The sequence below is a fragment of the Lepus europaeus genome, chromosome 18, assembly GCF_033115175.1.
Source record: "Lepus europaeus isolate LE1 chromosome 18, mLepTim1.pri, whole genome shotgun sequence".
Lineage (NCBI taxonomy): Eukaryota > Metazoa > Chordata > Mammalia > Lagomorpha > Leporidae > Lepus > Lepus europaeus.
In genome coordinates this window covers 25420740-25525531 of record NC_084844.1, presented here as the reverse complement: position 1 = coordinate 25525531, position 104792 = coordinate 25420740, and the positions used below count along the sequence as shown (strand labels likewise).

The window sequence follows — 104792 nt, the reverse complement described above, 5'->3', positions numbered from 1 at the left end:
TAGAGAGAGGGGGAGAGAGAGAAAGAGAGATCTTCCATATGGCTACAATGACCAAGACTAGGCCAGGCTGAAGCCAGGAGCTTGGAATTCCATCTGGGTCTCCCACATGGGTCTAAGCACTTGGGCCACCCTCTGCTGGCTTCCCAGGCACACTAGCAGGGAGCTAGATTGGAACTGGAGCAACCAGGACTCAAACTGGTGCCCGTATGGGATGCCAGAGTCAAAGATAGTGGTCTAACCCACTGTGCCACAATGCTGGCCCCAAATTCTTGGCCATTTTAACTCAAATGTGCCTGCAGGTCAGATTCGGCCTGTGGCCACCAGCTCATCACTATTGAAGAACTTGATCATTGCTTGAAGGCATCTGATGAGTGTTTAGATGTCTTATTAACCCCAAGACTATCCCTGTGTCTTTCACCCCTGACACCGTGCCTGGCACATGGTAGGTATTCAACAAATGTTTGCAGAAGGGAGGGAAGGAGAGAGGAGGCAGACACACTGGCAACAACAGTTTGCTGATGGGAATTCTTGCTCCTGCTCTGGGCATGGGACAGATGGAACACGAACGCCTGAGACCGAATTTATTGCTGAGTGTATGTGTGTGTGTGTGTGCACCCGAGTGTGGGTTCCTGTGCTAGCAGGTGTGACAGCTGGAAAATGTGTCTGAGAACCTTCAGCTCCTTTCTGCGTGGCCTCCCAACCTATCTGTCCCCATTCATGGAGGACGAGGGGGCGGAGAAGAATTCAGGGCTCAGGGTGGACTTCCTGGCTTCCTGCCAGGACCCGTAGCTGCTGGCATGGAGACCAGAAAGAGCTCAGAAAGGCTGCTGGCACCGACGGGTGCACCCTTGGGGAGAGGGGTCTGACAGCTGCTGCCACCCACTGCCTGCTCATCAGAGTGCCCACTGCAGAGCAAGCAGCGGCATGCAGCAGTGAGAGGCTTTCTCGTCTTGCTTGTCCAACTGGAGACCATCAGAACGACCCTGCACCCGGGGCGGCCGAGGGGAGACTTACAAGAGCTCAAAACTGCCACGCTCAAGAGAAGCATGGGGGCGACTCACACTCCCACCGCAGCCCCCTGGACACTAGGCAGGTGCTCTGCTCCTGCTAATTGTGTGCCGTTGGCCTTTTATCTGGAGCCACCGCTGCCTCCCGCCCACGTGGCCGCCCAGCGAATAGGGACCTATCTTTAGAAAATGGACTTCTGAGGCCAAGAAAATGGATTTTAGCTGGGAAGCAGCTAGATCCTTCAGGAGTCAGAGCTGCCATGTTGGTCCCCAGATGTCTTGTGAGCCTTTGGGAGTGCGATTTTCTTTCTTTGTTATAGACAGATAACATTTGTGCGTGTTTGTGGACTTCAGTGTGATAACTCAATGGGTGAACATAATTGTGAGGATCAAATCGGGGTAATTAGCACCTCTACCTCCTCAGACACAAATCACACCTATGCTGGGACCCTCCCGACTCTTACTGGTTCTTTTGAGATGTCTGGTAGATTGCTGCTGACTGCCGTTACTCCAGAAAATGCGATTTTCTCACTGGGCAGCCCAAGTAGCTTGGAGCCACTCTTCAGGCTGGGTTATGGCAATGTCTCTCCCACGATTCTCCCTCATGAGAGGTACCTTGAGGGGCCGGCGCTGTGGTGCAGCCGGTTAAAGCCTCGGCCTGCAACACCAGCATCCCATATGGGCCCAGTGGAGTCCTAGCTGCTCCACTTCTGATCCAGCTCCCTGCTGGTGCACCTGGGAAAGTAGTGGAGGATAGCCCAAGTCCTTGGGACCCTGCACGCATGTGGGAGACCCAAAGGAAGCTCCTGGCTCCTGGCTCCTGGCTTTGGCCTGGCCCAGCCCCAGTCATTGCAGCCATTTGGAGAGTGAACCAGAGGATGGAATATCCCTCTCCCTCTCTCTCTGTCTCTCTTTCCTCTAACTCTGCCTCTCAAATAAATAAGTTCATCTTACAAAAAATAAAGAAAGAAAAAAGAGGTCCCCTGAGAGCCCAACCACCCCAGCCTGGGGGTGCCTCGCACTCCCCCAGCAGAGCACGGCCAGCCGGAAGCCTTGAAGCCAGGCCTTCCAGGAAGCTACCTCCCCCAGAGGCAGTGCTGACTCAGCCCACACTCAGCTTCTAGGTCCACTCCCTGCCCGGGAGCATGCCACCCAGGCAGAGGGGCACGCGGGCTGGGCCCCTGGGCTCTGTGTGTGCGTGCCCAGGGAGGAGGGAGGGCCGGGATGTTTAGGACTTTGCTAAAGGGGAAAGGAGGGAGGAGCCACAGTGGCCTGAGCACCCTCTGACAGCGCTGCCGGTGGGCGTCTTGAATCAGGAGCAAGATCAGCTCAGATCTCTTTCCCAGCTCTCCTTTCTGGACTGCACGGCTCAGGTGCGCCAGATGCTCTCTGGGGCCACTGGCCGGCTCTGAAGCCCCTCTCTCCCCAGCAGACGGCAGTGGGCACACGTCCCTCTCCCTCCTTCCCCGTCTCCACCAACTGTCTCTGATCCTTCCATCCCTACGGCTTCCTGTTTCCCTGGCTTTACCTTCCCTTCCTCTGGTCTTCTCTCCACACTCCTCCCTTCTCTCTCTCTCTCTCGTTCGCTTGCTTGCTGTCGCTCTCAGTCACACTCTCGCCCTCTCCCTCTTCTGCAGTTCTGACAGTGAGCGAATCCTTTGCCTGGCACAGGCGTCCAACGTGCTCGCCAGCCCTGCTGGGTGTCTCTCCTCGTTCCTGCCGCTTCCGTCCAATTACTTCTGGCCAGGCGCGCTGGGAGCCCCCGCCCTCCCCTGGCCATGATGTGTCTCCATTCTGGGGCTGGGAGCGGGAGCCCAGTTTGAATAACCTGGGAGCTGCTTGGCAATGGTTCTGTGTTCTCCTCCGAGGGCCCCAGCTGAGTTAAGAGAGTCTCGGGGACGCTGATACCACTGCGGAGGCCATTAAGACAGGCAGGATCTGGCTTTAACAAGGTGGGATCAAAGGCTTTGTAGAGTCAGCCAGGCGAGGGGAGGAACCCTGGCCCTGGCCACGGAAAACAAAACTGTGACTCAAAGGTCTCACGAGATGTTTCCTTGCTCATCCACGTTCCTGAGTTTAATGTCTTTGGCTTGGAAATTAACTTTGAAGCTTTCTAACACAGATAAAAATAGGGCTCCTAAAAGCCTATCCCAGGCACTTTCTGATAAGGTGGCCTTTTAAGGGAAGATTGGGCTCCCGGCAAAGGGTTGGCTCAAGGAACCTCTTGGGTGAGTGTTTCGGGATCTCATGGCTGCTGCCAGCCCACGACCTAATGATGGGTGCAGGAAGAGGAAGTGGCCGGAAGCTTCTGTGCCTGAACCCTCAGGAGCCAATTTCTTGCAAGGAATGTTTATTTCACTTTTTCAGTGCTGTGTGGTACTGGGAATACCACTGAGAAAAAGGGAGAGACACCCCCCCACCCACCTACCCGGGGTAGTGATTAAGACGTGGCTTGGATGCTGGCATCCTGTTGGAGTGCCTAGGTTCAAGTCCTGGCTTGGCTTCTGATCTGGCTCCCTGCTACTACTGCCCACCCTGGGAGGCAGCAGGTGATGGCGCCAGTGCTTGAGTGCCTGCTACACATGGAGACCTGGATTGAATTCTGGGCTCCTGGCTTCAGCTTTGGCCCAGTGTCAGCTGTTGTGTATATCTGGGAAGTGAACCAGTGGATGGAAGATATCTGAGTGTGTGTGCATGTGTGTATGTGTTTCTCTCTGTGTGTCCCTCTGCCTTTCAAATACACAGAAAATAAATGATGAATTAATTTTTGAGCTGGCACCGTGGCGTAGCTGGTAAAGCCTCCGCCTTCAGTGCTAGCATCCCATATGGGTGCCGGTTCGAGTCCTGGCTGCTCCACTTCTGATCCAGCTCTCTGCTATGGCCTGGGAAAGCAGTGGAAGAGGCCCAAGTCTTTGGGTCCCTGTACCCGCATGGGCGACCTAGAAGAAGCTCCTGGCTCCTGGCTTCAGACAGGCTCAGCTCCAGCCATTGCGGCCATTTGGGGAGTGAACCAGCAGATGGAAGACCTCTCTTTCTCTCCATCTGCCTCTGCCTCTGTAACTCTGCCTTTCAAATAAATAAATAAATATTTTTAAAAATGATGAATTAATTTGAAGAATCCCTGTCTCCAAGGAGGAAGAGTTTAGTGAGGACATGGAGGAAGGGTGACAAAGGAGCAGGGGAAGGAGAATGGGGGAGGCCTAGCTCAGGGCCAGGGGACATTTGTATGGCTTCCTGAAGGGCCAGATAGATAAACAGGAGCCTGGAGATTCCACAGGGAGTTGGCAAGCAGCAGGTTGGGGTTTGGGCCAGAGAAGGCGGAAAGAAGATGGTTCTGGGAAGAGGGACCAGTAGGTGCAAAAGACAGGCCTTGGAGTTGTGTGTGTGGCTTGAAACCCTGTGGCTCAGTTGGCCAGAAGGTGTGTTAGGCGGGGCTCTCCACACAGACAGAGCCAGGAGATATAAATGGGAGGAGACTTGCTAGGGGAAATGTCTCGTGCCATCCCGGAGGCTGGGAAGTCCCATGAAGAGTCAGCAGTGAGCTGGAGGCCCTGGAACGCCCGAGGCGGGGCCCAGTCCACGTCTGAGAGCCTCAGAAGCAGGGAAGCCAGGAGTGACACCCTCAATCCCAGCTGCGGGTTGAGAGCTCGGGGCACCCTGGGGTGGCATGGGGCACTTGTCTCCGTGCTGGAGTCCAGAGCCTGTCGAGCCCCAAGGCCTGATACCCAGGCAGGAGAAGACCATCCCAGCCCCAGGGTGGAGGGAGAAGAGGTCACCTTTTCTCTGCGTGTTTTGTGAGGCCTTGGCCTGCGGGTCGTTGGGGGGTGGTTGCCCAAGCTGAGCATGGATCTTCCCCACTCACTCCACCAACTCATAACTCAACGTCCGCTGGAAAGCCCCTCTCAGCCACCCCCAGAGATATTGCTTTCCCGTTCTCTAGGTATTCCTTGCTCCAGCCAAGTCTGCACCTGCAATCAGCCATCACAGAAAGGCGGCAAGGAGCCCAGAGACAAAAGCCCGGAGCCTTTCACCCCAGTGAAGGAATCTAGATTTTATTTTCCTGAGGGCAGTGAGAGCCATCAGAAGGGCTGTGTGCAAAGATGGGACTTAAGCAGAGTTGCATTCTAGAAAGCTCCCTCTGGCTGCAGAGCAGAGAATGGCCTGGGAGGCAGGGAGGTAGGGAGATAGGGAAGAGGGCTCTTGTGATCCAGGAGGACCTGTGGAGACGGGAAGCAGAGCTAGGAGACACCTGCAGTGTGAATTGTCCACGTGGGGATGATGTGGCTGTGGTTTGATGGGGTCAAGGATACTTCGCCCATCCCCCAGGCTGCTGGGTGGGAACAGGATGCAACAGGAGAGCAGGCTTTGGGTCTGCTGACTCTCAGGTGCCAACATGACTTCCGGCTGAAGATACCAGGTTGGTAGTTGGCTATGAAAGCCTTGGGCTCAAGAGGAAGGCCTTGCTCAAAACAGATGGGGACAGTTCTGCAGCCGACAGATGGCCGTGAGGGTCAACGAGAGATCTCAAGGCAAGCAAGGACGGCAAGGTGTGTGTGGGGGGGGAGACCTGAATGGGTGCTCGGAAGGCGACACCTACAGATGGCTAAAAAAGGAAGCCGTGGAGGAGAACCGCGAGTAGTGTCCTCGGCTGTGGGCCCCCAGGATTCACCTCCCCCTTGTCCCGTCAAGAGCACTCTGCACCTGGTCACAGTCGGGTGGGCCGGATCCCCGGGAGAGGTGTTGATCGGCTCTGCCTCCCAGTCCTGACCCAGCCCTGTAGGCTCTGCGCTTGCTCCCTGAGCTCTGGCCACACTAGCTCTGCTGAAGCTTGTTAGAAACGCCACGCCCTTTTGGGCCTTAGGAGCTTGGTCTGGTCTGATTTTCTCCCCACATCTCCCTTCTCCATCCCCTTTGCCTACCAACCTTCCATTCATGCTTCTGACCTTTGCCCAAGTCTTCTATGTCATTCCAGGTGAGGCTGGGGCTTCCTGTTACATCGCCATTCATTCACTCACTCAGTGTGCCCCCGGTGCCTTCCGTCCCGGTGTCAGCACCGTGCTGGCTGCTGGGACACGATGGACAGCAAAGCAGACAGATGTTCTAGTAGAGGAATGTCTAGTAGCAGAGACTCATAGAGAGCGAGGAGATGCAAAAAACACTGTCAAATCTTCGCTGGTGTTGGAAGAAATCAAGACAGGAAATAATAGAAGACCCTCACTTTGGATAGGGTGGGTGGCCAGAGAAGGCTGAAAGGAGAGACAAAACCAGCCAAATGAAGAGCAGAGGGAAAGTGTTCCAGGCAGAGGGAATGGCAAAGGCCTGTGATGGGAAAGAGCTAGGAACTGATGCATGGCTGGGGTGGCCAAAGCTGGCACTGAAGATGAGGCCCTGGCTGCTGGTGACACAAAGTTTGGGTTTTGCTCTAGGTACCATGGGGAGGCTTCCAGACTTTCCAGCAGGCTGCCACGGGATCTGACCTAAGTTTTAATTCTGTCGCCCTCGGTGCTGAGGGAAGAATGGATTCGGGGACAAGCAAAAGATTAGGAAAACTAATTAGGACCCTGTTTCTGTGAGAGAGATGGAAGAGGATGGTGGCTCGGACTTGAAGAAGCAAGAGAGATGGAGGGAAGTGGATGGAGTCACGAGGTACTCAGAACCTAGAACTCAGGTGAATTCCTGCTGGGTTGGACGCGAGCTACCAGGGAGATGGGGGAGTCAGGCCCCCTTTCTGACCTGAATGAACGGGACAAGAACCAGGTTTGCAGGGCATGACCTGCCCTGGCCCCCACCGGCTCCCCCACTTCCCTGCAGCTCCAGGGCAAATCTGCAGACACCCAGAGCTTGAGTGACAAGCAAGCACCCTTTGAACACCTCTGTTGGGAGTCTCTGAGATACCTTCCGGTTGGGAAATTTTTTTATTCTAAACTGAAAAGTCTGTGAATTGTCCAGAAATAGACAACATGTCCATTTGTTTTGAGGCATCCTGTGGAACCCTGGTAGAACCTGCAGCCGGGGAGTACTGAGGAAGTTGACTTTTCACTTTGGTACAGATCTTCTGTAATTGAATTTTAGATTAAATTCCTTTTTTAAAAAATAGGATCTGAACATAGAGTAAACTTTCAGTTGAAGTCAATTCACCTTGATGAAGTAGAGCCATGGCAAGGATAATCTAAAATTGTAAAATCTGAAGTAATTCCTGTTTGAATTGAGTCAGAAAGAAAATTTTTGTTTTTGCTAAAGTAATTATCTACATTTAGGTAAATGTTATTGTCGGGCAAATGCCAGCAGGTGGTGAATCAATCTTATTCAGAAAGGGACCAAAGCCCACCGAAAATATCTCATAACGGCGAACACAATCCACTCCTGGAAATATAATCTTTGTTGAAAGCAAACATTAACCTTCTAAAACTTGTTTTAAAATAATGACTTCAGATCATTTTGAGACTCATTTTAAAGATGAATGAGACAGAGATGGAGTTGTGTTGCCAGTCGAAGACTAAAACCAAAGAAAAATGGGACCCAAATCTGTTATTTCCTCTTCTCTCCTTCCCACTGCCTGTTTTTGACCTTGAACTTCGTCCTTTGGCTATCATCTTTCCCAGCCACTTTCCCAGGTCACAGACTCAGAACCTCCATACCTCGCAGTGTATTGATCAAACCCTCAGATAAGTACACCATCCGCAGCCTTTTGTTTTATTAAAGAGAAGTAAAATGACAGAATGCTGTTTGTGTGCCAAGCACTTTTGAACAAATATGTCATTCAAGGCTGTTTATTACGCCGTGATAAATGCCTCTTTCCACTGATGGGATGGGAGGGTTGGTGGGCCACTGTCTGATCTGCTTCCTGTTTGGGATGGGGCCCTGCGTGGATAGCTTCAGTGAGAAGCAGGGCTATGTATCACACAGTGCACACCGTGGGACCTTTCCTAGCTGCCCCAGTGACAGATGGGGCCCAGGGCGTGGTCTAGGATTGGCCAAGTGGGTGCCGCTGCCTGCGGCACGGGGCACAAAGGCAGAGGGAAGCGCTGGCATCCCTTGCAGCGGCAGCAGTGGTGAGGTGTCTGCTGGCAGCACTTCGTGGCCAGGCCCAGCATCCCCAGACTGTCCTGCTAAAGACTGTTGGTGCTGTTCCTCCGCCAGCCCTTGGCCTCCAGCAGAAGGCTCAAGTCTGGCTCATCTGTGCCTGTCAGAGCTGGGAGGCAGCGATAAAGCGAATCCCTGTCCTAGTGGACAGAACCAGAGCTGGTGCAGTTCTTGCAACCAGGAGCCCTGTGTGTGCGCAGTCAGGCTCTGGGGTCAAAAAGCTTGTCCAGGGGCCACAGGTGGCCAGTGGCGTGTTCTGGCTGAGAAGTCCCACGCTGTTTCCCTGGTTCCATGCTTTCTAAGAACTCTACAGAAAGGTCCAGAGACCAGGAGCAAGCAGGAGCACAGGTGACAGAGCAGGGCTTTAGGACAGCACATACAACAATGCGTTAATACCCTCAGATCCACGTTGGGCAACATATCCATAAGTCAGCAGGGCCCACTTTAAGCCATGTTTTATGTTCAAATGTTATTTCAGTTCATCCTCACAATATGATAGGGTGGGCATTATTTTCTCCATCATTCCAATGGAAAAACCAAGTCTCTGAGAGATTTGTTGTAATTTATGTTGTAGTATGAGAAGCCTGTGTTACTCCCGGGCTTGAAACTGAGTTTCCAGACAAAGAGGCTGCAGTTCATTCATTAAGCCACAGCTTCTGCACTGTGAAACTTAATCAATCAATCAAAATTTCTCCACTGCCGATTTTCTAGTAACCTCACGTGGCCCCAGTGCAAGCTCATAATTGTGTTCTTGTTTCCTCGTACATGCTCTTGTACCTGCCTCTCTGTCTTTTTAAAAGAGATATGTATTTGGTTACTTGAAAGGCAGAGTGACAGAGAGAGAGGGAGAGGGAGAGAGAGAGAGAGAGAGAGAGAGAGAGAGAGAGAGATCAGTCTTCCATCTGCCGGTTCATTGCCCAGATGGCCACAACAGCCAGGTTTGGGCCAGGTCAAAGCCAGGAGCTCCACCTGGGTCTCCCACGTGGGTGACAGAGACCCAAGCACTTGGGCCATCATCTGCTGCTTTCCTAGGCACATTAACGGGGAGCTGGATTGGAAACAAGAGCAGCTAGAACTTGAATCAGTGCTCTAATATGGAATGCCGGTGTTGTAAGTGCTGGCTTAACCTGCTGCGCCATGACACAGGCCCCACTTGTGTGTCTTTTCTTCCATGCTGAGTGCAGGATTACTGGGCTACTAAGGACCTTCCTTCCTGGGTCCTTGAGGGCTCCACTGGCAGCTGCTGAGCCAGGGGGCCAAGTGACCAATGGAGAAGTTAATCAGCGACAGATCAGCTAAAGTGCAGAGAAGTGCAGTGCTTACAGCCAAAGTCCTGCCTGCCTCTACCTCCCCCACAGCTTCCAGGGAAACCTTGCCTTTGCTTACTAGACTGTAAAATGGAGCCAGAGGTCGTTGTTGGCAGAATACATAGCAGATATCTCTGGGTCTTTGGGGACAGATCTCTTGCCCAGACCTGGCTCGTGACAGCCGATGAACACTTTGTCATTTGTGGTTTTGGATTATGAAAATGAATTCTGCTTGTTTCCTCCCATCACAGGGAGCAGTGAATTGAATTGGTGCCATTGTAAGTTTGATTGTTGTTGCATAGATAAAGGCCTCATTAAGTCCCTCATGAGGACAGAAGAATTTTATTTTGAAGAAAGAGGAGCGAGGAGGGGCTCCTTGCTTGTGGTTACAGCAGCAACAACCAAAAAACATTAAATGGAGGCAATAATTAAATAACTGCACTTTTCTTTCTTTCTTTTTTTCTTTTTACCCAAGCCTAGTCAAGAGGCTGCGTGAGTTTTTAATTAGTGCCGTATTTTCAATAAATCCGTATCTGTATGTGGTGCTGATTCTTTCCTGGATAAGGCAAAGATAATAATGAGAATCCTATTTTTCAGTTCCACACTAAAGGGATGCCTGGTATATTTAATCATGCTGTAGAAATCCTGGCAGCTTTCTCTGAGCCCAGTCTCTGCTCTAATTACATTTCTAGATTTTAGTAAATTGAAAGGGAAAATGTAGGAACAAAATAATTAAAACCGAAGAGGAAGTGCATATTAAAAAGGAGAAGCTGTTTAAAATTCTTCTACATAGTGCTTCCAAGGACATCTACAATCGTTTAATCAGCTCCACACCAAATCAAAGTTCTTTATACAGAGGCTGGTGGGGTCATAGCTCAGGTGGGCGGTGTGGTCTCCACAGCAGAATGGGAGCCTTGTCGCACCAGGCTGCAGATGGGGACTCGACCTCTCATATCTTTCCAGATCACTGGGGATTCAGGCCCAGCCAGGACAAGCTGCTGGCACAAACTCACTGGCCCCCGGGGCACCCTCCCAGGTCCTGGGCAGCATCTGGCTAACCATAATGATTAGCTCCCACTGTGGGGCACCTGAGTAGGTTGTCCATGCCCCCACTTCCCTTCCCACCCCCATGCTCCCTCCCCAAGAGCTACTTTATTTTTGTCTTTTCAGCCTTCCTGTGAAATCTGCAGTCCAGAGAACAGGCATCAGAACAGCCTGAGAGAAGACACCAGCAGGAGTTACTGGGTTACCCCTAGGGCATTCTGAATTTTCACAAGGTCCAAAACCCTGTTGGCTGCTGCTGAAGGAATGGCGGCTGTTGATAATGACACGAGTGCAATCTACTTGGAAAGTTTCAAGCATCCACCCAATAGGCAAGAATAGCTCTTTGTCTTAAGTGGGGCAGACATGGTAACCACATCACTGCAAAATTTAAGAGATCTCCATTTTTCTTTTTTTTTTTTCATTATTTTGGATGACATGTGGGTTGTGCCAGCTGTAGGAGTGTTTGGACCATGATTCCTGGGAAATTTTAAGCTGTGGGATTGTAGGGTCTGCTTCTGTGCTTGAGAGTGGAAGACGGCTTTGGCACTGTCAGGGGATTCTTTCCAAAACCCCCTGTGGCTTTGCCCGTGGGCTTCCAGCCTTCCCCACTGAACAGACACCTGGCCCCAGGACACACGTGGCAGGAGGCAGTGGGTACGTCTCCTGGAGATAGTCCCACAGGCCTGGAGGCAGCACGGCTCCCGGAAGCGGTTCCCAAGGCAGGGCCCACACCTTGTCACCTGTGAGTCAGGGTTCAGCAGGTTGCATCCAACGCTGGGTGCGCCTGCATCGTGTATGTGTATGTCTGCAGAATGACCGAGACGGTGCCTGCTCTGCAGTTTCTGGCTTCATTCGGTAAGGCTAACTTTTCAAAGTTTGAACTAAAGGAAAGAATCGTAGCAGTAACAAATATCCCATCACTGTCCCTCTAATAGGAAGGCAACATTTTCCCTCCCAGGGCCATGACCTCTGAGATGTACTTTTTTAAGATTTCATTTATTTGAAAGGGGAGAGCGAGCGAGTGAGCGAGCGAGCCTCCATCCACTGGTTCACTCCCCAAATGGTTGCATCCGCCAGGGCTAGACCAAGCCGAAGCCAGAAGCCTGGAACTCCACCCGGGACTCCCACAAGGGTGCAGGGGCCCAAGTACTCAGGCCGTGTCCTGCTGCTGTCCCGGGTGCCTCAGCCGAGAGCGGATCAGAAGTGGAGCAGCTGGCGCCTGAGCTAGCGCTAATATGGGGCGCACGTGGCCAAGGCTGCGGCTTAACTTGCTGCACCACAACCCTGGCCCCAGGTTTTTCTCTTTCACTCACGTCAGGCATCATTTTATCCCGTCGGGGAGCTAGGATGAGAGACTGGGGCCAAGACAGTGGTCATGGAACCGCTTGCTTCCAGGGAGGCCACCTAAAGATCCCACTGCCTTTCCCAAAGGAGGGGTGCTATTTTTTCTTTTTTAAAATATTTATTTGAAAGGCACAGTTAGAGAGAGAGAGAGACAGAGACAGAGACATCTCCCCATCGGCTGGTTCACCCCCCAAACGGCCTGCACCGCTGGGGCGGAGGCAGCCTTGGCAGAGGCGCCGGGTTTCATCCGGGTCTCCCACGAGGGTGGCAGGAACGCCGGCTCCTGGGCCGCCTTCCGCTGCTTTCCCGGAACGTTAGCAGGAAGGTGGAGCGGCTGGGACTGGAAACGATGCTCGCACGGGATGTTGGCGCTGCTCGCCGCAGCTTTCCCCGTTGTGCCACAACGCCGGCCCCTTCCTCTTGTTTCCAAACGCTAGAGGCTTAAAAGGGCCTCTAGCATCACCCTAAAGTCCCAAACCGATGCTCCTGACAGGGCCGGTTTAAAGAAAATGAGCTCAAGTACTTGGCGAACCATAAACTGCTTGCAAGTGGAAGCTGCTGCTGTGGTGAGCCCTTCTCGTTCCAACGACGCCCCGCCCCTCCACTTGGTTTGTCGCTCTCGGGTCCTCGCGCCTTGCCGCGTCCTAGTGCGCACGGCACGCGACCCCCGCCGAGTTCCCGCCTCTTTCGCCCCAGGCCCCTCCTCCCCGTCAAGTCCCCGGGCCTGGGCGAGGCGGCAGGGACGCATGCGCGTTGGGGGGGAGGAGGCGGAGTCTTGAGGAAGCGGGAGGAGGGGCGGGAGAAGCCAGGGAGGGCAGGGACGCGGAGGGGAGGGGAGGCGGCCGCGCGGGGTGGGGCCCGGCGGGTACGCGTTCGCTGCGTCGACGTGCTGACGCCAGGACGCTCCGGCCGGTGTGTGTCGGGGGGTATGTGTGTGAGTGCGCGTTCCGAGTGTGTTTGTATTTGTGTATCGGCGGTCCCGCAGGTCCCGGATGTTGCGGACAGCATGAGGCGAGCGCAGGGGGACGGAGACCAGCAGCTGTCGCCGCCGCTCTCAGGTGAGTGGGGGGGAGGAGAGTCGAGGGAGGGGGCTGTCGTGTCGGAGTCGGGGGGCGCCTCCCTTAAGAGGTGATTGACCTCCCACTCCCCCCTCCTCCAACACACACATATGCTCCTCTCTGCCCCATTTCCTGCACCGGGTTACTTGGCCCGCGAATGCCAGAGCCTAATCAACCGTCCTTCTCCTTATCCCAAGCATTCAGGAGACACAAACGCGCCCCCTGCCTTCGGCACCCCCCCAATCATTTCCCAGCCCCATCCCCCTTGCCAAATAGTGAGCTGTCGCCTGCGGCGAGATGGGTGACTGCGCATGCGCGAGTGTGAACGAGCTTGGGGTGCCTGCTCGCTGCCCTCGGGGCGCATGCGCATCGCGGTGTTGCAGGGACCTGCGGGATAAAGAGCCCCTTGACCACGCGCCCGCCTTCTCCCTGGGCCGTGCGCGAGACTTGCTGCCCGACTGTGAGCTCGTGCTCCTATCCAAAAGGGAGAATTTAAATTATGCGAGGGACTTGGAGACAAAGCCCTGTTCGCATCTGTGTTTCCCTGGAGACTCCCGGGCTACAGACACCTCCCGGAGCCGGCGTGTCCCACGCTGACCCTGCTTTTGAAACTCAGCTGCGACTTGCAAGATTACTTTTCCTTCCCTCGACTCGTAGGAACTTCCCCTGTGTTGAGGAGTAGACGCCCGACCCATTCAGTTCTTTGCGCAGGGATTTTGGTGGCCTTGCTAAGGAGGCTAAAGGTCATAGGAAAGAAACTTGAGTGTATGTCGGAGGGTTTCTGTTGGTAAAACTCTGGTTATCTTCAGAGAACCAGATAAAGTGGAGATGCAGAGCCTGCAGTTGGAGGCGTTGGGTCAGACCTGAATCCAGACAAGGTTCTCACCTCCCCTACCTGTGTGACCTGTGGCCCCCACCTTTTTTTTTAAATGAAAGATCTCCCTTAGCACTTTGGTTTTAGCTGTACATTATTGAAGTTCTGTGATCATCACATGAAAACAAAGACAATTAGAGACTAATGGTGGGCAGGAACTTGACCAGTGGAAGTTTTAAGTAATAAAAATGACTTTTCTTTCATTTTGGCAAATAAAAGAATTAAAGAAAAAAAAACTTTGGCCGGCGCCGCGGCTCACTAGGCTAATCCTCCGCCTTGAGGCGCCGGCACACAGGGCTCTAGTCCCGGTCGGGGCGCCGGATTCTGTCCCGGTTGCCCCTCTTCCAGGCCAGCTCTCTGCTATGGCCCGGGAGTGCAGTGGAGGATGGCCCAAGTGCTTGGGCCCTGCACCCCATGGGAGACCAGGAGAAGCACCTGGCTCCTGCCTTCGGGTCAGCGCGGTGCGCCGGCCGCAGCGGCCATTGGAGAGTGAACCAACGGCAAAGGAAGACCTTTCTCTCTGTCTCTCTCTCTCACTATCCACTCTGCCTGTCAAAAACAAACAAAAAACAACAACAACAAAACTTTAAAGCACCGTGGGATTTTAGTGAGCTGGGACCTGGGTTTCCAGTTGGCAGTTCAAACGTGGTCCTTAAGTTTGCTCCCGTGTTGCCACTCTTCTGATTACCTTGTAGCTTCTTACTGCTGCCACAAGAACTCTATGAGGAAAAGAGAAACTTACCAGCAAAAGGTTTGCTCTGTAGCTTTGGCAGGAATAGCTCAATTGTTGTAGGAGGCACAAGGGAAGAGGGAGGGGCGTTTCTGTGTTTCACAGTTTGCCTTGCCAACCCTGAGCCCCAGCTGGACCCCTGAGAATGGGACATATTAGTAAGCCTTGTTTCCTGTTCTCTTCCCTTCACATTCTGCTTGCTTCGTCTCGTTCGGTAAAGGCATTTTTGGCTGCCATTCATAACTCCAAGACTTTATGTTCTTGGACCTTAACGTATGTGTGTCTATTTTTTTTTTTTTTTTCACTTCCCCATTTACCCCGGCCTTTACATAGTTCAGCTGTCTTTTGTGGTGTTTCCAGTTGTCATGATTATAGATGGATCCAACAGATGATGTAGGAATTCAGGGTGCATGTATCCTCCTGTGTCCTGGGGAAGAGGTGGAAACGTTTTTCTCCACGTGCATACTAAGGAGTTTAAATTTACTGTGACAGCTCCACACGTAGGATCAGGGCAGTAGGTGTTGGTACTTTGGTAGCTGCTTCTAAAGCTCTTCATAGTAGCTTGTCTGGTACCTGGGAATTTTTGTTTGTTTTTATTTATTTGAGAGACAGAGTGTATGAGCAAGCAAGCTCCTGCTGATTTACTCCCCAGTAAATCCCTTGGGCAGGTCAAGCCTAGAGCTGGAACTCCTTCATGGGGAGCAGAGACCCAACAGCCTGAGCCGTCACCTGCTGCCTCCCAGGGTGCACATTAGCAGGAAGCTGGAATTGGAAGTGCTGTTCCAGTTGGCATAGGGGTATCCTTAGCAGTTTCTTAACCACCAGGCCAAACTCCTGCCCTTTAGAGATTTTAAAAATTTTATCTATTTTCATTTTATTTGAAAGAGAGGAGGAGGAGAGAGAGAGAGAGAAGGACCAATCTTCCATCCACTGGTTCACTACTCAAATGCCTGCACCAGCCAGGGCTGGGCTCCATGGAAGTCAGGAGCCTGGAACTCAGTCTGGTACTCTTACATAGATGGCAGGGACTCAAGTACTTGAGCCATCACCTGCTGCCTCCCAGGGTGTATGCCAGCAGGAAGCTGGATCGGAAGCAGGGCCGGAATAGAGCCAAGCACTCTGATATGGTATACAGATGTCTCAAACAGCATCTTAACTGCTGTGCCAATTATCCCTTGATTTTAAAACATTTTTAAAATGTGTTTTCATTTTGTTTGAAAGGCAGAGAGACAGAGACAGATATGTTGCATCCACTGGTTCACTCCCCAAAAGCCTGCAATGACCTAGGCTGGGCCAGGCTGAAGCCAGGAGCCCAGAACTCTGTCTGAATCTCCCCTATGGGTGGCAGAGATCCCAGTACTTGAGTCATCATCCACTGCTCCCCACGATGTGCAGTATTAGGAAGCTGGATTGGTAGTAGAGCTGGGACTCAATCCAGACATTCTGATGTGGGATACAGGCATCCCACACAACTTAACTGTGGATCCAAACACCTGCCCCCTTGGAGATTTTTAATGTTGCCTATGTCTGGACTTGGATCACTTTCTGGTAAAATCTAGAAGTAAAACTATTGTGGTAATAAATGCCTGTCTTTTCTTCTCCATAGGTGTCTGTCTACCAGGATACCTTGTTCTTTTTTTTTTTTTTTTCTTTCTTTTTAAAGATTTATTTATTTGAAAGAGTTACACAGAGAGAAAAAGAGTGGCAGAGAGAGAGTGAGCAAGCGTGCGTGCTGTCTTCCATCTGCTGGTTCACTCCCCAATTGGCTGCAACAGCTGAAGTTGTGCCAATCTTAAGCCCTGAGCAAGGAGCCTCCTCCAGGTCTCCCACATGGATGCAGGGGCCCAAGGACTTGAACCATCTTCTACCACTTTCCCAGGCCATAGCAGAGAGCTGGATAGGAAGTGGAGCAGCCAGGACTTGAACTGGTGGCCGTATGGGATGCCGGCACTGCAGGCAGCAGCTTTACCCACTATGCCACAGCACCGGCCCCAATACTTTGTTCTTATCTGGAAGCATTTCGCCTAGTTGAATTCACCAAAGCCTCATTTAAAATTTTGACAATACAAAGGCGTGAAATGCTTTTAGGATTAAGATGAATATCATTAAATAATTTGTATTGGTACAGTACAGAGCATTGTTTAAAAAAATCACTCTTTAAAATGGGAAGCACGTGCATATGAGACAACATTCAGAAAGTACAAAGCATGGAGAGTGACAGGTCTTCCTCCTGCCAGCCCTCTTCATCCGCGTAGTTCTCCTGCCCACAGGGAACGCTCTTGTTGGTCCTGCTAGAGGTAGTGTGTTTACGATCACGTACGCCTGTGTGTTCTTTGGTTTTTGTTCTACACGGATGGCAATGTGCTACACCTGGTATTCTGTACTTTTCTTTTTGCACTTATCTTGGTGATCACCCCATGCAGTGTATACAGTACCTCTTCCTTTTTGAAAACTGTTAGCTATTCCACTGTATTGACGGGCCATCATCCATCCAACTCTTATTGGACATTTAGGTTTCCATATAAGTATGGAATTCCATGTGTAAGTGCTGGGCCAATGGCAGTGAACATTTTTAATGTTTTAGATATTGCTAAGTTGCTTCCCACGGAAGCTGTCTCAGTTTATGTGAGTGTTCCTGCCAGCAGTGTGAGTCTGCCTGTTCCTCACCACCAGTGTTGCCACATTTTTTGACCTTTTATACAGTCTTTTTGTCTAAGATTTCAGAGTTCATTATGAGCTTGTTAAGAGGAGCTGTGGGTAAAGGCCACCACTCTTCTGCAGATGAGGGGATGGTGGAGGATACTGTTGAGATGAAGAGTAAAGTCATATGCCTGGAGTGCACAGCAAACCCACGACAATGCTAAGAAGTCATAGAACCTGCATTCCAATAATTGCCTTTAATACTTAGCTGCTAGTTTCTATGTGTGAAATTATCTATGCCCATAAGTGATTTTTTAAAAATTTTTTTTAAGATTTATATATTTATTTGAAAGGCAGAGTCACTGAGAGGCGGAGGTGGGGGGCCACCTTCCATCCATTGATTCACTCCCTAAATGGCTGCAGTGGCTGGAGCTCTACCGATCTGAAGTCAAGAGCTTCTTTTGGGTCTCTCACATGGGTGCAGGAACTGAACTGAAAAGGTAACACAGTTAGTTAAGGTATTTTACTGAGTGCTGTCTCACTACAGAATATTGGTACTGACACTTTAATCTGTTGATGAGGCAGACATGGTGTGGTGGGTTAAGCCACTGCTTGGGAAGTCTGCATACCATATTGGAGTTCCAGCTGTTTCATGTCTATTCCACTTCCTGGTACTGCATCCTAGGATACAGGATGTGATGACTCAAGTGCTTGGGCCCCTGCCCTCCGTGTAGAAGAATCAGATGAAGTTCCAGGCTCCTGGCTTCAGCCTGGTCCAACTTTGGCTATTGTATGCATTTGAAGAGTTAACCAGGGGCCAGCACTGTGGTGCTGTGGCATAGCAGGTAAAACCGCAGCCTGCAGTGCTGGCATCCAATATGGGCACTAGTTCATGTCCCAGCTGCTCTACTTCCAGTCCAGCTCTCTGCTATGGCATGGGAAAGCTGTAGAGGATGGCCCAGGTCCTTGGGCCCCTGCACCCATGCAGGAGACCCAGAGGAAGCTCCTAGCTCCTAGCTTCGTATTGGTGCATCTCTGGCCATTGTGGCCTACTGGGGAGTGAACCAGTGGATGGAAGACCTCTCTTTCTCTCTCTGCCTCTTCTCTGTGTAACTCTGACTTTCAAGTAAAATAAATAAATCTTAAAAAAGTTAACCAGCAGATAGAAGATCTCTGTCTGTGCTTTTCAAGTAGTTGAAAATAAATAAACATTTTAAAAAATTCAACCTAAAAGTTTTTAAAACATCTACTAGGGGCCAGCGCCGCGGCGCCGGCACCTCAGGTTCTAGTCCCAATCGGGGCACCGGATTCTGTCCCGGTTGCTCCTCTTCCAGTCCATCTCTCTGCTGTGGCCTGGGAAGGCAGTGCAGGATGGCCCAGGCCCTTGGGCCCTGCACCCGTATGGGAGACCAGGAGGAAGCACCTGGCTCCTGGCTTTGGATCGGAGCAGTGCACCGGCCATAGTGGCCACTTGGGGGGTGAACCAATGGAAAAAGAAAGACCTTTCTCTCTGTCTCTCTCTCTCTCACTGTCTAACTCTGCTTGTAAAAAAAAAATTTCTGTTAAAAAAACATCTACTGGTTAGGGACAGATGTCTGGCTTAGTGGTGAAGGCACCATGGTCAGGATGCCCATGTCCCATATCAGAGGGCCTGGATTCAATCCCTGGCTCTGGCTCTTTTGTTAGCTTCCAGTTAATGCGGGCCCTGGGAGGCAGCAGTGATGGCTCAAGTCACTGAGTTCCTTCCACCCATGTGGGAGGCCTGGATTGAGTTGCAGGCTCCTAGCTTTGGCTCAGCTCAGCCCAGCCCAAGCTGTTCCAGCATTTGGAGAGTGAACCGCTGGATGGGAACTTGCTGCTCTGTCCTCTGCTTTTTTCTCTCTGTACTTCTGCCTCTAAAATAAATAGTAACTACTTCCAAAAAAAAAAAAAAATTCTGTTGATTGCAGAATACTTCACTATGTGCTGCTAAGAAATAGAAATTAAAAAGATGTCTGTGCCTGAAGGAGTTTACAATCTTGTTGAAATACTAGAGCAGCTGAATATATGAAATGAGAACAGTTAGGAAATAGTACTCAAACAGTAATAATACACTGTGTTCCATGCTAAGAGGATTTTGCAAAGGTGTGATTAAGGGTTAGAAGAGAGTCCATTTGGGAGGCCTTCCTGGAGGAAGTGCATGTTTTTACAAGTGTTTGAAAAATTTTTAAGCCTACAGAAAAACGGAAAGAATAGTATAGTTATCTCCTTTATACTTGTCAGATTCAACAATTGTTCTTATTTTGTTATATTTGCTTTATACATGTTTAGATGTATAGTATGTACATTTTTTTCCTTTTAAGATTTATTTGTTTACTTGAGAGGCAGAGTTACTGGTAGAGGGAGAGACAGAAAGAAAGGTCTTCCATGTGTTGGTTCATTCCCCAAATGGCTGCAATGGCTGGAGCTAGGCCTGTCCAAGGGCTGGAGCCAGGAGCTTCTTCAGTTCTCTCACATGGGTGCAGGGGCCCAAGCACTTGGACCACCTTCTACTGCTTTCCTAGACACAGCAGCAGGGAGCTGAATCAGAAGTAGATCAGCCAGGACTGGAACTGGCACCCATATGAATGCTGGCACCACAGGCAGAAGCTTAACTTACTGTGGCACAGCTTTGGTCCCTAGTATATACATTTTAATATTGAAAACATCATGATGCTTCCTTCTTAAATACTGAGATGCAGCCCTTAAAAATGAAAACATTGTTTTACTTAATTGTTCTTAATAGTACTCAGCACAGTTAAAACGAATCAATGGTAACTCTTTTTTAAAAAAGATTTATTGGCTGGCGCTGTGGCTCAATAGGCTAATCCTCCGCCTGTGGCGCTGGCACACTGGGTTCTAGTCCCGGTTGGGGCGCCAGATTCTGTCCCGGTTGCTCCTCTTCCAGTCCAGCTCTCTGCTGTGGCCTGGGAGTGCAGTGGAGGATGGCCCAAGTGCTTGGGCCCTGCACCCCATGGGAGACCAGGAGAAGCACCTGGCTCCTGGCTTCGGATCAGCGCGGTGCGCTGGCTGTGGCGGCCATTGGAGGGTGAACCAGCGGCAAAAGGAAGACCTTTCTCTCTGTCTCTCTCTCACTGTCCACTCTGCCTGTCAAAAAAATCAATAATAATAAAAAAATTTATTTATTTATTTGAGAAGTAGAATTAGAGAGGGAGGAGGAGAGACAGAGATCTTCTACCCACTGTTTTACTCCCCAGATGGCTGCAGTGGCCAAGGTGTGCCGATCTGGAGCCAGGAGCCAGGAGCTTCTTTCAGCTCTTGGGTGCAGGGATCCAAGCTTGTGGGCCATTCTCTATTGCTTTCACAAGCCATAGCAGAGAGCTAGATCAGAAGAGGAGCAGCTGGGATATGAACCAGTGCTCACATGGGATACCACAGACAGATGCCTAGCCCACTGTGCCACAGTGCTGGCTCCAACAGTATTTCTTTAATATCATCTGATGCCTAATATGTGTTCAAATTTTCCCAGTTGTTTTAAAGGTTTTTTAGTTGTTCGTATTTTTTTCCTCTAGACATATCTCTTTTTAAATCTAGAACAGTTTAGAAGCTGTGTGATACTGGTTTGTTTTTGAGTAGACCAGGCCATTTTCTTATAGCATATGTCACTTCTGGAATTTTCTGGTTGTTTCCTTATGATTTCATTTAAGTTGTCCCCTTATACCTGTTTTTCCCATAAACTGGTATTGAGCTCTAAAGGCTTAGCTGGATTCTAGTGAAATATTTTGGTAATAATAGGTGTTGCTCTACTTCTCATTGCATCGTAATAAGAGAAACAGTGTCATAATGTCCCACTATTAATGGTGCTGAGTTTGATCATTTATTTAAGGCAATAAATTCCAGATCTCGTCATTGTTAGCTCATTTTTTTCCTTTGTTAATTAGCAAATTAACTGTAGATTGGTGTCGCTTTGGCTCCATACTTCTCCAGCTTTATCTGGTGATGGTGAGCCTTGCTTTGTATCAGTTTAATTTATGGGTTGTTGCACAGTGGTGATTTTCTAATTCTAGCATTTCTTTCCATTCCACTAGCTTTCAACCTTCTATAAGGATTTCCCTTATCAGGAATAAATTATAATTTGCACTAAAGAGTTGAGGTAAATTCTGAATTATTTTTCTTAACACTTTTCTGTATAAGGAGATGGTATATGTAATAGTCATCTCTCATGTCAGTGAATGAATTGTTTTCATTTCTGTGTTTTAGTGTCATCATGAACTCAAGGATTTTAGTTTTTCTTCCAACAATTATGGAGATTCTGTTTGGTGCATACTGTGTTTTGGCCTGTGAGAGCCATCTACATTTGGTGTATGAGTGCTTGATTAGTTCCTGGCTCAGAAGTGGAGCCCTCACCTTGTCATCATATATATCACATTGCTTCCCTTTCCATACATTAGGTTGCTCATCTGCCTTATGGAGCTTCTGGAGCCAAATTTTAAACACTAAAGGTGGCTTTATTTTAATCAGTGTATCTTGTGTTTGGATCACTTCTCTGACACTGGCGTTGCTGAATTCTAGATCTTAGAACCACAGCTTCCTTGTCTTAAATGTTCTTCATGAAAAACAGGCAGTATCTCAGAAGAGAGCATTGTGCCAACCCCCCTCCCATCACTCATGCCTTAATGTAAGGTTTGCTGTAGAAGAGATTGGGGAATTTATTCTCTTATGAGCAGGCTAGCTTTTTTCTGAGATGAAAGATAAACAATGCAATTTGGAGACCGAAATTATGTTTAGAGGCTTTGTTGGGAGTGTGGGTTTTTATCATTATATAAAAACATGTTTGTGTGTATATGCGCAAGTATCTGTCTTCCCTTTTCCTCGTTTTACACACATCTCTGCACAGTTGGAGGGTTATGTAAGATTATGCTGTAATAGCATATTTTTTTCATTATCACTAGGTTTTTATCATTTAAAAAAGGCTAAGACAGATTGTTCTTAATTAGGGTAGATTTTCAGCTAGGCCATGAACTGTATGTCTAGCTGTCTTAACTCAGGGTCTGGGACAGTGTTGAATCCTGTGCACTTGAGAAATGTTGGTGTATCCACTGTGTTCTCTGAAAATCCACTCCGCTAATGAAGTCAATGCAAATGGAAGGTACCGTGCAACTGCATTGTAAAGCTGCCTTCAGGGACTGGACTAATTCCTGCCTTGTGAAAAAATATTTTGTTAGACTCCTCTCATGTAATGGTGTTTTGCGTAATCTTACTGACTTCAGGTTACTCAAAGCCAGACAATAACAGTATTCTGACATTTATGTGAGATTCATTTTTCAATTTCTTTCTACCATCTTGTCATATTTACAAGGTTATTCCCATCCTGGTTTCATAACATTACTGGCCCCATATTAAATTCTGATTGTGTATTCAGGGAAGCGCACCTGTTTCTTGTGTTTGTTTTCAGGCGTGGCGAATCACTCTGAAATGAAAGGCTGTGCTGACACATTTGCTAACAAGATCTAGTAGCTTCTTTATATTTTTGTTTTTGAAAAGCTCCTGTTACAGGAAAAAATTCTAAAGTACACACTCTTAGGAAGTGCTTGAGCCGTCATTCTTCCAACCATGGTCATATTTTAATAGAACTGACAAGCAGTTACCCAGGTGCTTTGTGTGGCAGAGATGGTCACGCAGCTTTGAAAGAGCCGGCTGCAGACTCAAAATGAGAATGTAATATTCAGACAGGAATTCTTGCTTGACCATGAAGACCAGTGTTCTTGGCTATTTCTTTCTAGGAAGCTGTTGGCATAATTCTTCCTGCCTCCATCAGTGAAGGCCTTATAGGGATTCTGTGAAAGGCTCTGGTTCCTCCTTTGTATACATCTATTTTGTAAGAGGAAAAATGTGTGTGTAGTCATTTATCTCTTGAAAACTGAGTTTTATATACTTCTTTACTTAATATATTTAGAAACCGGTGGCCATGTAGAAATTTGCTGTAAATAAAAATGAGTTTTTCCGTGTATAACATCATTTATGCTACTTAGGTTTTAATTATTTATTTTTATTTTGTTTGAAGAACATAGAGACACACAGAAACAATGACAGAGATCTTCCATCCACTGGTTCTCTCCCCAAAGACCTGCAACAGCCAGGTTGGGCCAGGTGAAAGCCGGGAGCCTGGAACAAAATGTGGATCTCCCACATGGGTGGCAGGGACCCAAGTACTTGAAGAGCCACCATCTGCTGCCTTCCAGGGTGTGCATTAGCAGGAAGCTGGAATTGGAAGCAGAACCCATCTGGGTCTCATGGACCCAGGAATGGAATATGAGCATCCCAAGCAGCATCTTAACCACTGTACCAAACGCCTGCCCCTGCTTACAATTTTCAATTATGAAACACCTTCAGCATACAGAAGGGATGGGGGTTTGGCCTAGAGGTTAAACTGCTCGTTGGATGCCTACATCCTCTGTTGGAGTGCCTGGGCTTGAGTTCTGGCTCCAGCTCCTAATTCCAGCTTCCTGGTATGCACACCCTGGAAGGCAGCGTGTAATAGCTCAAGGAGTCTGATTTCTGCCACTTGTGTGGGTTTGTCTCAGCTCCTGGCTTTGCCCTGGTTCAACCTTGTCTGTTGTTGGCCATCAGGTAGAAGCCTTCTGTCTATCTATCTGTCTAATATCTCCACATCTCAAAAACAAAATGATATTACTCATATACCCATCTGTATCAAATCTTTTTTTTTTTTTAATTTTATTTATTTGAAAGAGTTACACAGAGAGAGGAGAAGCAGAGAGAGAGTGGTCTTCCATCTGCTGGTTCTCTCCTCAGTTGGCCTCAATAGCTGGAGCTGTGCCTATCTGATGCCAGGAGTCTCCCCTGGGTCTTTCCACGTGGGTGCAGGGGTCATCTTCCACTGCTTTACCTGCTACCCCACAGTGCGGCCCCTATATTGAATGTTAATGTTGTTATGTTTGTTCCCAGGATTTTTCTTTTTTTTTTTTTTAATATTTATTTTTATTTATTTGAAAGAGAGTTACAGAGAGAGGTAAAGACAGAGAGAGAGAGAGAGAGGTCTTCCATCTGCTGGTTCACTCCCCAGAAGGCCGCAATGGCCAGAGCTGCGCCAATCTGAAGCCAGGACAGGAGCTTCCTCTTGGTCCCCCACATGGGCGCAGGGGCCCAAGGACTTGGGCCATCCTCCACTGACCTCTCAGGCCACAGCAGAAAGCTGGATCAGAAAAGGAGCAGCCGAGACTAGAACCGGCACCCGTACACGATGCTGGCACTTCAGGCCAGGGCTTTAACCCGCTGCGCCACAGCGCTGGTCCCTGGATTTTTTTTTTCTAATAAATGAAAATTTTTTCATATTTAGGTCTCTGATCCACCTGGAATTTATTTTGATGTTTGGGGTGAAGTAAGAACAGATTTTTTTTTTTTTATTAACGTAAGGATATCCTGGATTATAGGTCTAATTGTCCTACATAGGAAGAACCCAATGCCTCAGCATCATCTGTTGAATTGTCCTTCTGCTCCCTACTGTGTGATGCATTTACATGTGCCTGTATACCTGTGTGAGGCTGTCTTTGTTCTGTACCTTGGGTCTTGTCCTGGTACTGCACTGCTTTAATTACAGCTTTGTGATAATTGTACATACCTGGTAGGGCAAGTTTCACTACCTTGTTCTGTTCATCAAAATCTCTGAATAGCTGTTAGACTGGTATATTTTAGTGAAGCCACTTATATTAGCTAAAATATATTCATGTGCTATATAGTAAGCTTCTCCAAAAGAAAAAAAAAATAATACTAGGTCTTCCTTATTTGCAAATGAATAGTTGTTCTGAATGGTCCTGTAATTTGTACATAAATTTTAGTTTTGTTGGAGTGATTTTTGATTTTTTATGATCTTCAAATGGAGGAGAACCTTATCATAACTTGGTGTCTTGAGTAAGGACACCTAGTAAGACTGTTTTGGTAAAGCATTGAGGCTGTATGGTGTTAAGGTTTTCTGGAGCATAAGGAAATGAAACCCATTTAAAGTGGCTTATGTAAAAGAAGACTTCTCAAAAGTAGCTGCTCAGAATGGGAGGGGAAGCTGAACCGCCAGGCCTTAAAGGGCTGCAGCCAAAACAGCTCCAGGAACTTCAGCAGACAGAGTTAATGGACTCCACTGTCCCACTATAAATAGACTTCCGTCTCCATGAGGCTCAATTCAGGATCCTTGATGTCCCCAGGCCAGATACCTGCCTTAGGTTCAACTCCACTTGTGGCTGGTGGAGGTTTGGGACAGAGCAATTTTGGGGGTGACTGGAATCAAAAGCAGGTTTTCTTAGAGCAGTGGTATCAAGACTGCTTATACTCTTAAAAGTTATTGGGGACCCTAAAGAACATTTGCTTATGTGGCTTATATCTTGGTAATCATCAGATTAGAAATGAAAATGGAAAACATTAAAAATATTGCTTAAAAATAGTAAACCTATCACCTGTTAACATAAGATTTTATGATTTATATGAAAAATAACTTCAGAGATTAAGAAGTGTGGCATTGTTTACATTTTTGCAAACTTCTTAAATGTCTGCCTTAATGGAAGACAGATTCTATATCTGCTGTGTTCAGTCTGATGGATTGTTTAGATTGAAGTATGTGAAGAAAGTAAGGCTTCAAAAGATATGTTGTTGGAAAAGGGGAAAGTATTTTCTAGCTTTTTTCAGATACTTTTATGTATTCTGATACTACACCAAAACTTGACCAGTGTTAGTTTCTTATAAGCTAAGTTGCTGTGAGGAACCTGAAATCATAGTGATGTTACTGTTATATTAAAATCCATTGGTCTGGAGCCGGCGCTGTGGCTCAGCGGGTTAATGCCCTGGCCTGAAGCGCCGGCATCCCATGTGGGCACCAGTTCTGGTCCCGACTGCGCCTCTTCTGATCCAGCTCTCTGCTATGGCCTGGGAAAGCAGTAGAAGATGGCCCAAGTCCTTGGGCCCCTGCACCCACATGGGAGACCCAGAGGAGGCTCCTGGCTCCTGGCTTTGGATCGGCACAGCTCCGGCTGTTGCAGCCAGTTGGGGAGTGAACCATCAGATGGAAGAGCTCTCTCTCTCTGCCTCTCTTCTCTCTGTGTAGCTTTGACTCTCAAATAAATAAATAAATCTTTTTTTAAAAAAAAAAAATCCATTGGTCTCTTTCACACTTGAAAGGATCTTTACCTATACATGGTTTTATATTATGTATTGTTCATTTGGGAAACATCTCCTCATTGAGTTGATAAGCAGGTCTTCCAAATGTTTGGACAGTTCATAATACAATATTTTTAAAAACCCACATTAATATCACCACCCATTTCATCAGTAAAAGTCTGTCAGTATTGGGAAGCTGACAAGCAACTACAAATTTTCCAAAATTGTGATTTTTTTTTTTCATTCAGAGCTTGGATTTTATCATTGGCAACAAGCGCTGTCAGTTGTTTTCCTCGAAGTGAGAGACTTACTTCATTTTCCGCAAATGTCTGCTGAATATTCATATCTGAATAACCAGTTTGTTCTTTGTTCCAAGTAAGAGTAGTGTTCCGAGAAAAAAGTAGCTAATTCAGCTCACAACTTAAAATCCCAAGTGCTTTCCCTTGAGGCATCCGGTGCTTGACTAATCTGCAGGCGTGCTGTGTGCGTGCTGCCCATTTCCTTACACAGAACATTAAATGACCTACACTTGTGTTCAGTTTTAATAAAATTAATACTTTTTAGTACTTTATCAAGAACATTATTTCTTAGAAAAATATTTTATTTATTTTGAAAGAGAGATAAGGGGAGAGAGAGAAAGAGAAAGAGAGAGACAGAGAGGCATCTTCCATCCTTTGGTTCACTTTCCCTATGGCTGCAATGGCCAGTGCTGGGCCAGGCTGAAGCCAGGAGCTTCAGCTGAGTCTCCCAAGTACCTGAGCCATCCTCTGCTGCTTTCCCAGGCCATTAGCACAGAGCTGGATTGGAAATGGAGCAGCTGGGACACGAACTCATGCCCATGTTGGATGCTGGTGTCGCAGGCTGGGCTTTACCTGCTATGCCACAATACCGGCCCCTATCAAGAACATTCTTAAGTGCAATGGACTTTTTCCCACTGATCACCTATAAATGGTGGTGAAAGACACAGTGACTCTGGTACCATTTGATGTCCTTACCTTGATTTATGCTAAGGCACCAGGAGTTCTACCTGTTACTGCTTTTGTGCCATTAGTTTGAATGTCAACACTGAGAAAAAGACAGTTTCTTAGTATAATTGAGAAGATAGTTCTGACTTCAAGGACCCTTTGAAAGAGACCTCCAAGGAGTTTTAGATCCCCACTTTGAGAACCACAACCTTATGAGAGAGTCCAATCAGCTTGAAGGTCACATAGGCTGTAGCTTTCCTGATGGGCCTGGGCCACACCCAGGAGCAGTTTACCTGATTGTCGGGGTGGGAGGGTGGGGAGAAATGTGCCTGGGGCTCCTGCCACCTATCAGCAGCGAGGCAGCGGGGTCCCTCCTAGGAGGTTTGGCATGCCATGCCCTTTAACCTCCTGCATGGGCAAGGCAGGCAGACCTGCCTGCCTGATAGGGATCAGGTACAGGATCAGCCAAATCCCATGGGATAATTTTACTGCATTACTTATACAGTCACTTGGCACCACATTTAACATGTCCAAATGGAATGGGATAACTTCTAGTTGAACAGAAATGTTTTTCTAGAAATTATTTTCAAACAGCAGAACTTAAGGCATTGAAATGTTTAGCCAGTTATTTGAAATATATGACAGTCTTATGATAAACTATGTCTTTTAATCACATTTTCCATGAACTTTAAAAAATAGTTATTTGAAAGGCAGAGAGAGAGGGAAAGAGAAAGTGCAGGAGCGAGAGCGCAAGCTTCCTTCTGCTGGTTCACTCCCCAAATGTCCACAACAGCCAGGACTGGGTCAGGCTGGAGGCAGGAGCCAGGAACTCCATCCTGGTCTCTCACATGGTAGCAGGGGCCCAAGCACTTGTGCCGTCTTCTGCTGCCTTTCCAGGCTCATTAGCAGGAAGCTGGATCAGAAGCAGAGCAGCTGGGACCCAAGCTGGCACTCTGATGTGGAATGCTGGTGTCACAAATCCCAGCTTAACCCACGGTACTACAGTGCTGTCCCCCCGATGCAGTTCTGAGTGCTGAAAATATAGTTAAGGAACAGAATAGACAAAAATCCTGTTCTCATGGAGCTCATATTCAGGCAGCAAATAAGCTAAATAAAATACATGGTATATTAAAAAAAGTGTTTGGGCCCAAGGCAAAAAGTAAAACCCAGGAAGGGATAGGGAGGGAGCGGGTGTTGCAGTTGTAGGTAGGATGGCCAGGGAAGCCCTCACTAGTATACTGCAAAGGTAATGCTTGAGTAAGTGTCTGAAGATGAAGGAGTGAAATAGTACTCCTGCATAGGGGAAGCAAGGGCAAAAGCTTGGAGGCATGCATAGGCCTGGCATTTCAAGGAACCAGCAAGAGAGCTAGCACGGCTGGAGTTCAGTGAGCAAGGGACGAAGTGGCAGAAGTGAAGTCAGAGAGGTTAGTGAAGTCCACATCCTGTAATGCAATGGTTCTCATCCGTAGCTGTTGGTTAGACTCACCTGGGGAGCTTTGAAAGCTGAAACCGAGGCTACACCTGTGCCACTTAAATAAGAATCTGTTCAGGTGGGATTCAGTGGCAGAGGAGATGGAGAGAAATGGATGTATTTGAGAGTATGCTAAAGAATCCATTTAATTATAGATTGAATGTGGGGGTTGAGGGAGAGGAAAGTGTCAAGAATGACTCGGGTTTCTGGCTCAAGCAACTGGATGGGTAGAGATGTCACTTACTGAAATGGGGGTGGGAGATAAAGAGAAATGGGAGCAGTCAGTGTGGGATTGGAGGAAGGAAAGAAATGAGTTCAATTTTAGACATGTTAAATTTGAGATGCGAATGAGGCTAAGTATAAGTATGTTAGGTAGGCAGATATATGAATGGAGCTTCAAGTGAAGTCAGAGCTTGAGTTAATAACTTTGTTTATTGGTGGTAAAAAAAAAAAAAAAAAAGAAAGAAAGAAAGAAAGAAAAGTTTCCAGCAGCTGGTGGTGTGGTACAGCGCATTAAGCTGATGCCCATGATGCCGGCATGCCTGTGAGTGGCAGTTTGAGTCCTGGCTGTTCCACTTCCAATTCAGCTCCCTGCTAATGCACCTGGGAAAGCAGCACAAGATGGCCCAAATACTTGGACCTCTGCTACCCGTATGGGAGACCCAGATGGAGTTCTCTCTGGCTGCTGGCTTCAGCCTGGCCCAGGCCTAGCCATTATGGCCATTTGTGCAGTGGACCAGCAGAGGGTTGATCTCTTTTAATCTCTCTCCCTCTCTTTTTCCCTCCCTCCTCTTACCCCCCTCCCTCTCTCTTTTTTTCTCTCTCTGTAATTCTGCCTTTCAAATAAATAAACTAAATCTTAAAAAAAAAAATGTATCCTGTGGCATAGCGGGTAAAGCCACTGCCTACAACTCTGGCATTCCATATGGACTGTTTCATGTCCCGGTTGCTCAACTTCCACTCCAGCTCCCTGCTAATGGCCTGGGAGAAGCAGCAGAAGATGGCCCAAGTGTTTGGGCTCTTTCTGCCCATGTGGGAGATCAGGATGATGCTCCTGGCCCCTGGCTTTGGCTTGGCCCATCCCTGGCCACTGTGGCCATCTGGGGGGTAAACCAGCAGATGGAAGATATTCTCTGTCTCTCTCTCCTCCTTACTCCCTCTCTCCCTCTATAACTCTAACTTTCAAATAAAATTTTTTTTTTTTTTTTGACGGGCAGAGTTAGTGAGAGAGAGACAGAGAGAAAGGTCTTCCTTCTGTTGGTTCACCCCCCAAATGGCTGCTACGGCTGGTGTGCTGCACCAATCCGAAGCCAGGAGCCGGGTGCTGGCGCCGCAGGCAGAGGATTAGCCTAGTGAGAGCCGCAGCGCTGGCTTCAAATAAATCTTAAAAAAAATGTAAGTATCCAAATGGCATCACATAGGATAAATTTGGTGGGTAAAGAGCTGAAGGTGTGGAAACTAGGTAGCCTATTTCAGTAATCTGAACAAAAATTGGTGCTAACGTGAACTGAGATAGTGGCAGTGGGACTAGATAAAGACTAGATTGGAGGTTCGAGGATCTGTGGCCCCTGTGTGTAGTGGGAGTGGACGATCAGTGAAGAATTAAAGATAACTTTGAGACATCAAGCTTGGGTGAGTGATCGGTCATTAGCAGATATAAAACAGTCAAGAGGAGCTGGTTTGGGAAAAATGATGGTGTTTGGCTTTGGGTGTGTTGACATTTAGGAGAGGCTGCCTAGCAGGCAGGCTGTTGAGTCTGCTGCACTGAGTTTCGTAAGAGCAGATGAGGTACAAAACACAGATCTAGACACTCATTTCCATACGTTAAAAATGAAACGAACTGATTTCATTTATACAAAACTGATTCAGATGGGAGCAGCAAAATTTATGAAAATAACATCCGTGGTCTTACCTATGACCTGTTAGACCCTCTGTGATTTGAGTCCTTGCCTGTTGACATAGGTCCTGTATGAAATAGGCCCTATATGAAATAAGTCCTTGCCTTTTTTTAGATGGTATATCGTATGTTTCTTTCATCATGTGTTCGAGCTGCACTGCGTCTCTGTCACTCCAGTATACCCACCTGGGTCTGTCTTCAGGGCTTTTGCTTTTCTTGTTTTCTTGTCTTGCCTTTTCCCTTCTTGGTGGAGGGATGAGTTCAGAGAAAAAAAAAATCAAAAGTTGTTATTTGGGAAGTAGATAGAGAGATCCTTACAGGACTGTGGATGAGCATCTGAAATGGAATGGCTTGAAGTTGAAATCCTGTCAGCACAAAGACGCAGAGCGCTCTGTTGGTCTTAGTGTTCCCCAGCACTCAGGTCCACTGACCAGAGCCGCTGACGTGGTGGTGGGTCCCCTCCACCTTGGGGGTCTGACGAGGGAGTGATGGTGTTGGAATATGACTTGACTTGGTCTGGACCTGACTCCTTGCCCTCTGTCCTGCCTCACTTGTGGAAACATCCTCAATGTAAGTGGGACACTTCCTTTGGTGAAAGTTATTGATAAGTTACTACAGAAAGCCCTGGCTTGAAGAAACAACATAGAAACAGAAGGGAATCTAGTTGCGTGTCCACTCTGATGCATTGCTGGGCATGACCACTCTCTAGGAGTGACTGTGTCACTATTTAAGTGATGATGATAGTAAACAGGAGTATTGCAGGATACATGAATCTTTAAACAGAGTTATAATTTAAACACTTTGTTTTCCAGAACAAAAGTATCTTCTTTAAAAAAGAAAAGTATCTCCTTTTTCTGATAATAAAAATAATTCTGGGGGCCAGCACTGTGGCATAATGAGCAGAGCCACCGTCTGCAGCACCAGTGTCCCATATGTGTGCAAGTTCGAGTTCCAGCTGCTCCACTTTTTTTTTTTTTTAATAAAGATTTATTTTTTTATTTGAAAGGCAGAGGCAGAGAGAGCGAGCAAGAGAGGAGAAGTCTTCCATCCACTGGCTCACACCCTAGATGACCACAACGGCTGGAGCTGTGCCGATCTGAAGCCAGGAGCTAGGAACTTCCTCCATGTTTCCCATGTGGGTGCAGGGGCCTAAGCAGTTGGACCATCTACTACTGCTTTCCCAGGCCATAGCACAGAGCTGGATCACAAGTGCTGCATCCAAGACTCAACCACTGCCCATATGGGATGCTGGCACTACAGGCAGGAGCTTTACCTGCTACATCACAGTGCCGGCCCCCTTTGCCACTTCTGATCCAGCTTCCTGCTAATGCACCTGGGAAAGCAGAGGAGGATGGCCTAACTGCTTGGGCTCTTGTACCCATGTGGGAGACCTGGCTTCTGGCTCCTGGCTTTGGCCTGACCCAGTCCTGGCTATTGTTGTCATTTCAGGAGTGAACCAGTAGATGGAAGATCTCTTTCTGTCTCTCCTCACCCCCACCCCCATAACTCTGCCTTTCAAATAAATAAATAAATCTTTAAAAAAAATAATAACTCATGGAAAAACCAGAGAAGTATAAAGGAAAACGTATGTACGCCAGTCCCATCACACAGAGTTAACTACAGTTAATACTTTCTGAATCTTATTGGGCATTTCTCTGAATGTGTATGTGCATGTAGATATTTATGTCTTTTAAAAAGTTGGATTATTTGTGTTGTAAAAATTACTATAAAATTATATATAATTTATATAAAATAAATTTTATAGACCTATTTTCATGCCTGTAAAAAAAGTACATAAAAATCTGTTGTATAGATACATCACATTTGACCTATTTTTCTGTTAATGAGCTTTTTTCTCTAGTTTTTGTTTATAAATTAGGCTATGATGAACATCCTCATGCCTAAATCTTTGTACACTAATGAGATTGATTCATTAGGATTGATTCCTGAAGTGGAATTGCTGTGTTAAAGGATGTGCAATATTACATTTATTCTCATCTGATGTTTTGTTTTTTATTGCTTTGTCTCACTAGACCTACTAAAGGTGGATTTTGTGGCAGGGGAAATACCAAAAAATTACAGTTCTGGGCATCCCATGTTAACTGGCAACAGTGACTTAAAAATAACATTTGTTAACTTCAAAGGAAGGGATAATTTGTGTGATAGGAATTCAGAGTGGACTGGATAGCAGAGTAGAACTTAACCTGGATCTGGAAAGACATGCAGGTAGAAGTAGGAAAACATTGCTGGCCTTCAGAGTGTGGTATGCACACGTGTGAGAAGAACACGCCGTGGAATACACGAGCTGACAAACAGGCTGGCGTCAACTAACTGCAGAGGAACATTTATGTTGTGATGTCGTGGAAAGGCTTATATAGAATTTATGTTACATGGGTCCCAGAGGACTGATTTGTATTTTCAGTACATCTGAAGTTGTGCAGTGTGTAATATAAAACAGATACATAGATATAGCCTAATTTTAGGCAGACTGGATACATTAGATTTTCTCTTCTTACATGAAATATAAGAGGAGGATTACTTATTTAAGTGTTAATTATATAATTAATAAACTTCCCAACATTTAAATATTTATTTTACAATATAATTTGATAGACGTGATTTTTGTGGGATCTCAGTTTCTTCTGTAAAATCACAGGGATTGGGATGGACATTTTGCACAGTGGTTAAGACACTGAGTGGGGCTGGCGCCACAGCTCACTAGGCTAATCCTCCACCTGTGGCGCCGGCACCCCGGGTTCTAGTCCCGGTTGGGGCGCCGGATTCTGTCCCGGTTGCTCCTCTTCCAGTCCAGCTCTCTGCTGTGGCCCGGGAAGGCAGTAGAGGATGGCCCAAGTGCTTGGGCCCTGCACCTGCATGGGAGAGCAGGAGGAAGCTCCTGGCTTCAGATCGGCACAGCACGCCAGCCGTAGCAGCCATTTGGGTGGTGAACCAACGGAAAAGGAAGACCTTTCTGTTTCTCTCTCTCTCTCTCACTGTCTAACTCTGCCTATGGGGGAAAAAAAAAAAAAAAAAAAAAAAACGCACTTTGTGGGACGTTGACAATGGTATCAGAGTCCTGGTTCAAGTCCCACCACCATTTCTAATTCACTTCCTGCTAATGCTCACACTGGAAGGCAGCAGATGATAGCTTAAGCGCTATCATGGGTTCCTGCCACTCACGGAAGACCTGGATTAACATCTGGGCTCCTGACTTGGCCCAGTCCTCACTATCGTGGGCACTTGAAGAGTGAACCAACAGATAGAAGAACTTTCTCTCTTTCTCTGCCTTTCAAAGAAAATGAAAAAAAAAAGAAGAAGAAGAAAGGAGAGAGACATTCAAGGGCCATAGGGGACACTCATTAAATGATAGTTTGAAAAAAAAACCAAGGGGGTTACAAAGGGTGATCTGTAGAGTTCTCTCTGGCACCAAGACTGTTACATAACTTTTAAGAGCACCTCCGCTTTGCATATATGAAGTAAGCTAGCCTGTAGTCAGGCTGGTACCTGCTCTGGCTCCATAGGTGAAATAGCATCTCCCTGTCTGGGAGCAAACTTCTCAACTGAATGATTCTCTAATTGACTCCAGGCCTCGACTAATTCACCTTTGGAATTTGAGTTCTCATCTTTTATTTCTAGGTGACATTTAGAGGTTTTCATTTGGAAGAATTTTATAGCTAAGACTGAGCTGCAAGAGGATGCTGTGAGGTCAAGAGAAATTATTATATAATAGTCAGTTGTGAATTATCCTCATGCATATTGTTAGATCAAGTTTATCTCATGTTGGCTTCCTCATTTATCTTGAATTCAAGCCCATGATATCTTTAATGTATGTCTAGGCTATGTAAATATTATTATTAGTTCAGCCAAGGTAAAATTTTGAATGTAAATCTGTAGGAAAAGTTACATAATACATCCCAGATGTTAAGGATTTATGTTTTGGCCAGTGCCGCGGCTCACTTGGCTAATCCTCCGCCTGCGGCGCCGGCACCCCAGGTTCTAGTCCCAGTTGGGGTGCTGGATTCTGTCCCGGTTGCTCCTCTTCCAGTCCAGCTCTCTGCTGTGGCCTGGGAGTGCAGGGGAGGATGGCCCAAGTGCTTGGGTCCTGCACCTGCATGGGAGACCAGGAGGAAGCACCTGGCTCCTGGCTTTGGATCAGCGCAGCGGCCATTTGGGGGGTGAACCAACGGAAAGGAAGACCTTTTTGTTTCTCTCTCTCACTGTCTAAATCTGCCTGTCAAAAAAAAAAAAAAAAAAAAAGGATTTATGTTTTACCATCTGTTTTGAATTATTACTTTTTACCTCCCTTAGTGTAGATAATTGAGAACTGACTAGTCATTTTCTAAACTCAGGGAATTGAAAGTACATAATCATGTTCAGAGCTAATTAGTGGCATAATTTAAGTTCCTGCCTCCTACCATCACATTCTTTTAACTAAATTATACCACTTTTGACCAAAATCCTGCATTTTAAAGAGAACCAAGTCAAGGTGTCCTAAACTGAGCTACGAACTCTTCAGATGGTTGCCCTCAGGATGCTCTGAGCTTGCTGGGGTCTTCAAGATTGCTCAGTGTTGCACATAAACTCAGTCTCTTTGTCACCGCATTTCATTGGTCTCAGGGAAAGTAGCTAACCTAACACACAAGAGGCCAGCAGATAAACCAGAATTCTATTTTATGAATGTACATTGAGAGGTAGTCTTTCCCATAACCTAGAAAACATGTCTGTTCAACCATTCCCTTCCTACTGTCAGTATTATTTAAGAAGTAATAATAGCTCCTGCTTACTAAGCATATACTATACAGGCATCACTGTAAGCGTTTTATAAGTATTTAACTCATATAATCTTTACAGTGCCCTTCTGAGGGATGTATTTTATTTATTTATTTATTTATTTAAAAGAAGGAGAGAGAGATCTCCCATCTTTCGGCTCACTCTGCAGAAACCACAAGAGCTGTGGCTGGGCCAAGCTGAAACTGAGAGCAGAGTACTCAGTCACCACATGGGTGGCAGGGACCCAACGACTTAAGCTGTCACCTGCTGCCTCCCAGGGTGTGCATTAGCAGGAAGCTGGAATTAGTAGCAGAGCCAGGACATAAGCCCAGGCACTCTGACATGAGATGCAGGCATCCCAAGCAGCATCTTAGCTACTAGGCAAAATGCCCAATGCAGGACAGTGTTCTTATCTGTATTTTACAGATGAGGAGTCGAGGCACAGGGAGGTTTTAAAGTAACTTTTCTGAGATCGTGCAGCTAGCAAGCATACTGTGCTTTTTTTTTTTTTTAAGATTTATTTATTTATTTGAAAGAGTTATACAGAAAGAGAAGGAGAAACACACACACAGAGAGAGAAAGAGAGAGGTCTTTCATCGCTGGTTCACTCCTTAGTTGGCTGCAATGGCCAGAGCTGCACCAATCTGAAGCCAGGAGCCAGGAGCTTCCTCCAGGTCTCCCATGTGGATACAGGGGCCCAAGGACTTGGGCCATCTTTTGCTTTCCCAGGCCATAGAAGAGAGCTGGATTGGAAGTGGAGCAGCCGGGACTCAAACCAGTGTCCATATGGGATACCGGCACTGCAGGTGGCGGCTTTACCTGCTAGGCCACAGTGCTGGCCCAGCATACTATGCTGTACTCATCAAAACATCACTTGGTAAGCATGGAACCTTAGCAAAGGAAGTACAAATCTTTGAGACCATTTTGTGCAGATTCCAATGTAATTACTCATTCCTTTTTCTTTTTTAGAAAATTTTAATTTATTTTCACTTTTACTTGAAAGAGATTTTCTATTCACTGCTTTACTCCCTAAATGTCCATAAGAGCCAGGGCTGGCCCAGGCCAAGGCCTGGCACCCAGAACCCAATCTGTATCTCCCAGGTAGGTAATAGGGACCCAAATACCAGAGTCATCACCAGCTGCCTCCCAGGGTGCCCATTACTAGGAAGCTGGATCAGAAGTGGAGTGAGGATTTGGACAGGTGCTTGGACATGGATGTGGGTGTCTCAGGTGGCATCTTGACTGCTGAGCCAAATGCTCGATTTCACTCATTCCTTTTCCAAACATGTATTATGCACTGACTATTTGCTGTGTACTGCCTAGACACCAGCTAACCACAGTTAATAAAACACAGTAAGTGCCCTCTAGACTCTCAATATCTAGTGAAAAAGAAAAATAATTACAATAGCTAGAGATCTACACATTGAGAGGGAGGAGGAAGCATTTAATTCTATTTGTAGAGATTAGAGTAGACGTTTACAAAGATGGAAGAATGGCATTCTAGGTAGAGGAAACATTATGTTAAAAGATGCCATAGCAGAAAACAGATTTCTCTGTTTTCAAGAATGGAAGCCTTGTGGTTCAAGCAATAATGCAGTGTACTAGTGTGCCATACTAAGCTTGTTGGTGGTTGTGGGTATAAAAGGAAACAGATGAGTTTGGAATGTATTTCTGAGGTTAAATTCACAGGAGGTGGTGATTGGAGTAGAGGTGGGAAGTAGAGGCAGGGGTGGTGAGGGAGAGTTGGGAGTTAAGGTTGACTCCTGGACTTGTAGTTTGAGCACTGAGGTGAATGGGTAGGGTCACTGGAAGAAGTGCTTCCATCTGTGTTTGCGGGATAGCCATATGGACATGTCTTAGAGCAGCAAGTTGGTTTGCAGTATCGAAGAGATAGGTAGCCTGTAAATGTGACTGAAGCCATGGGAATTAGCAAAAATGAGAGAGACCGGAGCTTTGGCTGTTGTGGCCATTTGGGGAGTAAACCCGCAGATTTGGGGAGCAGCCATTTGGGGAGTGAGCCAGCACTCTGACCCCATTAACTCAGCTTTTCAAATAAATAAATAAATAAATTTTTTTAAAGAAAGGGTTTGACGAGGGACAGATAATGTGGGTCAGTGGGTTGGAGCACTGCTTTGGACATCCACATTCCTTGTCAGAGTGTCTGGAATCAAATTCCATCTCTGCCTTCTGACCCAGCTTCTTTTTCCTGCTAGTATGACTGAGAAGGCAGTAAATGATGACCCAGTTACTTGGGTTCCTGCCATGCATATGGGAGGCCCAGGTGGGGTGCCTAGCTCCAGGTTTTTGCCTGGCCAAGCCCTGGCTATTGCAGCCATATGGGGAGTGAACCGGCAGATGGAGGATCTGTCTCACTCTCTCTGCCTTTCGAATGAGTTAATAAATCTTTTTCTTTTAATGAAAGGAACTGATGAGTCTACAAACTGGGTAGGAATCTCTGGACTGACCTCAGTCTTTCTTTTTCACAATAAATCATAAATGATTTCACCATAGATAATCTATAGCTTGTTCTAAAATAAATTTATTGAAGCTATTTTTGAATGTTTTCTATTTCCTTTATGGTAAGAATTAAAATTGTTGTAATACATTCCAGAATAAAGAATGAGGATAACAGTATTATCTTTTTTATACTTTTAAGATTTATTTATTTATTTGAAAGATAGAGATCAAGTTCTTTATCCACTGGAGTCACTCCCTAAATGACTGCAGCAGCTGGGCGGGGCCATTCTGGGACCAGGCTGAAGCCAGGAGGTGGGAACTCTACCTAGTTCTTCCGCTTGAATGGCAGGAACTGTAGAATTTGAACCACTATCCATTGCTCCCCAGGCACACGAGCAGGGAGCTGGATTGGAAGCAGTGTAGCTGGGACTCAGACTGATACTTTTATATGGGATTTGATGGCTTAACCAGCATGCCACAATGCCGGTCCCAACAATATTAATTTTATTGCCAGCTATATTATTTTGAATTAGTTAAATTAACATCAGTTGTGAAAGTCAAAGTTTCTAGACATGGATATCTGTAGAAATGAGTTGGTTAATTATAAATAATAAGAAAGTCTTAAGAACATTGGAAATCAGTTTCAAACTGCTTACTTTTGGAAGTTATTTGTATTGCATGATCTGATTGGATAAACTTTTCTGGCAGCTGTCTGTAACCAATCATGATCTATTACTTTCTTTTATGTCACAGTAATTTGCCTTGTAACATAGCAACTCAACCGATGCTTTAGTTTGTTCTTGACAGTATGAGCAAGTTCAGTGTTACATTGAATGTCTCTGGATTTGATTTTTGGATTAGTTTCAAGTAGTCATTTATTTTTCTCTGCTTGATCTGTTGCCACTCACTACCAATCTTAAGTCCAAGAAACAGATTCTTCTGTTTTGGAAACAGTAGATTATATTGAGAGATGTAATGATTTCATCTCCATTTGAGGCCTGCCTCTTTGTCTGATTGAAATACTTTTCTTTTGCTTAAAGTTTTTATTCAAAACCCTTAACCACAAGTTTTTATCTACTAATCCGTGTGATTCAGTCTGATAAATGGGGTGCTGAATTCTATTATGTAGAATTTCCCAGCACATTAGAGCACTTTTTCTTCTGTTGCAACCAATCAAAGCGCCTGCCCAGATTACATTGCAGCAGGTAAGGGTTTCTTTATTAGTGATAGAATTTCAGGACCTCCTGAAATTTTTGGGCAATCTTCAATGGGACCCTTGCCAGGTAACCCTTATATTTGACTTGCCATCCCATGTAGTTCAACTCTCTATACCTTTTTCATCTGATACCCTGTTGAATGGCTGGAACTATCTGCTCTGAGCCCAGTGTCTACAGTTGGGGGCCCCATCAGTAGATTATATAGTCAAAGCAGGGGCTAGAAGACTGTCTTCATTTTGAAAGAGATTTCTGACCTTTAGCTTCGGACATGTGCTTGGTTAGTTTTATATACATAGAAAGTGTATGTGAGGTCAGATTAGACTTGATACTTAGTGCTTCCCTGAATGCTTAAAATGATAAGGCTTGTGTTTCAGTGATCTCTGATAATAAAGGAGGGGGCAGTTTTCTTAAGAGGTTTAGTGTTATGCTGGTTTAGTGTTATGCTGGCGCCCCAGCTCAATAGGCTAATCCTCTGCCTGCAGTGCCGGCACCCCAGGTTCTAGTCCCGGTTGGGGTGCCAGATTCTGTCCCGGTTGCTCCTCTTCCAGTCCAGCTCTCTGCTGTGGCCCGGGAGTGCAGTGGAGGATGGCCCAAGTGCTTGGGCCCTGCACCCACATGGAGACCAGAAGCACCTGGCTCCTGGCTTCGGATCAGCGTGGTGCGCTGGCTGCAGCGTGCCGGCCGCAGCGGCCATTGGGGGTGAACCAACGGCAAAAGGAAGACCTTTCTCTGTCTTTCTCTCACTGTCTAACTCTGCCTGTCAAAAAAAAAAAAAAAGTTTAGTGTTGGCTATAGTTGGTTTTCTTGGGTGAAGAGAGGAAAGAATGTGTTGGGAATAGTCTCATAATGAATATGCATAAATTGTATTTCCATTTATAAAATTACCGTATTTCTCTGATTCCAAATCAGCATTTTCCCCATATTTCAAGGTTTTACTTTTTGTTTTTCCCTCTAAAACTTGATGGCATGCTGTGGTTGAAGACTTAATAAATATTTACAATAGCAAGTTATAGGAAAGTAAAATCAGAACTTTGTGTCTGTTTACTTTGTTTTTGGAAATTCATGTTCCCTCCTCTGCATACACACACACTCAGACTGCTGGAGTTGTCTGGTGTTTATATGGTTCTTTAAAATAAAAACAATGATAATTTTCAAAGTGATGCCATGAATTAATTTAACAGTTACTTATTGGGTATCTGCTACATGCCAGACACTATATCAGTTTTTTTAAACAAGAATTACTTCCTGTGTGCTTTATTAACACATTTTTTTCTGGAATTATGCACTGTCCCATTTAAACCTGGGAATAAACAGCTGAATTGATAAAGATCCTTTGCTAGTGACTGAAGGAACTAAATTGACTTTCACTGTGTTAAGAACCATTTCTAGGTGAAAGTGGCCTGTGTGTGGAGGAATTTAGCCCTGTATCTTCTTAGATACACATTCTGATCTGAGATAGAACTGGGCCTTCTTGGAAGGCATTGACTTTGCAATGCTGTCATCTGTTTCTTTGAACAGAAACTTACTTGTTGTCAATATCTCCTTTTACAAGCACCAGGGAATCTTGTACACAAACAACAAACAAGCACCACATATTATGTCTGCTGTGTTTTGGGTTGGAGTTTGTATACTGACTGAATTCGCAAAAGACATTCCTGGCCTCATTGTTTTGTTTTTGCCTAAATATCTCTGGCTCTCTTAGTTAAAGGTTTGTATCTTCACATCTGTGACTCTGGTCCTCCCAAATGGATAAGGTGTCAGGAGAGGGGATGCTCAGGCCTCATTTTCCTGCACATCTTAACCTCAGACGCTGCGAGTCCTGACCGTGGGACTCCCAGAGGCACCATTTGAACCATCAAAGTCTCCCTTTCTGCTCCCCCACCCCCAGTCATCGAAGGCCTTAGCCCTAGTATCTGAAGAATCCAGAAGGCTGTGAGTAAAAGGTCCTTTGTGAGACCAGTGACAACCCAGAGATTCTTATTATGCTGCCTAATCCTGGTGGCCGCCCCACCTGCAGTGCCACACCACCCGTGTCCCTGCAGGTGATGTGCACCTCAAAGCCACAGCCATCTTGCTGGGTCTAACTGCATCTGCTATGAAGGCTCAATCCTGAGCCCTTGGCCTAGCCTTGAAAGCTCCTTGGAGATCATTCCAAAACCCAGAAGCCACCATCAGTCCTGCCACAGGACTTACTCTGTCCTCTCCACCTGTGAGGACCCAGTGTCATTGAAGGAGGAAATGGCCCATGCTGTAATCAACAGATTTTTTAAAAGAAATTCCAGATTCAGTTCAGCTTTGGTGTTGCACACTTTTATTTGTGTCACACCTCTTCCACTCCCTACCTAATAATTCTAATTTACTTATAAAACAAACAAACAAACAAACATGGGATCAGCTTTGTGGTGCTGCAGGTTAAGCCACTGCTTGTGAGACCAGCATCCCATATCTGAGCTTGGGTTCCAGTCCCAGCTGCTCCACTTCCTATCAAGCTACCTGCTAATGCAGCTGAGAAAGCAGTGGAGGATGGCCCAAATGCTTGGGCCCCTGCCACCCATGTGGCAGATCAAGCTGTCTACATGGCTCAGCCAAGGCTGTTGTAGCATGAATCAGCAAATGGAAGATTTGTCTCCCTGTCTTCTGTTGCTCTGCATTTCAAATAAATAGGGGTGGGAGGGATAGATGCACAGCTGAGAATCGCATTGGAAGTATATGTATGTACATTTGGGAGGGCAATTTGGCAATGTCTATCAAAATAAACAATGTCTTGGCCCTTGGGCCTGTTTGTACTTATGTTCTAATACACTTGTTTATTACATTGCTTGCAGTAGCAAAAACCTGGAAACCACAGAGCAGGGTACAATGGAACTCTGCCCTTATTAGAAAGAGGAATAGGTGTGTCTACAAGGAATATATTATTCACTGGTACAGGTGTTTTTTGTTTTTGAGGATACCAAAAAATTAATTTTTTTAAGGTTTTATTATTTGAGAGGCAGAATTACAGAGAGGGAGAGACAGAAAGGTCTTCTTTCCTCTGGGTCTCTCCCCAAATGGCCGCAATGGCTGGAGCTGGACCAATCTGAAGCCAGGAGCTTCTTCCAGGTCTGGCATGTGGGTGCAGGGGCCCAAGCACTTGGGGCATATTCTACTGCTCTCCCAGGCCATAGCAGAGAGCTGGTTTGGCAGAGGAGCAGCCAGGACTTGAACTGGTACCCATATGGGATGCTGGCACTGCAGGTAGAGGATTAACCTACTGTGCTTCAGTGCTGGCCCATGATATTTTTTTTAAGATTTATTTATTTGAAAGGCATCGTTAGAGAGATCTTCCGTTTGCTGGTTCCCTCCCCAAATGGCCATAGCAGCCTGAGCTGGGCCAGGCTGAAGTCAGGAGCCAGGAGCTGCTTCTGGGTCTCCCATGTGAGTGCAGGGGCCCAAGCACTTGGACCATTTTCTGCTGCTTCCCCAGGTGCATTAGCAGGAATCCAGATCCAAAGTGGAGCAGCTGGATCTTAACTGGCACCCATTTGTTATCCTGGCCTTGCATATGGCAGCTTGCAAGCTTGCAGGTATACCTGGTATGCCACAGCATTGGCCCCAATTAATTAATTTTAAAAAGCAATCCTGTCTTTAGGCTAATTTAGAGAGGAGTTTGGGAGTCTAGAACAAAACTTTTAGAGCCTCCAGTAACTTTTAAATTATGTTGTATATGTATTGCTTTTAATTTTAGAAAGCACAAATGAAGAGAGGCAGATTCAGTTTTATATTTTCAAAGGGGTGTAGAACTTTAGCACTGGAAAGGGACCCTAGTCCAGTTGCCATCAATGTAAAGATAATTCAGATCTTGGAAGCATCTGCAATGCCTGCGCTGGAGTTCAGGCCCCGAGGACAGCAATGTCTTATGAATATCTTGACTTGTTCTGTTCTGCTAGCCGTCAGTTTAACTGATGACTGTTTCTCATTGTGAGGAATTGATTTTGGATGACCTAAGAAAATGTTGACCTTCGCAGGACAGTTTTTCAAGTTACTCCAGGCAATAATGATAAAGTAGGGGCAATGCTAACTCTTCCCCACATTTGTAGTTTTGAGGAACCTGATCCCTGAGAAGTGAATTTATTTATGAGTTCCTTAAGTATTTTTTGAAGTAATTTTCTGTCTAGAGTCCACAGCTTCCCTTTTGATTTGAATACCTACCTGACTATTCTAGATTTTTTAAATCAGTTTTTCTATGTTTTTGTTCCATCTGATATCCAGAGCTGAACAGACGGAGTCTTTGTGATTTCTAATGGCTTTCTATTTTAAAGGCAAAATCTATAAGTAAAAGAGGAAATGATAAAAACTGCAGAGAAGCTCCCAGTTCTTGAAAATATGAGCAGTTCTTTTAACTATGAGTTGAGTCTTTTCCTGGCTGTTCTACTCAGACCGAGGAAGGAAATTGGTAATGGGAGGATGGCAGTTCAGCATGGAACTGGACATTCAAACCACATTCAGTGAGGATTTTTTATGGTTGATTGGCTTTAGAGCTCAAGCAGTAGAAACACAATTACTAGTGTTAGATTTAGGATTAAACCTATCTTTACCTGAGACTCTACTAGTATTGATGGGGAAAATTTTTCTTCTAAATTTAAATGATTCATAGGCTTGTCTCAAAATGGGTTCTCTAAATATTTGATAATCATTTGATTAGGATGATAGGATGAATATTTGTTTTAAAGGAATGAGGTTTCAGGAAATAAAGAAGCCTTTTCACATCTTGAGCATTTGAGTCAAATTAACATCTGTGCTATTCTAAGCAGTATATTTTCAAAGGGGCATAGAACTTTAGCACTGGAATTCAAAGGTTATAAGGACTATGAACAAATAGCATTGCAAATTTATCTGAGTAACCCTGTATCCTTAGGGAGGGGTCCAGTTTGTGTAGCCACTTTAATTTGTTGTGGATGTAGACTGACCAGTGGAATTAGGTAGCTCAGTAGTTGACTTAATACCAACAGTTGTATTAGATAGGACTGGAATGCTGGGTTGGGAGATGTCAGTACTCTTTGTGTTTTCTGATTTGCTTCTGATGTCCTGTTTGATAATGGTGGGAATTTGGTTGGTCCATTTGGACTTTAAGGGTAACTGTAGTGCCTCCCCCATGTCTTTCTTGCCTGTTTCAATTTATTGCCATTGAACCCAGTGTCTAATTAGAGTCTGATTATAGTTTTTTGGGTTTTTTTTTAAGATTTATTTATTTATTTGAAAGAGTTACACACACAGAGAGGAGAGGCAGAGAGGGAGGGAGGGAGGGAGTGAGGGAAGGAGGGAGAGAGGTCTTTCATCTGCTGGTTCACTCCCCTAATGGCCACAATGGCTGGAGTTGCGCTGATCTGAAGCCAGGAGCTTTCTCCAGATCTTCCCATGTGGGTGCAGGGGCCCAAGGACTTGGGCCATCTTGTACTGCTTTCTCGGGCCATAGCAGAGAACTGGATCAGAAGGGGAGCATCTGGGACTTGAACCAGTGCCCATATGGGATGCCAGTACTGCAGACAGCAGCTTTACCTGCTACGCCACAGCACCAGCCCCTTGTTTTTTTAACCCAGTGTATTGTTTTTCATTTATCCACATTGAATGTCTTGAGCCTAACATCTCCTTTTCCCAACATAACTGAGGAGAGAGAGTGTGATAGCCTGGATTCTGATGTGTCAGCCCAACTGCTGCTTTCTGTTCATAATATATCAAATTGGGTAAGCTGCCAGGCTGCTTTGGGATTCAGTTTCCTGATCTGTGAAACCCAATCATTTGGGTAGCATTAAGTCATTTTATATTCCTAGAATTATTTTTATTAATTCCTTTATTCATTAAACATTTATGATGGACCTTCTATAAAGAAATGCCAGGCGCAATACAGGATGCTCTGGGTACAATTACCTGATTTACGTTTTAAAAGCTCAATGTTACTGCTATGTGGATAATAGATTGGGCTATAAAAGAATATGGGAGATCAATTAAGAACCAGTTAACACTGTTCAGGTGAGAGAATATTGCAGCTTGGACAGGTACAAGATAATATGGAATATGTGACAGCTTACAGGATGTGCTGGTGGGATATGAAAAGGTAGGGTTTTTGGCTTGAGCAGTTGGGGTGAAGATTGTAACAATATTTTAGTCATGTTAGACATTCCTAATGAATATAATTAAGGAATGGTGGAAATTGTGCTTTTGAATTCTGTAACTTGTTGGCAAAGGAAAGATCTCTATGGGGAAAGATGTTGAGTTTTTAGAAACTCAGAAAATTCTCTAGAGTATTAATTTGACTTGTAGTTTGTTTTTTTTTTTTTTTTTTTTAAAGTAATGATGATGATTAGGTGCCAAAGCATGAGAAGTCTTTCTGAAAGAATTAGGACATAGGATTTTGTTCCCTGTTTCCAGCGATGGAGAAGGAGGCATGAATCCATCAGTGATTTGCTGCGTCTTCACTAATCATGTTGCTCAGAAGTCATTAGAACATAAGAGTAAACTTTTCTACAGAGTTGAAAATGAAATCAGAATTGAAGGTTAGGTTATAAAAATATATTTTCTCCAAGATATTTTTCCAATCCTACATGTTGAGTAAAAGACCATGTTTGATCTAAGAAGCACTGAATCAAAGGAATTACAAAGTATTAGATTAGGAGTTGAAAGACTTGAGTTCTGAACTCAAGCCCCTTAATCACCATGTGACCATGACAAATAGGAACCTCTGAGCTGTTTCCTTATTTGTGAAATACTTGCTCTGCATGCCTCACAGAGCTGTTGAAATCCCAAATAAGATCATGAATGTCAGAGTCCCTTGAAGACTGTGAAGCATGGAAACAGTGCTGCTCTTGAGGGAGTGGTTGTGTAGCCTAAAGCCTAAAGCGTTGACCTCAGAAGGGCCTTACAGGTCCTCTAAAAGAGACCAGGAGGATGGGCTGGGAGTGCACAGCCTGTGTCTCTTCTGTGAATGTTGACATTACGGTGTCCATTAGCCTGCGGTACTCAACTTCAGCTCTTTTCTCAGTGCCTGTGGTTCTTAACCAAAGGGCTTTGTGAAACAGAGGATCCTGGGTAAGCTTTGTGCCGTAAAGATGATAAACTGTCCAAGTCAATTGGATTTTGTTTTTGGTAATTAGAACTGTATTCCTAGCCATAGTGCCAAAATGAGAAGCAGCAAAATATGGTTAGTATTTTTTACTTTTTAAGTTTTCCCCTCTATTTGACCTTTGGGCTAGAAGGAGTGGGGCTTTGTTTTGTTTATTGGAAGTATTTTTTCCATTAAGAAAAAAGTATAAATGTGTCAGAAACTTGCTGGCAGTTAAAAGTAGCCAGTGGTCAGAAGGAGAATGAGGGGAAAAAATGAGGTTGGGAACGGAAAAAGTAAAGGAAGGAGAGGAAATTAAACTATATTGGAGAGAGGAGAAAAAGCTCACACCATTTCAAGGAGAGAGAGAAAAAAGAAATCTCAAGTGTTTGCAGATATTAATATTTGAGGTGATTTTAAAAGGAGGGATTTGTTCTTAGAAATAAATGTAGTTGAGACAAAGGAGAACCAGCTTCTTGGTTAGAAAGGGGAGAGGGGGCCATGTGGCGCAGCGGGTTAATACCCTGGCCTGAAGCGCCAGCATCCATATGGGTGCTGGTTTGAGACCCAGCTGCTCCACTTCTGATCTAGCTCCGGCCAGTGTGGCCAGCTGGGGAGTGAACCAGCGGATGGAAGATCTCTCTCTCTCTCTCTCTCTCTCTTCTTCTCTCTTCCTCTCTTCCTCTCTCCCTCTCTCTCTCTCTGCCTCTCTCTGTATAACTCTGACTTTCAAGTAAATAAATATCTTAAAAAAAAAGAAAGAAAGGGGGGAGGTATGAGAAGGTGCTCTAAGGACACTGTGTTATTGTCAGTATTATTTTTATTTCAAACGTACTTTCTTACTGAAGTCATCTCATCTCTCTCTGCTTAAGTGACCCCAGTGCTGTGCAATATCCATCAACTATAAGAAAAATACTTTGCCAACCTGGATTTTCACTAGTGAGAAAATCTGAACTGAATTCTCATTGGCTTGATTCAGACTACATTGTTGTCTATTTAAAATATTACTCCATTGTTATTGTTGTTTTTCAAGCTTCTTAAATTGACCATTTTTCCTGAATTCACAGATTGGAAAGGCTTCAAAAGAGAAAGACAGGATGACCCTGTCAGCTGAAATCCTCTTCATTCACTTTCTCACTTGTGTTTCCCACCCTTGCTCCACACAGAAAACCTGTGCTGCGATTTAGTGTGTGTCCTAGTCCAGTGCATTGTAGATGTATATGCGGATAAACAGATATATTCCTTTATGTGCTTAACTGTTGCGTGACAAATGATGTGAGAGTTTTTATGTTTCAGTTTTTATAAATTCACTAATAGTCACAGTTTTCATTTATTCTTATGTCCTAGACCCTATGTATGTTGGTACATACAGATCTAGGTCTTCCATTTTAGATTTTATTATTTTATTTTTTTAAGGATTTATTTATTTATTTGAAAGGCAGAGTTACAGAGAGGCAGAGAGAGAGAGACATCTTTCAACTGCTGGTTCACTCTCCAGATGGCTGCAATGGCTGGAGCTGCGCAGATCCAAAGCCAGGAACCAGGAGCTTTCTCCAGGTCTCCCACGTGGGTGTGGGGGCCCAAGGACTTGGTCCATCTTCCACTGCTTTCCCAGGCCATAGCAGAGAGCTGGATCAGAAGTGGAGCAGCCGAGACTTGAACTGGTACCATGTGGGATGCTGGCACTGTAGGCCTCGGGCTTTATCCACTATGCCAAAGTGCTGGCCCCTTAGTTGTTTTATTTTTATTTCATTATATGATTATGTTTATATTGTTTGCGGGGCCAGTGCTTTTGGTGCAGCGGGTTAAAGCCCCAGCCTGCAGTGCCAGTATCCCATATGGGCACCAGTTCAAGTCCTGGCTGCTCCACTTCTGATCCAGCTCTCTGCTATGGCCTGAAAAAGCAGTAGAAGATGGCCCAAGTCCTTAGGCCCCTGCATCCATGTGGGAGACCTGGAAGAAGTTCCTGGCTTCAGATCAGCTTAACTCTGGCCGTTGCAGTCATTTGGGGAGTGAACCAGTGGGACGGAAGACACCTCTCTCTCTCTGGGTGTACCTCTCTATGTAACTCTTTCAAATAAATAAAATAAATCTTAAAAAAAAAAATTGTTTGCATCTTTTGGCCATTACCTATAGAATTCTAGTAAACAACCTCATTAATATCCCTTCTGGCTTTCTTTTTTCTTCAGGAGTTTGATTACGCTCTAAATATCTCATTATTTTAATTCTTCCTCTTGGCACAACACTTTGGTATTTACAAGTCACTATTGAGGGAGGGAGAATGAGGGAAAATATTTCATAATTTCGAATACCAGTCTTTTTTTTTTTTTTTTTTTAACCAGGGCAAGAGGCTCTGAAATTTCTTTGCTTGTTGATTCTTTTTGGAATCTGATAAATTTGGCAACTCTGCATTTTAATATTTTGTGTTTTTATTGTCTCATATCCAATAGCTGTTTTTCATAAGCTTCAATAGCCATTAACCTCTTTTCCTCCTAAGTTTTCTTTTACTACTTTTTAACTCTCAGAATATTTTCCACTCTAAATGTGGAACTGCTCAGGGATCTCCAATCCAAGGCAAGTCTTGTGTTACCTTATAAGTTCAGCATGATTCAGACTTCGCTGATATTTATGGAAGAGTTCCTTGGAGCATTCTTAGCCAAAGGAAGCATTTTTAAAATATGCCTTTGCCTTGATAATCAATTAAAACTGTTACATATAAATTTGGCCAATGGGCCATGTGTTTCAATGACCAGTTGTTTTCATTATTTATTCTGCAGTTTTTAGTGTCCTTTATTCTTATTGTGAGGTTTAGTATATTTTTAATTCTTATGCTCCATGCCTTTCCCCTTTTAAACCTGGATCCTATTCAGAACTTTGAGCACTTGCAATCCTGAAGTGTTACAAATGAAAACTGTTACTCTTCTCTAATGACATACTCTGTCTGCTGCAAGCCTTTGAGTATGACTTCCTTTCTTAACAACTAGTCTGGGCAGCCACCTGTCTCCTGAACATATGAACTATCTTTAAGAATTTGAGAATTTTTGTACTGAGAATTTTTTAAAACATCCAATAAGACCTTAAAATGGAAATCAGCATAATAAATATAACTAGAATATCAGATGCCTGAGAATTTTCTTTGAGATTTCTTCTTTGTACATGATTCAGGTCGTAAGAATTGCGGCTGGAAAGTTACCTTTATATCTAGGTGTACTTTGATTTTCACTTAGATTAAGTATCCTCTCAGAAGTATAAGTGTGCGGGGGGCCAGCATTGAGGCACAGTGGGTTAAGCTGCCGCCTGTTTTGGTGCCGGCATCCCATATCAGAGTGCTGGTTCAAATCCTGACCGCTCTGCTTCTGATCCAGCTTCCTGCTAATGAGCCTGGGAAAGCAGTGGTGATGGCCCAAGTACATGGGCCCCTGCACCCATGTGGGAGACCAGGATGGAGTTGCAGGCTTTGACCTGGCCCATACCCAGCTGTTGTAGCCATTTGGAGAGTAAATCAGCTGATGGAATTTATCTCTTTCTGTCATTCTGCCATAAAAAAAATTTTTTTTTATTATAAGCATTATCTTATACTCAGAAATCTCTGTCATGTCACCCTGTAGGCACTCCTGTTTAGCAAATCATCTTCCTTTACGCAGTCGTGATCATTGAATTTGAATGGGTTTGGTTACTGCTCTCTGTCATATCAGCCTCACATGTTATGCCATGGAGAAGTGTTCCTATTTTAAATCTTTGTTTAGAAGAAAAAACCATGTTCTTATATGGAACACTAACACTGTAGAATTTTGCTTTCCCTTCCAATCTGGAAGCACTATTATAAGACTTTTTTTAGTTCTTAAGTAAAATATATTATTTTTCCTTAACTGTAGTCACCCTCTTGGGATATTTCATTTGGGTACATAACAGAGGCCTTTATTGCTTCTGTGGCAGTCAAAATATAATTCAGAACTTTCTTGTGGAAATTTTATTTTGTTTGCATAATTCATACTTTAAAAAGCTTTTTTTCTACTTGAAAAATAAAGCATGCTCATTTTTTGCAAACTTAAAAATAACAAGAAGTATAAAGGAAGCAGGCAGTCAGTGCGAGTGGTGCATGTGGTAGGTAAGCCAGTTTACACAGCACCAGCGTCCATGGAAGTTTTTGTCTCTTTGTGCCCTCAACAGCATTGTTATTAAAAACAGATACTGCACATTTGTTAGGGAAAATGTAATTATGTTTGTATCAGCTTTTAGAAGCCTTATCTATGACTCATATTAATAAGAGCATAAACCTGAAACTTGTTAGTAAAATAAACTGTTAATTTGACATACAGAGAGGGGAAACAGTCTGTCTTTTGAGCATGTAGAGTTACTGTCTAAACTTTCAAGGATGAAAAATCCACAGGAAAAGATTAATTCAATCATTTATTAAATAAATATTTGTTTCTGGCCTTCCGTGTGCCAGACACTGTCTGGATGCAGCAACAAAACAGACAGGAATCTGCCTTCTTGGAGCTGCTTCTCCCCGTTACAGGAGACGGGTCGTAAAAGATACAACATGGTATATGCTGTAGGGAAAAAAAATAATGAGGCAGGAATAGGGTTGTGGCTGTGGAGGGGAGAGGATTACATTTTTAAGAGTGTCAGGGGAGGCTTCACAGAGACGGTGACAATTAAGGAAAGACCCAGCCATGGTGAGGGAGAGGACCCTGCAGCCTCTAAAGGTGGAGTAATCCAGACAGAGGGCAGAGCCCCGCAGCAGCACGGGGCCTCTTCTGTCTGAACAGCCGCCACCAAGGGGCGAGCCCCAGGAACGCAGATGAGGCCGCGGGGATGGCGGAGTACAGCTTGTGCGGGGCCGTGTGGCCATTGTACTCACTGCGGCTTGTGCTTGGCATGTGGTGGGATGTCACCGGAGGTTCCAGCAGAGGCCACATTCAACTAGTGCAACTCCGAAGTCCTTGGGTCCCAGCTGGGCTTCTTCAGAAGCATTTCTTTCTTACAGTAATTTGGGTATTAACTAATGATTTCTGGTGAGGAGTCGTATGTAGATTGAAACATTTATGTCAGTACAGGAGATTCCCTGAGGTACAGACCTTCTGCATCACATTTAAATTCAAAGAAAAGAAGTATAATAGGAAGTCCTGTCTGTAGGTGTTCATCCCTGGGTGGTCCCGCTTTATTACTGAGTTCTCCTGAATTCTTTTTAAGAAAGAACTCACAGGTGGAGTCTGTGCAATGCATTGTGTTCACTCTTAGATTTGGGAGGCTAGATAGGCAGTGGCCTCTGTGTTTTTTTTTTTTTAATGTGTGAAACATAGCAGAAAAATAAAATATGACCATATAGTTTAAGGATTAATGATAAAAAGCAAGTAGCTATATAGCTATCAAGTAGACCTAGAAATACATCATTGCCAGCGCCCAGAGGCAGCCTGCTGTGTGTCCCTCGTGATCATAACCCACACCGTTGCTCAGTAGCAAGCACTCTTCTGACATTTCTGATCATTTCCTTATTTTTCTTTATGAATTTACACCTAGGATTCATTCCAAACCAGCATATTTTAGCTTTGTCAGTCCTTAAAATTTTTCTAAGTGAAATAATACAACATGTTGTCTTTTGTGTCTTCTTTCATCCGTGTCGTTACATAGAACCACACACTTCAATTTCATTGTCAGAGGAATGTGGCGTGCCATAGTCGGTCTGTCCACTTGGATCATGCCTGGTTGCTGACTGTAGACGTTCCCGTGTGCATGTGCTGATAGATAATGAGGGCTTCCTCTAGGCTGTTTATTTGGGAATGACATTGCTGGATCTTCAGTTTTATTAGATAATAACTGTTTGCCCAAATGGTGGTACCCAGTTTGGCCTCCTCCCAACACTGAGTATATATCGCTGCTCCTCCCAGCCCTTACCAGTATTGCCAGACTCCAAATTTGCAAGTTCATTGGCCAGAAAGTATTAATTCCAGCAAATTAGCTGAGAAACAAAACCTTAAGCTTGGAAAAAACTAGAGAGTGAAGGACTAAAGATACTGGTTTGTGCTTCAAGAATCAGAGATCCCGAGCATTTTCTAGAGTGGGTTGACAAGTCTGCCCGGGAATAGTTACGTACAAAGTCCTGAAGGGATTTGTCTTTGTACCGGCAGAGGTCAGGAGCCTTATCTGTCTTATCTGTCACCGTGTCTCAGAGAATGCCTCGCACACCTGACGGCCAGTAAATATTTGCTGAATGAATTCATCCTGGCCCCTGTTACCCTTAACAACATGGCAGTTTTGTCTGCTTTATTCTCTGGTATCTGATGGAGACTGCCCTGTTCACAGTTTGTGGTGATGGCTCATTCTGTTACTGCTAGTAACTGGGAGGGGTTTACCAGAATCTGTTTTAGTCTAAGAGAAGCTTGTTTGTACCAGTGTACTAACTTAGTTAATGTTGGCATGTACATTTCAGGAAGAGAGTCAGTTTTTAAAGAATCATGTACTCAAGATTTTGACAGGATTTCATTTTCCCATGAGAGGGGCCTTAGCACCAGGATTTTCTGCCTAGGTTCTGCTCTCCGATGCTTCCCAACGATTCTTGTCCCTGTTTCTCTGGGGAACCCTTTTGTAAGATACTGCAGTTTACTGGAATCGTAATCTTAATCCAGTCTTTGGGGACTGTCCACCCACCCTTCTCAGTAGAGCAGCTGTTTATTAAAAACATGGGACACACAGTTGTGTTTAAATGTGTTTCACTTTTGTGTTCTTTGTACTCAGAGCAGTTTTTAATTTATTTATTTGAAAGAGATGTCCCTTCTACTGGTTCATTTCCAAAATGCTGGCAACACCCTGGCTAGGTGAGGCCAAAGCCAGGAGCTCAGGCCCGGTCTCCCAGGTGGGCCTTGTCTTGTTGCCTCCCGGGGTGCACATTAACAGGAAACGAATCAGCAATGGAGTTGGGGCTTGAACTCAAGCACTCTGACATGAAATGCAGGCATTGGAAGCAAAGTATTAAACATTGTGCCGGGTTGGCACTGTGGTGTAGCGGGTAAAGCCGCTGCCTGCAGTGCCAGCATCCCTTATGGGCACCGGTTCAAGGCCTGGCTGCTCCACTTCCCATCCAGCTCCTCTGCTATGGCCTGGGAAAGCAGTGGAAGATGGCCCAAGGCCTTGGGCCCCTGCACCTGTGTGGGAGACCTGGAAGAAGCTCCTGGCTCCTGGCTTCGGATCGGCACAGCTCTGGCCGTTGGGGCCAATTGGAGAGTGAGCCAGCAGATGGAAGACCTCTCTCTCTGCCTCTCCTTCTCTCTCTGTGTAACTTTCACTTTTAAATAAATAAATAAATCTTAAAAGAACACATTGTGCCAAATGCCTGCCCCCAGAGCAGTTTTTATTTTTTTAATTTTTATTTGTTTATTTTCTTAACAGAGAGAGAGAAAAGTCTTGCTTCCATTGGTTCACCCCCAAAATGGCCACTATGGCCAGAGCTACACCGATCCAAAGCCAGGAGCCAGATGTTTTCTCCTGGTCTCCAATGTGGGTGCAGGGGCCCAAGCACTTGGGCCATCCTCCACTGCCTTCCCAGGCCACAGCAGAGAGCTGGACTGGAAGAAGAGAAACTGGGACTAGAACCCAGCACCCATATGGGATGCCGGCACTGCAGGCAGAGGATTAACCAAGTGAGCCTCAGCGCCAGCCCCGCCCAGGGCAGTTTTTAAAAAGACAATTTTACATAAAGACTTAATAGTAATTCAGCCTTTTATTAGGGAGCTGGCAAAAGTGATCCTTCATCTCTATTGACATGGGGCAAGTCATTTTCCTCATTTTTACTGCTTTTATAAGCCTAGTTATTAGAAGAGCTTGGATTTTCCAACTCTGATTTCTGATTATCAACATTTAGAGAAATAACTAAAAAATAGTACATTCAGAACTAGTGACAAGCTGTCGGAATGGTAATTTTGACTAGCAAATCGTTTTTTACTAGGCATTTCTTTGCAGCTGTATCACCTGTTTTTTTGTGAGTTTCCCTTTTACGATAACAGCCAAAGTAACTAAAGACTTGTATGAGGTTCTGAATCTAAGTCTGATTCATCGGTTCTGTTTCCAACAGAGGTTTCCTGTTAGAGACGACAAATTGGAGTTTTCCTACTGACTTGATTTGGTGAGTTTTTACAAAGTTTTATTTTAAATATGGTTTAATTATTTTAAAAAAACAGAATGAGATGCATAAAAATATTTTCCATGACTTAAAAATGCATGTTTTGAGTGTAATCTATTTTATTTCAGTGTAAATGATAGGTAAAGTTGAAGTTATAGTAAGGTAAGCATGTAAGATTTATTTTTCTATTAATGAGCATTACAAATAGTGCTGAAAAACCTTTCAAAAATGGTTCATAAAAAGTTTTATTGTAAATATCCTGGCTCCTGGCTTCAGGTTGGCCCAGCCTAGGCTGTTGGCAGCCACTGGGAAGTGAACCAGCAGATGGAAGATACCTCTCTGTCTCTCTCTCTTTCTGACACTCTACCTTTCTGATAAACAACAACAACAAAAATTTTACCTGATATAAACCAGAACTGTTTCTTTGGATTTAAACTTCTGATCACTGGTTAATAATACATGATATGGAAACTTTAAGTGTAGTAGTAGTATTCTCCCTAGAAAAGGTCTTCAGGGTAATTAGAATTATAGTTTATAGATAGTAAAGTGGGCTTCATTTTACTTTGAAAAAGGAGTTTGATTTTGCGCAGATTGCATGAGTGTCTTGCACCTTACATCTCATCTCTCTACAGGTAACAAAAACAGGCAGGCACTTTCTTTTCTTTTTTTTTTTGACAGGCAGAGTGGATAGTGAGAGAGAGAAAGGTCTTCCTTTTTGCCGTTGGTTCACCCTCCAATGGCCACTGCGGCCGGCACATCTCACTGATCCAAAGCCAGGAGCCAGGTGCTTCTCCTGGTCTCCCATGCGGGTGCAGGGCCCAACCACTTGGGCCATCCTCCACTGCCTTCCCGGGCCATAGCAGAGAGCTGGCCTGGAAGAGGGGCAACCAGGACAGAATCCGGCGCCCCAACCGGGACTAGAATCCGGTGTGCTGGCGCTGCAAGGCGGAGGATTAGCCTGTTAAGCCATGGCGCTGGCCAAGGCAGGCACTTTCTGGCAGTTAAGAATCTCATGTCCCGAATCACAGTACCTGGGTTCGTTACCCAGCGCCAGCTCCTGACCCTGGCTTACTGCCAAAGCAGACGCTGGGAGGTAGCAGCTGTGGCTCGAGTTACTGAGTTCCTGCTACATGGGAGACCTGGCCTGTATTCCTGTCTTCTGGCCCAGGCCCAGCCCTGGCCAGTGGAGACATCTGGAAAGTGAACCAGTAGATAGGAAGCTCATGCTCTCTCTGCTTCCCAGATAAATAAAATTTTAAAAATTTTTCATCACATAAATTTTTGAAAAATCTTTCTAGCATTTTGGATACCACCTTCAAAGTTTTACTTTGTGATTTAAGATTTTTACCTCAAATGCTTCTTGAATCTTGTTGGGTAAAATCGGTGTTGGTGCATTTAGTCCTAAGTCCTGATACAGACTGTCAGGATCAGGAACGTCTGTTAAAACAGACGTTCTGTCTAACTTTCCTCTTTGGTTTGCCAGTGTGGTTTTACTTTTTCCTTGAGTCATGAATTTTGGAATGAACATTTAAATCTGAGCACTTCTTGTCCATCCTTTGTTCCAGTTAGTTTACTTAGAACCTTAACATTAACACAGAGTTTGGCTTATTTTTACTAGCTTTAGGAGTTGGGGGAAGAAGAGGAAATTTGTTTTCTTAGGTAAGGTCCATGCGTGCGTAGACCTCCCTCTGTCTCAGTCACAGGGAGGTCTGAGTGCTTTCATAAAAAGAATCATCTCTGGGGAATAGTAATTCTATACTGCTAGATAGTAGATAGTAGTAATTTTGAATGTAATTTGTTGCCTTTGTTGTAGATCAAATTCTCTCTGGCAGGAGGGCCTTTTCAATGTTCAAGTTAATGCATTTATTCCAGATTGTATACCTTAAGACTAATTTAGATTTTCTCGTTTGAAATAAATTTCTTGGGCCCCTTCTGTAGCCAGACAGTTGTTAGCAAACTGTTCTGAAGGAGCCAAAGTTGTGGCATAGCAGGTTAAGCCACCGCCTGCAATGCTGGCATCACATTATGGGTACCCATTCAAGTTCTGGCTGCTCCACTTCAGATCTGTTTCCCTACCAGTGCTCCTGGGAAAGCAGGGGAAGATGGCCCAAATGCTTGGGCCCCTGTACCCATGTGGGAGACCCAGAAGAAGCTCCTGGCTTGTACAGCTTGGCCTAGCCCTAGCCATTGTGGCCATTTGGAGAGTGAACCAGTGGATGAAAGCTCTCTCTCCTCTCCCTTTCTCTCTCTAATTTTGTCTTTCAAATAAAAAATAAATAAACATTTTAAAAAAAGAAAATAGCAAGTACCTATAGACTTATTAAAAAAAAAAAAACTTAATAAAAAAGATTTTGAAATGCCTTGACTGAAGTATAGAAAGCCAAGGAGTACATTCCACCCCTCACCCCTGGTTTGGCTTCTGCAAGGCCTCCAAGTTCGACAAGGTCTTTTGGGACTTGTGGGGTTATGCAGCCTCTCCTATTTGTTTCGTGAAGTGACTGTTCTGTATTTGAATTCCTCAGACTGGACATGCTTAGGTGGTATCAGGGCTGCCTCTTTCATCTGTTTACCATTTACTGCTTATATTTTATAAGGTTCTTAATCATAAATGACAGGGTAGAAGACCATAGCCTCTCGACTCCCAAAACAGCTTTGGGAATATTTATTATACAACAAATAGAATCTTAACATAGGGTTTCCCCTCTTCTTTCTCTTTCCTCCCTTTATGGATTCTTTTCCAGCTCTTGTTTCTATTAAGTAGATTTTTTTCAACCTAGATGAGAAATTTTTGATAACATGTGGGATGTGTTAACATATTCATCTTTCCCAAGTTTGCTCTTTGTGGCCCTAGAGATTTGTGCCCAAGCTATTCTGTGGAATCAACACATGATTCTAATTTGTGAGAATGAAGAAGTTGCTGATTGTTTGGTTTTGCCTTTCTAAATTCATTCCTAAGGATGTTTTCTTTTGGAACAGAGACCCACTTTGAAGTGAAATAGCCCCTTTGTAATCACGTTTTGTTTCCTGGCTTGGATCATTGTAGCTCTTTTTCAGACATCTCCCAAGTGATGGGTTTTGAAAGTGATGTGTGGAAAAGCTTAATCTGATGAACCCTATCTGCTGTTTTTTTGTTTGTTTGTTTGTTTGTTTGTTTTGTTTTGTTTTTAAACAGCTGGAGGAGTTTTTCTTCCTAGCAGGGACTCTGTAATTAGCAGCAGCAGCCATCACCTGTGAGACCTCTGCTTGTTGCAGCCATGGTTGAATCTGCTGGGTCTTCCACCCAACTGTAGATTTTTTTCCCCTCTGATGTTATGGGGATATATTTAGCTTAGCAGTCACTTGTGCCTAAATTAGAAAACAAAACACAAAGTCTTCAGAACGAGCTAAGGAGTTTCAGTCTACAAGGTGATTAAGTGGCATCTGCCCCTTTCCAGGACAGATGTCTGCGTGTGGAGCAGAGATGTGTTGCAATCTTCCTGGACAGATTTTGGGGTAGAGAATCGTGCTGATATGTCTGTATCAGTAGCTCTTACATAATGAACAGCTTTTAAGGAGAAGGGATGATTTCCCAGCTTAATTTAAATTGGCAATAAATTTTTCTGCTCTTTGTTTTTGCTAACTAAAAAAAATGCATCCACAGTGAGAATTATCCTGTATTTTAACCTTTGAGCTAGCTGCTAAGTTCTCCTTGGGGACAAGGACAGTTTGTAGTTATTTATAACCTGTAAGAAGGGCAGTAAGGCAGTAAACAGCCAGCACACACTGAGGCTTGTGAGGCAGGGGGAGCAATCTGTTGTTTTCCTACTGGATGCACCTCCTTGTTCATCTTCAGCTCGACTTTGCCTGGATGAGCTTTGCTAGCCAGGCTATTTCTACAAAACACTGTGTCTTACTATCTTCTATCTGTACTCTGCCCTTAGATCAAGAAGGAGGTTGGAGCCTGTTTATATACAAAAAAGTTTCTAAACTTCTTCATTTCAGCATATATACTGCGTGAGAAATATCTGTAAGCCAGGGGCACTGACTTGCACAGGAAATACCAGTGTCTGATTTGTCCTTATGTAAAACCGTTGGGAAAGCCACTCAGAAATATGTTCTGTGCATTAGCTTCGTATAGTTGTGTCTGTGTATATTTTAAGATATGTCTACATATTTACATGTTTGAATTGTGTGTATATTAAATGATAATTATCTGTTCTCCACTTGGCAATTTCAAGGGACTCAAACCCAGTGTCTGATATGAAAATCATAAGTCAAATCTAAGAAAATTCTAAAAATCTGCCTCAGCTGACTGTCAGCATATTGAAATTTTATTATATAGAATTTTAACTTGAGATAATTTAGAGGTGTAGCCTGGGCTCCTGGCAGCTGCTGTAATGGTACTTTCTGTAGCCAGAATTGACTTATTCCAGGAAGTGTACTTCTCTCACATTATCTTGTGGTTTCAGGAACTCCCCCATACCCCTTTCAAGTTTCCCTTCTCTTCCAACTTTTCTTGAATTAAAAAAAATTTTTTTTTAATTAAGGAAGAGTGTAATTTTGAAATGTATTTTAAATTGGAGTGAACTGAACCGATAATTTTTTAAATGTATTGTTTCAAAAGTATGCTTAGATTCCTATAGCTGCATTCATTCAACTCCCATTTTAACTTTATAACTAGAACTCAGTAAGGAAAAATATGATTTCAAAAGAGAAAATCTAGTTATTCAACCACAATTTCATTGACCAGATTTTTTTTAATTAATTAATTTCTTTATTTGAAAGTCAGAGTTGCAGAGAGAGAAGGAAGAGAAAGAGGGATCTTCCATCCCCTCTGGTTCACTCCCTAGATGGCTGCAACCGTCAGGGCTGAGCCAAACCAAAGCCAGGGACCCAGAGCTTATTTCAGGTCTTGGGACATGGATGCAAAGGTCTTTGCACATGGGTGCAAAGGCCCAACCATTTGTTCCAGCTTCCACTGCTTTTCCAGGCACCTTAGCAGGGAGGATTGGAAGTAGAGCATCTGGGACACAACCAGTGCCCAAATGGGATGTCCGTGTTGCAGGCAGTGGCTTGACCTGCTATGCCACAGCACCAGCCCCATGAATTTATTGAGTGCCTGTTAGGATTCCATCCTGGTCACTGAGAATGCTGTCTTGCCGGGTAGGCATAACTTCTAGTCAGGGAGACATAAGGGAAAAATCAAAGATCATTTCAGATAATGGTAATAAGAGAGGCAGTGTGATTCGAGGAGCAGGCCAGAAGGGGGGTACTTCAGGTTGCGTGGTCGGGGAAGACCTCTCTGAGGATACTCCACTTGGAGGGAGAGCTAGATGACAAGAAGAGCCACTGTGAAAAGCCCTGAGGGAAGGAAGAGCTTTCGAGGGTGAGGAAAAGTGCCTGATGTGGCCAGAGAGCAGAATTCACTGCTTGGTAACTGAGCGGAGGGCTGGCAGTGTCGGGGAGGCGGTCCTGATGGGGAGGTGGGCCCCATTCAGCCATGGAGCCACTGAAGAGCTCCACTTTGTCTCTCACGTGGTTCTGACTTAGGAGCCTTCCTACAACTTGGGAAGTTTGTAAAGGAATTATCCTTTATCCTCCTCAGTGTTTTTATTTACTCCTTGAATAGGTGATAAATCCACACAATTCAAAACTGTAAAGTACCAAAAAAGAATACAGGGTAAATTCTCCTTCCCACACTCAGGTACCGAATTTTCCTTCCTAGGAAGTAACCACCGTCTTTAGTAATACATTTTCTATTTAAAAAGTAGAAATAACTTCCTTATTCTTTTTTTTTCTATAGATGCTTATTATACCATTGTTGATGGACTTTTAAGTTATGTCCTATTTTGTGTGTTTACAAATAGTGCCACAGTGAAAACCCTTTTGATTCTTGTCTTGTAAAATATATCAGCAAGGTTACATTTCTGGAAGTGGGATTGCTGATCAGAGGGGGTGTACATTTCTTATCCTGAGACATGGCCCTTCACAGGGATTGCAGCAGTTTATTCTCCAACCAAAAAGTTCTCCTTACCCTGAGCAAGTGTTACCAAACATTTTGATCTTTGCCAATTCAGTGGGTGAAACAGTGTGTGGTTTAATTTGCATCTATCTTAGTATGAATGAGGGTTGAACATCTTTTATATATCTAAGAGGCACTGGTGTTTCCATTTCTGTAAACCGTGGTCTCCCTCTTTCCCCATTTTTCTGTTAGGCTGTTGCTTTTTTTCTTCTTAATCTCTGGATTCACTTAATATTGCTAAATCCCGCTGTAGGTTTATTGTTTAAGAATTTAAGAAATGAAAAAAGCAGTCATCTTTATCTTGGAAAATTTTACAAAACATAAAGCTGATGAGAGACACAAGAGAAAAACCCATCCTTTCCTTTGCTGATTGAGGGCTGTCTCCCTTGCCTTTGGTTCCATTTTCAGAAGTGTCTCAAAATTTAAAAACAAAAAAGATGCGTTTAGTATTTTGTTGGACTAGATTGAACTACAGAAATTTTACTCATAACAAATGTTCAAACAGCATTCAAACCTTGCAACAAAAGAAGTCAGTGTGACCTGTAGTAACTGTCCTTGGGGTAATGAGAAAGAAATGTTTACCTCCTGGGCTCTATATGATTGAGTACACTGTAACAGAAGAAACACATAGCTCCTTTTAGATCACATTAGTTTCTCAAAAATGAGTATAACCAAGTCTTTCATAGTTTTTTTTTTTTTTTTAATCAACAATCTTTTTGGCATCTTCTGTTTTGGAAAATGCAAACGTCTCTCAGGTTTAAAATAGTTATAACATTGGGGATTTGTTTCTTACTTGGAAATGGTGCTAAGCTTTAAATGAAAAGAAAGAGAGAGAGAGGGACTTTTAAAAAGTCCCTAACCAAGGCCGGCGCCGTGGCTCAACAGGCTAATCCTCTGCCTAGCGGCGCCGGCACACCGGGTTCTAGTCCCGGTCAGGGCGCCGGATTCTGTCCCGGCTGCCCCTCTTCCAGGCCAGCTCTCTGCTGTGGCCCGGGAGTGCAGTGGAGGGTGGCCCAAGTGCTTGGGTCCTGCACCCCATGGGAGACCAGGAGAAGCACCTGGCTCCTGCCTTCAGATCAGCGTGGTGCGCCGGCCACAGCACGCTGGCCACGGTGGCCATTGGAGGGTGAACCAACGGCAAAAGGAAGACCTTTCTCTCTCTTTCTCTCTCTCTCACTGTCCACTCTGCCTGTCAAAAAAAAAAAAAAAAAAGTCCCTAACCAGAGTGGTGATGTGGTGCCTCCTGTGGCGCCAGCATCTCATATGGGTACCTGTTTGGGTCCCAGCTGCTCCACTTCTGATCCAGCTCCCTGCTAATGTGCCTAGGGAGGCAGGTGAGGATGACCCAAGTGCTTGGGCCCTTGCCACCCATGTGGGAGGCCTGGAGGAGGCTCCTGGCTCCTGGCTTCAGATTTGCCCAGCTGTTGTGGCCATCTAGGGAGTGAACCAGTGGATAGAGGATTTCTCTGTTCCTGCCTCTCTTTCTCTGTGGCTCAGCCTTTCAAATAAATGAGTAAGTCTTTTATGTTTCCATTTTCATGCTGTGCATTGTCGAACTACTTGAAATTTCCAGTATTCCACTGTTTACGCCATATGAAACAATAGTTTCATGATTCAGTCTCACATCTTCACAGTCTTTTTTTTTTTTTTTTTGACAGGCAGAGTGGATAGTGAGAGAGAGAGACAGAGAGAAAGGTCTTCCTTTTTCCTTTGGTTCACTCTCCAATGGCTGCTGCGGCCGGCACATCTTGCTGATCCAAAGCCAGGAGCCAGGTGCTTCTCCTGGTCTCCCATGCGGGTGCAGGGCTCAAGGACTTGGGCCATCCTCCACTGCCTTCCCGGGCCACAGCAGAGAGCTGGCCTGGAAGAGGGGCAACCAGGACAGAATCCGGCGCCCCAACTGGGACTAGAACCCGGTGTGCCAGTGCCACAAGGCGGAGGATTAGCCTGTTAAGCAACGGCGCCGGCCCAACAGTCTTATCATTTAAAAATTGATGGCTAGGACTGGCACTGTGACGCAGCTGGTTAAAGCCCCAGTCTACAGCGCTGGCATCCCATGTGGGCACCAGTTCGGGTCGTGGCTGCTCCACTTCCGATGCAGCTCTCTGCTATGACCTGGGAAAGCAGTAGAAGATGGCCCAAGTCTTTGGGCCCCTGCATCTGTGTGGGAGACCTGGAAGAAGGTCCTGGCTCCTGGCTTCAGATCAGCGCAGCTCCAGCCATCTTGAGGCCATCTGGGGAGTGAACCAGTGGATGGAAGACCCCCCCCCCCCCACCGTCTCTCTGTGACTCTGCCTTTCAATTAAATAAATAAATCTTAAAAAAAAAAAAAAAGTGATGGCTATCAGGCTGACTCCTAGATACCATGATACACAGGCATATCTGTGTTAATTGATTTGTCTTTTAATTCTCTGGATGAGTAGATTAGATTATGGAAGAATGTACATGGGAAATAAATGAAAGGTATTTTAAAATGACTACACAAGCTGTCGATATCACACTTTTTCAAAGAGTGTTCAAGCCTAGTTGTGTATACTGCAAGATAACCTGTTGGAACGTTTTCTCATATTGTACAAGAAATTTATCTTCTGTCTTGAAATCTTGAAAGAATTCTGACTGTGGAAGAGTTTACCTCAAATTAGTTACTGATTTGTGTTGTAAAAATGAAGGAAATTATAACGGGTCCTTCCCCTCTGGTTGAATGAAGATTTAACACTGAATGAACTACTTACCTTTTCCCAGATCTTGGGCTTGAGGTACCAGGCTAAGAGTTTGGGCCTTGTATATCACTTATCTGAAAGAACAAATTAATGGTTCTCATTATATTACAGATTTGATATATTCAGCATTGTTCAGAGGGCTGCTGTAGAGATACATAAAAAAAAAGTTAATAAAATTGAATGCAACTGTATAGGTGTTTCAGGCATCAAAATATTTTTACAAACCAAAGTATGAACACTTTCCATTGCAGGCAGGCTATATACCACAAAGACCAGTTGTAAATTCTGACGAAGCAGCTTAACATGTACTGGAAGCAGCGGAAGTGTTCATACATGTAAAAGAAGGCACGAGAGAAGTGTAGGTTCGGTTGAAAGCTTTACCTATGCAACATGATGGCGTTAATACATTTCCTTTTTCACTTCTTTTGCCCTCCAAAGTTTAACCCTCTATTTAGAGCTCTTATTGTATTGATTGACTTGAAACTCTAGTCAGAAATGGTTGATCCAGGCCAGCTCTCTGCTGTGGCCCGGGAAGGCAGTGGAGGATGGCCCAAGTGCTTGGACCCTGCACCCACATGGAGACCAGGAGAAGCACCTGGCTCCTGCCTTCGGATCAGCACAGTGCGCTGGCCGCAGCGCGCCGGCCACGGCGGCCATTGGAGGGTGAACCAACGGCAAAGGAAGACCTTTCTCTCTGTCTCTCTCACTGTCCACTCTGCCTGTCAAAAAAAAAAAAAAAAAAAAAAAAAGAAAGAAAAAGAAAAAAAGAAGAAGAAAAAGAGAAAAAAAAAAATGGTTGATGACTGCAAGATCTCATAACACCTGCTGGAAATGACCAGATTGCTCTTAGTTGCTAGCTAGTACTGCCTTCATTGGGATTTAAGCAGGATTACAGTTGACAGAGGTCTTCTGAAGTATATACCTTGGTGTGACTCCAAGATATGCATCCTCATAGGTCGGGGTTTAGTAGAGCAAGCAGGAAAATAAGCAGTGGTAGGTAGATACCAGGTGTGTTCAGCCTCGGAGTTGTCAGTATCCTAGGAAGTTTGGTAAGCTTTGGAAATAAGTTTCTCTTTAGAGAACTTGGACAGTCTTGTCTTAACTTGTTTGAAGCCAGAAACGATATATCTTAGCTCTAGTTGTCTCCTACAAAGGTTCTCAAACCGTGACCCTCAAATAGATCTCTCCTTTTCTGAAATTGCTTTTCTGCTGCAGCAGTCGGCATGAAGTACTAGAGAGCTGATGCAGCACCAGGGTACTTTGCTGATGAACACTTGGCCCATGGTGCCTGCTATGAGTGAAATTAATTAACTTGTGCTATCCTAGTCAATTTCCCTCCCAGCAGGTTGTGCCCTTACAGCTTCTCCATGCCGGACACTGGGTCTCCAGTTCAGCTGCTGGCTTGGACATTTTTTAAAAATTGGAAGATAGTTGATACATATAAAAAATATAAATGAAAGACTTGGCTACAAACTAAGTTAAAAGCAAAACAGATGAGAAAAAATGGTCAAGACCAAAATTATATATTTATTTTTTCCTGGTTGCAGTAATGGGCAAGATTCAGTAGCCACAGTTAAGGCATTAAAATAATCTTGTTTTCAAAATAGGCCTTTTCTTGGCCTTAGAGAACTTGTAAATTGTTAGATAAATTTAAAGTTTTTTTTTTTAACTTAAAAACAAGAAAGTATTTCATGATGTTTCACTGTAGAGCTAAGCTTCAACCCACACTTCCAGAGCCAAATTTTAACTAATGTGTAAAATTCACATCTTCAGTTCTACCTTTCCTAAAAGTAGGGATTTTGAAACTTTTTCTGGCCAGTAGTGCTAACTGGCAATAATAATAGATGCTATTTATGAAACTCTCAGAGGTGTATTTATCTGTTACCGGACATACAAGCAGTTCTGGGAGAATATGTTTTTCTGTCAAATGCAAACTGCCTTGAAGGTGATCACAGAAGCATTTGGCTTCTTCCCTGGTGTCATAGTGGAATATTGAATCCCATGAACCAAGAAGGCCCAAATGCCAGTGCAGTGCTTAACTTGCTAGGTTATTGAGAGAGCACACCCTGTGTATAAGACTATTATCCTGTATCTGTGATACATGGGATACTTTAATTGTAAATGCCTGTAGGATAGTGTTCATGACTAATGGGGACAACATTTAAATCCATTCATTAGTAGTAATACTCATTGATGGTACTACTATATTTTATTAATCTTTTCCGTTTCCTGTTGCTTAACTAGTCAACAAATGTTTGTGAGTTGAATTACTATTGAATGACTGCTTTTATTATTACTTATTTAGACCTTTTTCTGTGAAGAATTTGAGCAAATTTCAAAAATGCATAACATGTAAACGGTTGATGGAATTATAGCAAAGGGAATACAGAATAAGTATATTATATATATATAATATGAGCCCTTTTTTAAAAGATTTATTTATTTATTTGAAAAAGGTACAGAGAAAGAGGAAGAAACAGAGGGAATCTTCCATTCTCTGGTTCACTTCCCAGTGACCGCAGGAGCCAGGGCTGGGCCCAGGCCAAAGCCAGGGGCTTCATCTGGGTCTCCCACCTGGATGGTAGGGGCCCAAACACATGGGCCATCATCTGCTGCTTTTCCCAGGCCATTAGCAGGGAGCTGGATCAGAAGTGGAACAGTTGGGACACAAAATGGCACCAGTATGAAATGCTCGCATTGCAGTTTGTGGCTTTACCCAGTGCACCCCAGTGCCAGCCCCAGGCCTATGGTTTGAAGAAATAAGAGTCCAGATTTGTCTCTGGACTTCCTAGTAACCAAGCGGAAAGGGCAGCATGATCAGTTTTCATATTGTCTGCCATGGCTGAAACAAACCAGATGTTCAGAAAAGAAATTTTGTACATTATAAAGCACAGTGTGATAAAAGGAAACACATCCTTACACTGTTACTTCAGTATTAAAAAAAAGTAGTCTGGCGCCACAGCTCACTAGGCTAATCCTCTGCTTTGCGGCGCCGGCACAGCGAGTTCTAGTCCCAGTCGGGGCGCCGGATTCTGTCCCAGTTGCCCCTCTTCCAGGCCAGCTCTCTGCTGTGGCCCGGGAGTGCAGTGGAGGGTGGCCCAAGTGCTTGGGCCCTGCACCCCATGGGAGACCAGGAGATGCACCTGGCTCCTGGCTTTGGATCTGCGCGGTGCGCCGGCCGCACCACGCTGGCCGCAGCGGCCATTGGAGGGTGAACCAACGGCAAAGGAAGACCTTTCTGTCTCTCTCTCACTGTCCACTCTGCCTGTCAAAAAAAAAAAAATGTACAAAGAATATGCATACTCAAATACCTAACTAAAAGATATTTGCGTTGTCGTTTTTGCCTCTTATTATCCTTATTTTAAAAGAAACATGAAAGAGAAATTTGGAATGTGTTACATTCTTTTCCCGGTCTCATTCTCCCTCCTTCCAACGTGAAACTGATGCATTACTTGTTGATTTTTCATGTGTACTGTATGCATGTATCTGTAAATAATATATAAACCTTTAATTTGCATAAATAATATACTGCACATGTCATCCAAAACTTGCTTTTTCATTAGCACTGTGCTTGATGCTCCTGGTGCTGTAGATTGAGTTCATTAATTTTCATTCCTGAAATATAGTTTCCCATGTCATGGAAATAATACAGTTTAGTTATCAGTTCCTCTAGCACTGGATTTTTGGTTTGTTTCTAGCTTTTCCCTGTTATAAACAGTGTCAGATTGAGTGACCTTGTCTTCTTGGGCCCGTGTGCAGAATTTCTCTAGGGCAGTGGTTCCAAGACCAGCACATCAAGATCACCTGGAGAGGCTGCGTTGTAGCGCAGCAAGTTGAGCTGCTGCTATGATGCCAGCACCCCATGTCAGAGTGCTGGCTTTAGTCTCAGCTGTTCCACTTCTGATCCAGCTCACTGCCAATGCGCCTGGAAAAGCAGTGGAAGATGGCCCAAGTGTTTGGGATCCTGCCACCCACTGGGAGACCAAGGTGGAGTTCCAGGCCCCTAACTTCAGCCTGTCCTAGCCCTGGCCATTGTAGTCATTTGGGGGAGTAAACCAGAAGATGGAAGATAGATAGATAGATCGATCTCTCTCTCTCTCTCTCTCTCTCTCTCTCTCTCTGTCACTCTGCCTTTCAAATAAATAAATAAATACACCTAAAAAAATCACCTGGGATTTTGTTAGAAATGCAGACTCTTGGACCCATCCCAAACGTCTGAATCAGAAACTCTGGGAATAGAGCCAGTTAATCTGAACTGTTTCTCATGTAGTCTAAATTTGAGAACCACTGTTCTGGTACATACATGGTTAAAAGGAAACATACTAAATCTTTAGGTACATGTACTTTCAACTATGGCCAAATTCCTATCCACAATACACTTACCTATTTGTGGTCTCACCAGCAGTATATGAGAGTTCCCATTTCCACATACCTAGGGTTTTTTTTTGTTTTTGTTTTTTTGTTTAAATATTTATTTCTTTGAGAGGCAGAGTTACAGACGGTGAGAGGGAGAGATGAGAGAAAGGTCCTCCATCTGCTGGTTCACTCCCCAAATGGCTGCAACAGCCAGAGCTAGTCCTATCTGAAGCCAAGAGCCAGGAACTTCTTCCAGGTCTCCCATGTAGGTACAGGGCTCAAGCACTTGGGCCATCTTCTACTGCCGTTAGCAGAGAGCTGGATTGGAAGAGGAGCAGCCAGGACTTGAACCAGCACCCATGTGGGATACCGGTCTCATAGGTGGAGGCTTAACCTATTACACCACAGTGCTGGCCCTGGTTGATTTTTGTGAAATGTTGAAGAGCTATTTTTTTTTTCATAAGTGATATTTTATAAAGTAGTTGACCATTAGGGATTTTATAGGAACAATTTAGATGTCAGTTTTTATATACTAATAAAATTATCCCTTTGTTGTACATTGCAAACTTTTTTGCTTTCAAATTTATCTTTCAGCTTTGTTTATAGTGCTTAAAAACTATAACCAAATTCACCAGTTTTTTAATTGCTTATATTTAAGGGGCATGCAACATTGTGTCTTGATCTGCATGCATATAATGAAAAGATTACTACAGTCAGGGCAGTGAACATACCAATCATCTCACAAAAGTTACCTGGTTTTGTGCGTATATAAGAGTACCTGGAGTCTACCCTTTTAGCAAATTTCTGATATACAGTACTATTGTATTAGCTGTACACTAATCGTGCACTAAATCTTTTTTTTTTTTTTTAAGATTTATTTATTTGAAAGGTAGAGTTACAGAGAGGCAGAGGCAGAGAAAGAGAGAGAGGTTTTCCATCTGCTGGTTCACTCCCCAAATGACTGCAACAGCCAGAGCTGAGCTGATCCAGAGCCAGGAGCTGCTTCTGGGTATTCCTTGAAAGGTGCAGGGGCCCAAGGACTTGGGCCTCTTCCACTGCTTTCCCAGGCCATAGCAGAGAGCTGGATCAGAAGAGGAGCAGCTGGGGCACAAACAGGCACCCATATGGGATGCCAGTGCTGCAGGTGGGGGCTTCCCTTGCTACACCACAGTACTGGCCCCCCCCCCCCATAAATTTTTTTTAATATCTTTTGTGTTTAGAAAGGCCTTAGAAGGAATAATTTTGAGTTGGATTTTATTTGCTACTGGGACACCCCATTGAGATGTATCACACTTATTTTAAAACAGTCTGAGCTATATGAAAGACATGAGAATTGGAGAGATTTGGGAACCATTTGTATAAAGGTAGAAATATGGCACTGATAGGATGGATAAAATTGCCGTAAAGAGAATGTAGTTTGAGAAAATGAGGATTAAGTCATGAGGAACAACAGCAGAGGAAGAGAACCCAATAAAAGAGATGGAGGGATGATCAGAGAAAGCAAAAAATCTGGGCGAACAGATGGAGAGGGAGTGTAAGCAGGGCCATGCTTCTGATGTTGCAGAGAAAGGAGTGCATGGCCGAAAGGCGTGAAAGTGCTGCCTTTCAAGAGAGCAGCTCAGGATGAATTGGGGAATTAGATGGCTACTCTCAATAAATACGCAGTGAAGTAGAGGAGGAGAGGGGACAGGATTAAGAGGGAAACTGGTCATTTTGCTCTCAGAGTGGAGTATTTGTACCCCAAGGGAAGGAGCTCCCTGGCAAGGTTGTGTCCTGTGAACTCTGCACATCTTCAGGCAGCCTTTCCCTAGATGACTTTGTATACCCTTTGGGCAGATTCATTTGGTAAGGTTATATTGAGAATTGTACAAAAGATTAAAATAGGATGATATAAAATAGGATGTGACTAGAAGAGTGCTCTAGATTAACTTATCTTCTCTGAATTTGACATTTAGATTTAGGGCCTGAGTGTTAGGGAACCACTGGAATGATCAGGATAGGTGATCCAGGCAGGAGACACCATTTCCAGCCACTGGAAGTCCAAACAAGCAGTAGGATGGTATATTAGTAGTCTACAAAAGTCTTCTTGCATCTTGGGCCTGAACAGGGTGAAGAGAGAACTGTCATCTTTGCCTCCTGACTTTGGAAATTTTGGTTAACCTTCAAACTGGCGATGTCAAGAGTTCCAAGTCCTCCACCTCCGGCAGAAATGTCGAGTGGCCCTGTAGCTGAGAGCTGGTGCTACACACAGGTGAGTTCACGTTTTTTATCCTGTGACTCTTGCGTCTTGGAGGAATTTGGCAGGTGAACGAAATAGGATTGCTCTTCTGCATTGAGTTTCTTGCTTTCTCTGGGATACAACTGCCAAATAGCAGGTAGATAAGGTGATTGTCCACCTTAGATTTCTTGGTTTCCTACATGGAATCGAATGGCCTGGGCTAGTGTTTTTCAGTGAAGATTGGAATCTTTCAGACTAGATCTGCTTACATCCCTCTTGATGGAAATAATCTGTGAAGGCCTCCTGTTGGGGAAGCCAGGTTTGGAATTTGCAACCCCAGGTGGTGCCATCAGCATCTCCATCGCAGAGGCTCATTTTAGGAATGATTTTTATCATCTGCTTTCCCAACCATGTTTTCATTTTTTTTTTCCTCTTTGTTTTTGGGTTAGGGGTGTTCGTGTTGTGCTCACTTTCCATGCAGGTGTTTCTGAGAAGCTGAAAAAAGTTATAAAGCCAGTTGATCAGCATGAGATTTCTTAAAATGTGGCTAAGGGACCTAAATAAGGCAAGAGAAAGCTGAGCCTGGGTGCTGGCCAAGAGTGCTGGCGTCTGTCGGGGTTGTGCCAAGGGAGGGCGGGGAAGTAATGATCTGACCTTCAGCCTGTTTCCTCAGGTTTCCCACTTCGCATTTAATTGCTTCCTGGTTTTCTGTCAACAGATCAAAGTAGTGAAATTCTCCTACATGTGGACCATCAATAACTTTAGCTTTTGCCGCGAGGAAATGGGTGAAGTCATTAAAAGTTCAACCTTTTCATCAGGAGCCAATGATAAACTGAAATGGTGAGGAAGAATACCTCTAGCTATAAAAATTTTTCTGAAAGTTGCCTGGTTTGCTTGTTTTTATGGGACACTGACTAGACTGTGATGCCTTCCTTGAAGGCAGGGACTTTGTTTGATTCTCACTGTATCCCACAGTGCCTAGAACAGGACCTGGCATGTAACAGGAGCTCGTAGGATATGTGTTGGATTCATTCGATGCGTGTATCAGGGTTCAGCAGACTTGAGCTTGAGGGTAGTGTGAACGAGTGGAGTAGGCCAGTGTTACGAATGAGATCCATAACCCTGTGTGCGTGGTAACTGCTCAGCAAACAAGTGTGAGTGTCCTTCTCCAAGGTGGGACAGCTGCTGAGCTCCAGCCCGCTGTAGCTGTGTGTGAATCAAGACTGGCTGCTGCCATGTTCTCTATTTATTTTTTTTTTAATTTTTTATTTTAAAGAAACACCAGAAGTCTAAATTTTAGCATAGCATCTCTTAAATCACCTGCTTTTAAACAATAAGCATACATAAGTGGCTGACGAGAGTGTTAGGCTGGTGTAACTTGTTTCATTCCGTATGCAGTGGTTACATCAAAGACCCCATCTCTTTATGTGCTGCCCCGCTGTCTATGCTGTAGACATCTAAAGTGTTGCTGCATTTGTGCTTGAAGCATGCGTGACTGCCATAGCAGCAGGCATAACCCACTACATGCAAAGACGTTCTTGAGCCTTCTGTGACTGTGTGACCAAAGATAAGCCACACGTGCGCTGATGGGTTAATGTCTGTGTTCCCTGGACTAATCCCTATGGCAGAAGGAGTCCTGGCTGAGAGTAGGGGTCAGTCCCAGCTGTCTTGAGGATCAGGCAGTCAACAATACAACCATAAGCCCACTGTGGAGACCAAAACACAGGTTTCTGAACCACCAGCTTTGACTCTGATAACCCACTGACATTACTTTTAGTTATTCATTTGGTCTTTGTTGGATGTGCACATGAAGCAGTGTACTACTTTGAATAAACATTTCCCTCAAAATGTTTATTCTTGTGCATTGTATCTTTAGCACAGTGTAAAGTAGCGAATATAGCATATATACTCTGGAAAGGCACTGGATTAGGCCACCTGTTTGAGAGAGGTGCCATAATCCTGGCAAGACCTAAGGGTACATATGGTCTGTGTATTATATATGGGAGAAACAGTGTCTGAACTACATGCGGTCCAACTAATGACATTTACGACTTAACTCATTTGAACCTACTAAATTCTGCATGAATTTTGTTTTGATTCATCTGTAACAGATTGGCATCTCTAACTCTGTTTAGAAGTCTACCTTGGAACTCTGTGCTGTGTAATGGGAGTTTACTTCCATCTGAGCTTCCTCCACACTGCCTTCTTTATTTTTAGTGTATTGTTGCTACATTGGTAAAATGTCCGTAAATGATTATTTACTAGTCATATATTTCTCTAGACTATTTTCTCTCTCCATAGTGACTTGAAAAGATGCGTTGACTTTTGCTCCATGGTTTCTTCATGGAAAAAATTAGGAGCTGCCTTTCCTGAGATTAAGGATCAGAATAGAGTAAGACTAGACTGAATTATAAAATATCTGTGAGGTGGGAAGGCGAGTGATTTGGGAGATTATGGAGGAAAAGGTAGAGATGTGAAAGATGTGTTAGCAGATTCTAGAATTCCCCTTTGTTTTTGTTCTTTACTTTTTAAAAGGTGACCCAGATTGCTCTAAAGTAGTTCCCACATAGTCAGTGTGGCGAACCTTCATCTCTTCATAGGCGACTTGAGTTTTTTAAAATCATCTACTCTTGATTCCGATGTTCCAGTTCTGTTCTCTCACTTCACAAGCCTTCAAATGTGGATGCTTTTGACGTGTTTTTCCCCCTGTCTGTTTTGGGCAGGTGTTTGCGAGTAAACCCAAAAGGGCTGGATGAAGAAAGCAAAGATTACCTGTCACTTTACCTTTTACTGGTCAGCTGTCCAAAGAGTGAAGTTCGGGCAAAATTCAAGTTCTCCATCCTGAATGCCAAGGGAGAAGAAACCAAAGCTATGGGTAAATGTTCTCTACTTTTTTTTTTCCCCACTTTATTTGAAAAACAGAAATCTTCCATCCACGTATTCTTTCCTCAAACGCACAGATATAGCTGGGGGTGAGCCAGGCTAACGCAGGAGCTTGGAACTCAATCTGAGTTTCCCATGTAGGGAGCAGGAACCCCAAGTACTTGAGCCATCATCTGCTGCCTTCCAGGGTACATACTAGCAGTACATACTGTTTGACATCCAGCAACTTCATACACTGACAAATTGTGGATTTGATCTGGTTTTTGAGTAACTAAATATGACCTTCTTCCCCCCCCACCCAGAGAGTCAACGAGCATATAGGTTTGTGCAAGGCAAAGACTGGGGATTCAAAAAATTCATCCGTAGAGATTTTCTCCTGGATGAAGCCAACGGGCTTCTCCCTGATGACAAGCTTACCCTCTTCTGTGAGGTGAGTCCTTTACCCTTCTGGGGGATGAGCCATTCCCGGGACCAGCTGCAATCAGTAGACTTCATTGTGTTGCTTCAGGGATATGCAATGATAAAAATCCCCAAGTGGAGAGGTGCTGCACAGTCATTATTTAGGTGCTTTCTTGGGTTCAAGGTTATTGAGCATCAGCTTTCCACTTGTTAATGTTCTTCAACACAAAGGTGGTAATGCCATCTTGGTATGGGTCAGTTTTGAGTTGCTTGGGTCAGGATTCATGGTGGGTTTTTTCACATGGTATTTGATAGGACTGTCAATTCAGGATGAAGAAAATGGTGAAATGTGTTATCTTTTCCTCAAACTTGCTGATCCCTCGTTGAATGTGAGTCCATGTGTGTCTGACTGTGGGCCATTGGCCTCAGTCCTGGAGCTGGTTTGTCTTGCTGGAGTAATCGTGCAGCTGGAAGGTGAGAACGCTTTTCTTCAGGGTGAAGGCTGTGTGAAGCTCTCCCTCATGGTCAGCGAGGAGAGTCCTCTCACCAACCCCCCGCAGAGCCTTTCCAGGTTTACGGGAGAAGCCTGGAAGTAAAAAGTGGTCTTGTGAACTAATACAAGCTAGTCATTTCGTGCTGGGATCATACGTTTATAAATACTCCCAAACACACAGTGTGAGAGAAGACCGTGACCTGCGGTCAGTTGGGGTGTGGCATGCCTGTCCATCGCTGGACAGCACCACTTGATGAGAATCCCTGCTGTGTCTTCGTGGAGGAGGTTCAGGCAAGCACTGCAGGCCTGGGCTCACACAGGAGTTACTGATGGGGCCAGAGGCCTCTCACCCTGTGGAGCAGGGACAGGTGTCCCCTGAGAATCTGGCCCTTTTGCAGAAGAGGCCCAGCCTGCGGTAGTAGGCTTCTGTATTTCAACAGAATAGTTGCTAATGATTAGAAAGCTTTGGAGGCATGGTTTATTAAAAAACCACACTGAATGCATAAAATACGGTTTGCATAATAGCTGTTCTCTTTCCATTTTAATTGCAAAGTAAAAAAAAAAAATACTAGATAGCATCTATGTCAATACATAAAATGTGGCAGTTGTTTTATGTCTGATGATCTTGAAATCTGAATTCCATATAAGCCCCACTAGTCATAGATGATAATCAGATCCTGAGTGAAGAAATGAGAATGATTAGGTGGTTTTGTGTGAAGTTAGTTGTTATATAAACAGAGAAACAGTTTTAATCTTCACCTATTTTGGAGACTAGTATACCAAGAGGAACTTAAAAGTAGTGAAAAATTCTAATCTGTTGGAAATGAAAGCTAGTCTTCAAACTGTTCTCAGAAGAAAATCTCTTCTAAATACTGCATCTGCCGTTTTAAGCAGTGCCATAACCTTTACTGCAACATGTAGAAGTCCAAAGCGAGTGCAGCCTTTTCTTACATGCTTCCCCGCCTGCCCAGTCCATCCCAGCTACTCCAGCCCCTGCATTGCTGTTCCTGATATGGAAACTGGTTGACCTGCCTTTGCTTGGCAATCTCTTATCCTATGGTTAAGTCTGAGGCTGGGTTCCAGCTCCTTCTCTCCCCTCACTTTCCCATATGAAATTCTCTAAGGAGAAATCCTGTGGTTAAGTTTAGATTTGCCTTACTGACTTAGAAGGGAAGTGAGATGACACTTTGGGAGCGAGGAGATGTTGAACAGGGAAACGTCTGCTGGGTTCTGCTGATGCCATCGGTTTCTCACCATCGAACCAGGTGTGCCATCTGTTCCTCTCACACTTCTGTGTTGGCCACAGGTGCTGAGTGTTGCTTCTCATACTTGGGCTTGTGCCTAGAGAGACTTGTTTCTGTTCCAGCACTCTCTGTGGACTTAGTAGCATTCAGCATTGCAAGACGGTTGCGTGGGGGTGTGTACTGGATGTGTGGGTTTTAAAAATGTCTGCAGCTCATCCAAGTTCTTAGCACTTTCCATAGCTAGATTGCTTTTGGTGCAGGTTCTATGCCCTTGACCTGTTGTTTCCTTTATAGAAATGGAATGTTTATAAACCAGTTTAGTTCATATTTGTATTTTATTTATTGTTGGTTTAGTTAGTATTTGCTTATTACTTAAAGGCTTTTATGAAGTTGGCGTCCACATAGAAATTGAGACTGTGTAGCCCACTGTGCTCTGTCTCTCTCTCAGCCTTTGGCAGGGCTTTTCTGTCCTGTCCTGCCACCGTGAGTACAGTTGTTTAAGGATCTGGGTGCCCAGCGGCCACAGGAGGGCATCCTAGGGTTCGGGAGTGAGTGGCACACATTTTTCTGTTTGGCCTTTATTTCAGTGGCATTACCGTCAGTGAATGTTTAAATGAATTCAGATCACAAGCTCTGAGGATGCCGGGTGAGGTTGTTTATAATGTGCCACACTAGGTTCCCTTGGAATTCTCAGTGTTTTTGTCTGACTACTAAGAAACGTGGCAGTTCTTCCAAGCTGATGCTGCTTAGTTAACCTCTTTGGAAGGGTTTCCAGAGCATTTCCTGGATTGCCCCTTCTCACAGTCCACTGTTTTCTTCATTTCTTGTTACGGGGAGAGAAGCACTGCCTTGGGAGGTCAGGTAATTTTTCCTAACATTGTGCAGCAAATTAGTGTCAGGGCCGTGCCCGCGCCCCATGCCCATCTCTGCCCTGCCGCGCTGCGCTCAGTGGAGCTGAATACCGTCCACCCAAGGAATCACAGGCTTGCCCGAGGTGTTTTAAGCAGAAAGTATTTATTTTGGTAATGAAAGAGACATGAAAGCATGTTTAAATTATACTTTTAATTTTCTATATAATAATTTGGGCCACAGAAAATCTTCATGAAATGTTGCAGCTTCTGTCGGCCTTCTCTCTGATTATTTATATTGAAAACAAATAACTGTTAGTGACAAAGGTGTGTGTGTTCTACTTTGACCGTGTATGCCTGTGACAGGTGGAAGATTCCAGTGCCTCTCTGTGATGTTGCAGTTAAAGTTGGAATATGAAATACCCAGAAGCTGGTTAACTCCTTTAAAGCATCCCTTTCCTTTTCAAATATAGAATATCCTTTCATAGCCTAGGAACATTTATTTTTGCCAAATTTTAAATAAGTGGATCTATTAATTTTTCTCCTTTTTGTGAGTGAGTTATTTGGATCTATTAGTTGGCATTGTATGGAAAATATTTGATTGTTCTTGACCCTCAGAACTGATGATTTAACTAATGTGTTGTGTTGTCATACTTCCTCAGGCATGATGATGATGGACCTAGCACCCAGCCTCAGAATGTCACCAGTAACTTGGCACTAACCTGTGTCTGCTTCTCCCCATCCCAGGGCCTGGGCTCCCCACTCACAGGATGACAAAGAGCTGCTTTGCATTTTATGTTACCATTCCCTGGTTTATTATTTATCTGCCTGAATAATGTATTATGTAGGTTTCCTTGTTTGGGAGCTTTGTAAAATGGTGTCAGACTCTGTGTAGTACTCTAGGGCTTGGCTTTTTACACTGTGTTTCTAAAGTTTCCAGCGTGGCTGTACCTGTGGGCCGGCATTTTTGTCTGCTCCGGCAGGTGCAGTGTGTTCCCTCTTGTTGACAGACATGCAGGCTGCTGTCCGTCTTCTGCTACTGCAAGTAATGCTGCTGCTGCTGCGGATCATTTGTATGTAGGGCCTGCGTTTTTTCCCTTGATTATTTTAATTATATGGAGTTTAAAAATATATATCTGTGGGTTTTATTTCGGCTTTTTGTGTAGATGGAATTGTACAAGAATTGGCACAGTCTAGTTTTTCAAGAAATTTTCTCTTTGAATAAAAGGAGCTGATTTTAAAAGTGAAACCCTTTTACAACTTGAAGTTTAGGGGATCCTACAATGTTCCTGAGACATTTTCATGCAGTCATATTTAAGACGACATAAATGTCACAGTCACGTCATCTTCCCAGCTGCAATTCTCAGTGCGTCTCCATAGTCAACTTTATAGGCATTAAAAAAAACCTTTAGTTTTCCTCAAAATGGTCTCATTTTAGCATCATCATTTACAGAGGAAAACAATCCCTTTCTAAGTTAAAAGTTTGGGCTCTGAAGACTCATTTGTGAATGCCATTTAACATTTATTTTTAATTAAGCATATTTAATGTTGGTACGAGGTGCCAGACACTCAGTGCTCTGGAGACTGCAAGCATCTGTATATCTACAGAACAAGCCTGGCTCAGACGAGGAAGGTACATTCTCCTTCCTGCTGTGTTTCTGTCTGCGTCCAGAGAGAAGAATTGCTCCAGTGAGAGGCAGCCCAGTCTTTGGGCCCTACTCATTACCAAGCGTGATCCAACTGCCACAGGTCCACTGATAACCACAGTTGATGTGAAATTCAGTGTAGCTCTTGCCAATTCATTTTACTCAGGCTACTAAATTGCCATCAAGTGCTAATGACTTTGGGTTCCTGTCAACCTGGTTTAATTCAAGCTAGGAGCCCAGTGCCAAAAGCATTTTCCATTCCCTTCATTGGCCATCCCAGGAGATTCCTGCCTTTCCCAATGAGGAAGTTGGATTTAATTGGTCTTTTTTATTTCTTTTAAATCAGTATTTTAGAGTTATAAGTGCCTAGGCAACTTCCATCCACTTTTGGTGATATTCTTATCAAAGAAGTGAGGGTGTTAATATGAGAAAGTGACTGAACCAAATTGAAGATCTTACGGTGGACAGGAGAGAAATCTCTGTGGGGTAGTTTGTGCTGGGTACTGGGCTATTAAAATAATATTACAGTCTGGCCCTGATAAATGCACGCCTAATGGTAAGCACATTCATAATTGATTAACTTGGCTGCTTTATTGCACAAGAACGTAACAGCTGGTTTTAAACAAATGAATAAATTTCTTGACATGATGGTAGATCTCTCACTCATGCACAGAGAGATTGCAGGGCACCTGGATGTGGCATTACTTTGCCTCTGTGTTTATGCGACATTGAAGGCATGACTTGCATCTTGAAGGTTAAAGGAAGTCTGGGTCATTAAGGAGGCTTCTAAGCCTCCTTGCTCATCGGGTTCTTCGGGATAGCAAGAGTTGGGAGCTGATTGTCCAGGTTGGTGACTCTGCCTTGATCGTCACTCTTGTAACTTACTGTGACACAGGGTGGAGATGGAAGTAGTTGTTAGGTGGATGACTGACCACAGGGTCTTCAGTTCGGCAGCTGACATTTATTTTATAATGTTATGTATAATCTGTTATGTTGTGTTACTATTTGGTGCCCCAACAGATTAAGCTGAGTTTCACTGACCTGTCTAGGAGTTAGCTTGATTTCTGTCTAGGCTCAGTAGTTAATTCAACAGGTTAAAGCATGCTGCTGCTGAAGCCATAGTGGGAAGTTGGATCTCTCTGTAAACGTGCAGTCATCACTCTGTCCCAAAGCTGTGAGTGCACGTGCAGCTGCAAACAGCCATCTTGTATGTCACTGTCACTAACAACGCAGTCAGGGTGTGAGTGCTTACCCATTCCATTGTTACTACCAGAAAACTCTTCCAAGCCCAGTACTTACTGGTAGAGGGTCAGAAGCCTGTTCATTAAACTGACATTTTTGAAGAAGTACATTTTTTCTTTTTACGACTTACTTATATGACAGGTAGAGTAACAGAGAAGGAAAGGGAGAGAGGGAGGGAGGAAGGAGGGAGGGTTCAATAGCTGAGGCTGGGCCGGACTGAAATCAGGAGCTGGGAACTCCCATCTGTGTCTTCTGAATAGGTTCTAAGAACCCAAGTACTTGGGCCGTCGTCTGCTGCCTCCCAGGCACATTAGGAAGCTGGATCCAAGGCCGAAGCAGGACTGGATCTGTGAGATGGGATACGGATATGGCAAGCGGCAGCTTAGCCTGCTGTACCACAGTGCTCACCCCAAAGTGCCAGTACTGGCAGTGCACCATGGAAGCTGCCCTTGACCTGTGTGTCCCAGACCTAACTATAAATAAGGAAAGTGCTTTTAGACTTAAGTGATTAGCTTCCTTTTTCTAGAGAGTTTAATTTAAATGGTAGTATCTCTAGGAGTTCTTTGTATTTAACTTTTTGCTTAAGGCACAATATAATACAGATTCTTGGGTTTAACAGTTGTTTCTGTCAGACCCCCTGCCCCCCTAACACCTTTTCCACAGGTTTGTGTACAGGAGAGGCTGAGTTTTTATTAGAAAGTGGAGAAGAAGCGTGTGGGCTCTCGCCCCCTGGAGTAAGTGTGGCTGTGCTAGGGAATTAACTGGCTCTGAGGAGGAGGCCTTGATGTGTACAGGTAGTTTCAAGAGGCTCCCCGCTGACTGGCGGGGGTGTCAGACTGTTCTGTAGCAGTGGGGTTCAAGGTCATGTCTCCACCTGCTGGGAAGACAGCCCTAGTGACAACAGCTTGGGTTTGTTTGTCTTTCACAGGTGAGTGTGGTACAGGATTCTGTCAACATTTCCGGCCAGAATACCATGAATATGGTAAAGGTTCCCGAGTGCCGATTGGCAGATGAGTTAGGAGGACTGTGGGAGAATTCCCGGTTCACAGACTGCTGCTTGTGTGTTGCTGGCCAGGAATTCCAAGCTCACAAAGCTATCTTAGCAGGTTGGTATTTGTTCATAGTTTATAGTTTATAGTTTTATAGTTTTGGTGAAACAGGAAAAACAGTGACTGCCTAATTACTGTTGAACAGTTTCAATTTTTTTAACTCAGCTGCAACAAAGACCATAGTAAATACATTTTTATGTTGTGGTGATTTTAGTTCCAGTATTCCAAGAGTCTGCTCTCCATAAAAATGGCGTTTTCCTCTCGGTGGAGGCCTGAGACCACCATTTTCAAGAACTGGGTGATGGGAGCACTAAGGAGGTGCTGAATGCCTTTTGCACTGGCTAAGAGCAGTGTCAGCTCTGAGGGGTCGCATGAACCGTCAGGCAGCACACTTCTTTTATTTTTTAAGATTTGTTTATTTTATTCGAAAGGCAGAGTTACAGAGAGAGACAGAGACAAAAACTGAGAGATCTTCCATCCACTGGTTCACTTCCCAAATGGCCGCAATGGCCAGAGCTGGGTGGGTCCAAAGCCAGGAGCCTGGAGCTTATTCCAGGTCTCCCATGTAGGTGCAGGGCCCCAAGGGCTTGGACCATCCTCTGCTGCTTTCCCAGGCACACTAACAGGGAGCTGGATCAGAAGTGGAGCAGCTGGGACTCGAACCAGCACACATATGGGGTGCTTGCACCACAGGGGGAGGCCTAACAACCTATACCACAGAGCTAACCCCTAAGCAGCACACTTCTTAATAAGAACTTCAGGTCCATCATTCTAGAGTGCACACCTCACAGAGCCTCAGTCTGCCTCTGTCTAACCATCTTGGTGTTCCCCCTCTCAGCTAGGTATGCTGTGCAGGGCTGAAAATGTCATTAACTGTGAGGGTCTCATACTGAGCGAGACCCTCAGTGCTGCCAGTATATCCTTCTATGACTAAAGAGTCAGCTCCCTTTCTTTATCTGAACAATAGGTAGTTCAGAATTTCATTACTCTCTTTTAACTTCCTCTAGTTCCTACAAGAGACCTCACCTACTTCTTCCAAAAGAAAATCAAAGCCCTTTTATAGGAATGCCCTCAACTCTTGCCTTTCTCCTCCCCGCACTCTCACGGAGGAGGTGTTCTTCCTTGTGTACAAAGCAGACTGTTTTTCTACTTCTGCTCTGTTTCATATCCCATCCTGCCTGCTTAGACTGCTCTACCCATCACACTTTTGCTATCTGCTGTCTTCGTCACCTCTCTTGCTGCCTATCCCCCCTCAGCCTGCAAACAGGCTCAGTCAATTCTCTCTCTCCCCCTTTCTCCCTCCCCCTCTCCCTCTCTTCCCCCACCTCTCCCTCTCCCTCTCTTCTCAGAGGTAAGTTTCTCCGGTTAGCACATTCACTCTTAATTCTTTCCACCCACTTATCCTTAGCTCACTTCCATGCTACGGAAGCAGTTTTCCAAAGTTACACGACCTGCTAGTTCCTCCTAAGTTGGAGGGAGTCTGTCACTCAAATGTTATTGGACTCCTCTCTCTTGGTTTCCTCCTGGTTCTCTGGCTGCTTCGCATGCGTAGCCTCCCTCTCTCTTCTTCACTCGACCCTTCATACCCTGCTGAGCCCTACTGCACTGCCTCGGTTCCGTGTTCGCTCTGCTTGTTCTCCCTGGGCGATGGTTTTGTCCCTGGGCGTCAGCTGCTGTCCTCTCTAAGACTTGGCTGCTGCTGCAGAGCCTTCCTGGCTGACGGAAAGCACCAGTCCTGTAGTATTCAACTTCTGTAGTAGATTTATTTAGTTGCTTATAGGCTATATAGCTCTTCTGAGAGAAGAATGAGATTTTTTTTTTTTTAATTTATTTATCTGAAAGGCAGAGTTAGAGAGAGATCTTCATCTGCTGGTTCACTCCTCAGATGGCTGCAATGGCCAGGGCTGGGCCAGGCTGAAGCCAGGAGTCAGGAGCTTCATCCGGGTCTCCCATGTGGGTGTTAGGGATTCAAACACTTGGGCCATCCTCCACTGCTTTCCCAGGCCATTAGCTGGGAGCAGATCAGAAGTGGAACAACCAGGACTCCAACCAGCGCCCATATGAGATGCCAGTGTCACAGGCGGCGGCTTTACCCTCAGCATCACAATGCCAGCCCCAGAACAATGAGATTTAATATTTGGTATAGATTAAAATATCAAGGTTCTGAGGTTTAAAATGAGTTCTTCCTAACATAAACTGTAGGCCAGAAGTTCCAGTTCCTGTTAGTTCCGAGCTCCCGTACGTACCTGGTCCATCTGTTCCTCCACTCTTAGGTAGTGTTCAATGTCATAGCTTTGACCAAACCCCTGATTTATTCAACAGCATGCAAAACTTTGAGTTCTTGCCATTTTATTATTTTTCATGGTTGGAATCAAGTTCACTTATTTTTCCAGGTTGGTTGTTAGCCTGGAATGGGCATGAGTTAGAGCACTATTTCTTGGCTTTTTTTTTTTTTTTTTTTTTTTTCGCTATCCCCATCTATAAGGAGAAAAACTAGATATAAATTCTCCCTAATGAGAGACAAGGAATACAAGGGAAATGATTTTATAAGGTGGAGTTGAACTTTGAAGAGGCCACCAGCCACTGTAACATCCAAGACTCTTTCCCCCTTTGGGCTGATGCGGCCTGGGTTCACCCAGCTTGGAAGAAAGGACTGCCTGCCATAAATGAGTATTCCCTTCTGTGGTGAACAGGTGCCTCCCAGCCCAGTTCTCACCCTTCCTGCTGTGTGGTCCCTGGAGAAGGGGAAGGTGTGAGTGTTCCAGGCAAAAACCCGGGCATTAGAACAGCCTGCTTAGCCACGAAGGCCCTCACATTTGAACCCTCGGGTCTACACAGGCCCTAAAGCACCATCATCCAACGTGGATAACTTGAGTGATTCCCTTAAAATGTGAATGGTTAGAATAGAGCTAAGAAATTATTTTGAAAGTAGCGACTTCTTCTTTTCCTTATGTGTTATTTACTCATTGGAATAATATGTGAAGAAAGGAATTCTATAATTCTGTAATTTGAGGCCTGGACCCTTTCCCACAGAGCTGGGACAGGCCAGAAAATGATCTTTTCTTCTGAGCTGGGAGGATCCCAGAGTGCACTGTGATGGCCTCACCTGTTGGTTTCCCTTTTACTTTGTAGCTCGTTCACCGGTTTTTAGTGCCATGTTTGAACATGAAATGGAGGAGAGCAAAAAGGTATGTGACTGAATAGAGACGCGCCCTTCTTTAGCCAAGTGGCTAGATTCGGATGATTTCTAGCTTGGCAGCAAATTTATTTTCATAATTATTTTTTCTTTACTGTGTGTTAACAATGGAACACGATTTTGTGAACAGACCATTCCTGAGAGCAGAGAAAGATGGCGTGGAAGCATCCTAAGGGTGCACACTTGCTCCCACCTGGGGCAGAGCATCCAGGAGGTTTTGGGTGAGGGGATTGGTTCGTGTTTCTACTCTGAAAATCCAGGCAAAGGTGAAAATGCAAAGATAGAGTTGTTCGGCTGGTGTATTTGAGGAAACAAAGAAGGCGCATGCGCTGGAAGACAGGGTTGTTAACAGTCAAAGGGGGCAAAGGGAGATGTCCTGTTCATGAGAAGTTTTAGATAGGCCTGTCTCCTCCCCAGAGCCGAGAATCAGGACAAAGGTTTAGGAACTTGGTTCTTTTGGAGTGTTTCTCATTTTCCGTTTTTCTGGCTTAGAATCGAGTTGAAATCAATGATGTGGAGCCTGAAGTTTTTAAGGAGATGATGTGCTTCATTTACACGGGGAAGGCACCAAACCTCGACAAAATGGCTGATGATCTGCTGGCAGCTGCTGACAAGGTGAGCAAGATTAGAAAAATCTTCTCAGGGCCAGGAGTTACCGTGAGCCCTTGAGTTTCAAGAGCAGGCATCTGTTGCGTTGGGGGTGAAGTGAGCATCTTTCCTTGTCGGGCTCAGCCAGCCCTGGTTTACATGTGAGGTTACAGCACGATTATTAATAGCACCCATTTTATTCTCAAAAGAATCCTCTTGTAAATAGTAACTATATGGTCACCCTGAGTATGGAAAAGTGGAGTACGTTTGATGTTTTCTTTTCTTCCCCCATCTCAAATTTAGCCACCGTAATAGTAAATATTGAGACACTAGGAACAGTTGGATTGTGCTTCATAATTTGCAGGGTGTTTTTGAGTTCATGAACTTCTTTAAACTTTGTCGCTAAGAGAATAATTTTTCCCCTTGTGTTAGCATTCTCAACTTTTACCTAAGAAGCTATAGAAATACACTGTGGAAATGTAAGACAATTCCTCTCCCTTTGAGAGGGAAGGAAAGATACTATAGTAAATGGTTACTTTTTATAAGCTACATTTCAATTTAAAAAATGTGAAAATATAAATGTGGATCTTAGAATCAAGGAAATACGGTGATCACCTACAACCACTGACCGGTTGGTGATTCTCAAAATGGAGGGAAATGTGGTCAGGTAATAGGGTGGGGTGGGGTTAGGATGCTTTCGATTTTGCTGCAGGACTTCTCAGGCCCAGCCCTGCTCTAAAGGGGCACGTGATGGTGGAGTAGTTAACCTGGAGCTCTTTTCCCAGGAACAACCTGGAAGGAGTATTAGTCTGCAAAACGCATGTGGGGAACCCAGCTTTCCTTGCCCGGCTCCATCAGAGGCTCTGTGGCCTGCTTCTGTGGAAACCCCACCTGTGGGTGGGTGAAAGGGTTGGCCTTGCCCCCAGGGAACATGAGGATGGTAAACCCCGCCTGCTACTGGAAGTGCCTTGGCTACAGGCTCTGACGCCCGGGTCACACCCATTAGCAGGGAGAGTGGCCTTCAGCCCACAGGCAGCAGAGCCTCCCCAGGGACGGCTCCTGGCGGTAGTCATGTTCCACCTCCCTTTGCACCTGAGGACAGAGGAAAATGCCTGTGTTTACAGCAGAGCTTTGATCTTTATTGATCAGCTTTAAGAAGTGTTTGTAGAAGGTAGGGCGTGCAGATGGGAATAACACCCGAACATCCTCGGCCACCTTTCAAGACTGGAGGAGGAGTACAGCTAAGCAACGCAAAAGTTCCCAACCTCTGCCCTGTTCCTTGGTTCTAAGCCGGGGAAACTGGTTTTCAATGGGGACAGTAAGAAAACATTCAGGGCGAGCTCTGGGAAACCGGAAGATCCAGCCCACTGCCTGGCTCTTGGAAGGCAGAGTGATGGTGCCCGGCCTGCCGTCTCATTTTCCAGGAAGCAGTCCCTTAGCCACCTCAGGGGTCTATCCCTCATCTGCTAGGTTCCATAAGGACGAGGGGAAGCGCAAGGCCCACTTTTGGGCAGAAAAGCTAAGGCTCAGAGCTGTACATCGTCATAGCCCAGGGTAAACCTCTGTCTCCTGAGCCAGAGATCCCGCTGCCAACCTCCGTGAGTGGACAGGCGCGGGACTAACCTGCATTGCCATCTGCGGATGGGACTTCGAGTATTGTGTGGTTAACTTTCCTAGATGATAAAGCGAGTGAATCAGAGCAGTGCTTAAACTTATGAATGAGAAGTAACTAAAGGCTGTGCTTTCAAATTCCGTTCAGAATTTCTCCGTTAGACATCGCTACCCTGAGCCTGTTTGAAAATGTTTTACCTTTTGTACCTTCTTGGGAGGTTTCAGAAAACAGAGTAAGAAATCTTTCATGAAGGGATCTAAACATCTAGAATTTACCCAAGAGACGGAAACAGCTTCTTCTGAGCTTTTTCCAGTCCCCTGGGGACATGTGTAATTAGACCAAAAACAAAACAAAACACGTCGACCAGGCCTGGGAGAGACAATTTCAATCTCTCGGGTAAGTACTGCCATTAGGCAGGTTTTTCAGAAGTATAATTAAGAAAAAAACTTTGGCTCTCAAGGGACAAGAATGGCTACTTTTGTCTAATTATGTGGTGGGGATCAGAGCTAGTCACAGGAAACCCCTTTTGAAAGATTGTGTTAGGGAGGACAGGGGGAGCAGCCTGTGTGGCCCTGGACAGCACCGTGTGCACAGCCTCGTCCTGCTCCTACAGCAGAAATGGCAGCCTCGGATTTGCTCACCCGCTGTCATCCCTGTTGTCCATGGAAACTGTTTTCCAGTTACTCAAATATAAGAAATTAAAGCAGCACCAAGACCAATAAAACTCTTCTTTGCTGCAGGAGATCACAGAGCCAGCAGACATGCCTCCTCACCCGGCATTCATAACAATAAAATTGTCTTGGTTTGATTGCCATGATTTAGCCTGGAGGGCCATCGTGTCATTGAATTCTGGGCCCTCGAGATGGGACCTGTAAGGGGACTGGACTGCCTCAGTGCAGACCCTTCTCCTGGGAACTGATAAATGACGTTTTGGGCCTCTTTTTTCCCATTTTTTCTTACCCATGAAGTTCCTGAGTGAGTTCCTAATCTCGTGTAAGAGAGCTAGTAGTAGAGTTGCTTCAGAACCCATTAGCTGGGTCCGATGCACCCAGCATTAACCTAGGCCTTCCATTGGAAAATAGATTTTTTTTTTTTTTTTTGACAGGCAGAGTGCACAGTGAGAGAGAGAGACAGAGAGGAAGGTCTTCCTTTGCCGTTGGTTCACCCTCCAATGGCCGCCGCGGCTGGCGCACCGCGCTGATCCGATGGCAGGAGCCAGGTGCTTATCCTGGTCTCCCATGGGGTGCAGGGCCCAAGCACTTGGGCCATCCTCCACTGCCCTCCCAGGCCACAGCAGAGAGCTGGCCTGGAAGAGGGGCAACCGGGACAGAATCCAGCGCCCCGACCAGGACTAGAACCCGGTGTGCCGGCGCTGCAGGCAGAGGATTAGCCTATTGAGCTGCGGCGCTGGCCGGAAAATAGAAGTTTTAAACTGAAGCTGGATCCAGGGTCTCTGCTGCTCTGTCCTTTTACCTTGAGAATCTTAGCCTCAACCCCAATCAAGTAAGACTCCATGTATCCTTTCTCTTGGAAAGGAGGCCTTTGGTCGTCCCTCACTCAGGAGCAGCTAGTGGCAGAGATGCTGCTTCTCAGCTGCTGGGCCTGCCAGGCTGGTGACAGCGCCCAAGTAGACAGGACTGGACCTCACCCCCGGCTGGCTCCAGAAGAAGGGTTTGCAGAAATGGTAACTGTAACATCCGCAAAGGCTTGAGGCAGATGTCTCCTTGTAAGACAGGCATTATGGGCTTCAGAAAGACTTCCAGATCGGGAGCTGGAGTCAGCTTCAGGCTAGGGGTCTACTGTGTAATTGCTGTGTTTCTGAAAGGTAGGCTTTAGACCCGGAATGGCAAGCCGTTCCAGCAGTCTGCGTGGCCAGCTTGCACACTGCACCTTCCGGGCGCAGCCGTGCTGTGTACCTGGGGCAGTGGCTCTCCTTGGCCTGGGCGGTGCTGTTCTGGGAGCTGATGTACGTGCTGGCACCGCCAAGGCAAGCAGCTCCTGCAGCGGTCACCCCGGAGCTGCTGCTGCTCTGAAGCCAGCATGCTTGTGTTTTACAGTACGCCCTGGAGCGCTTAAAGGTCATGTGTGAGGATGCCCTCTGCAGCAACCTCTCGGTGGAGAACGCCGCAGAAATCCTCATCCTGGCTGACCTCCACAGCGCAGACCAGCTGAAGACCCAGGCAGTGGATTTCATCAACTAGTGAGTTGGCGTCTTCAAAGTCCTTCTTTCATAATAATTGGGATAGCCAAGGAAATGAGCAAGACTTTGAATTAGTGAGTAAAACTGGCGAGTAGCTTCATTAACCTTTCAGCAGTAAGTATAGAGTTGTCATCTTTCCCCTCAGCTTGGCAGCATGGAAAATGGTTTTGCTTTTATGCATCGAATCCTGTGGGTGAGTGGTCAGGATGGATCAGAACACTGGCTGAGAAGGCTGTGTGCCCCAGCAGCTTAACAGGAGTCTGGGGAACTGGGAGTCTGTTCTTCACGAGTTAATTCAAGGTATCTCCTGGGCAGCGCTGGGCAGCGAGGAGAGAAGGAGTAATCAGTAGCAAGGGGCTGTCGGAAAAAGAGGTGTGCGTCCCGCTGGGTCTCTTCCTCCCAAGTGATCCACGACTGGCCATATTACTTCCAAAATCATTTGAAGGGGCCAAGATGAGCTGTGACGTAGCACCCACATCTCAGTGGGCCTGTTGTGCCCCAAGGAAAAGAAGCAGGCTCTATAAAGCCCTGCCAGCAACAGTTCTGGGATAAGACAGGCTGGAGGTCGATGAGGAGACAACAGTCAGCAGAGGACATACCCAAAGGCAGGAGTGTCCCTAGGCTCAGCAGATCTCTAGGTCTGGCTGTGAGGTGGTTTCTAAGCAGAGGAGGGAGGGAGGAGGCCAGGTAATGTCCTGTTGAGTGCTCACTGTGCTGGACCCTTGCTTGGTGCTCGGTAGGTAGCATCTCAACCTTGGCATGCAGCCTGGTTTTTATCTCCTTTTTTAGATGACCAAGTAGGTCCCAGGCTATGAGCTACCCCGTGGTTACAAGACGAGCCAAAGGCAGTACGAGGCGGAAGTGCAGAGCTTTCCTGTCTCTGTTAGCGTCACCAGGGCAAGTACAGAGCACCGACAGTGCTGGGAGGAGCCCGAGGAGCAGTGCACTTTCTGTGTGAGAGTGTGGTGGCTAGAAGTCCTGGCCCCTGGCTGCCGCCGAGGTGCTGGGGCCTGGCTGCTCCCGACATGGACAGCATTGCACCGGGCGCTGGGGAGGCGGCTGCCGCGGCTGTCGAAGCTGTCAGGTGTGTCCTCTGCCCACTCCCTCCCGTAACCCATCTCTCTCTCTTCCCCTAGTCATGCTTCCGACGTCTTGGAGACCTCCGGGTGGAAGTCCATGGTGGTGTCACATCCCCATTTGGTGGCTGAGGCGTACCGCTCCCTGGCCTCAGCGCAGTGCCCTTTCCTGGGACCCCCACGCAAACGCCTGAAGCAGTCCTAAGAGCCTGCCGGTTGTGAGACTCCGTTTATTTCCAGAAGCAGCGGCCCTGTTGCTGCCACTGACCACCAGGTAGACAGCGCAATCTGTGGAGCTTGTACTCTGTTGTGGGGGGAAGACCGCATCGCGGCCGCAGACTTTGCAACAGCACTAACTAACTTGGGGAACCGGGGGGAGGGAAGGGCCCGCGACGCGGGGCTGTTCAACCTAACGAAAACCCTGTTGCTGCGTCACTGTGTTCCCTTTGGCCCGGCCAAGCTGGACACTGTGGGGATCCAGGCTGGGCGCTGGCCCCGAGGACATCCCAGCGGCGGTTCTCGGGAGAAACCTGCCTGCATCTGAGCGAGCAGAGCAGAATCGTCAGGTGCCTGGAGCAAACCGAAAAAAACACGGACGTTGAGTTTTTAAGAGGAGGGAAAAGGAAAGAAGAAAGGATTTTTGCAGAATTTTTCAGAAACTAGTTTGGGGATTCCAGTAGTATTTATGTTGAGGGAAGCAAATTTTAGTCCTTCCAACTAACTGTGCTCAAACTTGGATGTTTGTGAAAACTCACCGCCGTGCAAGTACCAGAAGAGCTCTCCTGTGTTAGCACTTAGTGTTTGCAAGAACAGAACACGGCCTTTTGTCCTTTGGTGAGAAATGACACGTGAAGGCGAGAGGAGGAGGAGGAGGTTTTCTGACCCGGAAGATGAGCGTCCTGATGTGGTGGATTTTGCAAAAATCTTCATCGGTGTTGAAAACTGGAAAAAATCATCCATCCAGAATTCATACTGTCTTGACAAGAACCACGGTTCTCTGTTTTTAGATATTGTGGAAAATGTTTTTTGGCATTTTTCTCTGGTTTTATTTCTCTTCCCTCCCCCCTTCTTTTTTCTAAAAAAAAAAAAAATTAAAAAAAATTAAAACCCAAAAACACAGAAGGCAAAAACAGAACAAAAAGAAGAGAAAAGGAAATGTTACCAGTAATGCTCTGTGGAAGACTCCCAGCCCTGATTGCTCAGCCATGTACCTGACTTGCCGCCTGCATAGGAGCCATCCCGTTCCCTTCTGATTAGCCCTCTTCTTACAGGGGGAAACTTCCAAATGTTAATTTTTTCTTTTTGAAAATATAAATAATTACTATTTTGTACCGTGTGGTGTCTTGGTCTTTTGTTTGACTCACCTGCCTTGTGTCACGAGTCTGGGTTCCTTGGTGAAGGGATTGGGGGCCCGGTCTGATCCTTCAGCTCGCAGGGATTACATTTGAGAAGTCGAATAAGCAGCAGGGATTTGTCGAGGCGCCACAATGTCAAGTTTCCTGCGTGAGCTGTCAGCATCTGCCAGTTTCCCGTCCTCCTTGAGTGTCTGACGGTGCACCTCCCGGGAGGAACCGGGCCCTCGCTCTGCCAAGCCAGTGGCTGCAGTGGGCTTTTCCACGCCCCGTGCATTCGAGAGCCCAATGCGCAGTCTTCCCTTCTGCCAGCTGCCTATGCAAGGGCCTGGGGAACGCGGACGTGGGGAGTGAATACAGGGCAGTCCTTGTCTTGGACGGTCCTGTCACTGACTTGGTGTTGTCAGGAAAGTGAACGTCTGAACCCCCAGTGAGCTCGCAGCAGTGCTTGGGGCGCCCCGGCAGCTGTTTGCACAGCAGTGTTAGGCAGGCAGGACCCTGGGATACACTGGGAAACGCACTGGTCATTTGCCCAAAGTGTGCATCATTTGACCTTACGTGGAACCTCCACCCACTGTACCTTGCATTTCCTTTCGATGCCCTTTGACCTTTGTAGATTTTCCAACTTTCACTGGTCTCACCTCCCCTACAAGACCAGGTCATGAGAGGCAGGATTTGTTTGTTAGAAACCTGCCCTCCTCCGCAGAGCCACTCCGTGTGCTTGGCCCTGGCTTTGCAGATCAGCACACAGATCCAGGGCCCTGGGCAGACACGAAGGCTCCTCTGCAGGTGCTGTCGCTCAGATAACCAGCCACCTCTGTCCTACAGCTACCCTTCATCCACAGCATCTCACTGGGGCTTCCCAGCAACTGGCTGAGTTTACTGGGCCAGGGGGCAGCGTGTTTGCACTTTGGAGATGAGCAGGGACAGGTCTGAGGTCACCCAGCTGTCGAGTGCCAGCTTCTCCAAGGTAGCATCCTGAAGGCTCTGTAATGAGCTGGACCAAGGCCCCTTTCTGAGGGGACCCGGTACCAACTGGGAAGTAAAGCTTCCTTCCTGTGGGAACAGCAAGGACCAAGCCCTGGTAGCCCTGCTCCTCAGAGGTTCCCAGAGGACAAAACCAGGCTTGAAGTTGCTCTCCTTTGCATTCACAGCTCTGGACTGGGGGCAGGTGCACTGGGGTGGGGGTGGGGGGCTGTCCCTCAGGTGGGTAGGAGTCCTGGCACCCAGATTCTGGCAGGATGAAGGTCTCTTTTGGGATTGTCCATATTTGTGGAGTTTCCAGTATGGACTTGACTGTGAGTTTCAGGTGCAGGCGAAGCTGCTCAGTGCTTCTCCTGTCATTGTCTTCTTTCTGGATGTGTTTGTTTTTGTTTTAAATGATACAGTTGAAGCCATCTGGTTATGACAACATCAGAGCCCCAGCATACTGTTCATAAACCTCCCACTGCCACCACCCCTTCCCTTAGCTCCCCTACATCTGAAATTTAATTCAAGTTAACTCCACAATCTGGGGCATGTGCTGTCACTGCGGAGATGTCCGTGCCAGTAGAACAGTTGGAGGTTTCAATTCCACAAGGATGTGGCTTATTTATCAAAACAATATTCAGACAAGTTGTCCACAGAACCTTTGGAGTTCGCGGTTTCAGGTCCAAGTGGAGTCTGGCACCATGCTCATCTCCCTTCCTGCCATATCGTCAGCCCCCCTGCAAATCTGGCCAGCCACGGAAGAAAGTTCCCATCTATGTGGACATCAAACCTCTGTTATTAGGCAGCTCAGATACATTTATGGGTCCTAATGATTCTGAGTAGCTAAATGCCTCTTTTCCATTTCACGGCTAAGGCTACTGGCTTTTGGGGTTAGAGAGATCCTTTCTCTGGCTGGACGACCATTCCAGGCATGGGTTTTAAGATCTGGTTTAATCCTATGGTTGGGGGGATGGCGCTGTGGTGCAGTGGGTTAATGCCCTGGCCTGAAGTGCCAGCATTCCATATGGGCACCGGTTCGAGACCCAGCTGCTCAACTTCTGATCCAGCTCTCTGCTATGGCCTGGGAAAGCAGAGGAAGATGGCCCAAATCCTTGGGTCCCTGCACCCATGTAGGAGACCAGGAGGAAGCTCCTGGCTCCTGGCTTTGGATGGGTGCAGCTCCGGCCGTTGTGGCCAACTGGGGAGTGAACAATTGGATGGAAGACTGACTGACTCTCTCTCTCTCTCTCTCTCTCTCTCTCTCTCTTCGTAACTCTTTCAAATAAGTAAATCTTTAATAAAATAAACCTATGGTGAGGAGTGGTATTATGGTGTAGCCGGTAAAGCCACCACCACCTGCAATGTTGGTGTCCCATATGGGCACTGATTCATGTCCCAGCTGCTCCACTTCTGATCCAGCTCCCTGCTGGCTTCGACCTAGCCCAGCCCCAGCCCCAGCCCCAGCCCCAGCTGTTGGCAGCCATCTGAGAAGTGAACCAATGGATGGAAGATTTGCTCTCACTCTGACTTTTGAATAAATAAATGAATCTTTTAAAAAAAAAAAAAGCCAACCTGTTGTGGAACCTCCATATTGGATGAATGTTTGCAGATGCAAGGCAGCGTGTGTGCTTATGAGTAGAATAGCAAACAGGGGTTGAGCTGCACTTTGAAGCTGACTCTTGCTTTGTTCTGGCTCCTGTAAAAGACCAACCAAATTCCCCCAACCTGACTGAATGGCTCCTTTGGTTTATCATTGTCAAAGACCAGCTCTTGGCTAGAACCCAACCTTATTTTCCACAACTAATTATCTTTGTAATCAGCCTGGGCCCTGTGTGTTTCCGCTATCTCATGCCTTTGCACTGATCTCTGCCCTCCACCACTGAGAATCATTTCTAATGGCCTGCTGACTAATCTAACATTCAGGTGAGTGTCCCTGGGCCGCTCCTCCTGACCGTGGATGTGCAAGGTGGATGGTGCTTCCCCCATCTCGTTTCACAGGTGACTGTGCCACAGCGGGGCCTTTGACCCAGAGGTGGGTTCCTCATGGAGACAGTGAGCACGAAAGCAAATGTAGGACGATCAGTATTGGGGATAATGAGCTGGGAGAACCAGAAGCTTTGACCTGCAGACGAGGGCAGAAGCTGGGATGTGTTTGACTGATGGGATCTTTATGCCTCTAAGCCATTAGCAAGATGATCATTCCCCCTCCATAAATCCCGTGATGCTGGAGTAGAAAGTGGCATCTGGAACTCTGTTTGATTCTGATTTCTGCAGCTCTAGGAAAAGAATTTTAGACTTGAGGGAGTTCAATACAATCAACAGAAATGATGAAGGAGTTGAAGGGAATCAACTCTAGGGAGAAAACACTACCAAGATAAAATATGCACAGCTCAAGTATGGGAATGTGGCACCCGTACCTGCAGCTGACAGCTCTCCCAGGACGTCTGAGTGCTTGCCAGCTCGTCTTCTGCAGCTCCCATCCATTGCAGTTGGGAAGGTGACGGTGTGACTTCCTCAAGGTCACTCAGCCTGGCTCTGAGCCAAGGAACAGCAGAAGGCAAAAGAGAAGCTTTGGGGCTAAGGAGAAGGTGAGCATCCCAGCGCTTCCTTGGCAGTGCAGGGGACACATAACTCCTGACGCTCGGCGGGAGCCAGAGCTTTGGTACTCTCACGAGCCTTCAAGGTGAGCCCTTCACAAACAAGGAGGAAGAAGGGGCCCCACCGAGGTCACCTTCTCGTGTCTGAGTGACATCCAGGGAAGTGAGTGACATGCTCGAGGTCACAGAGATTAAACTCCAGTCCTTGATTGAGCAAACAGTTGCTGCGCACCAGGGGGAGGCCCCAGACGTTGTACTAGTGAGGCCTAACGAGGGTGGTAGGATTTCCACTCTGCTAACCTGGTCTCAGGGAGCAGACAGAAGCAGAGTAAGCCAGAGGGGCCGTGGAAGGGAGGACTAGCTAAGAAGCTGGGCTCAGCAGTAAGGAGGTCAGCGATCACCTCCGAGCAGTTTCGGTCACGTGGTGCAGACAGAGCCGCAGACTGATGAGAAGGTAAGTGAAACAGGTGGACTGTAAGCCGCTCTTTCTAGAAGCTTCTCAGGGAGCGAGGGAGGTGCTACTCACTTTTAAGAACGCACGTCAGTCTAGTCAATCAACACGTTTGGGTTCCTGGAAGCAATAGTACACAGGTTGCATAAATATAGACACTTTAGTAACTGACACTTGTACTGAAAATTCTATTTGTAGAGTAATTAATAGCCCTAAATTGAGAAAGCAGTTATATCCAACCCCGATGCAATTTTGAGAATGATTCCCTAAAATCGTGTTTCTGTACTTCCTCAACCTATCCACCTTCCAAGTAGAAGTTTGCTTCGCACCTTAAAATGTTTTCCGGTTCAGGGGTGTGCTGCTAACAGGACAGCATTCAGTCCCCACACAGTGAGCCCTGACTGCCAGTGCCGGTTTGAGTGGGGGAAATACGCCCACCATGGCTCGTCTCAGACCCTCAAGGTGGCACTGCTGAGGCTGGGAGAGGGGCACTGTGCACCCTCCCTAGCATCAACCATGCACACGCAACAGACATGAAACGGACAACAGCAAAATGCAAGGCACTGAGAGAGGAACCTTGAGTACTCAGCATCTTCACTCATTTGACATTAATGTAATTTTTAGCAATGGTTTGAAGTCCGCTCTCAGCGCGCCTGCCAGTTTGGCAGTTGGTCCTAGAGAGCTGTTGTGAATCAGCTCCAGCACCCATGTGTGGTTCCTAACGTGTCTCCCACACCTGTGTGCTCATCCATGTCCTGTGATCCCATAACACTTCAAAATGCGCTCACGTAGTTTCATGGCAAAATGAAATACTGCTTTTCTAGAAATCTATAGATACATTGACACTGATGCATGAACCAATAGTCATTTTACACATTTTAATCTCTCTGGGTCTATTGACACATTTTTTATTTCTATCTCTTCCCAGTATTAAAAGTGTGTATTTTATTGAAACACTAATGAAAAAATAAGTGTCACACTTCTAACTGATCCAATGCAATCTTCAGTCATTCCCAGGGTTGTGGTCTCCATAGTGCATCCTTCCTACCCCCAATATCTCTGAAAAAAAGGTTCTTTAAAGAAGAAAAGGATGTTTCAGTGTGGTCCGTAGGCCTGTGGTGATCCTGGGGCGTCTTACTCCCACCCAAAGCTGAAGCATCTCCACTTTAGTACGAACACAGACCGTGAAAGTGGGGCCTCACTATCGTTCTGAGGAAAAAAATCTCCACTTTGGCTCAGACTTTTTTTTTAAGATTTATTTATTTATTTGAAAGAGTTACAAAGAGGCAGAGAGAGAGAGAGACAGAGATCTTCCATCAGCTGGTTCACTTCCCAAATGGCTGCGATGGCTGGAGCTGGGCCACCCCGAAACCAGGAGCCAGGAGCTTCTTCCGAGTCTTCCATGTGGGTGCAGGGTCCCAAGGACTTGGGCCATCTTCTACTGCTTTCCCAGGCCATAGCAGAGAGCTGGATTGGAAGTGGAGCAGCCTGGTCTCGAACCGGCGCCCATATGGGATTCTGGCATTGCAGGTGGTGGCTGTGCCACAGCTCCAGCCCTAAAAGGGTAAGCCAGGACCAGCACTGTGGTGTAGCCACCTGCAGTGCCGGCATCCCAGATGGACGCCAGTTTGAGTCCTGGTTTCTCTACTTCCAATCTATCCAGCTCTCTGCTATGGCCTGGGAAAGCAGTAGAAGATGGCCCAAGGCCTTGGGCCCCTGCACCTGCGTGGGAAACCCGGAAGAAGCTTCTGGCTTCAGATCGGCACAGCTCCGGTTGGGTAGTGAACCATCGGGTGGAAGACCTCTCTCTCTGCCTCTGCCTCTGCCTCTGCCTCTGCCTCTGTAACTCTGCCTTCCAAATAAACTTTTTAAAAAGTTGTTATAGCCCTTTCTGTTTTCTTTGCTAATATGCATTTGATACACAATGTGCCAATGACCATGCTAGTTCTAGGGATGGAACCAGTGAGTGAAACGAACCCCTTCTTGCCCTCATTGGAGCTTGCTCCAGTGGGGATCGCGTGTTCTTGGTCATCCCACAAGGACCTGCTGTCAAGTCACGGTGGACACCCCGACAGAGTCACAGCACCGCCACAGCCTGTGCCGGGGTGGGGGTCTAGACAGGCTTTCCTGAGCTGGCGCCAGTGTGGGAGGTGGGAGCAAGTTAGGAGTCAGGTGTGCAGCGCCTTCTCGGGTCACGTTTAGACTTCTGGGACTGTCCTAGAGCCGTGGGGGAGCCACGGAGGGGTTTTGGATGGTATGCGCACCATGCTAAGCTCCCTGATCAGAGCACAGAGCTGCAGCTGGGGGCGAAAGTGGGACTGGGAGTGGGGAGGTGGCCGAGCCAGAGAGGAGCAGGTGCACTTGAGAGCTGCACAGGGGGCCGGGTCGGCAGAGAGAGGGTAACCCAGCTCGGAGCCTTACGGAACTTCCAAATTGAAAGGCCAGGAAAGGGAGATCTGCCACAGAGGAGAAGTGGCCACGATCAATGGGAAGAGAAGAGAACCAGGGCAAACAATTATTACAGTTCCAAACATGGTCAAGAGAAGGAGTCTTCAAAGGTACTCGTTGGAATTGGCAACGTGGAAGCCACGGTGCCTACCAGGGCCTTGTTCTGGAAAGCACCGGCCTGGGTGAGAGGTGAATGCGAGGCGGGCGGAGAAGGGGCCGGTCTTGGACGTATGGCTGCAGAGGCAAGGGCAGAGCTAGGACAGGGACACGAGGCGCAAGTCGGGGAGAGGGTGTTTGGGTTTTCCTCCAGGGTGGAGGAGCCGGGGCATGCTGGGAGCCCACGGGAAGGAGCCCACGCGAAGGCGCCCGAGTTCCGTGGGAGTGGACCCAGAGGCTCTGCGCATGCTCAGAGGAGCGGGGCTGCAGGGCCAGCTCCTCGCTCAGTGGGCTTGTGCGGTGGCGGGAAGGCTTGATCTGGGAGCTTGGTGTTTGTCAGGGTTGAGTACTTGCAGAAAACAGGTGGGGGGCTGGGAGTTCAGGGCAAGGCTGGGACTGGGGGCGCGCCCTGCACCCGCTGTTGCAGCGTTGCTAAGAGCGCCCGGGCCCTCAGAGGGGCCAGGGCCGGTGTTTGGAGAGCCCAGCATCTGTCCTCCAGGAGCCTGGTTCATCTCTTGGCCAAAGCGCTCACCTTCTAAGCCTTAGTTTTCTCAGCTGTAAAATGGGTCTAATTCAGAGTTCTCACAGGGTCGCATCCTTAACTCAGTTCCTGGCATTGAATGGGACTCTGGAAAGTTGAGCTGTTACTAATGCTATTGTTATTTCTGCCCTTTGGCCACACGGGACCCCTTGAGTCACTTCCTTTTAGAATTTCCTGGACTGGGGCTGGCGTGGTGGTGCAGCCGGTTAAGCCACCACCTGCTAGGCCGACATCCCATGTGAGAGGCAGGTTCAGGTCCTGGCTGCTCCATTCCCGATGCAGCTCCCTGCTAACACGCCTGGGAAAGCATCAGAAGATGGCTCAAGCACTTGGGCCCCTGCACCTTCGTGGGAGACCCAGGTGGCGTTCGGCTCCTGGCTTTGGCCTGGCCCATCCCCTGCTGTTGTAGCCATTTGCAGAGTGAACCAGGATTCTCTCTCTCTCTCCCTCCCTCCCTCCCTCTGAAATTCTGTCTTTCAAATAAATAAAATGAATCTGAAAGGAAAGGAAAGAAAGAAAGAGAGGGAGGGAGAGAGGGAGGGAGGTTCCTGGACTGGCATAAATCAGAAATGGCACACGTGGGGCTATGAGGCTCACCGGGCAGGAAGGAGCCGCCTGAGTGGCCCGGCTGCTGAGGGAGAGGCCACAGGGGCCCCGGGAAAGGGTCAGTGGGCGTGAGTCTTCACCTGCGCATCGCTCTCTGGCCCCTCATTTGTGATCCTCACTGTGATCGCCCAAGGTGGGGCGCTGGGCGGGCCGGAGGGGAAGAAGGAAGAGGCGGGGCGGGTGCACTGTGGCCGGTGGTGTCAAAGCCCGGCTGGAGAGAGGCCGTGCCTGGGACCGGGAGCCCGCTGTCTTGGACTGTTGCTGCCTCCAGGGGCCCCGGGCCAAGGCGGACGCGCCCTGCCCATCATTTCCTCTCTTCTCTTCGCCTCCTGTGCCTCCTGTTCTTCCCTCCTTCTGCAGCGTGGAAGCTTCCAGGTATTTCTCCCCTGTTTTTCTGGACATTTCTCTCCCTAGCTCCAGTCCCGCTTACCAGAGTGACATCTTGAGCCTGATCCTGCCGCATTGGAAAAAAAAAAAAAAAAACCAACCAAGCCTGCCTCCAACAAGCCCTCCAGTTCTGATCTCCGCTGAGATGTGGCAGATGGCAGAGGCTGACTGAGCGGCAGCGGCCCCTCCTCGCGCAGGCCCGGGAGCTGCCGAGCCTGCTAAGTGGGGCATCCATGCCCCTTCCCACTTCCTGTGTCCTCATCCACTGCCCCCTGGGGTACCCCCCCCCCCCCGTGCACAGCATCATTCTCGTGACCAAAGAGCTGCGTCTTCACCTGTGTCCCCTCCCCACCCCCACAACAACAGATGAGTTCAGAGTTCATCTGTGAACCAATAAGATTTTACCACCAGGCCGCGCGCGCGCGTGCTCATATATGTGTGTGTGTGTGCATGTGTGTGTGTGTAGCCCATGCACTTGGCCCTTCTCAGAGCATGGAAGGAACGGGTGGCACAGGCCCCGTCCTCTGAGCTCACTCTTTGTCCTCCCCCTCCAGGGTACAGTTGGGCATAGGGGCCTCCGTCACACACCCCTTCACAGGGAGTGCCAGCCAGGGATCCTCTGGCCGTCCCAGCTGATGAGAAGCTGGGCAGATGGGCGAGGAGAGAGAGAAGGAGCTGGGTTTGATCAAGCCATGGTTGGGGGCAGGAGCACGCCCTAGGCTCGGCCCGGAGAGCGCACTGGGCTAACTGTTCCCTGGATGGGTAGCTCTGTGCTCCTGAGGGAAGGCTCCTTGGCCACCTGCATTCTCTGAGCCTGTGTCAGCTGACAGCGGCAGGTCAGAGGGCAGCCACTGCACCGGAAGGCACTTCGGGAGTGACACTTCCCATCCAGAACCCAGCGTCTTGTGAATGTCATCCTGTGTAGACATGACGGTCATCTGGCCTTCCCTCTGGGGTCTTTCCTGCACCTACTTCCTGCAGCAAGCAGCGTGGAGCCCCTCCCCCAGCCAGGCGTGGCCAGCATCCGGAAGGGCGGGGCTGTCATCCCAGCAGCTGCCCTTGAGCCCTGCCTCTGTGCCAGATACTTCCCAGAGCTCACAGCAGCATAGAGAAGTAGGAGCGTCCCCACTTCACAGATGGGAGCCTGAGACACAAAGACGGTCAGCGACTTGGCCGTGGTCTACAGTGACTGTCGGGAAGCAGCAGCAAGGATCTGAATCCAGGCAGCCTTGCTCCAGAAGCCTCTCAACAGCCGCCCTACACAGCCCACGCGGTTCTCCCCAGGGACAGAGCCCGCTTGTCTATCACAGGGAGCAGGCGACAGAATTGCCATCCAAGGCCCGCAGGGGCAAGGTGACCAGCTCCAAATCACGTGGCAGGTGCGACTCAAACCCAGCCCCTCCAACACCACAGCTGGGCTGTGACCTGGCTTTGACCCCTGGTTAGTGACACCTGGGCTCCCTACTTCTTCCCAAGCTTGGAAGAGATGGGGCAAGGAATCCTGGGACAGTGGAGCAGAGAAGTGACCGCGCTGGGAGTCCGAGGCCTCGACTTTTCCTTCAAGTGAGCCTTCGCTGTGCCCCCAGGAGCTAAGCCAGCTGGCAGAAGCCCTTCCTAGAGAAGATAACGGACAGGTGGGAGGAGCGCCCGGACCCTGGTGGGCTGCCGTCCTCACCTGCCTTCACCACTCCCGCCCCCGCCGCCCTGCTGCCCAGGGGGGCCTGGCAGGTGCGGTGCACACCTGTCCTCCTGTTGCTGCTTCCCCTCCCTCAGCACATGTCTGGTAGGCATCGCAGGCATGGCCCCATGTAGCCAGATCGCTCACTAGCCACGCCCCGGAGGAAGCACCATCCTGCATCCCTGGGCAGTCAGCAGAGCCCAGGGGGAAGCCACACCTGCATGCTCTCTCGAGGCTGGGCATGGAGGGGTGGCAGGAGGAGCAGGACTCCAGCAAAGAGACGGGTAGGGGTGCAGACAGCAGGGCACTGGGAACTTGTCCCATAATGCAAAACACAGAACCTGGACCTGAGCTTGGGAGGCAGAACCTGGCATGGGCAGGGGGCCCCGACCCTTCCCCCCAAGGCTCCCCTCCCCTACCTGGGGCTTCTGGCTTCAACCCCAGCCACTGACCTCACAACGCCTCCGACATCCTCTGTCCTCCTTTAAGGCTCTGGCCCCCGTGCGACCCAACACCTCCTCCCCTGGATCTCCCAGACCTGCAGAGACCAGCTGGAACTTTCCAAAGCTTTTATTAAACAATATTTATTGAATGAATAAGTACCGAGGGTGAACAGAAGGGGTATTAACGTATGATGTCCACACAGCCTAAAAATAGCTCAGCTCACAAGTCCGGGTTTCTCAGCCTGTCCTTGCCTGGGCTTGGCAGGCTCCGGCCTGGCCTGGGCTCCTTCTGCCATCAGAGAGGAGTCAGCTGAGGTCCAGGGCCATGGAGGGGTCCTGATGAGTCCCCAAGAAATCACACGGCCCCTCTGGGCTCATCTAAGTCACCCCCTCTTCTGGCCCCTCCCTGGTTGGTGACACCTTGGGTGGGTGCCAGGCGGGGGGGTGGGGGCCCAGCTTGCCTTTGGAGGATGCACAAGTACCCCTGTCTCCTAAGCCAGGCTGCTCGGGAGAAATCAGAGCCAGGCCTGCTCCTCCCCCATATGTCCCAGACAAGGCCAAGTTCGGGAGAGGGATCAGACCTCGACCTTGAACAGGCCGTGCCAGACTTGATGCAAGCACCAAGCAACACTGACAGCTTCAGGTCCTCTGCTCCCCAGGGCCTGCTTTGCTCCACTGCCCTGCTCGGCTGTGCCCCGTGGACCAAACCAGAAACCTGGCTGTTCCCTGCAGTCTGTGCCCACCAGGGCGGGAGAGGCCTGGGGACCCTGGGCTCCCCATGGGCTGAAAGGGCAACCATGACTATGTCCTGTCAGCGGTGGCCCTGCCCATCACCGCCCCCTCCCACGTTGGACTCCTCATGCTGTGTTGTTGCAGGTAATTAAAGGGTTTTAATTAAATTAGGATCCCATCTGGCTGGGATCAGTGAGGCCCTTAACGAGGACTGTGTGTCACCAACATCAGAGCGTGTATGGGGACTCAGATGGGCAGGGGCTGAATTTGGGGACTGGAGGCCCTTCAGACAGGGACAGAGAATCCTACTGCGCCTCTCAGGGGCTCCCTGCAAAGCAGCAGCAGCTCATCCCGCCCCCCAAAACAGAGGCTGTGCATCAAGATGCCGGAGAGGAGGAGGAAGAGAGGACCCGAGCTTCCCCGAGTCTATTCCTGCCTACGAGTCCACAGAATTCTCTCAGCTCCATCCAAGAGGAAGCAGGCCCACGGAAGCCCAGGGGCTCAAACCCAGCTGCAAGAAGTGGAGACCTAATAAGTGGAGCTTAAATGGGAGGGGAATGAGACTTTCCTCTCGCATCAAATTTGCATGGGTAGCCGAGGGCTAGCCGCAAAACCATCCCACAACCTAGGCTTTGCATCGCTCACTGCTCCGCCCCTTATAGGGTGTGGCTCTTGGCTCCACCGTCCAAGATGGTGGCCAGAGCTCATGGTCACGTGCGTGTCCTGGACAGGACGGAGGACGGGGCAAAGAAGGGGCAGAGGGTGCTCATCCACTGTCTGCAGATTTCCGGAGGTTGCCATATAACCCTCTGGCTTCCAGGTCACTGGCCAGATGTCAGGCACTCGGGGGGGGGGCAGGGGGAGGTGGGGAGGGGTAGCATTTAGCTCACACAGCCGTGGGTCCAGCTGATGGGCCCACTCCTGTGGAGAAGGGGAAAGGGACAGCATGGAACCACTGGTGGCTTCTGCATACATTGCCAGGCAGAACCAGCGCAGGAACCCAGGTCTCCTACCTCGAACCCTGGGCCCTGCCACTTGTCTACACCAGGAGCAAAGCTGAAGTTAGCAGAAGCCATCTCCAAAAGCAGAGAGGAGGGAGTCACATCTGTTGAGCAATTCACTCAGCTTTCCCCACAATGCCATAGGTAGGCGGCACGGTGGTGTTTCGTAGAAGGAGACTGGGTGGGTTGGGGGTGAGGGGAGGACCACCCACTAAGAAATTACAGACCCAGGCTGGAGACCCACATGGAGCCTCCTGCAGCACCATGTTGCTGGGTCACGGGCAGCTTCTGCGGCTCGGGCTTGTTCCTTGGGACCAGCTGGCCAGGTGGCGCTGAGATGAACGGGGGCATTGACCCAGGTAGGCAGGCCAACAGGAAACAGGGTCCCCTGTGGAGCCAGAATCCAGCTTCCGGCTGGTGGGGGCCAGGTCTGCTCCGGCATCCGTGCTTTGGTGATGGTGTCAGCTGCCACTCCAGGACTCTGGCGTAAGTGGCAGGTGCTGCCTCCACCCCCATCTTGCTTCTGCCTGGGGGGGCTGATGGTGCCTCCCAGCCCCCAGCCCCCAATTCTCCTGGCACATTGGCAGGAACCCGTCTTCAGAAGTAACATTTCTCTCTCCCACCCCCAGCTGTGACACCAGATCATGTCCCAGCTCCAAGCAATGGGCTCCCTGCACCTCCTACAACCCCTACACAGACCCACTCAGTGATCCGGAGCCCTGGCCACCCCTCTCCCGGAAACACCCGTCCCCCAGCCTCCCTCCCCACCCACCACCCTCATGCGTCTCTGAGCAATGGGCCTCACACGCAAGGTCACCAGCACTCCTGCCGAGGATGGGGGCCGGGTGACTCAGTTCCCGCTTGCTCATCCCAGAGAAGGAGAAAGGGGGGAGGGCAGAGGCTCCCGGGGCTCCATTTGCTGCTGCCTTCAGCTCCAACCAGAGAAAGGCTCAGCTCCGATGTGTGTTCCCTCTGACTCGCTCCCAGCCTTCACCCCATTAGAGACAGGAACACCGAGGTCCAGGCAGTGCCTCTGCACAAAGCTGAAGGCAGAAGCAGCCCTGGAGGAGACTCCAGTCTGAGGAGGGAGTCCCCAGTCCGATGGAGGAGGCACAAGCCCTGGCCCGAGGCACCATAAGCCGCGTTCTCAAAGAGCCCTGGCTCTGGCAGGCTTGGCTCTGGCAGGCTTGTCCCGGAGGCTCCATTCTGATGGGAGGGGGCAGGGCCTCTCCTGGGGCGGCCACCAGCTACGGCACTGAGATCCCAGACGGGCAAAGGGTGGCAGTGGGGAGGGCAAAGGCCTGGGATGAGGGGAGCGCCTGGGCCTGCCTCCTCCCAGAACATTCTGTCAGCCGGTGAGTGCAGCAGCAGGAGTAGGAGGCAGGAGTACTATGGCCACCAGGGTCCACAGACACGGGGACGCCACAGACACGGCTCACCCAGGGGCCAGAGGTACAGGGTGGCCCCTTTTGCTCTGTGAGGACCGAGCAGCCCAGGAAGTATCTGGCTCAAGGAGTCGGGGCCAGAGGACTATTCCAAAGAATTAAGATTCGTTAGCAAAATCCACGCCGAGAAGAGCAGCCTGGTTACTGGGGACGGCAGAGCAGGAGGGGTGAAGCGGCAGAGTGTGCGTGAGGGTGAAATGAAGTTATTAAAATGAACCCACCCCCTGTGCAGGCAGAACTGCGTGCCAGGCAGGCCGGGCCCTCCAGCTGTCGGCAGCATCTGGCTCCTGGCAGGAGGAGGGGAAGGGAGGGGAGGGGAGGGGAGGGTCACCGCGCCCCGGCTGGGCCATACCGGGGCCCCCTCCACTCGGCCCAGTGGGGGCTCTCCTGCTTGGTGGCCAGCGGGCGTCCGCAGGTGAGAGAACACTCCAGATCCCAGTCACACGTGGCAAGGCTGAGCCCCCAGCCCTAAGGTGGGGAGGGAGAGCGTGGGGTGAAGCTGTCAAGGCGGGACTCAGGAGATGGGGCCCCAGGAAGCACAATGCAGGGGAGAGGAGCTGCACAGGGCACGAGCTCTCTGGGAGTCAGTGCCCTGTCTGGGTCACTTCATACAGACATGGTCACTGCAAGGTGGCATTTAGGCCCTGCCCAGCTCTCCCTGCCGTGTGTCCAGAGCTGGGCTGCACCCAGGGCCGGTGGGCAGCGAGAAAGGTTGGGGAGGTGAGACCCCCTCCCTGTGTGCTCGGGCTCTTCTCACTGGGGCTACCCAGGCGCAGGGCCCTGCGTGCTGCCCTTCCGGGGAAAGCAGGCCTAGAATGGCCTCTAGAGGGGGCGCTGTGACTGTGATTAGGGGGCTTCAGCTCTCCCTCACCAGGTCAGCTGGAGAGGCTGCCCTCGGGCCCCTCTGCCTGCTCCATCCCAGCCTGCTCTTTCTATAGCATCTCCTTGAATTGAAAAGCCATGTGGGGCTGGCGCTGTGGCATAGTGGGTAAAGCCACCGCCTGCAGTGCCGGCATCCCATATGGGCGCCAGTTTGAGACCTGGCTGCTCCTTTTCCTACCCAGCTCTCTGCTGTGGCCTGGGAAAGCAGTACAAGATGGCCCAAGTCCTTGGGCCCCTGCACCCATGTGGGAGACCTGGAAGAAGCTCCTGGCTCTTGGCTTCGGATTGGTGCAGCTCTGGCCATTGAGGCCAATTGTGGAGTGAACCAGCAGATGGAAGACCTCTCTCTCTGCCTCTCCTTCTCTCTCTGTGTGTAACTCTGACTTTCAAATAATAAATAAATCTTTTTTTAAAAAAAGAAAAAGAAAAGCCAAGTCCCCGGATTCCCTGGAAAGACAGGTCCCCAGGAGCAGCCACGGGAATCGCCGGGGCTGTGGGCAGCCGAGCAATGCCCAAGGTGTGGTCCCTGAACCGTCAGCATCTGCCTGGCCCTGGGGAGAAATGCATATTCTCAGGCCTCGCCCCGATCTGCTGAGTTAGGAACTCCAGCAGCAGGCAGCAATCTGTGTTTGGATGAACCGCCTGGGTGACCCTGATGCCCACTCCCATGGGAGAACCACTGGACCAGGCAAGCTCCTCGTGTTGCAGTGGAAGAAACTGAAGGACAGCCAGAGAGCAGAGCGGACGTAGACACGGCCACGCAGAAGAGCTGGGCACTTGGCCCAGCAGCTAAGCTGCCACTTGCAATGGCCACGTCCCTATGAGAGTGCCTGAGATCTCCGCTTCTGATCCGGCTCCCTGCTATGTGCATCCTGGGGGGCAGCAGTGATGGCTCAAGTCCTTGGGTCCCTGCCACCCACGTGGGGGACCTGGGTGGAGTTCTTGGCTCCTGGCTGTTTTCTGTTGCAGGCATTTGGGGAGTGAACCAATGGACGGAGGATTGCACTCCCCCCCCCCCCCCCCGCACCACCACCCCCCCCCCCCGCCGCCCATTCTCTCTGCCTTTCAGATACAACTGAAAAATAAAAAAGGTTTTAAATGTCTTTTAAAAAAAAAGAAAAGGAATGGCAGAGC

General features: G+C 46.8%; 1 protein-coding gene across 1 annotated transcript; it reads left to right on the top strand.

Annotated features, from left to right (window-relative positions):
- The first annotated feature begins 12659 nt into the window (after positions 1–12659).
- Positions 12660–89300, top strand: SPOP (speckle type BTB/POZ protein). Its single transcript, XM_062175553.1, has 11 exons — positions 12660–12843; positions 54152–54202; positions 69384–69527; positions 70213–70334; positions 72218–72369; positions 72680–72807; positions 79178–79355; positions 82431–82486; positions 82987–83109; positions 86752–86894; positions 88031–89300. The coding sequence occupies exons 3-11, from the start codon at positions 69450–69452 to the stop codon at positions 88173–88175; spliced, it is 1125 nt and encodes a 374-aa protein (XP_062031537.1). The 5' UTR covers positions 12660–12843; positions 54152–54202; positions 69384–69449; the 3' UTR covers positions 88176–89300.
- The last annotated feature ends 15492 nt before the right edge of the window (positions 89301–104792 follow it).

Coding starts and splice junctions, on each gene's coding strand:
- SPOP (XM_062175553.1), top strand. CDS start 69,450: ATGTCAAGAGTTCCAAGTCCTCCACCTCCGGCAGAAATGTCGAGTGGC. Junction 70,335..72,217: donor GCCAATGATAAACTGAAATG/GTGAGGAAGAAT, acceptor TGTTTTGGGCAG/GTGTTTGCGAGTAAACCCAA. Junction 86,895..88,030: donor GCAGTGGATTTCATCAACTA/GTGAGTTGGCGT, acceptor CTCTTCCCCTAG/TCATGCTTCCGACGTCTTGG.